The 137,691-nt window shown below is 39.2% G+C and overlaps 1 protein-coding gene across 2 annotated transcripts; it reads left to right on the forward strand.

Moving 5' to 3' along the window:
* Positions 1 to 46,614: 46,614 nt before the first annotated feature.
* ZFAT (zinc finger and AT-hook domain containing) lies at positions 46,615 to 121,073 on the forward strand. Of its 2 annotated transcripts, none has more exons than XM_083860695.1 (16): positions 46,615 to 47,084; positions 56,811 to 56,981; positions 62,578 to 62,838; positions 72,113 to 72,286; positions 77,785 to 77,935; positions 78,214 to 79,673; positions 80,857 to 81,089; positions 87,486 to 87,573; positions 91,371 to 91,520; positions 93,342 to 93,515; positions 96,662 to 96,750; positions 99,148 to 99,286; positions 105,143 to 105,261; positions 106,642 to 106,768; positions 108,878 to 109,008; positions 119,860 to 121,073. In XM_083860695.1, exons 1-16 carry the CDS (start codon positions 46,706 to 46,708, stop codon positions 120,097 to 120,099), a joined length of 4,086 nt encoding a protein of 1,361 aa, XP_083716821.1. In that variant the 5' UTR covers positions 46,615 to 46,705; the 3' UTR covers positions 120,100 to 121,073. The 2 variants fall into 2 exon arrangements, with proteins under 2 accessions (XP_083716821.1, XP_083716822.1); XM_083860696.1 differs by lacking the exon at positions 46,615 to 47,084 and adding an exon at positions 47,777 to 47,859.
* Positions 121,074 to 137,691: the final 16,618 nt, after the last annotated feature.

Genomic DNA, 137,691 nt, shown 5'->3' on the forward strand with positions numbered 1-137,691 from the left:
AACATGACTGCTTTCTAAAAATACAACAAGGAGGGAAACACTGGGGAAAACTATTTAAGTGAAAAGCCAATTCTGGTGCAGAAACAGGTGATATAAATTGTCTCAGAAAAAAAATAATGCAGATTTTTAACCAGCTGAACAGGAAGGTCTAATTGCTGCAGTGTGTTGAGAGTGGGGGGTATCCAAACTACTTTTGTGACATAATTTGACAGGTTTGAAACTGCTCATGAGGCTGTTTGTAATAGCAGAGAGTGGGACTCACTCAGTCAGGAGTTGTTCTGCCTCTGGCCCTGCAGGGCTGGTGGGTCAGAGGGCAGAGGTGCTGTGACTCCCAGGCTGTTCTGCCATCAGGGCAGAATTACACTGCTCCTTATATTGCTTTGATAAACACAGCCTAAATGTTTTCCTTTGCTTTCACAGATTTCTTGTTAATGTCAACACTTTGTCCTGCTGGTGTCCTGGAGTGATACTGTAGTCCAGCCAAAGGACCAACGCCTTCTTCTACTCTTTATCTTCTGTTTTTTCCAGCATTGTCTGACACTACCTCTCAAGTGGGATGCTATTCCTTCTTCTCCTTTATCTCCTGTTCTCCAATCCATCTGATTTGTCCTCTTTATTTATTTTCTTCTGCTCTGTGCTACATCTGCTTGATCTTCTGTATCATCCTGGATTTCTGATTTCAACTCCCAGCTCTTCTTCCACCATTGTTTGTCTCCCACATCTTCCTGAAGAGGGGTTGATAGTCCATACTTCCTACTTCCAACTGGTAATACATGGAAATCTACACCTCGTAGATTCTATGTGGAGTGTGTGCCTAACAGGAGGAGTATCATAAGATGCAGAACATCAATGAACATGTTCATTGAGATAAGGTGTGGCTTGAGGGACTCCGACTGCTCATTTCTATGAATGCACCATCCGTCACTCCAGGAGATTGCAAGGCTTCTTCTGGGGGACAGAGAAGCACAGCTGGGTAAAGGAGGAGTTTTTTGCTTGGGAATTTGCCTACCTTTTTTAGGTATTAGCCTTCTAGCTGAAAAGAAAGCCCTGGATCCTCAATCCTTTGCTACTTAGCTCCTCTTATGTGGCTTCTCCTCTGGTGTGCAGAGACTGTTTAAATTAGATTTCAGCACGCACACAAAAGAGCAAAACACACCTTGCTCAAGAAAATGTCCATCAGAAAAGCATGATGAGCCTATACCCCAACGTGGACACTTAAAGTCTGGTCAGCTGGATGCTCTCTAGGCTCTGCTGGCTGGGTCTCTTGGCTCTGGTAAGAATACAGACACCCAGCTCAGAGGGAGATGCCTGCACACAGCCCAGTCACATTTAACCAATTGAAATGGACATGCCAAGAGCCACTGGAGATGCCCCAGGTATCTCAGATGCATTCATGGGACTGTCAGAAATTACTCAGGACCTACAGTGGGCTTGTGACCTTTTGAAGCAGGAGCTTTAGTTGTCTAGGACATCTTAAATAGCACAGAAGTTTTATGTGAGGGCAAGTGAATCAAGCTCTGTGTGTCTTAATCTGGAGTTGGATTGTGGCTGGAAAGCTGAAATAAAAATTTTTATGTGCAGCTGAAGAAACCAAAAAACTGGTTTTGCAAGTTCCAGAGCTTCAGTGCAGCACTTGCAACTTGATAGTGATTATCCCCTAAAACCAACACAAACCTAAATCAAAATGAATCACTCAAATCTACAAAGAGGAGCAAAAGCAAAGTCTGATGGAAAGGCAGGTGACTGTTAATTCAGTTAAATCACAGGATACAGTGGCTGAAGACTTGGATACTGTAAATAAGAGAACAATGTTAGAAATGGCCTAAACTGAAATAAAACCAACTTTGAATGAAAGCAAAGCATTTGCTGGCTCAGAGGTTTGGAATTAACTTGGCTGCTGATTTAGTGGATCAAAACTTTCATTGATCTAATGCCTCTGACTTTCCACTTATGTCAAAAAAAACGTAACTTAAGTACAGCTCGACTGGAAGATTGCTGTCTGAACAATGCCTTCTTTTTTTTCTTTAAATGGAAAATTTCAGCTCCATTTTTCCAGCAGTCCAAAACATCCTCTGCTTCCCACATTGTGAGATGACAACAATGCTCAGCTGTCTTTGGCCCGAGTTGTGGCACCAGGCCAGAAAGTATCTCAAGTTGCGAAAAGTCTTAAATCAACACATTTTACCACTAAAGAGTGAGGAAAAACAGTCTCTAAACCATATGAAATATTCATGTCTAGCATCTTGTGAGATACCATCTGGTTAGATCAAACCCAAGCAGAGCTGATAGTGACAGAGAAACGTACTGGGTAGAAAGTGGGGAGTGTGACTTGAAGATTCATTGTTTTGTGCCCTATAAAAGAGCACTACAAAAGCAGCCTCACTTCAGGAACAATAAACTTTTTCAACAAAAAAAAATCTGAAATAGAAGTGTTGATCTTTTGGGTCTGTTATTAGGAAAATAGTAACGCACTTCAGATAATATCACGCTTCTCAGAAGGGCATTGATAATTAAATTGCAATTTAATATTTGAAAGCCATACCCCCAAATTACCAAACAAGCACTTCTACAGCCAGCAAGAAGAATAAACAAAGAACAAATCCTGCTGCAGGCATTGTGATCTTCCAGCATTTTATATTCCCAGAAGTAAATTTGTCCTTTTATCCCTAAAAGCTCTTGTTCATGGGGTGCAGCACTTGGCAGACCTGATCTTTCCTCCTACAAGAGCCACTTTTCTGATATATGACCTTGAGACAAATACTTTGCGGCTGTTACTGCTTCCCCTCCCATTTCCAGTCTCTTCCAAACAGCGACAGGTTTGCAGTGCCTTGTACAATGGGGCCTTCAGGTGCTATTGCAATGTAAATAGTGGCAGTACAGGTGCAATTGCGAGTAGAATATGGCTTTGATTATTCAGTTACAAGGTCACCCTTGGGTGAAAAGATTGCTGCATAAAACATTGCTGAGCCATCAGTCTGTGGCTGCCTCATGGTTATATAATGATGTTATTTCAAATGTACTGAAGCTGTTTAAGGCTTTCCCAAAATTGGCAACTTTGTGGTGCAGTGGAACATCAGTGGTAAAATGGTCCCACACAGGTGAGTATGAATACAGAGATGCTTACAGTGCTGGGGCTTTCCCCACTCTCTCCTAGTTGTTGGCAATTTACCTGTACCTTTTCTCAAGGTTAATTAAGCTTCGTGTCACTTTGGAGAACAAGGAACTATTGTACCCAGCTCCGTGGAGGGGGAAGGTGAAGAAGGCAGAAATTAAATGGCTGCTTTGGAGCACAGAGCTGGAATCAGGACCGGGGTGCTCTCCTTTCCCTCTGCATACCTTGCCATAAAACCAAAATGTGTTTAACACCTTTAACAGCAGTGCCACTCACACAGTATGAGCTCTGCATGGCCTTTGAAAAGCAGGGAAGAGAGCATCAGATTCCAGCCAACTTAATTTGAAAGCTGCCTATAATAAACCTTTGGGAACAGGTAAAACAGATAGGTCAAGTTACATAGTTATATAAATATCATATGGATTTCTGGGATTTAGGAATAAAAGGTTTTGATCTGTTTGGTTTAAAAGTGCCTAAAGCATCCGTGCATTATGTTAAAAATCTAACATTAAGTGCTTTTCTTTTTGTACTTTCCAAAAGCTTAGCTAGAGACAATTTGGACACAGCGTGACAAAACTTTGCCTTAATAACATAAATATCTATGCACAAGCAATTTGACACATGTGCCACTGCAAAATATTTTATATTCAGTAAAACGACAGTTCTTATCTAGTTCTTATCCACAGAAACCTTTAAAGAAACAATCCATTGCCTTTTAAAAGCCCCTCTCAATTCCTCACTTTCCCATCCATCTTATTTATAGCTCTGTCTTTGTAAAGCGCTCCAGGATCTACAAATGAGAAGTGCTTATAAAACCTCTGTCGAGAGCCAGGATTTGAAATCAGCAGCACTTATGGATGTTATGCATATGAAGGGAAGGCTTGAGTGCAACACGCCTCAGCATTCAGAATCAACCCCACATCAGTGTCCTCGTCAAAGCAGCGCTCACTCGACATCTGTATAAATGCACCAAAATGCCTCTTAGCCCTTCTCCCACTTCTTCTCGACAGGCATTTCACTGTGTCTATGAGCAGGGATCCTCCCTCCCTGTTTTCCCTCATTGCACAATTGGCTTTCCACGGGCCTCTTTGGCAGCTCCAGCCCTTTCGGGAAGCAGAGTTTATTCCTCCCCTCCTCTTTCAGCCTTGCATTGAGGAGGAGGAGGTCTGTGGCAGGGACTCCACGCTGCAGAATGTCACTGCCAGAAGTGGCCTTTCTCATGGAAATCAGGTGCGGGAGCCTCGCATTTTCTGTGCAAGAATGAGAGACTTCGGTGGGTTGTTTTTGTTTGCCCCCTCCCTTTCTGGAAGGTTATATTTGAACCGATGAGGTCTGGCTGTCTCATACATTGTGGGTGCCAGATCTTTCCTCAGGACTGATTTCTCCATCTCCTCCCTCACCTACATTGTTGTGCCATCTCCTTTCGTCACGTCCAATTAGTTATTATAGGCTTATCTTGGCTTTTTTTTTTTTTTTTTTTTTTTTTTTTTTTTTTTTTTTTTTTTTTTAAGACTTCATGGATAAAACTACCAAAGAAGTGTATTTGGTTTGAATTTACTCATGCTGAGGACTGTATTTATGTCCTCCACAAACACTGATTAAACTGCTTGACCCCTAGGGAGAAAAGAAAGGGGTCTCCTTGCTGAACTGGGGAAAAACAGGAAATGTGCAGAAAGGAAACACTGAGGTCATATTGATATATCCCTGCTGGCCTATTTATTGATGTCTTTCCTAAAAGTTTGCTTTTCGAAGTCTTCCTTCTGATTTAGGGGTCAGTAACATGGACACTGCACTTTTTCAGCCTCACAAATATGAAGGTCCGAGTCCTTCTTGGTGTCTTGACACACAGCCCATCCTGGCTGACAGGCACATCCAGCCCAGATGGTTTTCTGCTACCTTAGAATAAGGCCACTCCTGGCTGCTCCTGACTGGCCAAACTCATCCCCTTCAGAGCCTTTCAAGCCAGACACAGTCAGACTCATGGCTTGGAGACTGGAATTAAAGGAACCCATGAGAAAGCAAATTGCAGCAGAGCTGGCACCTACCAAAAGTGCTGTGCAAAGGCAGCAGACACACACATGGCATCTCCCTCACTGCCCACCACACAAGAGTCGCCTTCCACCCAAACACTCCTGCTCTGAATAGCAGCCAGACACAGAGTTTTCACAGAATCACAGAATATTCTGAGCTGGAAGGGTCTCACAAGGATGACTTAAGTCCAGCTCTTTAGTGAATGGCCTGTACAGGTATTGAACTCACAACCACAGCATTATCAGTCAGTAATATAACACTAAATCTACTTGTGCTGATAAGAAATAAGCTATGTCACAGATTTAGTGATAGCTGAAAATGTCTCCTTAAAATTATTTCATTATTAAAACTCTGCCTTTAAATGAGCAAGACCCAGACCATGCCTGAATTCCTACAGCAGATCCTGGTTGTGCCCTGATAGTATTTAAACTGGGTTTTTTTAATACTCTGGAAGAAAGATATTGGACATTTCAAAGGCAGGAAAACTGTATCCATGTCCTTTTATCCACCTTCAGGAAAGGTTTGATGAACACATCTCAGCTTGTATTTTCGACAAATATAGGATTGTATTTCTGAATGAACATTCTGGTTAAAGTCATTTGAAATTTGTCACAGCTCCAAAAACGACAGCAAGTGGCACACACAAAGTGTGCAGCATGTTCTGCATGTCGGGCAGATGAAAGGCAGTGTAATTGCTAATTGATAGTGTATTTAAATATCATGCCTGCCTACTTATCTTGACTTAAAGCCTGAAATATGTAACATGCTGATAACACACACACACCTTTCGTGAGACAAAGTACAAAGCTAGAGTCAAACACACTGACCTTACACACGTTGCAAGCTGCATGTGCTCACAGCTGACAAGTGTTTGAAGCAAAGCATTTACACATAAAACATTTATGCACATGTTGTGGCACTGAGGCATTGAAATATGCAGCCTTCCATATGTTATACATATTACATATATGATTTCTGTGCCAAGTATTTTGGGAAAAGAAAAAGCAATTACCCATATGTTCTCCAAACAATGGGAACGTGCTGTAAGTTGGGGCACTGGAGAGGCAGCTTGATCCTCGGGGAATTTTTAAGTGCCTTGGGATGTGGAAGAACACTAGAGATGGAAAGGAGCAGGCAAACTGTGATGGGCACAAGCTGGGTTCATATAAATGTGTGCATAGAAAAGGCAGTATTTAAATGAACAGAACAGGATAGAATCAGAGAGAACATCCTGAATTGGAAGGGACCACCGAGGATCATTGAGCCCAACTCCTGGCCCTGCACAGCACAATCCCCAAGAGTCACACCATGTGCCTGAGGGCATTGTCCAAACTCTTCTGGAATTCTGTCAGGCTTGGTGCTATAACCACTTCCCTGGAGAGCCCAACTACCCTCTGGCTGAAGAACTTTTTCCTGATATCCAATCTAAACCTTCACTGACACAACTTCGGGCCACTCCTTTGGGTCCTGTCGCTGGTCACCAGAGAGAAGAAATTGATGCTGTTCCTTGTGAGGAAACTGCAGACCACAATGAGTCTCCTCCAGGCTGAACAGAGCAAATGACCTCAGCCACATCTCATATGGCTTCCCCTTCAGACCTGTCACCTCCCTCTTGGCTCTGCTTTGGACACTTTATAATGGCTTCATGTCTTTATATTGTGTCACTCAAAGCTGCCCCCAGAGTCGAGGTGAGGCTGCCCCAATGCAGAGCACAGCAGGACAATGTCCTTTGCCTGGCTGTCCCTGATACCCCAGGACACAGATGTCCCTCCTGGTCCCCAGGGCACTCATAATCGACTTGCCATGGACCAGGATGCCCCGTTCCCTCTCTCCCTGCAGAGAGGAGGGAAGGACTGACTCCATGGAGAGCTGGGTGCTCCACCTCCCACATCCTGGGCTCCCCGGGCACACGTGTCCATAGGGACACCAGACTGCCCCTGGCATTCAAACCCTGCAGCTGGCAGCAGCTCTGCTCCAAGGCTTGATAAATAATAATAATAATAATCATCATCATCATCATCACCCCCAAGGGCCTTGCTCTGTACTGTCTCAGAATCCTGCTGGTGCACTGGGCTGCTGTGGGGGGAAAACAAGGAATATACATATACATACACACATATATATACACAAACATACAGACACACACATATATACACACACATACACACACATATATACACACACACATATATATCAATATTATATATTTATTATCAGTTCTGTGCCCTGTGGGTGACACTGGAGGGGCGGAGCCAGGCCGCCCCCCGCCGCACGCTGATTGGTCGCGAGGGGCGCGAGGCCCCGCCCCCTTCCGGCGGCAGCGCGTGCGCGCGCGCGCCCGCTGGGCCGGCTGGGCGGGGCCGGGCGGGGCGGGGATTGGTTGCCATGGTGGTGACGTCAGAGGGTGCCGGGGACGGGCGGCTGAGACACGGAAAGGTCAAACGGGAGGCGAGGGCGGCGAGCGCGGTGGGGCCCGGCGGCGGCAGCAGCGGGGCACGGCCGAGGACCGCCGCTCCGGAGGGCTCCGGGAGGCTCCGCAGAAGCCGCCGGCCGGGCGAGACAGCCCTTCGGTCCCCGCCGCCTTCCCGCACAGGTACGGGAGGAAGGAGCGGCGCTCCGGGGCCGGGTTGGGGCGGGGGACAGGCGGTGAGGAGGGGCCGGGGCTGGGGCTGGGGCTGGCGGCGCTGTTGGAGAACCCCGGGGCGCGGGGGCGGGGGAGCCGGGAGAGCTCTCCCCGCGCTCTGCGGGGTGGGACGGCAGCCCACACCTATCCTCCCGGTGTTCTCCCGTGCCGAGGGTCCTTCCGCCGCCGAGCCCCGGGGCTGTGACCTCGGCGCTGTGACCCCCATGACCCGCCAACAGAACTTGGGTTTTTTGTTTCTTTGGTGGTTTTTTTTCCCCCCTGCGGGCCTTAGGGAGCGCTGCCCCCCGCCCCGGCCCCCAGCTTTGCATAACTTGTCTTCCAGCTGACTGTCCCTTCCTCCCTGCACTTCGCCCTTGCCCGGTGGTCTGTGGCGTGAGGGAGTAAAATTATGCAAGGACTGGGTTTTGTTTCTCTGGGGAAAGAGCTGGGTCACAAACCAGGCAGGCTGCCTAATAATATATATATGTATATTCCTTTTTTCCCCACAGCAGCCCAGTGCACAGGCAGGATTCTGTGACAGTACAGAACAAGGCCCTTGGGTGTGATTTTTCTTTTTTAGCAAACCCTGGAGCAGAGCTGCTATTAGCATGTGGAGTTTGAATGCCACAGGCAGTCTGTTGTCTCTTCCTGCTGAAAGAATATTTTAGAGGAGCAGCAATGACTCATTAATAGAAAGTATTAGTTGCAGGAAGGCAAAACCAGGTGAAGTTTCTTACTTTACCACAGAGTTACTCTGTGACCTTGGATCAGTCCTCTGTTTGCTCATGAATCGGGAATAGCGGTGCTTTCCAAAAACGTCCTGTGGATAAACATACTAATGACTGCGAACTGCTTATCTGCTGTAGCAATAATGGGTAGATAGCGATGGTATTTCTATTATAGAAGCAGAAAGGCTCTAGACAGGATGTGAACTGTAGTAGCTACACTTTGATGGAAGAAAGAGCTTGCTTAAAAAGACATTTAATAACTTGGGATGTTGCATGATTTGCACTGTGGTCATCTTGCACTTCATACTTTGATGTAGCATGTGCTTTCAAAGAGGTACTATTCCACACTGCAAATACTTTATGGATGGGGTATTTTTCCCGCTTCTGTTTGCCTAGGACAAAACTGTGTGGTGTCCTCTTCCACTGCTAAGGAAAACTCGTGAATTTCTAATGTAGCAGATTATCCCCGATAGTTGACATCTCTGAACTACACGGTGTTTTTGCAAAGAAGTACTAAATGGAGTGACAGTAAGTTAATTATACCTGTAACCAAAGACAGTCTTAGTTTTAGGAACAGTATTTTTCCCCTCACCTTATAGGATGCCCTCTATGGAAAATCAGAATGCTTCCAGTGTTTCATAGGCAAAAACCTAACTACAGGAATTGTGAAGCTGAAGGAGTTGACTGTGGTGGTTCACACACTGCTCTGAAGTGCAGCCACTGCAATAACAAATGGAAGCAGCCAAGCACAGAGCTGGGAGTTGCTGCTGCAAATCCTGACCTGAGTGAAATAAGTTTTCTCTCTAGAGTTTTGCTTAATACTGACTTATGCAGCTAGATTACTCATATTTTATTTTCAATATATTGTGGAAAGGTACACCAGGAAGAAGCACTGTTTGCCTCATACCTTGAGGATTTTTTTGAAAGTAATTTGATATATAGTTTCTCACTTACTTACTCAATTTAATATAAAACTTCCATAATCAGATATTAAATAGGAAAGCTTTTGTGTTGAGGAGGAGGTAAGCACAACCCATTTGGGTTTGGTTTGGGTTTTGTGTTTTTCCTTTTTTTTTTTTTTTTTTATGAACCTGAAAGCTGCTCTGGTGGAATGGCAATTCATTGTTAGTTCTTAATATGTAGGTGCCCTGGAAAAATCAAATACCCGGTTTCATAGCTACCCTTAGGCATCTTTAATTTATGCAGGCAGGGCTCACTGAGTAACTACTCTAAGTCTCATTGACCTTAGCAGGTTTGCAGTGGTCATGTTTTAAAACGGGTAATTTGTGCTTGAACTATTTTCTTAGTAAGTATTAGGAGCAAATGTTTGTGTACACAATTACACGCTTTTTCCAGTTCTCCATTACATTTTCTGTTTTCCTTTAGATTCTTGCTCATCTTAAAGCTCTCATTAGGAAGGAGCACAGGATTTTGGAAACAAGTTCCTTTTCAAGATCTGGCTGTAGCAGCAGAGCGGACTGGGAGGTTTTACAAGCAGCCAGAATGGCCAGTGCTGGGCTCAGAGAAACTTGGCCAGCACTGGCTGAATGTACATGAGTGACATCAGCATTTTTCTGAGCCCTTTATGCTGTTCACTTGTGCTGGTTCCCAGCAGTGCCTTGTGTCTTATGTAAGCTCACACTGTACATCCTGTCCTGCTGTTCTCATGCATGATAATTCACTGGCGTTATCTTACGGGAGGGGCTGAGAGCTGCTGCCTTTCTCAAATGTCTGCATGCGTTTCCTAAGAGCCAGGAGCATAGCAGTGTCCTGGGAGACATCTGAGGAATAACTTGGAGTGGGACACAGCTTGTCCCCTGCTCCTTTTAGTGACAGAGCTGTAACCACTGTGAAGTCGTGTGACACAGGTTTGACTGGACCGAAGCCTTGGTCTGTGTCATGTGTAGATGGGCCACTAATGCAGTGTTGATGGCTGGTGATAAAACAGCCATAAAGCCCAAAGGTCTTAAGTGTCAACAACAGCCTCGATAATACTAAGGCTGGAAAATGAAGGCTTTTATTACACTGTCACTGCACACTTCTTGTTACAAGGTCTTTGGGAGGAATTGTGTCTTCAGATAGTGATCCTTCGGACTTACCCTTGCAGTTAGCATTTACTCATGCATAATGAAAGTACTGCCACTTGATGGGTGAAATTGAAACGAACTCTCCATTATAAACACTAAACCCAAACATTTCTTCTGTTTTTCTTGCTTGCTAAATCTAGCTGAAACTTGCTGGCACAAATTCCTGCAGTAAAGCAATATGCATAATCTAGTTCTAAGTAAATGGAGCACCTTATTTGAACAGTGTCTAATGTTTCATACTTCAATCTCTTTTGTTAGTGCTGTAGCAGTGTGAGAGGGAGCCAAATTCCTGATTACCTGTCTTGGTGGATGTGGTTGTCCTTGTCTGACTCCGTGGCTTGTTGGGAACAGCTGGAAAGTTTCCTTGGGAAGGAGCACTGATCTGGCACAGCCATGCACAAGGCTGTGAGATTTATAGCTCTGCAGGGGAACCACCTACAGAAGGAAGAAGGGTTCACCTGGAGAAGTGCACCTGGAGAGGAATGCTGATGTTACCTGTGGAAGTAAAGGAAAGCTTTTCTGTGACTTTCCAGGGTGATCTGCTCTGTACTGCACAAAACAGGTTTTCATTGTAGTGGAGAAACAAGAGGAATGCAAGACTTGACAAGGGAGCTGGTTATCTAAAAAGGAGCAGGTGCAGTCCTTAGACACTGAAAAGCTGAACAGATTCCTTTAAGTAAGCTGTTCTTGTAAGTTTAAGGACATTTATTGGCAAAACATCTAAGAGAAACTTGAGATTTTATTTTGAGAAGGAAGTTGAGTTATCACTGTTACCTTTATTGACCAAAGATAGGGATGCATGGACTTTTCCTAGTGCTTTTGCTATTTATGGAAGATATGCAAATGTGTTTTAAAACCATATAGAGGAGAATAGGCAGCAATGAAGTTGTATTTTAGAGACTTATAGCAGCTGTAAGAATAAATATCATTAAAAAAAAAAAGGAAACAAACCAAGCAAACTCCCCCAAAAAACCCCAAGCTTCAAAAGTACCTTCACGTAGCACGTTCAGAATTCTGTAAATTATATTTTATTGTGTGACAGATATTTCTGTGACTATAAAGGTCCTCACATATGTTGTCATGAATCACTAGCCTTTTTAGTGGATGAGGACAAATAAATTGCGGTCTGGATGCTTAAATCTGCTAAAATATTTATAAGGAGGCTGGCTCTTGGAAAAAGTTTCCCACCGGATGCAGTGGGTGTCAGGTCTAAAGGTCAGCAGCAGAGAGAGTAAAGAGAAGGCTCTTTTGCATTTGTTTTTCTCCATTTTTTTTGGACAAGCCTTGTGTAAAGAAGCAGAGAATCTTTCTTTCTTCCTAAATTTCCAAGTGCTAACAGGCATTTGCAGGTTCATTCATACTTAAGCTGTTTGTTGCAAACTTTTTTTCTTTAAGAGAGGGAAAAAAAAACAACCACCAAACCCTCAGTACTGTTAATACATTCATGAACTCTTAGCACAGAAGTTCCTGGTGTAAATCATAAAAGCCAGATGGAGTTTTAAGTGACTGTCATGTACAACTTGGGGAATGAACATTCCTGATACTAATAAAAGGGCCAGACTGGAGCTACATAATTAATCCCAGCGTCCTTTTCAGTGCCTGATAAGATTTGGCTGCAACAGCCATGGAGTTAATAGAGACAACTGTCAAGTCCTATGAAGCAGTGGATTGTTTGCTGAAAACAAAAATACCTGTGTGCTTACTCTGGTATGTATCTTCTGGTGATTAGTGCTCAAATTGCAGTTTAAATGAGGAAAACAAAAAGTGTGAGTAGTGACTGACTTTGTCTTGAATCTATCTCTCATCTTAAATATGAATGTAAATGTATTTATACATATATTTAATAATTTATCTGCATGCATGTTTTTTATATATATATTTATATATATATATATATGAATGTTCTTAAAGCAAAGGGTAAGTATATAGGGCTTTTTTGAGTGTTACTTGGCAGAACCTTTTCTAAATTGGAGTTGATTTGAACTGAAATGTAATGCCTGCGGAGCTCCAGAAAACAATCTTGCAGTGAAGTTTATTCCCTCTGTGTAGCAGTGTCCTGAAGGAAGTGTGCAGAAAAGTGCTAAAAAAAATGGCTCATGAGATGGCACAAAGTCTGTGTCAGAGACAGACAGGAGGAGGAGTGGGCAGATGGCAGTCAGTACAAAACACGTGAATAATCAGATTGAGAACAAGCTGAATAGACTGTCAGTGTGCTGGTTGCATGCTGCTGCATTTTGAGTTTGGTGAACGTGCTGGGGATTTTTTTCTGTTGTGATCAGTGTTCCATACTCCAGAGAGATAAAAATCTTCAAGCTAGAAGAATATATGAGGGTGAAGGCATGCCCACCATTGTCAGGGGAACATCTGGGATGAGGGAAAGGTCAGGGACTGGGAAACATTAAAAAAATCTGTTCAATTTGCTATAGAATTCATCTGCAAGTTTATTCAGATCTACCTTTGGCATGCATGATGTGGAATAATATTAAAACAATACAAAATCTTGTGCCGGAACCTGTGTGATGATAGATTTATTTCTTTTTCTGAAAAGGTCTGGAAGGTAGTAAGATAAATCGTTTACATAACTTACTTTATCTAACTTATTGGAGAACTCTTTGGGTAGCTGTCTGGCCGGGCTGTTCATTGCCTGGCTCAGAGGTCTTTTCCAGATTGTTGGTTGAATGCACTGCTGGAGTGTGGAATGGAAAGAGGAGCAGGAGGGGTGACTGTGCTGGTCAATGATTGATCCCGTAACCTCTCGTGCAATGCTGAGGATTATTAAAAAAAACCAAATCCAGAAACAGAACAAAAAAAGCCCTCCTGCCCTACTGATTCTTATTTGAAAAAGGTTATAATATCGATTTATATTAATAATAAGGTATACATATGGAGGAGAGTGTGTTGAGATCTAGTTAATCAGTAGTAACTTGGTCATGTTTATATTTATTCCAAGATGTCCCCACTTTTTCCTTTTCCAGTGAGTTCCATAGGCTAAAACAGTAGTTTTAGCTGGTCTAACTAGAGAATGCCCTACTTCCCAAAAAAGAGGATTTGCTTTGTCTGAGCTGACATTTGAATGGAAGGATCACAACACACCTTTCAGTATAAAATTTATTTAGTACAGATAATTTTGCATGCCTGCAGTTATCCTTTAGTAATAGCAGTTTGCTCCTTGTACACTGCCTTAGCATGCCTCAGTCTGAACAACAGCAGTAAAGAGTTTAACAGCACAAGAAGGTGGAGTAGATGTGGTCTGTATTTCTGCAGAAGTGAAGGTTAGAAAGATAAAGGGAAAATGATTAAAATATTCGCAAGAAGTGCCCTAGATAAGATTGTTTCGTGTCTGAGGGCATGATGAGTCCTGTGGGAATGAGGAAGTTAAAAGGCTGTTTAATTTTGATATTTCACACTGAATCAACATGTTAGATAGCAAAGTGGTATTAGTGGAATTTATAAGAACATGGACATTTTATGTAAAGAATATAGAAATAAAGTAAGTTAGTCCAAACCAAATCCTTTGCTGTGTCTGAGCTATGCGGAGAACGAGCGTTGGAGGCTTAACGTGAGTATAATAAATCAAACTGCCAGCTGAGCCTCAGAGGGCTTTATTCATGCTCTTCATTGTTCTCTCTGCAGATAGAGCAGGGTTCAGCCAAACGCAGGGTTGTCATTCTGCAGATGTTCAGAGTGTTTCCCAGTGTTGTGAAGACTGAGCTGGTGTCTGTCCCTTGTCCAAACTGCTCAGTTCCCTGCTCAGGGTGGCCGTGCTTTGACTTTCATGGGCACTTTTACGTGCAGAAGTCACAGCGTGAGTTTGCAGTTTTGGGTGAGTGGGGAGCTGTGTTGTGTGCTGTTGATAACTCCCAGAAAAGGCTCGGATTTGTAGCTTCTGGAAAATGCTTTTTTGGCAACAGAAGATGCCCTGCTGACCCTCTGCAGCTTGGCAGAAAATGTTCTTGAGCTTCCAAAGCACCTCTCTCAGGGTACTTCTTGAGGCAGCTGGCACAGAACAGGTTTTTTTACCCTTCACCAAACACCTTTCCCTATATCCTCAGTACCAGGCAAACAAAATAGTAAAACAGGAGGCAGAATTAATTTAATAAGATTGAAATGGGAAACAAAAGGGTAAAAGCAGAACAGACGGAAAATTGTGTTCTGGTTTAATGCATGGTGACACATCTGGCTGTTCTTACCCAGAGTTCTAAAGCAGGTCTCTGCTGTTGGGCCTGACAAGTCACTAATAGTGTCTCATTAGTGTAAGCTTTAAGTATTCAAAGTTAACATTGCTGAGTTTTCCATCACATCTTCCTTTCTTTTACCTCATCCTTCCGAGGACTCTGGCTGGAGACGTGCACCTTTGCGTTGAAAGACTTGCTTTTCTATTCTGTCTGTATTTGTTTTGCTGGCTGGCTGGTCCATATTTGATATGAATCAGTATTTTAATGAACATGCTTGCAACATGCTCAAATGATTAGTGTAGTGTGTTTTAACTCCATGTTTTCTGAGAGTATCTTGAGCATTTTATAGAGACCTCGTGATATTTTTTTAGCTCTGCCAATAAAGTTTAACTAAATGATCTGATTATATGATATTTAACTAAGTGATCTTATTATAGGATTATAATATATAAATAATAAATATTTACAAGATCATGCTTGTAAATAAATATTCTTTCTCATCTTCCCCCTAGTCTGCTGCTTCTGCAGTTTTGCTTATCTTAAATTATTGTTTAGTAAACTTACCCAGTAAAACTTTAACTTAAGAGCAATCATCATTGCACTTGCTTGTAGAAGGACAAGTAAACACACTTTTCCCTATCAAATTATGTTAAGATAAGAAATACTACAGCTAACTAATTTTTAATATTAGTTTGACAGGTGTATACTTTATCCCAGTACAACAAAGGCAGTGTTCAGGAATGTTTTTCTTGCTGGTGGTTCTGTGAGCATAACCCTTGGATCTCCCTGTAGGTCAAGGACAGATTTCACACAGCCCTTTGCAGTGGGATAACTAAGCTGTCTGCTGCCAGGATCAGGTACTTTCAGGTCACTGGAACATTGGGAATGTTCTGGTATCAGGGAAGACAGCTTTTCTGTAACCTGCCCCTCATCTGTTCTGAATGTATCAAGGGAGTATTTCAAGGAAATGCTAAGGAAAGTGAAGGTGACTCCTAGGGCTTTATGAAGATTGCTGTGCATATTTCCAGCTGGACAGAACTTGGCAGTGTTCAAACTTGACTCAGCTGTGATACAAGACAGATTCTTTAACAAGGAAATTGGAGATTTTTTTTTAACTATTCATCTGTCCATTTTGACTTCCTTTCTTTTTTAGATTACTCTAACTTGAAAAAAAAGTTGCCACATCTGATCCAATGCTTTTAATATTATTAGTTACAAAATAACTATAGTAGTTGATATCCTCAAATATTATGTGATTAGGCATGATTGTTTGGTCTTGCATTCTTCATTTGATTTCAGCTTGCATGACTGCTTTGAGTTCAGAAACCTAATTAAAATTTTATGAGTTTTTTGATTTTAATATGGTGACTGGATGACTTGTCTTGATAAACACACTAGTTAGATCTGGGGCTGCTAAGGTGATGTTTCAATTAAGAGTCAGATTATGCCAAATATTAACTAGAAGCAGTAAAAACTCATCAAAGTATAATGAATCTGTGTACTTAACATTCCTTGGTTTTAACAAACTGATGAAAGCTGTGATTCTGTATGTTAATGTGAAGTTGCATATTGCAGGATCAGGGAGAAGTTTGGTTTATTTGTTACTCTTTCTTACACAACACGAACTTCAGTGTGAAGTTCCTTCTTGTTGTAGTTAATGATACCTGACTTCTTGCTTATATAGAAATTAAGAAACAAGACTTTTATTTGCACAGCTTGAATTGCTGTAATGTGTAATACTACTTTTAAATTTCTCCTGAGAGTATCAGACATCCCAGTAAAACCAAACCTCTGCTGCAATTTTCAAAGACTGTTAATCATTAATTTATTTTTTGGGGAGGAGGCAGGAAAGGGGTAATGTTTTCTTAAGCTGCCTGCTTTAAATGAGAAAGTGACTACTAGTTTTCTGTCAATTTACTGGTACACTACAAATCTATTTCTTAACAGTTTAGGCAGCCTGTAATCTGCTGGTAACTTGAACTATGTGGCTGTTTGCATCAGTCATTTATTCCCCCTCTGTAGAATCGAGTTATTTTAGCTATCTGGTTAATCTTTGCACAGATGGGACTTAGAGATCATTGGAGACTGAAGCACTGTGGTGTACAAGCTATTGATAACTCTCTGGTGTTTCCTGTCTTTCAAGCTACTGAATTAAGTTGTAAAACAGAATTAGTTTGAGATGCTCTACTTTCAAGTAATATTTTAGTTAAGTTGGTATTTGCAAAATTAAATATTAGATTTCACTTGTGAACAGAGCTTGACAGAGTTTGCTGACTATGATACTCTGTTTCTTGCATTTAAGCAGAGCCTAAGGCACCTGACTGTGGCTTTATGCAGGAGTGGTGAGTTTTGGTGCTTGAGTTTGTTGTATACAAGTTGCTGGAAGCCTGTGTTTGCAGCATTTCCTTCCGTGTGTCTTTGTAGGTCCATTGTACAGGTTAACCTTTAGCAATTTTCACAAAACCTGCTTGTTCTAGAAATGCTGCTGATGATGCTTTTTGCTCTAGCACCAGTTATATTTGAATGCTTCACATTGAAAGAAGATTACAAACTGCACATGAAATTGATTGTTTTTAATAGAATTGATTGCTCAGAGGATTTTTTTGATGTTTTAACAGCATTTCTGTTGAGCTAATATGGTCTCCACTGAACTCTGCTTGAGATGCTACAATTATAGAATCACAGAATGGTTTGTGTTGGAAGGGACCATCTCGTTCTAACCCCCTACTATGGGCAGGGACACTTTCCATTACACCAGCTTGCTCAAAGGCCCATCCAGCCTGGCCTTGAACCTCCTGGCTGAGAATTTGCAGTTGGTCACTCAGATAAAGAGTAGGAACAGTAGGTGTCTCTAAAAACTGCTTTCAGTAACTCGTTCTGCACCTGCAGGTAAACCCCTCAAAAGAGGGTGTGGAAGATAACTAATTGCAGAGTTTAGTCAGTGTCCAAACACCTTGGGAATTTTCTTCAGTTACCTGTCCTACTTTGTTTGGCTTTTAAAAAAGCAATTGAAGCAAATGGTAACAGTTGTGGAAAGCTGTGTGAACTTTTTAGCTCTTTCAACAGGTGAAGTAAGTCTTAAGGACTGTAGCATCCTTGCATTTCAAACTTTTTTCAGGGAACATTGTCTAGTTCATGAACTGAGTATGGCAGGATTCCTCTGAAGAATTCCTTATGTTTGCTTATTTTTCTATTTTTGTAAACATTTTTCATATGCAAATATGGTGAAATGAGGTGGGCAGCTTCCATTTTTTTTTCTTTTTTTTTACTGATTTGTTATGGTTGATGCCTAGCTTTAATGAGCTTTCTATTTCAGGCACTTATATATAAAATAAAATCTTTAGTCCAGAAACTCCAGATTTAATGACATTTTTGTGTGGGAGCTCTATCCTTGGGCTTGGCTTGTATCACTCATGCTAATTGTGCAGAGCTGTACCCTTGACCTAATGAAGTAAGTGATGCTCATGTGTCAGCAGCACGTGTGTCGTTTCCAGGCAGAGAAGGAGGATGGAACCACATCCTTGGGTAGTGGTTTCCAAAGATGTTTTTCAGGAATATTAGTATTCAGAAACGTGTTATTCCAGCAAAATCTTCAGGGGAAATTTTGACTGAAGTGGTTTAAGATGCTTCTGGCTACTCAGGTTTTTGTTTATTCTTTGTGTTCTTTTGGTTTGCCCTGGCCTCCCCGAGGGCCGGGTGCTTTTGGGACCAACCTGCACTGTACCAAGGACTGGCAACTGGGGCATTGGGAACAGAAACACAGAGTTGGGACTCCTTCCAGCATTTAGGAAAAGTGATTGCTGTGGAATTGCTCAGCTGATTTCCATGGAGGTGGAGTCTGCTGACTGTGTTTGGCACAGAAGCCTGTGGGAAGAGCTCCATGTTAATGTGCAGTGTTAACAAAAGAGGCTGAAGGACAGTGTTCAGACTTGCAGTGGGGGTGAACGTTGTTGCAGAGAGAGAAAAGCAACTTGATCTTCCTCTGCTGATTTTTTTTTTTTCCAAATGTCAGGTTCCTCTTGCAAGGCAGGGAAGTATTGAAGCTGCATCTAAATGGTTGCAAAGTTAATATTACCTTTAAGCAAGTGTGATTTTGCCAAATTAATTTTTTGTTGTTTACTCTTGCTCTGAAATCTACATCTTGCTTACATTGCTGTTCCCCACTCAAAATGTTGATACCAGATGTCTTAAGAATTTCTGTCATTTTTAGGGAGCTGGGAGAAGGGAATGTTCTGTTGTGGTTAAACAGTTCACCTATCTTGGTTTAGCACTGTGTTGTCACCACATCAGGCAGTGCTGGCCTGTGGAGTACCTTCCTGTCAGTGCTGAGGATCCAACTGCTCTCCAGTGATTGCCATCATCTGTTTGCTGTTGCAGAAAACTCATTTTTTTTTTCTCTTATTTTCTTTTCCAGGATTATTTTGCAGCTAATATAGTGGTTATCCAAGTAACTTGCATCATGAAATCCAGAAATTCCTGGAGCGGTAGAGGAAGCAGGAATCCCTCAGCTGGAAGACAGAGAACATGACTACCCTTCTGTCACAGTGCTTTTGCCATGTTCAATTTAAACTATCCTGAAAGTGTACCAGTAGTCAGATTCTGTGGTGTGAGTATTCTTTTCATGGTTTTGGAACAGTCCTTGTGCAACAGCCTCCCTCATTAAGATAATTATAAAGCAATACTGAGTTGCATTAAATTATGTTCTTGTTGCGCAGTTGTTTTTTGTTTGAGGTATGATACAGAATTCAGCTGCATGTCGTTGTTATGTTCTTGTATTACTCTGTATTTTGCAGAGCTAATAAAAATTGCTTCAAGATTAACTTGAGAACAACTGTGTGTTGTTATGCCCAGAATGCCTGTCACTGTAGGCTGGGTACTGGCATTCTTTGCTGCTGATCGTGCTGAACATGCAAGTTGTGTTTGGAAAAATTGTAATTGAAGCAAGTGCTTCTAGACTTCACTGATGGGTTTGGTTTATGGATATTTAGACCTTAGGCAGGATTAGAGCCTGTTCTGAAGTGAGATACCCTGGGATACGTGTAGTTTAAATGTTGTCTTCAGCACAATGTTTGGTTTCACAGTTCTCCTCCCACTGCAGTACACTACCCACTCCTGTGGGCAGAGGGTTGCAGTTTGTGTTTTTAGAGAACTGCTCTAGTTAACCAAAAGGTGTGAAAAGCATCAGTCAACACAAGGAAGAGAGTTCATTTTAGCTACTAATCTTGATGAAATTGAGTAGCTCTCATTGTTAGTTTGAAACTTGGTGACAGTGTGGGAATTTCAGGTTTGCTGTAGCAGAAGTACCCAACCCTCAGGATTTTACTGTCAGGAGATGATCTAGGTTTCCCCTTCACCAAGCTATTTTGTCAGTTTAAGCATTGAATTGTTGCTTAAACTGCACTGTTGTAGGAATGAGTTGTAGGAACCAGTCCTTCTACTCCTCAGTTACTTCTAAACTGTTTGTTTACTGTAAATGGTTTAATTTTGATTATTACAGAAGCCCTGCACTTGTAGGGTGACTGAAAAATAGTTCAGGTCATACTGTGTATCTTCAGTATTTAGTTTATGATTTGAAAAGCTGTATTGAGTACTGGGAGGAAACAAAAAATGGCATTTGCTGGGGAAAATAAACAGAGACTGAAAATCAGTAGTCAGTCCTTAATTTAAGGCATCCCCGTGTACTGCGTCAAAGTAACACTTTAAAATTTTCATGTTCAAAATAGTGTCTTGTAGGAAACATTGTGCTGCCTTTTTCAGATTTGAGAGAGTTCCTGCATGCAAACTAAGTAAAACTATCTTTCATATTGCTTGTTCTTTAATACACTGGCATAAAATTGTAATCTTAAAAGGTTCTTTTTCTGGAAGAACATTGAGTCATCTAGAGAGGTGACCATGGGATAGAGCTTAGCAGCATATTTAAATACAGTAGGCTGTATGTATTTAGGTATGCAACTTCTATTTTCTCTGTAATTTACTTTTTAAAATATTTGGCATCAGCTGATAAAAATAGTGTTAACATCAAATATATGTGATTTCAGAACTGTTGCACCTACTGGCAATGGAATCTATTGATAGCACCTGGTTATTTATAGAAAAGACTGTCTATGGATAGTTCTATATCCAATATTGACTTCATTATGTCTGAGGACAATTATATAAACAAGGCTGTAGCTGCTGGATAATATCACAGGAATTAACAAGATTATGGATTTGCAGTTGTAATGGTCAGAAGAGGCTTCTGGGGGGGTCTCTGGTCCAGCCACTCATTCAAAGCAGGAATAGGAGTAGCATTGGGTGAGATAAGTCATGGCTTTGAATCCATGAAAACCTCCAAGAACAACAAACCTGTGGCCTCCATGTGAAACCTGTGCCTGCTCTTCACCACCCTCTGAGTGGAAAAGATTGTCATTGTGTCCAACCTGAAAGCTTTGCTTTCCTGCCCTGGGCCTGATGAGGTTTATTTTGGCCCCACCTTTGGGCTTATCCATGGATGTTTGTGGAAGTGCTGCCATTCCCTGTGTGAGCCCTCTCTTCCCTGCTCCCCTCCACTCTCTGATCCTCTCCCACTTTGCTGAGGGTGTGCTCTGCCCCAGCTTCCTGCATACTGGTAAGTGTTGGGAGCTCTGGGGTGGCCCCTGGAGTCCCACCGGGCTGAGATGTGTGACCCAGAGATGTGGCCAGTTTTCCAGGCCAGCTTCCCTTCTGTCCATGGAGCTCTGGGCACCTCAGCTTCCAGGTGAGTCTGTGCTGGGAGACCTGTCCTGAAAGTTGTCCTGAAGTCGAAGAACATTCTCTGGGCCATTCACCTTTCATCAGAGCCCCCCAGGAGCTGTGTTCTCTTGCCTTTGACAAATACTTATTAACACCTTAAGATTATAAAAATTAATTTCATCTGGACTTCTTCCATGCTCCTTCCAGAAGCTGATGGGACTCTCTACTTTTACATTCTCAGGCACAGGGATGGTGGGAACTTCCTGTGAATGCCATGATGCTTTAGTAGGTGACAGCACTCAGAGGCACATGGTGTGATCCATGGGGTGTCCTGTGCAGGGCCAGGCATTGGACTGAGTGATCCTGATGGGTCCCTTCAAACTCAGCATATTCTATGATTTGATGAATCTTGGGGTAATTCTGTGTAGAATACAGAAAAAACCACCCTAAATTAGTAGTTAGTAAGCAAAATTTATAACAATATGAAAATGAAAAAATATTTTAATTATTTAGAAAAAAAATCCTACTAAAAGTTACTTCTGTCTTCTTCAAAAAGTTGTCTGCCTCATGTTGTATTAATCCATTAAGTAAATTTTAACTGTTACGTTGTTCTAAGCAGGGAAACATAATTCAGTTTTATCAGTTATACTCCCAGCAAATTCACAAACTAGGAAAGTCTGTTTTAATTCTTTTTTGTTATAGATTATTGAAGGAGGTAGCTTGATTCTGGGGAGATAGTACTTGAGAGACTCTGAAAGCAGTAATTTTCCAAGTCTATTTGTCAAATCTTATGTAAGATTGATTCTATAATAAGGAGTTAATGTTTTCAAAATGAGCTGCTTGGCCAGCACACTGTGTCTGGTTCCAATTACTGTCAGTAAATCCTGAAAATTATTTTCTGAGAAGGACTTGGTGAAATCTGCATTTTAAATAGAGATAATCAGTATGAAAGTAGTTGAAAGGAGTTTTGTAATGTTTCATGCTGCATGGTTTTGGTTTTGTTTTTGAGATTTGTTGATCCTGAAGTGGATGCTGTGACTGTGCTGTTCTGGCGTGCACTGTTTCCTCTCTGGAAGCAGGATTACGAGTCTGCTTAAAAGAATGGATCTCCTGGGTATTATTGCAAAACAAGTAATCGACTTTCTTTAAAAAAAACCAACCACTTGTGCATAAGAACAAAGATGTTTTGTAAACCCAAGTGTTGTGCACTTATCTTGTGTTTGTGACTTGCGTGCTTGCTGGGTTGCATTTATTTTCTTTTGAAGCAGTTTTAAAAAGTGTATATACTCCGAGAGCAAGGTTAGGATTGATGCTGGTGTGTAGATTGCTTCTCAGTCTGATATCCTTCAGGATTTAATTGCAGTGGAGCAGTTGAGCCCTCTTTATACAGCAGGGAAAATAGGTGGTTGTGACACTGAAGTTTCAGCAGAATCTACAGGCTGCAGCTGTAGCCTCCAGACTCTGCTTTCAAAATTCAGTGTGATGATGCCAGGACTTGTCATATTTGCAACTATACTCATTTGGAAGGATTGGAATACATTGACAGAGGATTATCCTTAAAATGGGAACATTCCCTGTGGATCTCTTGGTGCCCTGGCCCTTACCAGCTTCTGCAGCAATTTAGTAATTGCTGCAGACTTAGCTGTTGGACCCTGCTGTTTGCAGACTGTCCAAATGTGCCCTTGTTCAGCAAGGTAAGCAAAAGGACTTGGAATGTCTGCTTGCAGTTCTCTACTTGTTCCCTCACAGTGTTACAGAGAACTATTGTTGGCAGCTGATATCACCAGAGAATTACAATTGCAAATGAGTGAAAAGTCATTAAGTGAAGGAGTGTGCTAAATGGATTTAAATGTCATTGATTGGAGTCTGCGACATCAGACTCAATTGATATCCACTCAAAGAACCCCCAAACAACCAACAGCCTACTTAACAAATGACATCTTTATATAGATTTACTTGGTTTCTCTCTTTTTAGGGAGGTTTTTCCATCTGTGCTCAGCCATGTTTGAGTCAGCAGGTGTGGAGGACTTCAGTAGTGAACTTATTACAAATAATTCAATCTTTACCATTCCTGGTATTTTTTAGCGGGCACTACAATGACCATCTATCTCTTAGTGTATTCTTCATTTCTATTTCTTGTCAAGTTTAAGGTTGTTTTTTGTCCTTGTGCTTCTGTCTTCTATTCTCTTTGAGCAATTAGATCACTGGTACGATTTTTTTTTTTTTTGTTTTTTTTTCCGACTGGAGGATCTTCTGAATCTTATGCTTTAAAGGTGCCTTTAAAATGAAAGAACCCAGTTTTTACAGGCAGCTTTGTCATCTTGGATCAGTGATATTGGTTACCTTGGAAGAAGGAAAGACAGATTATGGGCCCATATTAGGAGCTGGAAGACTCTTTAGGATAACATGGAGATATGTCAGTAGCAGGAGCTGGAAATACTTAGTGATTTGTTTTAATAGTTTATTATTAAATATCTACAAGAATCTGTCCCCCATTGGACAGTCTAGTTTCCCTGTAGATCTTTACCAGGAATGAGGCAAAAATTCCTTTCCTGTAAGAGAGACCAAAAGAGGTAAATAGCTGAAACTGTGAAAATAGAACTATGCCATGAATAGCAGTAATGGATTAAAATGTTAAACCTACTGAGGTTGTATAATCAAAATTTCTTGCTGACGCTGAGGAAGGGATACTTCAATTGAAACTTGAGGGAAAGGATAGAATCTTTGTGTGAAATCTGGCCTAATACATTCATAGTGTTCATATTTGTCCTAATTTTGTAGTTCTGGTTGTTCAGGTTCCTCTTGTGCATTGGGATGAGGTTGTCCTGCTGGGAAAGTTTAAAATCTAGAAAGTGAAAATAAGTGCATGTTGCTGTATGTCCTGTAGCAATATAAACTGTATGAGTGTGTACTGAGGAAGAGAAATACAAGTAAGGGTTTACAAGAAATACAAGAAATACTGTTTCTTCTTTTTTCTGTTCTTGATTGAAGGTTAACCTACTGGTTGGGACTTTATGAGGGTAATCCATTATGATAACTTTATGGTGTGGTAGATGAGTTTTAATTTTTTTAGCTCATTTTTAAAGCAAAATGGCCTTGAATTAGCCATTTCCTACCTCCTGTGGTGACTGTAGAAAATACCAGTTACTGCAGAACTTCCCTGAAATAAAGACTTCATTTGACTGAATAACATCTTGGGTATGGTACTCCACCCAATGGGGAGCCAAGATGCTGTTCCCTAAATAAACATATGGTTTCTTTAGGCTGAGCTGTGTTGCTCAGCCAGAGGAATATGAGACTCTGGTGGGGAAGAAGGAGGTATCTAAATGCTGCCATCATTCTTAGGCAGAGCACAATGCATTTAAGACTTAAACTTTGTTCAGACTAACATGTGGGGCAATCTTGAATCAGGATCTGAACTTTATTTTGGCTCACACCATTATCCTTTTTCAGTAATTTGTCCTCCTTTGGAACTCCTTTTGTCAGATAAAAATAATTACCACACAGACTTGTAGTTGTTTGTTTTATTGAAATAGTTACATATGGTGTATGCATCCAGCCATCACTGAAATTCCATCTGAGGGGTGCTAGTAACATTCTGCTAGTAACATCCTACTTTCATGCTTTCCCAGGCATTTTTAAAATACAAAGACACTTTTTTTTCCCCCTCTTTCTTTACAATTGGTAACATTAGATTCAGTCTCTTTCATTGTGTTAGAATTTGTGTCACAGTTTAAAAGGTCTTTCTCCCTCTTTGTGCTGAATTTGTTAGTTGCACTATGTAAGTATTAGTGATCAAAAGAAGCTGAATGTGTTTTTCTGAAAATAGAGAGAATGTAGTGTTAAAACTACTTGTGTACACTTCCTACTTCATTATAATTCCTCATGGTGAGTATTGTTAAGTTGTAGTGCTGCAGTGAACTCTGTGTGGGTGTCAGAAGTTCACTGCAGTTCACAGTGGAAGCTCTTGATTTCCACTGTGAAGTTCTTCCTACTGTATTTCAATTCGTGTGCAGTTCAAGAACCTCTTTAATAGTTAGGTTTTAATGTTTAATTCTCAGTTCTCTTCTGGTCAATATGCATGACTTAAAAAGCCCTCATAGCAACAGTGAGCATCTCTCTGCTTCTGTCATTTCTCATCACCCTGTGCTTGCATCAGGCAGGAGGCTAAATTGCTTTGACTGACAGATGGACTGACTGACAAGATCTTGGCTCCACAAACACACACAGGCTCCTGAGGCTCCATTTACATTTCACTGTTTTTATGTGGCAACTGAGGCCCCAAATACAATGAGTTTCAGTGGTGATGCTCATGGTAGAGTGAGGAAATCTTAAAATATGGGGGAAGAGAAGGAGGAAGCTCTTTGGCTGTTTGCCTCCTCCTTGCCCTCCTCCTTCCTGTCTTGCTTGACTTTTTGCTCAAGGTGCTCATGAAAGATGCAATAGAAGTTTGGTGTGACTGGAAAATTAGTGATGGAGGCTGGGGAAAATTGAAGTAAGTCTTGGTGATCTGCATGGCTTTGAATTGGAATTGGTGAATGAACACAAACAAGTATGGTAATGGTGTCTCTCTTAAATCCTGAGGTTTCCATGAGGGAAATCCCATGAGGGTTTTTTTAAAGTCATGCATATTGACCAGAATGGAATTGAGAATTAAACATTAAATCCTAACTATTAAAGGGATTCTTGAACTTCACAGAAATCTAAATACAGTGGGAAGAACTTCACAATGGAAGTCAACAGCCAGCATCCACAAATTTTCTGATAGTTAAATAAGGATTTTAATTTTTTTTTTTTTGTATTCTGGTGTATTGACAGCTGAAGAACAGTTTCTAGGCAGGTGATCTTACATTGCTGTTAATAACAAAGAGGTAAATTTCAGGTGTCAGAAGGACTTAATGTAGTGTTAAAAATTAGACTTCATCTGCATAATTCTGTGTGTTCTCTACATGTGGAGCAAGGAGGGGACTTCACACTTCAAAGAATGGTTTATTTGATTTAACAGTCTTTTATTACTGTTCTCAAGAACAACAGTTAAAGGCATTAACAGAAGCCAGCAGCCAATGTTCTCCAGCTTGTGATGACATTAGAATAAATCCTGGTTGTTTTCAGAGCTTTTAGTCTTTACAAAACAGGAGGGCTGTGCCATTAAGGAAAATTGGAGTGTGCACTCTACTTCTTTGTTTGAAAAGAAGAAAGTGGTTGGCAAGAAAGCTGAAGATGCTTCTTAATGAATGTATGGCTTCAGTTTTGATTGAACTTTTCTAGAAATTGGTGTCTTTCAAGCAAGTAGTTGTACAGTCACCTGTAATGCCTCTGCCTTTTTTAACACCACTTTTGGAAATGAAAATTTCAACTCCTCCTGTACAATAGTACTACTTTGTAAGATGTTATGCAAGTACTTATAGTTGATTGTGAATTCAAGAAAGCAGCAAGTGATGTCATTCTCGTGTAGACTGGCAATTTTGTGATGATGTACATGGTAAAACAAACAACAAGGTTGTGGACAGTTTGTTCTCCTTGGGCAGGTGACATTGTAGTAACCTTCATTATTCCTTAAGAAGTGCTAAAGGAAAGCAGCCAAAGAAATGGCTCATTGCAACTTAATGCTCAGCAGCCTAATTAGTCAAATACCATGTGCCTACCTCTGCATGAAATAGCCTATTTCTTTCCAATGTAAAATAGGAATTTTCAGTTTTGGAACAGCCTGAAGAGGCCTTTGTTGCAAATGACCACTGGCTTTTTAGTTATTTATTCTCAAAAATAATGAAGGTCAGCATGGTATCCATAGTGACTGCATGCTGCTTCCTGTAATAATGAAATTCACTTACTAGTAACAACTTCTTGTGTTGCAGAGGGAAACTTTTCTTTGAAAACTGGATGTGATTGGGTTTCTGTAACTTGAGAAATCTTAAATACTGTAGTTTTTTTATCAGTTTTAAACGCCTTGTCATAATTTCTGGTTGTATGAGTTGCTCTGGAGATCTAAACAGAGAAGAAGCAACCTTAAATTGCTGAAGTTTACAAATAATCTGGCACTGGAAAGCTTGTGACTTGAAAAATTATTTTCATTTGGAAGTGATAAGGACTGCTAAACGGGGACTATATCATTCTGCTTGCAGCTCTGTTAGTGGGGGGAAGGCATTCTGCTGTAAACTACAGGATTAAGGCTTCTCAGAAGTATGTGAATATGATCAAGCCAGAATGGTTGAACTCTCCCAATTCCATGGCGTGAAATCAGAGCATTGGGAGAAAGTGCAACAACTGACTGGGTTGAAATCCTTTTAGTAAATAACTTTGGTGTAATGTACACTATTGCATCTTTGAGTATTGTACAGCATAAATACTAAATTTTAATATTATAAAGATTCTTTTACCTTAGAGAAGATATTGTTCCAGAGTTGAATGCAAGTCTTGTGGGAGTTTTGAGAGGAACTTGACGATGGGGATTGAAATGGTTCCATCCTGAGGTTGCTTTCCCTCTCACCCCATCCCTCTCCTTTAATGCTTACCCAAAGAGAGTGGGTTTGGTTTGGGTTTATTTTAATCAGTTGATTGTAATAGAGCTTTAAACTGATCAGGCAGGATTCTGACCTTGAGGGTAAATATTTTCAGAATTCTGTAAAGTTTATGTTTCTGGTATTTCTTCATTATGAACGTGGCTTGTTTTTGCTTCTGTTTTTAATTTTGCATAGAGCTGTATTTAAAAATGGAAATATTTATGAGAGGATAGCTATTTTCAAAAATCATGGGAAAGTTGAAAGTGGAAGTCTGTTTTTGAGAGCTCCAAGAATGAGCCTACAGGGAAGTAAAGTCAGTGTATCTTTAAAATAATAATAATTTTATGTCTATTTTAAATGTATAAATGAAATATATATTTATAAATAAATATAAAATAATATATAAATAAGAATGAATCTGTTTGAACCTAAAGACATCTTAAAATGTATATTGAGATTTTTTAATCTAGTTTTTACCTTTAGAAATACAAATTTAATGTAAGTTGTGTGTGAATCTAATACTGTAGTTTTGCTACTGAACTAAAAACCATGTTTTCTTCAATATTAGCTGCACAGTAATTGGCTGGAATTGGCTACAGAAGCTTGTCTTAAATCCTTTCTTTTTTTATTTCCCTCTCCTAGAGGTGACCAGCTGCTCTGCACCAGGGCCCTCGCAGGGATGTATTGTAGTCAGTTGCTGTAAACATCCCCGACTGGAAGCTGTACCAGCTCCAGCTTTCAGTCAGATGTTTGCTGCACCTGGCTATGCTTGGACTGCAGCCGAAGGAGGAGCTGTCATGGATACACGTGTGCATTTATATTTGTCAAGCACTGGTTCTGTAGACAGAGATGAATTGCCTCCCCGTGCATTATCCTGGCTGGTAGGTGCAATCTCCTGAAATCTAGTCTGAAATGGAGATCCAAAGCTGGTCCAGGAGGGGCTCAAAGCTGAGCTCTTTGCTGCTTGTTGGTATAAACTACAGGATTAGGCTTCCTTGGAATGACAAGTTGTGTTGAACTTCTACAATTACCCATGAACCCTTCATTGCTTTGCTAATTGTCTGGTTTAGCAGCTTCTGTCATTTAGGGCTGTGAGGACACATTATTATTATCAATGCTGTCAAACACTTAGCAGGCCTCATATCTGCTGTGCCTTGTTTTTTGTTGTTTTCTCTGGATTTCTGTATTCTGAGTCTCCTTGTGAGAAGTTTGTGCTCCTAATTGTTTGTTAACTGGGCATAACCCAAGACCAAAATAAAGGTTAAAAACACATCACCCAGTCTGTTTTTGCTGTTCTCCCAATTCCCAGTGTATGTCCTTGTCTGTGGTGTGGTTTGTGCTGCCATCACCATGGTTTGCTTTTTGTGGAAATAACAGCCTTTGAAAGTGCTCCTTCAGAAGTAAGTCTTCATTGGTTCAGGTCCTGAACAACTTAAAACAGTTGTGTCAGCAGGAACAGTATCTGCAGGAAAGATTCAGCACTTTCCACTTTTCTCCAGTGGTATCTGCACGTGCTGTTGCCTGGATGTTGCTTTGGGATTTCTTTCCTTCTTTGTTTCACTCTAGTCTTCTATTTCTAAAGGGATGGCCAATCACAGTGACTGCTGCTAATACAAAAAAATATTCTTCCAATAATTTAGCTCTCCATTCTTTTGCCTCCCAAAATGTGTTGGGAAAGATGAATCAGGGAAACCTTATAAATATGATTGCTTAGCAAAAGATTCTGAAAATATGAAACCTGTAATCGAAATGAAAGCGTACTTTGAGTTGTAGGATACCAAGTCTTAGTTGCTGTATAACCTGAAGACAATAGCCTGGCCAGCTGAAGGAGAATCCCTTTGGATTGAACAATACCTTTCTGCTGGCTAAGGGATCCAAAGGTCCATGTAGCAAAACAGAAAAGTCTAAAGAGTAGTTTTTAGAGTTTAAAATATAACACATGGTAATGTAGTAGTTCTTATAGGCTGTATGTAGATTCTATAGGGTTGTGTGTCTTGTATTGGTTGGTCACTGTAAATTAGAATATTCATCACAAAAAGAGATATAATGTATTGTAACCTGGACCTCACTCTCTTGGCCCACTTCTCTTCCCTGCTCTTCTCCTCTCTCTTGGTTTGCCCCCTCTCTGCTCTTCTCTGCTCTCTTCCCCCTGCACTCTGACCCCTGCCACGTTTCTCTAGCTCTCTCCCCTCTTCGTGCCAGCTTACCCTCTTTCTCTCTCTCTGCCTCTCTCTCTCTGGGGCTTCCCTTCAGCCGAGGCTGGTGGCTGAAGGGAAGGCCCTTTCTACCCACGACCCTTGCAATAAAACCACGTATTCTAGAATATCTCAGGTTTGCAGAATACCTTGTCCCTGTAAGTCACGGATGCTTCTACAGTCTGGCGCCCAACTGTGAGAAGGCCGTACAAAAATGTTCTGTTGTTTTTTTTTTTTTTATTCCCTGACACTTAAATGAAAGACTGTTTAATTTAACTGGTAGTATACCAAACCTAGGTATTTATTTGTTCAGCCCCACTATAGTGGTTCTGTAAAAGATTGTGACCAAAAATAAAGATACTTTTAAAAAGTAAAATATTTTCACCTTAACCTAACAGAATTAAAATTAGGAGGATTTCTTAGTCCTGGGAAAGCTGGACTAATAAGCATTGGAAAGGTAATGATTTTGAAGGTGTCAGTGAATTACCAGAGCCATTATTCTGTGATGGTCCCATTGCTGTAACCATTTTGTTTCTTACCCTGTGTTCTGTCTGGTGACATAGGGACGTGTGTGGTGATAAAAGTCGTGGACTTATTATTGATCTAATTCATTGCTAGCACTTCTACAAAGATTTTTAAAGCAACTTACACATGTAATATAACCTCAGTAAAAATAGCTTCTTTAATACTAACTATCTTATTTGGTTTGATAAATCATGGTTGTATATTTATAAAAAAGACTTTGATGCAGAAGCTACAGAGCTTGATTCCTTAAAGAAATGCTGATAGTTGTTTTCCAAGCTTTCTTTACTTTAAATATTTAGCATTTCCTAGTTCTAGATAGTATTTGGACTTAGAAGAAAGGAAAATGTTTTTGTTAACAAAGTTCTTAGTTCAAAGTAAAGATATTATAATTAAGCTAGTGTTCATTTTGGTTAGTGCTGTCTTAGCCATTCCACATGCCACATAAATGCTCCTTTTTTTTTTTTATAGCTTAGCTCACATGCAGTTTGTCAGTCCAGTCTTGTGGAATTGAACTTGTGCATACCTTCATATTGTACTGATGTCTAATCCATGTACTCAAACACTGATGTCACATGTCAGCACATGAAAATAATTTTGAAGTCGCTTGTAACTGCAGGAAATAAATAAATTTTTTAATCCATACTCTTTTTGTTTGAGGTTTTTGTTTGTTTTTTGCCAAGCGTTTGAAATAAAAGGATCTGCTTTCTCTGTTCATGAAATATCAAGTCCTGAACATCTTAACATGTCTCAAATGTGGCTGTTGTTTGCACCTGAAGAAGGTGGATGATGTAGTGTTGTCCAAATGCACACTTATGTCATGATCCGAGGTGAGCTTGCTGTACTGGGATATCTGGGAAGGGATGATGGAGGTTTGGCATAATCTCTGTGCAGTTCGGGTGGGGATGAGAAGCTGAAGCTACTGTTGCAGAATGAGGCAGGATAGGCTCACAAACACAGATGTGACAGGTCAGCCTGATCCCCAGGAAGCAAGTGATCTCATCTTGTTCATGTGATGCCAGCAGCCATCTTGTGTGACATGGATCAGTTCCTGGTGTTTTGCAGCAGAGGGAAATTCCTGAATGAAGATCAGGCTGGGGATCCAGAGTGGCACAGTGACCACACAGCCATTGCTTTTGGGTGGCTGGCATTTGCTGTACCTGTAGGTGCAAGGTACAGCTGCCTTGGGTGATAAAAGCTTGCAATTAATACCGAGGTTGACTCTTGCTGAGCAGGTGGAGTGTGGAGTGTCTCTGCAGTCCAGTGTTTGGCTTCCCTGTGGTGTCTCTGAGCACTTTTTGTGACCACTTATGAGCAACATCCCAAAGTCTTTGGTGGCTTTGCACTGGCCTGGTCAAGCGCTGTCTTCCCTCGCTCAGAACTCGCAGCTGTGTTCAGCAGAATGGCTTGAGCTCATGTTTTCCTTCACACAAAGAACAACTGTTAAAACGTTTGGAGGGCTTCACCCCTCCTCTGGGCATGAAATAATCTGCATCTGTGATTCCTTTTTACCCAGTAAAGCTGCAAACACCTGTTCAGAGCAGAGCCTGGAGAAGGCTGAGGCTCAGCCTCTTGATTGATTGGGTTCATGGAAATTTTCTCTTCCTGCACTGCTGAGGTCTTGTTTGTTCAAGACTGGACATCAAATTAAACACACCTGTAAAATGCAAGATAAAATGCTGAAGCTGAGGAGTGTTTTGCTCTTATAATGAGTTGTATTTCTGAAATACAGCTGAAACTGGAGGTGAAAATAAGAATTAAAATAGCTGAAAAAGGAGACGTGCCTTAAAAAATTCTAGAGGAGAAATAGGAATTATTTTAAGAGCATAAGATGTACAAATGTTGCAACAAATGCTGTAAAATTTAGCACTCTAAGGAAACTGTGGAAATGTAAACAAGGGCTTGTTTTTGCATAGAATTTGAGATGGACATTTTTGAGGACTCTCAGTTTTTACCACCCTGTTAATCTCCCATATATATTTTAGAGTTGAGTTTCAGTTTTAAAAATTGGGATTTCTAGAACATGCCTGTACTGAGCATCAAAGGTTTTGGCAGGTAGGTGCAATAGCATGCTCTTCTACAGAGGCTGTGAGAGGAACATCTGATTTTTACTTTTGGACCTCTACAGCATCAGGGACTGCACATGGTTATTACTGTGTTCTCATACTCAGAAGATTAAATGTTAAAATGCATGGATTGACCTCATAATGTTAGTGAAGACTAATAAGAGTTGCATGAGTGGTACAAATGCAAAAAAGTACGTGCAGATTTTTTTTTTTTTTTTTTTTTTTTGATATCTTAAAAGGCACTGCTTTATTTATGTAGTTTAGCTAATTTTTGGTTCCTGTAAACATCCTACATTCAGCTATAACAAGTGGAGAGGTTGGGGGTGGATGTTTACTTGAAGTGACTTGGAAAGGCAGTTTTCCTTAATGGTCAAGTGACATTGGCAAGCGGGGAATCTTATTTTTCAGTAGTATTTAGTACTGAAAGCACTAATTTCTATGGAAGCAGCATGTATTTCTAGAAATCTCTTCATTCCCAAATTATGATTCTGGCTGTATAAGGGTCTGCATGTTTATTGGGAAACAGGCTTTAACTGATGGGATCTATATCTTTCTAATTGCAAATAAACTGTAACAATATATCTTTCCTTGAAAAGCAACGTCTCATACCCTGATGGCAGAAATAATCTAAAACCTTATACTGAATGTTCAGTTCTCAGTTGCAGCAGTGATTTATTGCTTATTATCTACTTGATCATTGTCAAAGGAGGAATAGATGTACAGGATACTGTAAAAACAATTCCCAAACCAGGAGATCATTAAAGTAGTAAAGCTACTAAGCTTTAACAATTTCTGTTGCCCTTTTTTATCTTAAAAAATGATGAATACACCTTGGAAGGGGGAAATCTGCATAGGAGAAAAAAAGACAAACATCTCTTGTTTTCCTAGTAGTGCTTCTTCTGTCGTATCTTAGAATCACATTCATACTGCTGATTGATGTGTTGTGAAATGAAGTATGGCTTCAGCATTTGGGCATTATTAAGTACCAAAATCTTCTAAAAAAACCTTAAATATTTTTATTCAAATGGAAGAATGGAGGACATGGAATTCCTCATCTTTATAAAGCATAAATTGGCGTCTTGAGGATCACTTTTACAATCTAGTATTCTTGTTAATATTTGAAAAGCTCAGACTCTAAAATGTAATTTTTTTTTACTTATAATGCCAAATACATTATAAAAAATAGAGGAATTTTCCTCATTTAAATTCATACACGAGTCCCATTTTGCTATAATTGAACTTTCTGTTGTGCTTTTACTTTTGCTTACTGAGGAGGTTTTTCCAATACGTAGAAGTCCTTGTGGGCAGGTGTTAAGCAATATATGGCACTGGAGGCTATTGCATGGAAGAGAACACATCAAATTCTGTATCTGAAGATCACCCGTGTCTGTGTGAACACTGCAGTGCAACCATGTGTTTGCTGCATGTGCAAAACTGTTCTTTTAGATTTTTATTCAGTGCATCTGTTTATAACTGTTTAAAACACGTTTCCAGTTGGGATGAATGAGGGAAGGATGAGGGATCCAAGTTTCTCTTCAGGAGAGATGATGTAATTAAAAACACTGAAAGCTTATCTCCAGAAAGAATCTCTATGCCTGTCTATTCTATTCCATTTCCCAGTATTATGTGCCTTGTGTTGTCCCTGACTCTGCCTGAGAGAACTTCTCTCAAGCTCTGCTGTCTTTGCTTCACCCACCCTGCCTGGGTTGCCGCGCTCTGGGAATGCCGGGATTTGACAGCTGTGCTGAAGTACGAGGAATGTGCCAAGACAGAAGGATTTCCCTGTGAGGCTGTGACATCTCACAGCTCTGCTGTCACTTGTTCTGTGGTGGTGAATGCTGACACACGCTCTCGAGCCATCCCACTGTGATTTCTGCCCTTGCTCAGGGGAAGGAGCGCACTCTGTGACTGGCACAGCTCTCTGGTGTCGTGGGGAGCAGCAAAATGCTCTCACTGTCCTTCCTCAGGCTGGATCCTTGCCCTCTCTTGGTATATTGTGTGCACCACAAGCTCATGGAAACACACAGTAGTGCAGTGACAAAAAAAGAAAAAGTTTGATGACAGGGAGGAATCCTCAACAGTTACTGCCAACCAAAATGTCTAAAGACGCATATTTTCAGCCAGTGCCTCTATGTGGAACTAATTTCCTTGGTAGCATGGACAGTGAGTAAACAGTCTGAGCAGATTAGATGTGGAGGCATATTTAGTGTTTCAGCAGGTGAGTTTTTTAAAATGCATTTGAAATTTAGAATTCATAGAAATCACTGTAGAAACTCAAGTATGATCCAACTGACTTAGCAACAACTGTTGTTTTATTAAAGAACAGTTCTAACTGCTTTTGATGCAGCCCTTGGAAACTCACTAGGAGTAAAATGTAAATGTAGTAAACCAATGAGCCTATTGCAGCTTTAATTGATGTATTTGAATATTTGGGGGTTTGAAGAGTTTGAGTTTTTTGTGGTTCCAGGTTTGAGGATTTTGTTTAGCTACTCCTTGGTTACATAAGCAGTAGAGTGGGTTATAATGATACTGTATCAAATGATTTCTGATAGTTTGGTTTCTCCTAAAGGAGAAAATACTGAAGAGTGTCAGGACCAGTATTGGGAGGGGAGTGGGAGAAAGGGTTGTTTGGTTTTGTTTTTAAGTGGTAGGAGAATGAGTCCTGTGCCCGTGTGCACCCTTCCATGGGCTTGGCTGCACTTGTGAGAGTTGTGAGTGCTGACTTATTTTCCATTCTCTGATAATCTTCATTTGAGAATCAGACTGGCTGATTTTGGTACTGTTCCTCCTTGTTGAGGCAGTTAGGCATTCTGGCTTGTGCTAGTCTAAAACTAAACTTCTAGAATACGTGTTCGAGGATTCCAAGCGTAAAATAACCCTGCAGAATTTGAAACTATGTTTTAAATAGTGTAGTTCACTTTTTTCTTCCATTCTGTTGGTGCTTTTTAGATAAACAGTGATAATCCCATGGCGCCAGTGGTGACCTAAACCAAAATGGGTTAAATATCTTGGGCAAAGATAGAGTGTGAATGATTTATAAGATTGTCTGGAGGTTTTTTATAGCTATGACATCAAGGGTAAGTCACTTAACAGTCAAAAATCAAATTTCTTGTGAAAAACACAGAGGCATAGTTAATATGGATTTTTTCACAGCAATTCTGAAAATACACATTTATTCATATGTTTGATTCTTCCTGGGTTTGTCTTCTGCTAAAAAGACAAGTATTTAAAGATGTTCATTGATATTTGCTTTGCTCGTCTGTCGTGTTCACTAAGACTCTTGCAAAATTCAGCTCACTTCCTTTTAACCAGCTATGTCAGCTCTGACCAGCTTGTTTTGTGTTTTATAGAGGTTCTGTGTCTGGGTAGAGTACAGACAAAACTAAAACTGCTTAAAACTCGAACTTAAAACATGATTTTATAGTAGATGAGTATGAGCAGTGAGGATCTTACCTCTGGCATTGGGTTTTCTCTTTCTGTTAAGGAACAGCAGATCCCTCACTTGTCCACCTTTGCAGCCAAGGAAAGCCTGAGCCATGGAAGAGTACATGGGCCCTGGAAGCAGAACGAAGGAAATGCAGTTTATGTCAGTCAGAATTGTTTGTTGTCTGATAACATCACTGTCTCAGCAGGGAAATCATTTCCTGTAAACAATATGGCTTTATCTGGAAAATCTGCCATTTTAATAAAGTGAAAAATTATTTTTCCAAGCTTCACGCGAGCCTTATCTTTGTCTGACAGGAAAAAGGGAAGCGGCAGGGATGAAAGATGCTTTGTGAACTGAGCTCTGTTTACTTAAGGCTATGGAAAACATGCTGAAAGCATATACATTAAGTGCATAGCTTAATGCATTTTTTAATAGACACATTTCCCCACATATTATTAAATTAGTTGAATTGACTCACTCGAATCTAGTGGAAAAAAAGATCTGTTAACCATCTTCTTCTGGAGATGTTTCACACTTATTCTAAGCAATTTATAAAACTGCAAATCTCTAATCTGGATTGCAGTCCAGTGATGACAATCCACAGAAGCTTTTTAACTCTGTGTGATGTCTCACTAATAGTTCATCCTATGAACTGCCTGCCGTAGTTACTGTGGGCTGCTTCCTGCCTGTAATGAAGACATAACACACCCAGGATTTCCACTGTCACAGCTACTCTGTTCTCTGGGCAGAGGCACTTCTTAGATGCATCCCACGCCAAGGGGTTGACATTGGTCTGTCAGCTGGAGACATAAACTTTGTACATTCAGAGAAGTGTTAATGAAATCTGGATTCTGCTATGAAACAAAGAAATACCCCCCACCCCTTCCCACTTAAATTAGTCTTTTAAAAAAGCTAGTGTTATAGGATAGAGGAAAGCAAGAAGCAAACTCGATCATATCCAAAGGTGGAGTCTTTGAGGGGCAAAGGAGAGGAAGGATAATTTAGTAGAGTTTTCAGATCAGAAGCACTAGTGTGTATGTTGGTTCCATCTGTTCTGCAGGAATTTGAATGTCATGTTACATCTCCCACTAGTAAATGTATTTACAGCTGTGTTTAGCTCAGGCATCCTCACATTAGAAAACTTAGTGAAAACTGAGTTAAGAAGTTGTGAGGAATCTCTTCTATGTATGTTCTTTATATAGCAAAACCTCAAAGTTTGGAAAGGAGAAATCTGGGAAATTTGCACCTCAAAAATCTACCAAACACATCAATTTAGTTGACCAAGAAGCATCATAGCATAGTTTTTCTATTTGGAAACAGTGAATTCAGGAAATTGAAACTTTAGCCATTTCACATGCTTAGCAGCAGAAAATAAATATTTAAATAATCTTGGATCATGTTTCATGGTAAGAGTAAAGGTTTTGATATAGTTTTTCATTTTTTTTAACACCAGAAAAACCATTTGCATGTTGAAAAATCAGAAAAATTTCTATAAAGATGCTCATCTTAAAACTGTTTTTTTTCTATTTATTTAGACTGCTTAAAGTGCAGATTCAAGGTACTGTAGCATAAAAACTGTGTGTGTGTGTATATATATAGTAGTGGTAAGAACATTCACGATCTAGTGAAGTTTTTCACATGGAAATTCTGATAAGAATGTTTACTTATGCTTCAGCTGATAAGGCAGTAGTTAATATTGTGAGATGCAGAATGCAGGCTGCAATTCCATCCATCAAAAACATCCTTTTTGATGCAGAAGCTGTTTTAATTAACCATCCATGTGTGCTGCTGTGTGACAGTGACCATGCAGAGGATTGTGCTGTGCTAGGCTCTGGCCACTCACGGGCAGCTCCAGTTCTGGAGCTCCTGCAGACATGGCCTTCATGCATGGGGACCACAAGGGATGTGAAGGTTCTACTGGTCCTTGCCTAGATGTCTTTCAGTGTGTCCACATGGGATATTGGGTAATCCTAGAATACCAAACTTTCCTGAATTTTTGTTTGCGCTGCAGCATTTCTGCTAGAAAAATAGGTAAGTAAGGTCACACTAAAGTAACAACTTCCAAGGGCTTGATCTCAGTAGCAGCTCACATCTGTTAATTAGATTTGATGGTTATTTTTATGGCAAGGTAGTGCTGCTGATGTGGAACCGTTTAATCCATCTAAAATTGTTGTGACTGAAGGCCAGATTCTGGCTCTGTTAAATTCCATAACATTCACTGATTTCTAAGATTTATTTTTTTTTCTTGCTTTCATTAATATGAATGAGATTATAATCAGGCTTCCATTATGGTTCAGAATATATTAGGAGATAATAAATATGAGCAAATGTAAACAGTCATAAAGCACGTGAAGTGTCCACAATACATACATGGATTTAATAATAAATGAGTTTTGCAAAATTGACAGCTGAGCTATGACAGGGATGAGTAATTTCTCAGCAGAGTTTCCTTGCATGAACATAAAACCAGAACTCATATAGTTTTATTGGATGTTTAAGTAGTGGTGTCTGTGTTACAAAAATAACCAAACCCAAACCCTTGCCATGGTGTACTAACGAGAGGACACGGAGCAGATGGTTTTTAGGGACTGCACTTCACGTGTTATGCAACTGTGCTGTTCTTCCAGAGAAAGAGAAGTGAAGCAGAAAGAAGTCTACCTAAACCTTTAATGCTTAAACTTTTACTTATTGTTAACACAGAAAATGACTGAAGAAAGCTCCAAAAATAGAGAGAGTATTCAGGTGTGCAAGCTACAAATTTATTTGCTTTTACCCTCCAATTTGAACAATTATCTGATTAGAGCGGCAGAGTTACAAATTAAGCACACTCAACATGTTTTTATCAAGGAGGAAGGTAAAAGGAATAATATATTGTTCTTGAATGAGGACAAACCTTGTAGCATGGCCAAGAGAACAATGCCAGACAGAGTACAGAGTTGCTTGGGTTTGAGATACTGCCCAATGAAACCTGAAGAGCTTACACTGGAGGAGTAATAAAAAATAAATTCAAACAGCTTATTCCAATTAAGGAGTATAACTGGAGCCTCTGTCAGCCCTAGTAAATGGTATTTAGAGAAATGAAGCCACTTTCTCTTACACAGACTGGCTGTAGACTATACAATTCAGTGTTGTTGTCATCACATTTCAGTAGCTGGAGTACTCAAAAGATGAGCAGTATTAATGATTTTTAGGAAAACTGCAAAACTGTAAATGTTCCTTAAAACATTTTGTGGTGTAATCTCTATACTACTTTCAAAATTCCTCTGTAAGGGAGAGGGGAAAGTGAGGTTGGTTAAAATACCCACAAACACTGTGCATGTGTTTTCCTGCTTGTAAGGAGCAAAGAATGAATAGGTGATGACTGAACTTTTTGTCAGTCAAGCAATATTACTCTGAAAAAGGACATATTTACAGCTTTTCCTTGTTAATGGATTTTTCTTCTATCATCACTATTTATTATGTCAAAGAGGGAAGTGTCAGGCTGTGATAATTGTGGAAGATGAAAAGACTAATGAGGAATTCAATGGCATTGATATGACACATCCCTTAGGTTTTTTTCATAAGTAGGAATGTGCTCCTTTAGAGTCTTGTTTTTATGGCCACAAGTGGTCCCATCAACTTCCTCCTATAGTCACTGGGGAATTCTGTATCCTTCTGGAGCCCTCTGGAAGCTATAGGCAGACAGGCCTAGGTCATGGCATCACAGAAGGGTTGGAAGGGATCTTAAAGGTGATCTAGTTCCAAGCCTCCTGTTTTTATCCAATCCATGCATCCATCCATCCATGCATCCATTCAATCCATGTCTCTCCAATCTGGAGACAAGGATGTTGTGTGGGACAGGCTCAGATTCTTTCCATAAGTCCAGGTAAATGATGTCAGTAGGTAGTGATGGTCATTCTCATTTTCCTGGGAAGGAACTTAAGGTATGAAGTATTTAAGGACATGATAATCTTGCAGAAAAATGATGAAGATTGAGAATTGTACAGCCATCTGCTGAAGTCAAACATATGATGCAATGTCTAATCAAATTACCATCATACGAATCATGGAAGAACTGTCAGATTTGTATCATTTGGGCATATCATAGTTGTCAAATTCCGCCTGTAGAGTTAATAAATCAAACCCAGCATGATTGGTGCTGTTTTTCCTCTCTGTTCCACTATCCTATAAATAGCTCCCTGTTCCATGAGAGCAGTGGCAACTTTCCCAGCAGGAATACGATAACAAAGATGTCTATCTTCTACACTTCTCTTTGTGCCTTTTTCAGTTCCACTTAGTGGTGTGGAGATTATGCTACTTGTACTATAAATTTACCTTTTTTAATTGCTGTGTATATATATTTCCTCTTGCTCTGAATTACAGTAAAGATGAAGAGAATGAAATCGGGGTGCTGTTTGGATATTGTGCTGCACTTTTTTATACATAATCATAAATATAAATAATCTTCTGTTTTGACAGTGCTACATTTTGAAAAGCTTAAGGCAAAGTTTGCTTTTTCACATGCATTTCTATCTCAGTCCAGCTGTACAGTGTTTATTTTGTACTAGACTGAAGAAACAGCACATAATAGCATTTATTAACTTTCATTTTTCTAATATAAGTTCTTGTCTTATAGTTCCCTGTGTAAGAAAACAACCCCCAATCCAAAAGTACTTAAAAGAACAAGGAAAACTGTCATTTAAACCCGCACAGTGTTCCAGCCTGTGCTGCTGTCTCCAGCTAGTCTGCCATCACCTACCAAAGGAAAAACATGCTGTTCAGTTGTAATAGGATTAAACAGTATAAACCTGCAAGCAGAAATGTGATTAATACAGGGTATTTCTGAGTCCTGCAGTGACTATATTGCTACACTGAGAAAAACAGAATGTTTATTAGAAGCATTTTCAGTATGTATATATTTTTCTGAAGTTATTTATAATTGTTGCCTTTCTCTCAGGCCTGCAGGAGATAATTTTTAAATTAACTGTGCAGTGTAATCAGTATCAGTAGACTATACAATCCTGAGATGTCAAGAATTATGATAAGCCTCATACTAAGCTCTGGAGAGATTTGTAACAGTGTAGTTTTCACTGCCCCATTTTTATTAGCATTTTCATTATAAAGTTGTTACTGGAAGCATAAAGTTAATGTTCTGTAACAAGAAAACAGCAATTATGCAGTCCTAAACAAGAACTCAACATTAAACATGGCAGATAAAAATAACAAGCAGATACAGTTACTGCAGACAGATAATGTGGAAAAGAAATAATGTAGCATTTACAGGAAGGCAATGGCAACTTTTCTTCCTTAAGCATAAGGCTGGTTGCCAAACAACCCCCTATAATTTCTGAGCATTCATCTTTGCATTTTCAAGTAGAACTTCCAAAAGTGCAGAGCATAAGGTCAAATTGTTTTCCCTTTGAAACCAATGAGAAAAATAAAAATGTGATAAAAAGATATGTGCTAATTAACTTTAAAAATTCTCTTAAACCTGTGTAACTTTCGCTCTCTTCTGTGTCCTCCCCCAGAATCTATATTAAATGGATGCTGCTGATTACCTCCACAGCTGTAAATATGGCTCAAGTTTTTCCTTAGTGGAAAAACAGTTTACAAAACCCAGGAAGAACTGCTTAATTACTTTACAAAGTTTAGTCTTTGCTCTCACTAAACAATGGTTCCTTTTCTTTTAAAAATAATGCAACACATCCATGGGGCCGGATGGGATCCACCCCAGGGCAGTGACGGAATGGTGGAAGGGCTCCTCCTGTCACTCTCCATCGTTTATCAGCAGTCCTGGCTAACTGGGGAGGTCCCAGATGACTTGAGAATGGTAAATGCAGCACCCACCTACATGAAGGGCTGGAAGAAGGATGTGGGGAACTATAGCCTGACCGTGGTGCCAGAGGAAGTCATGGTGTAAATGGCTATGAGTGTCACCACATACAGAACAACCAGGGGATCAGGCCCAGCCAGCATGGGGTCATGAAAGGAGGTCCTGCTTGGCCAACCTGACCTTCTATGACCAAGTGACAATGTAGTGGGTGAGGGAAAGGCTGTGGATGTTGTCTGCCTGGGCTTTAGCAAAGCCTTTGACACCTCTTCCCACAGCATTGTCCTGGAGCAACTTGGGCAGGTGCACTCTTTGCTGGGTTAAAAACTGGCTGAATGGCCGAGCCCAGAGAGTGGTGGTGAAGTGTGACACATCCAGTTGGTGGCCGGTCACTAGTGGCATTTCCCAGGGCTCAGTTCTCAGTCCAGCCCTGATTAAGGTTTTTAGAGATGACCTGGATGAGGGGAGCAAGTGTACCTTCATTAAGTTTGCAGATGGCACCAAACTGAGAGGGAGTGTTGGTCTGCTGGAGGGTAGGGAGGTTTTGCAGAGGGATCTGGACAGGCAGGATTGATGGATCCAGATCAACTGTATGAGGTTCAACAAGGCCAAGTGATAGGTCCTGCCCTTGTGCCCCAGCAAGCCCCTGCACTGCTCCAGGCTGGGGAAAAGTGGCTGGAAAGCTGCCCAGCAGGAAAGGCCCTGGAGGTGCTGGCTGATAGCAGCTAAACATGAGCTGGTGTGTGCCCAGGTGAGCAAGGAAGCCAATGACCTCCTTGGCCTTCTGTGTCAGCAATGGTATGGCCAGCAGGACCAGGGCTGTTACTGTCCCCCTGTATTGGCACTGGTGAGGACACACCTCAAGTGCTGTGTCCAGTTCTGGGTCTCTCACTACACGAGAGAGATTGAGGGGCAGGAGTGTGCCCAGATAAGAGAAGAGGAGCTGGGGAAGGGTCTGGAGCACAGGTCTGGTGAGGAGCAGCAGAGGGAGCTGAGGGTGTTCAGCCCGGAATAAAGGAGGCTTGGGGGCACTTAACTGCTCTCTACCTACCTGAAAAGAGGGTGTATCCAGATGGGAGCTGGTTTCTTCTCCCAAGTTACAACTGACAGGAGGTAAAGGCCTCAAGTTGCACCAGGGAAAGTTTCAGTTAGATTTTATTGGATATTCACAAAAAGGGTTTTCAGGCATTGAAACAAGCTGCCCAGGGAATTGTTTGCAACAAAGTACAGGAAACTCAAATGCAGTAGAGTGTATGTGTACTGTGTAATTAATAAAAAACACCCAGACAGATGTTTTGGGCTTTTTTCCATCCTACAGCAAGTACACACAAAGTTGAAGATTTTTTATTTTACACTACTTCTTACAATATTTAGCTTGTTATGAGTTCTGCTGTCCTGTTGGAATACTTTATGCATGCTACTTCATAAAATACTGAAGTATTTTTTCAGGTTGGAAATTCAAGCACTGGAAGGTCATAAAGTGTCTAAATCAAGGCTGTCTGCATATGTCTGCTTTTTGTCCTCTGTTGGTATTTTTTGTTGCAGATCCTGAGGTCACAATCACATAATTTACTGCTTTCTCTCACCAGACAACTGCCTCATTTAGGCAATTATTGTGTCTTCCCTCTACAGAGCTTTGCCTCATTTTGTTTTGGGTGCTTATGGGACATCCATTGATTTGCTGTTCAACAGAAATGACTTTATTTTCTCAAAATGCTCATGGGGAAAAAACCAGAAAGTGATGCACAGAAGTTTAGGGTTAAGTTTCCCTAACTGGATATCTTCAATGTAAGATTATCTAGGATAAGGGGGTTTAAAAGGAATGATCACATTGAAGCACAGATGCTAAAATTTTCAACTATGGAAATACATAAAGCTTTTCAAAGCACATTGCAAATGCCACAGTGAGAAAGCAGGAAAGGAGGAAGACACAATTAATGAACGTTGTTTTATATCATTAATGAACTCTGTGAGAAAAATCTGTTTCTAATTTCCCTCATGTTTACTTCTCAACATTTTCCAGCTTCTGTAACAAGCGAGGCAGAGTCTTGTGTTACAGATGAGCCCCTGTGCTGTGTAGCCCTCATTCATATCTAGGTCAGGTACGTCAGCAACGCTGAATGAGTCAGAGATTCTGAACAAATGCAGTGTATGACTGTGAGATGTAAAAGATTCCCAGAAATAGCTTATGCAAATGGAAATGAAAGCTGTAAAAAGCACTACTAATTCTAACTTTTGATTGATTTTACCACCTTAATTCCATGAGGCTGCTCGTATGGAACAGCCAAGCAAGCTGCACTCTTGTCTCACACTTGGGAATGTACATCCTCAGTGAAGTGCTTTTCCTATTTGTGAATAAAGCCAAACCATGTAACTGGGAAAAGAAGTCAGCATCTGCTGTGCCCTCAATAAGGGCATCCACACTCTGCTAATGGATTCCAGCTCCAGATGCAGGCTGAAGACCTCTGCAATACTGAACTTGCTCTATATATGAACTCTGCACTCTCTAGCACTCTGTAGGGATTATTATTATTATTATTATTATTATTATTATTATTATTAATGTTTTACAAGAGTTGGTTCAGGAGAAGTGAACTCATACCAGCCAGGCATGGAAGCTATGAGAAGGAGCTACTCAGTGGGCTGAAGAGAAGGAATTGAGAGCTGTATTGGATAAACACTTGTGTGTGCAGGAGCTTGTCTGCAAGTGGCTAGAGAGACGTCAGGGGTGAGAGAGAAAGTGCAGAAAGCATCTGGAAAGAGCACTTGAGAAAAAACAGGAAAGATATTCCTGAATGAAAGAATGAAAACTGGGACTGAGACCTGAAAACCAACAAAAGAGGTCAGAGAAGGGGATGTGCAGGAGGGACAGGGAAAGCATGGGTGGTGTGGGCCTTGAGTTTTGCCAATATAAAACTGTGCCAGAATGAGATGAACAGACTGGGATCAGGCTCTCCCTTGAGATGGGATCTGTTTGTAGAATCACAGAATATCTGAGTTGGAAGGAACCATCGAGGATCATTGAAGCCCAGGTCCTGCACAGGAAGCCCCAGGAATCACCACTGTGTTGAGAAGGCCTCACAATCGATGCTGGTGATCCCAGTGCCTGGATCCATGCTCTGTGTGGTGCAGCTGAACTCTGCTGGTGACCAGTTATGTGGCTTTTAATATCATCCCACTTTGAAGAACTTGAGGGTATTTTTGTTTAAGTTGTGAAACTGTTGATTCAGAGCTGCAAAAACTTTGCTTCATGAGGCTCTGTGACCTGACCAGGCACCCCAACAGTGACAGCTTCTCTCTTTCTTTTCTGACATCCAATGGACAAACCCTCCATTTTGGCTGGGCCAGGCAGCAAATCTCAGCGATTCCAGCTCTGATTTGATGTCTTAGGTAAAGAACAAGCCTTTATTACTGCAGCCTTTTAAACAGGCTTGTGATTGGGCAAAGCAGAACCGTATGCAGCGTGTGTATGTAAAAAGTAAACCATGTGGGTGCTCAACCAGTGGTTCTGTGTGAAGACAAGTGCTTTTCTTGGCAGGACAGTCCACCCCACTTGCTGTAGTGAGGCTCAGTGACTCAAGGAGCAGAGAATGTTCTTTCAATGCCAAGGTAAGGATGAATATTGTTCATGTCCAAAAAAGAGCACAGTCCCTTCCTTTCATGGGCAGTGTGTGCCTGAGCACAAGTGTACTTTCATCTTTATTTCTCCTAGAAGAATGAAAAGTTCTCCAGGAGATATGTGCAGTGGGTGGGAAGAGAGGCAGAAATGGGCAGAAGGAGTCTAGAAGGGGAAGAGGGCAGGTCAAGGCAGCAGGGTAAAGACAAGTTCCCGATGTTGCTTCTCATGAGGTCAGGACATCCAGCAATGACTCTGCTATAATATCGCGCTGTTATTTGCATCTGGTCAGAGGAGACAAAAATTTTGCAGGGAAGCAACCCCAGCCTCTGGAAAGGTCTGGTCTTTCCCTTCTGCCTTCTACTTGGGTCTCTAACATAAATTCTAAAGAACACGTTTCCATAAGAGCTATCTCGCCTAGGTCATTCTGAGTGAGAGGAGCACTGATGGGGTGCCCAGTCTGTCTGCAGGAGGCTAAGGCACAGCCTGGTCCTCACCAACCCTTCCTGTACCTGTAGGGACTGATGGAGCAGAGCTCCATGTAAGGCTGGTGACACCAGTGAGGAGAGGAGGTGACTTTTACACACAAATGGCCCTGTAAGCACTAAGGGTGTTTGTTCAGATGGTTCTGCCACAGTTACCTGTGGTGACACCGAGGACAAGGGACACACGCCCTGGGTCCCCGTGATCACAGCTCTGACCTCAGAGGGTAGGTTTAAATTAGGAAGAAATCCTTTACCGTGAGGGTGGCAAGACTCGGCAGGTTCTTCAGTCAGACTCAGGAGTCACAGGGAAGCTGTGGATGTGGATATGGATGTCCCATTCCTGGAAATGTTCAAGGACAGGGCTCAGAACAACCTGGTTTAGGGGAAGGTCTCCCTGCCCATGGCAAAGGGTTTGGAACGAGATGGTCTTTAAGGTCCCTTCCATAGTCCATTCTATGACTACCTCGCACGTATGTGCTAAAGTACCAGGCTCATTAAAACACACTTTACACAAAGATGGTGAATTACAACGCCTTTGGCATCGCGGGGGTGTGTCAGCCTGAGCTGTGCAGCCCGGGGGGGGACGGGGTGGGGGGGTGCTCAGAGGGGCACGGGGAGATGACGGCGGGGTGTCCCGGCTGCCATGGGTGTCCCCTGCCCTGTCATCCCCTCATCCTCCTCCCGCCCCGCCATCCCCTCATCCTCCTCCCGCCGCTCCCTCAACCCGCGGGCGGCGCCTCAGGAGACGCGGCTCCGCGCGGCCGCCCCTGCGCATGCGCCGCCCCGCCCCGCGGCGCCGAGCCGAGGCGCCACTGCCGTGTCGGCCGCGGCAGATTCGCCATAAGGCGCCGCGCGGGGGACCCGATTTTCGGTGTTGTATTTTTTTTTTTTTTTTTTATTCCCATTTTCCCCTCACTCCGTTTCCCAAGCGGGACGCGCTCGGCTCCCGGCGCGCTGTCCCGCCGAGCCCCCGCGGCGATGGAGGCGGCGGGTGCAGGTGAGCGGGGCCGGGCGGGCGGGCGGGGGAGCGCGCAAGGATCCCCGCGCGGCGGAGGGGAAGGAGTTCCGGTGGGGATGTGAATCGCTCCTTCCGCACGACAAGTAGTCCCCACGGTGGCGGCCGGCCGGGCGCCCATCGCCCCGCGCTGCCCCATGCCCTGGGGGCTGGGGGGCCGGGAGGACTTGGACAACCCCAGCCTGGGAGTCCTGCTGTGCCCCGGCTGTCCGTGCTGAGGCTGCCGCTCAGCAGCGGGTCGGGAACAGCTGGGAACGAGCAGCTGGAGCTGCTGCCGGGGCCGAACTGAATGGGGGAGACCCATAGGGACCTTACAGGGGCTGCCGGGAGCCGGAGAGGGACTCCTCGTCAGGAGCTGTAGGGATAGGGCAGGGAGTAATGCGTACCAACTGAAAGAGGGGTTTAATCTGGATTTTAGGGAGAAATTCTTTACTGTGAGGGTGCGAGGCACTGGAACAGGTTGATAAGGAAAGTTGTGTCTGCCCCAAGCCTGGCGGTGTTTATAGCCACACTGGATTAAGCCTTGAACAACCTGGTCTAGGGAGTGGTGGTGTCCCTGGCCGTGGCAGGGAGGTGGGGACTGAGTGATCTTTGAGGTCTGTTCCAACCCTTTTCTATCCTCTGAATTATTCCACGATTCTGTGCTCACCTGGGTTTGAAACACTCGTCAGCTCCTCCGGCAGCCGCTCTGAATGGTGTTAACAGTGTTTACAGCTCCAGGTCCCCGCCGTTCAGCTGCGGAAGGCAGATGTTTAAGGTGTGATGTTTCCACTGCACTGTCAGTGCTCTCGTGTGCCTTCTCTTGGCCTGGCTTTCTTTTGAGCAGTGAATAAAGTTATACAGAAGTGGCAGCCTTAGGAGTGCTGTGTGTGTGCTTTCTGCCTTTACAGTCCCTCTGTGCTGTTGCAGTTTGTGAAGTGATGTCGCAATAATTTAATGCCCGTTAATTACCCTGTATATACTCACATTTGGTTCTGGTTGTCATTCCCTGAGTTGACTTCTTAATCTTTAAAATCCTGAGTTATTTTTACCTGTCCTACGAAGTACTGATGGATAGTTTAGAACTCAAACCAGCACTAAGGGGTGATAGCCATACTCTAAAACTCACAAAGTTCGACGTGGATGTGAACATGAACACCTCTTTATGCTGAGGATGGCGCTGGAACAGGCTGCCCAGGGAGGTCGTGGGGTCTCCTTTTCTGGAGATATTCAAAACCCACCCTGTGTTACCTGCTCTAGACTTGGACTAGATGATCTCCAGAAGTCCCTTCCAACCCCATCTATTCTGTGAGACAAGATTTTATGCAAAGGAGAATTGCACTATCAGAAGAGTAACTGAGTAGCAGAATAGCTAACAGGTGCTGTGTTACTTATGGAATATTGTTAAAACATTCCAGAACCGCTTTATATTCTTGGATCCAAATTTCAGTGAGAAATAATTCTCTTTACTACTAGAGCTGCTAATAAATTTACATGTATTCAAGCACATTTGTCTTAATAAAAAGTGTTCTGAGTGTGGTTGAATCCAGAACTGTTGTGAGTATTCAGTACTTTTGATATTGCTGATGCTGAGGTGTCTCTGACCTCAGTTTTCCATTATGGCTGCTTCCACAAATCAGTTCAGAGTGTTTCATACAGTGAATCCTGAAGTCAATGACTGATCACGTAGTTTGTGCTTCTGCTTTGAGGGGTTCTGAGTGATTTTGGTGTCTGGTAGTGCACTTTACACATTTTAATATTGTGTAGTAGTGTATTTCAGTGGACCTTAAGCAGTCTTGTGTTTAGCCACATGAGGGAGATCTTAGAACATGAAAATAAAAATGTCTTACTATAAACGTATCTGCTATGGCTTTTTTATTTTTTTTTCCTTAATGATGGAAAAGCTGTCCTGTTTCTGTGTTTGATAAAGTGATTATTCTAAACTGAAAGCAATTTCCTAGTTATTTGAATATCCTATTAAATCTATGCTATATCCAGGCCATGAATTTTGTATATTTTAGCCAACATAAATATGTGGAGACAGTTGTTTTCTTTTAATGAACTGTATTTAACTTTTTTCCTGGAGCATTTGTGAAGATGGTGCATGTAAAACAGAAAAACACCTGCTTTTATTTGCCATCATCAGTTAAACTGCGGTAGTTTCAAATGCAAGTTTCTTTTCACAAATACAGTATCAGACTGGTTAAATACAATGTGTTTGGTTTGGGTGACAGTGCCAAGGCTGTGCCCACCCCTGGGACCCCAGACAGGGGAAAAATGCTCTCTGAATGCTGGAACAGCTGAGCTCTGTTAAAATCCATGTTATGCCATGTTCTTATTGTGATGTGCAAAATATAATGTCAGAAAGTATTGACTTATTTGGATCTTAATTTTGTTTCACTCCTGAAATTTCACGTGGTTAACAGCACACAATGGGTGTTTAGAGAAGTGGAAGAACAGGGCAAGCACTAAGTGATACTTGTCCAGAATATGCACTTAGACCTTCTTATGGGCTTTGCTGAGCCCCAGCCATTCTCTATCAACTTGGTGCTTCCTGGTCAACTTGTAAGAATTCTGGACACCAAGTGGATGTGTACCCACCCACCTTGGAGCTGCAGCAGCAGGGAGAGATCAGCCGCAAGGCAGGGAGTAGTTTCAGAGGAGTCATGTCCTTCGTGAGAGCTGCTTTTACAGTTCTTCATTTTACACTTTGCCTTTTCTCCAGTCTTCAGTTGCATCCTTCTAGGCAAAAAAAGCACCAAAAAGAAAAACACACACCAAAAAAAAAAAAAAAAAAAAAAACAAAAAAAAAAAAACCAAACAAACAAACCCAAAAACCCCAACAAACAAAACACCCCCCAAAATCCCCAAAAAACACCACCAGCCAAACAAAAAACCCAACCCCCAAAAAAACCCCTAAAAAACCAAACCAAAACAAAAACCCCACACTTATTCATTTAACTGCTTATGTATGGAACTGTGCTGTGTTGTTGTTCTTCCTTACTTCTGTACCTTTTAAGGCTGATGATTGTGATTATTATTATTTCAGTAGAGGAACAATATCCAAAGATGTAAGCCCAGTGTGGATATTTTCTGGTTTTAATAGGTCTTCGTATTGTAGGACCATCTCTTTTATAGGTCTGTCTGTTTTAGCTCTGAGGTTTTGTTTCTGAGGAGTGCAGTTCCCAGCCTTATTTTGAGGCTGTCTTTAAAGTGTTTGCTGTAATTGAGAGATCTTTCACAGAAAACCTCTCCAAAGCATTATAAAATGACAGCAAATTGAAAAACTCATTTTGCTATGGGCTCACCTTTTATGAAGGGTCTTTTTCCTGTACTGATTACTTTTCATTGCACAGGCTGTTGGGCAGGCCTGTTACTGGTGTTGAGATGTTTTTAAAACATTGCTGCATTCCGTTTTTTATTTTTTAAGTTGATAAAATTACCCTTAATGACCTGCCTCACTGTGTTTTTACATTAAATTTGCCACAATTTATATCTTCTTTTGCTTTCCTCATTTTACAAAACTTCTATGAGGATGTTTTCTTCTACTAAAAGTTCATTTCACTGCTATTTAGCTGTGCTAGATTTTTCCTTCCTGTCTCTAAAACCTTCTTTGATGTTTAGCATCAAATATGATGCTTTTAAATAACCTTCATGCTGCTTTCAAGGATTTAACTTGTCTTGGAAAATTTTTAGTGCTTTTTGTGGTTTGTTTTGTTAAAGATGCTTTTTATCTTTATATAGTCTGCATTGTTGAAGTGAAACACAAACATTTGGCTCTTTATCACTGTGTTAAGAGGGCTTTTGAGTAGTACTTTAATCATGGTTACAGAGTAACTCTCAAATAATGTCACTTTGAAAAGGGTCCTGTGTTTTACTTCTGATAAAGTCAAGAACTGTTTCTCCTCATGTGGTTTCCCTATCTGTTTGCTGGGTGAAACAGTCATTAATGGTGTCTAAACATTTAATTTAGGCATCCTGTCCTGACCTGGCATTTAACTACTCTGCACAAGGCTAATTAAAGCCTACAATATATTGTTTCTATCTTTGTAACCTCTTTTGTCCCCTCCAGTGTGCCACAGTCATTGGTACCCCTGTGGTCAGCTTGTTCCTTACACTGTCCTTTTCTGTGAACTGTATTTAAATTCCTCAGCAATTTTGTTACTTGTTAAAATAGCCACACAAATTTGACCCTAAGCTGCTTCTAAAATACCTTATTTTTAAAAAAATTATACATCTTACTTAGTCCTCAATATTTTGGTAGTGGTAGTGACCCACTGGCATTATAACAATGTGTATCAGAAGCTTATTTGAATGCATGAATGTCAGTAATTCTTATTTACAGCCAGGCATTCCAACTCTCCTATTTTATTAGGCTTCTTGCATTGCTGTAGTAGTAGTAGTTGGATTTATTTTTTAAAAAGCAACTACAAAAACAAACCTAAAAATTTGTTTTGTTCTTTCCTGTAAAAATGTACTAATTTCTGTGTCATCCTTCATTTGAAAGTAATTTCTGATTTTTACTGCTACAAGGTGAACCACCTTTATCTTTGTGGTCTTTTGCGCTTGTTACCTACCCCTTCTATCTTAATTTGAAACCATTTTCATACTCCCTTAAATTTTTTTGCTTGGGTAAAGCCTGATGCTCCTCCGTTTTTATTTCTCAGCTTGTAATTTTCTCTTAGTTATATACAGAGCTGCCAGCTTAGTTTTGCTCACAATGGCACCATATTGAATTCATATCCCAGGCACTTTAACTAGTGCAATATACATATATATATATATATATAATTTATTTTTGTTTTTAGTCCTAGTATATTTTTATTGTATAGATCATAGAATCTCAGAATAGTTTTGGTTGGAAGGGACCTTAAAGATCACCCAGTTCCACCACCTTGCCATGGGCAGGGACACCTTCCACCAGACCAGGTTGCTCAGAGCCCCATCCAGCCTGGCCTTGGACACTTCCAGGGATGGGGCACCCACAGCTTCTCTGGGCAACCTGTGCCAGGGCCTCACCACTATATTTTAAACTATATTACTTCTTAATCATAAACTTTCACAAATTTCAGTGTAATTTAGTCTTGTATGCAAAATCTGAGAGTCTCTGCAGATGTAGGTTATTGAGTAAACCTCACTTACAGCCTGGCCAGGAAAAATGATGAATGTATATGACTGGGTTTTGCATAAAACCATATTCAATTGTATTGATTTCAACATCATCTTTTAGTTTTTGCAGGAAAGCATCCTGTGCTGACATTGCTGTAGCAGTCTTCCTTAGTGTTAAAATAAAGTTTTTGGCACTTAACTAGTGATGATTAAATTGCCCTGATTTTAGTTAGCAGCCAAAAGTGAGAACAGTCATGGTCAGGGGCACCTTTTCTTTGACTGAATGCTTTCTGCAGGGTTGGTTTTGTTTGGTTTTGGCAGTCATTATGTGCTGGTGAATTAAGAAGCTGTTGCTTACTCTTTAGAATTGCCCAAATTCAGATGAAGGAACCCCCTAAAATATCTTCTGATTCTCCACCTACCGCTTCCAGTACGGTTAATTTGTTAGTTTTGAGCACAGGGTTCTTGTGGTGCTGCTGTTCTAATGGTAGCAAATAGTTTGTCTTATAAACTTTATATACTTCTTTTTTCTTTAACACCTATCAAGGATAATGCTTTTGATTCAGAGATGTGCTGTAATACTGGATATTAATTTCTTGGTGGATTAAAATAGAGAAAATACATAGAAATCAGTATTGATTTATTTAATTTTGTTCTTTAAGAAATTAGAGAAATACAATTAGTTTATACCAGCATCTTTATTAAAATAATGGTTAAAATGTTATGTAATCTATAGAAAGTACATTTTAAGTAAAACAGCAACAATGACAGCAAAAAAAAACCTCTACAAAAAAATCACAAAACCAACAAACAAGTGTCCTGGAGATGAAGCAATAAAAATCAGAGATACACTTGTTTGTGAAAATTTTGTATATTTGAGATGGCTTTGAAAATGAAAAGCCTCTAACATGCTCAGAGGAGTAAGAACTGATAAGTAAAGTATTTTTAAAGTATTTGACAGTAGTACAGGATATCATACTTTCTTGTACTGTATTTGCTCATTCTTTATGTTCAGATGAAACCACTTTATTACTAAGAAATCGTGTTGCTAGTCTTAAACAAAAGTTATTGGCTTTTTATGTGCTGCTTTCACATTAACTGCTATCCCCCATTTCACTGCTTCTACCTAAACAGAAAAAGTTTTGTTTTTTGTTCTTAGACACTTCAATATCTTACATATTCAACAGATGTGTCTACAAAGTTCTTTTACAAAACAAATAGTTTGAATGGAATAGTCATGCCCACTTTTTATTGTACTTGATATCTGTACAGAAACAGCAGAAAAAATCTCAACAAGACCAAGTCCTAGTCTGATGAATAAGATTTTTAATTGCAGAGAGTTCCTGTTAAGAATTTGATGGCGATGAGTCAACAAAGTTTGTTTCAGCTCTGTAGTAAGTTTGGAAGGAATTAAGTAATTATTCATATTCTGAACTTCATTGCTCCGTGTTTTAGGATGGTTGATCAGATGCATAATTATTGATCCCATCAACTTTTCCCACAGGCCAACAAATACCTAGTCACTTTTTATTTTTGTATGTAATTGTGGAGTTCTAATTCCTTTTAACAGCTGCAGAACTTCAAAGGCACTTATAAAAGTTGTTCACTCTTGCCTGCTTTGAAAGGAAAAGTGAATGGTTTTGGATCCATTAGAATGATATAGGGTATATATATAAAAAAACCCAGATTTGTTTCCTTGCTCTGTGTGCCTTATAAGAGTAGTCATTAAAATTAAAACAAAACAATACACAATGCTGAGCCTTTCCTTTATGCAAAATTAAAATTTTTGGTTACTTGCACTAGGTTTTGTCATACAACGGTTGGAAGAACATAAGACAGTAATATATTCCTTGATTCCCTTAAGATACTGTTAATTTCAGTGATCTTACCAAGAAAAGTGCTTCTTTCTTGCCTCTTCTGGTTTATACTTTGTGAAGAGGATCGGGAATCAGGGAATCTGTTTGCTGCTCTTTGTTTTTAGTAATCCATTTCTTAAACTCCCTTTGATGTAGATATGCTTACTGTGAAGGAAAAAAAAAAAAACAACAAAACAAACCTCTTCTAATTAAGCAATATTCTGAGGGTTTTGGAGGAATTAGAAGAAAAGGCTTTGCTTACATTATAGCTCAATTTTCCACATAGTCAATTAAGAGGAAAATTATTGGCATTATTTATTTCAGTGTATATTTAGCACAGTTTATAGGGGCAAGCTGAAGATAATGAATTACCACAAACATGTTTAGTGAACAGAATGTCCCAGATTGGTTTTGGCTGAATTTCCTGATGTTTGTGTACCTGCATACTTGATTACTGTTCCTTTCTTTATCCACATATTTAATTGGTGCCTAATTAATTGCTCCGTTGATTTCCTCCATAATTAATTATTCACTAATTAGTCATTGATTCCATGCATAGTTAATTACCTTGCTCCTTATTTGATTTTTACCCTTAATTGACTATAATTCATTGCTTTATTTCTACGCTGCCTAATTAGCAACTGCATAATCAATTATTGTTTGCTTACTCCATACTTGTTCAGTCTGCTGATCAGCAGAGTTTATCCTCTGCTCTCTGACCTCCTTTTCTGGTCATTCTTCCTGAAATGATTTCTTTACTCTCTTTGGTTTCCATCTCACCTCTGTGTAAAGCTTGAGCATCTTCTGTGTGTTCTCCTGGTGCTTCCTGCACCTTCACTGACTCCCACTGTGCTCTGCCACCTGTGCTGGGTTTTGGTAATTAAACACTTCAAACACCCACAGAGGCTTCTGGAGATTCTTCTTGCTCTTCTGCCCCTCTCTGGGAGGAGTGAGAGATAAACTGGTGTGTGAGTACCGATTGCAGCTGGGGAAGGAGGAGACAAGAGACACAACACTGAGCCTGAACTTCTAGGGAAAGCCAGCAGCAGGTCAGGGAGGAGAAACAGTGACAAATAAAGCCTCAAAACAAAAATGTCAGCTAAATAGTGGAATTTCAATTGGTTAAGTGTTTAGGTAAATGTTCATAGGTTTTATTTTGTGTTTCTGTTTAAAGAGTTGTTATCTGCTGGGTCAATAATAGGCTTCAGGCCCTTAAAAAAAAAGAAAAATAATGCTAACTAGAGCAGAGCTAGTTCAAAGGAACATTTCAACATACTACAATCAAAACAGAAATACCTGTATGCTCCAGACAGCAGAATGCCTGAGAAGGAGCCCAGCTGAGCTCCTAAGAACACGTTGATTGTACCATGCACTTACAGAGCTCTGTGTGTGGAGTAAGAGGCTATTTCAAACAACAGGAGCTGTATTGGAGTTGTTTTCTCAGAGGTGTTTTGAAAGAGATGAAGGCATGGCCTGCCTGTTAGTTTTGAGCTCTGCTTTTGTTACATTTCAAGTGCAAATACCTGTAAAATAGACACCTTAAATAAAGATTTTTTTTTGAGTGGGGTGAACTATATAATTAGTGTGTCTTGAAGGAAGTGGAATAAAAAAACATGTTCAATAGGAGAGTGCTTAGGTTTGTTTTAAAAATAGGTCCCAAAATACCGCTTGCCTCTTCACTTATCCCCAGATTCATCCCGAAGGTCACAAACTATCACTTTATTTCTGTACTTACCCAGTGATCTCTGGTCTGACTTGTGCCTCAGAAGTGCTGCTTTTTCCACTTGGGTTTCAGTGAGGTTGTGTCCCTAATTTTCCACAGGGAGGTGGAGGGACAATAGCAATTGAAACCAGTCTCTGGGCCAGAACTTCATACTTGTAGTTGGAGAACAAGTGTGCTGTTAGAATTGGTTTCTGGTTTTTTTTTTGTTTCATTGGACCTGGAAAGGAATAGGGACTCTTCAAAAATCAACCATTAAACCAAAAAACTGCTGTGTTTGAAAACAAAGTCCTCTGGCCAAAATTTTTGAGGTTTTTTTTTAATCTGGGATTATATTATTCCTTCTTTTTTGTTATTTACTTTCTTGGGGCTTTGCTTTCACATCACACTTCAAGTACCTGTGAATTAAAAAAAAAAAATAAAGCTTTGCCTAAAAATTTATGTCAAATTTCTGTTTAAAGCATTGACCAGTGGAGTTTTAATGACATTTTTCATTTGCTTCTGCATCTTTGAAGGTTTTTAGTTTGTTTTTGGGATTGATTTTTTTTTTTTTTTTTTTTTTTTTTTTTTGGGATTTTTTTGGGGGGTTGGTTGGTTTGTTTGTTTTTCTTAAATCAACAGGAACCTTTCATGGAACTCGATGAGGATGTCATGTCTTACATATAATTTTACCTTGTCTTTGAAAATATATAAAATTATAATGATGTTTGAAACTGGAAGGGGAAAAAGGTCTTACTTTGTTCTTCCTTTTGTGTCATGTTAAAACAGTTCTAAGATTTCAACCAGATTTTTTTTGCCCTAGAAGGATCTAGCTAAGAGTTTACCCATTTCTTAAATTAATTCATTTTGGGATTTATTATGAATGTGTTAATTTAGTGATATAATATTTGTCATTTCACCTCATTGCTGCCTGTTATGTGTCTTAAGTAAATCATAGTTACTATGTTGACTGAACCAAAATCCCAGTAACTCACGGTAACATAAAGAACTTACATTTGAAAACACTCCTTATTTTTTAAACTTGGTTTGTTTTGTTTTTTTCAGGGATCAATTCCATCTTCATGTGTAAACTTTGTAACTTATTTTCACCGAACAAGTCAGAGCTGTTGTCTCACGTCTCGGAGAAACACACGGAGGAAGGGACCAGTGTGGATGACATTGTTATTCCTCTCCAGCCTCTAACAGCGCCCACAAACACAAGCAAAGATGGAGAAGGTACATCCATAAACTGAGAGGAATGTAGTTTTCAGTGTAATTAATAAAGCCTGTGGTGTGATGATTCTGCATTGTGCTTGGAATGGTTTCCATAGTTTGTTTTTGTGATAAGTGCTGCACAACTGCCACCCCAAATGTCATTCAGCACAGAATAGATTACATTACAGATAAACTCAATGTGTCTTAGGGAATGATGACATTGGTTCGTTATTTTTCAATGTCAAGTATAGCAAAGTTTGCTTCCTGCAGCTTTAATTTGAGCACTGACTACAGTGGGAAGATTGTCCAGCAGCAGTGAAAAGCAATCAGGACATCCTGGATGAGCGTGTGTCTTGAGGCTTAGGTGTCCTCTTTGAGTTGTCTAACTTGTTTGTTGTGATTCAGGGAATGTTAAAAGTTCTGTTCCAGAAAGGAAGTGGCACAATTCATAATTTATAGCTGTGTTTTGATAGTGATGTGGGTAAATAAAGCAATCAGAGGTTGAATTAGTTGCATGTAAAAATTTTACTGTGCAATGGAAGAAGTTAAATTAATTCCATTCCATTTTTAACTGATCATAATTGTCATCCTCTGGAATATTAGCAATAGGTTAAAAATAATTCAAACTTTATCTTCTTTTATGCCTTTACTGATTAATGGATTTATATTTTTGCCAAACTTCTTATTTAACACAAATACTAGGATTTTTCAATCATTATAGTTTCTGGATTTTAAAAACTATGTGCCATGGATCAACCACTCTCTAAAATCATACATGTAAGAATTTTTTTGGTGTTAACATATGTATGTGATGTTTCTTTGCTTATTTACCAGCAGTAATTCAGTAGTTATAGAACTTCATCAATGTAAGAAGATATTTCTAATAATGATCATGTATTATTTCACTAGAGCTTCTGTCTCCTCAGGTGGCTGATGAGGAAAGATCTCACCAGAATATTATTCCACACAATGCCCAAAATTACCAGTGTATCAGAAGATGATGAATAAATTTCAAATCAGTTTTCAAAGTGTCATTTTAATTTTATTTTTGTAGCACAGAATTAATTCCTTGGGCATGCAGAATGCGTTTTCCTTTTTCAAATCTTGGTTTCCTGTTATCCCTTCACTACCTGTATTTCCTAGCACAATGAGACTGGTACCTTGTCATATTCCTATTCATTTTAGTAAAAAAGCTCTTCTATAAACTTCTCTTGCATTTTTGTTGGGAGTAGCTGCACTTTCTGTATTGTGTTCAACAGGCATTTGCACATTTATGAGGATATTTTGTAATTACCATTATGATCTGAAGCAACAGAAATTAGACATAAATAGCTTTTAGGAAAACAATTCTGCAAACCTTATGTAAAATGTAACCTTCTTAAGTTATATATTCATAATTTACCTTTCTCTCTGGTGAATACTTTTATTGATCTCACATGCTCATATGGTGCTACCTTTTTCAGGTTATGTAGCCTAACTCTTTGCCATCTGCTGTCAGTAAGAATATCAAAGCAAATTGTTTTTCCATAGTTTTCAAGTCACATTTTAGGCATTCTGTAGCATTTCTCCTTTCCCATGAGACAGATTGATCGAGGAAGAGGGTTCTGAAGTCCCTTTGAATTATTTTCTGTGTTCTGTTTAAAAAAAAGACATAATTGAACATAAGATTTGGAAAGACTTCTTTCAAAGCAATTTCCTCCTGCTATGGAATGTGCAGCAGATAAAACTTAGAAAGTCTGTATTATACGATTATTTTTCAGTGAACCAGTCATTGTAGTAATTGAGTATTGTCACTGAAAGGAGAAGTAATTGGTAAATTACAGTCTTAGAAATTACAACTTTTAGTACTTGGTGACTAGTAGATTAAACATCTTTTTGTCCTTTGAAAGTACAATTTCTTTTCCAAATATAGGTAATTACTGTAGCTACCCTACAACTGGTATAGAAAAGTGAATGCTGAGTTGCTAATGGAGCTCTTCGTTTTGCCTGAGTTATAAATTAATGATTTTGTAAGTACTGGGGACAAGTAAAGTACTAGGCATGTAATACCTGTTTATTACTCTACTGTTATTTTATTTACAGTACTCTCTGCTGAATTCTGTTTAGTCATGCCACTTTCCATCATTAAGCCATGATAGAGTTGATTTGTCCTAAACATTTTGGTACAACTATGTTAAATTTTTTTTATCAAGTGGGACCAAGAGTACCAGGGAGATGTTGGTGTTCTACATCTATGCACAAGTCACATTTGTCCAGCACTGGAGTGTGACGTCTTTCTTTGGGAAATGACAGGTTTTTACCTGGTAATTGTAGTCATTCGTACTCAGTTTTGCCTTGGGCTTTTTATAATTCTTCACAATGATCTCCATTTCCTTCAAAGGGCTTGTCAAAACTCCGCTTTCTTTTGCTTCTGCTTGGTCAGATTGGTGAGGGTTTGTGGGACAGCATCAATGGCCCAGGCTGCATCTATTCTTACTGTTACTACCTGGTGGATTGTTATTTGGTTTAGGCTGTACTGGATTGTGGGATGCATGGCTCTGTTGGTTATGAAACCTTGAAGAAAGCTGCAATCTGAGTATCTTAATTTCCTCCAAGGAGTGCAGCTCACTAAGGTAACTTAAAACCACGGTGTGTGCATCACCCTCATCCTTGCCTGAACACAGGGTGCAGGCAGAGCCTGCATTCACACCTGCGGGACAGGAGGTGATACAAACACAGAACAGTAACAAAACAAGGCTGGGGGTGAGATTTATATCCATGCATTTGTGTGACACTGTGTGCAGATGATTCTGAATGTATGCTGTTGTAGCTGATGAAATGTAAACTTTTTATACTGACATTTGAGGAAGGATTCATGTTGCATAATGCATCAATCCCTCAAAATATGGTCAGGAGGTTTAAGTGACATTTGCACAAGCGTTTTGTGACTTCTGACAAATTTTTGTATGAAATAGATTGATTTGGAGAAGCTTATGTGAACAGTTCCTATGAAGGAACAGTATAAAAATAGACACACGATTTATTTCATTTCTCACTTTCTGAAGTGTCTTTTTTATGTCTTTGAGAACATAATTATACAGCATAGCACAGAATGTCTTCTGTGGATATTGCCATTGTTCATCCAATAGCAGTCAGCATAAAGATTGGTTTCAGTCAGCCTGTAATGAGTGCAAATTCCCCAGAAACAGCAAAGTTGTTCTTGAGGGAACAGGATCTAAATTCAAAATCTTTCTAATGACCAATTTAAAAGCTTCTATTTATGACTAAGCATCCTTGAAATAAATGATAGGTTTCTTTATTACTTATTTACTACTTTATTTTTATACTTTATTTAAATACTACTTTATTTTTAGCAGTTAAATAGATTCTTTTTTTCTAACAAGCAATATTTGATTAACTTGGTTGTGTGCTGGCACATGAATGACAATACTCTGCTATTAAATTACTGTGTGTTGTTGATCTTAGGTGGTTTGAGCTGGAATTTGTATAATGCAGTGTGAAGAGCTCACTAGGGGCAAACTGGGTAGAGAGACAGCTGGAATTTGTGGTTATGTGCCTCATTAAAAATTTAATTCTAGCATTGTTAACTCTAGCTTGAGATAAGCTCTGTCCTGGAAAAAAGGAAACCAAGGAACAAGGAAAAGAAATGACTGTGACAAACCTCAGAAGTTCTGGTGGTGGATCAATTGCTCACATGAGCCCTCCTGTTCCTGTGTTTGCTGCTCTCTGCCTCTTGCCACCAAACCTTTTAAATGGTTGAGAACTGCTGTAAATTCTACTACTGGCGGAAACATTTAATAGTCCCAGTGATAAGAACTGCAATTTTGTAAGCCATAGCAGAGGTTCTATCACCAGCCATCAGAAGGAGCAGTTTTCACATTTCCACTTTCATGCAAGATTTTGTTTCAATTTCTTTCTTAATGTGAAAGTGTTCTGTTTTTCATTAAATTTGTTCTAAAACAGTCAGGAAGAAGCATCTCTTTGACCTGATTTTTCTTAATTTCTTTCTGTTGAGTTATCTGATGATCATATTGTAAAGGAATGAAAAGAATATCATACACAAAGAATATGATGATTGCATTCATTCTTCCAATCTTTGGATTTAACTGTTTTGTAGTAACCTGACCAGCATCCACATCTCTAGTCCTCATGTTGGACAGTTAGCAAACTGTGGCCTTTTGATGGATTGATGTAAAGATAATTGTTGGGTTTATTTTAATTTTTTTGTTAACTTCTTCAACTTAAATAGTGATTGCTGTGATGAATGGATATCAAAATGACATGAATGGTGGCAAAGAGAAGTTTTGGGAGCACTGAAGCCACCCCTTTCTTTTTGGCTGAAAATTGACTAAATTACTTTTGCTAGGGTAGCATGAAAGTTCAGGACACTGGTGGAGGTTGAAAAACGTTATGGAAAACAGTTTGGGTTTTTTCCCATTCATAGTAAGGTTTTTTCGCAGTTTTTATTACATTTATTTAAGGAGAAAGGTATTCAGTCACTCCTCTAAGTGGACAGAATGCTTTCTTTTCCTTTTGATAGTAGTTATGGTTAACTAAGATAGTAGTTACTATCTACTAAGATAGTAGATCATGGTTAACTCAGAGCTGTGATCCCTGAATGCTGTGTTTTGTTTGCCTGGTATGTTTTAGGGAAATGCTGCATTTGGTTATAACAACATGATGCTACCTTCTCCTGTTCTCCTGCATCATCTTCCTTTAAGATTCCTTAAGTCATGTATTTTTCTGTATTCTCTAAATCAACCAGTTCAATAAGGTCTTTCAGCACCTGTGCTTGAAAAATTTTTGTGGTTTGAGTTTTTTTAAATATTCTCTCTTTTCATGGTTTTTCAGACTTCTACGTTGTCAATCTCAGTTTATCAGTATCTGTGATTCTGCAGCAGGGATGAGAGAAATCTTAAGCAGGAAATACAATTTATGTTGTCATGCATTTCTGTGCACACCGTGTCATGGATTTCATCAATATTTCCTTTACAGGAATATGGAAATGTAAAATAATATTGTATTTATTAGGAGTTGTGGATGACTTCTGATTTTAATTAAGGAAATGTTTTTTTGCATGACTTCTGGAATTTATTTGTCACCAACAATTTTTTATGCCAGCTTTTGGCTAGAAAGTGCTGACAGTCAAGAACCACAGAAAATATTAGGGAGTTATTCTTCACTATATTAAAAGGACAATGAGATTTTGGTTCTTAAACATACATTGTTTTTCTCTGATTACATCTCAATACCTAGATAATTTATTTAAAAATCATTTATATTCAAAGGCTTTTTATAGTGTTAAAGCACAGCAGAGCAATTTTGAAGAATACATGTGCTGATAGAATTGTAGTGTAGTCTAGAAGAGTTCTTGCAGTGTAATTAAGTAAAACTGTGGCACTTTGACATCTGCTGATCTCAATGCTAGCATGTGAAATGCCAGCAAATGCCACTGCTTGAAATAAGTTTGTGTGATGCTAACCTTTTTTTCAGCCTTTGGGATAACTTCCCTCAAACATCATTTGAGGCACCTATTTTTCAAAGATCAGAGGGATATTAACTAGTTAGCTAATGGAATTTAAATTAATTTACTTTAAACTTTAATTTTCTTTTCTAGAGCTTCTTGTAGCAAAGAGGAAAAGGGGCAGACCAAAAGGGTCCACTAAGAAGTTTTGTGTGGATGAAGATGTGGCAGAAAATAACCCTGTTCCAAGCAAAGAGACTCCAGCTGGGCCAGAAGAAGGCCCAGAACCATCTGAAGTCTCCCCAGGCAGCCTAGAATGCAGGAAGTGCAATAGGAAATTCTCCAACACACGTCAGCTGACTAAACACATCTGCATTATTGTTCTAAATGAAGGAGAAGAAGAAGGAGATGGAGGTAAGAAAACACCCAATGTAAATATCTGAAGCAGGTTGTGGAACAGTGTGTTCCCTACCATTAGACCTGGCTCAAAATCCCCAGTGCTGGCTTTAAATGGAGTGGAGTTTTCTGTTCCTTGAAGCACAAAAAAGCAAAACCAAACTTAGACAAGGTGTTTAAACTTCTTTCAAAGTGGTCAAAATGTTTATTACAGTAATGATTGTCTTACAACTCCCTGAAATGCTTGTTTTGCATTAGCAGCTGTTCTTTTGGTCAGAAAGTGGATTGTTTTTTAGTGAGAAGTGGTATAACCCATGCAGGTGAGTATCACACGTAGGTGAGGAAGGATGGTCTTGTACAGGTGTTTCTATCCTGTGACTTGGGAAACCTGAATTCTGTTCTCTTATTTTGATTAAGTGTGCATTTCTGGATGGCTTCTTTTACTGTATAAAAAATAATGTCAAACACATAAACAAAGGTTTATGTGAATGATTGTCTTTGGTACAGGAGAGTCCAGTATTTAAATTTAGCTTTAAGATTGATTTGGATATATTCAACCTCTCAGATTTTTAGTATAGAACAGAGCAGAGTGAAGTTATTTTCAGTTGTAAGGAGCCTACAGTGACCATCTTATCCAACTGCCTGACCAGTTCAGGGCTGAGGGCATTGTCCAGATGGTGTCTTGAACACTCCTTGGCCTGGGGCATTGAACCCCAATCCATTTAAAAAGACAGCAGTGAATATTCATTCAGAATAGAGTAGTTGAAGAGATGTACAATATTCAGCTCCTCTACCTGTCTATTTAACTTTTCCCTAAGGTCAATGTCACATACATACAAAGCAATGACTTAGTCCAAATTACCTTAACCTTATGTGAGGTTAACCTTTTGTTGATCGTAAAATTCAGGTAATTCAACAATTTCCTTGACCTTTTGTGTTGATGGTAAAGCTCAGGTTCTACTTTTGCTACAGTTGCTCAGTATGATATTGTGGATTCTGCTTGGAGACAAAATTAGCCACTGTTTTTTTTTTCAAGTTTTCTGTTACTCTTTCCAGTCTGTCATGATTATACACAACTAGTATGGCTGTTTTACTTTCATTGATATGTAGAGTTTAACTTCTGTGGCAAAGCTTAATTAAAATAAGGTTAGAATATGTTGATAGAGCAGAGAAACTCTTGATGTGATAAAGTACTTGGTTATATTTTACTGTCATCAGTGGTACAATTTTTCAACTACACAAAATTACAGTTACTCCAGTGTCTCACCTCTGACATCCCAAGTCTCCCTGCCCTCTGCTGTTTGTATGTGCTAAGTCCAGTGTTAATATTTGAATTATTTTAGAAATGCCACTCTTTCTAATGTCCTTATAAAATAAACTCTCAGGTCAAAGTATAAACTCAAATTACCTGTTCTTGACCTGGTAGCTCATTAGAGCTCCTAAATCCCATCTTCATTGGTTTTTCTACAAAACGTACTGGCAAGTTTTCCACACTAAATTGCTCATCGTTTTCCTTCTTTGTAAAGAAAATAGCTTCAGTTTTAGGCAGATGAAATATTTTTTGTTTATGCCCTGGTAAAAGCAAAATAGTCAAGCAAAGTCAAACAGTCAAGCAACAAATGACTTGAGGTCACCAGAAAAAAGGGTTCCAATTTTTATTAGCTTTCTATATTGACTGCAAACTGTGAAGGAATTGCTGGCTGGTTTTGTCCTGAAGACATAATTCCTCCTTGGAAAATATCTGGGAAATTCAGCCTTCAGTTATCTACTGATTACTGTCCCATCACAGGAAAACTTTTCACTTCTAGTTTTATCATATGAACTGGTTTGAGTCAACTTTTCAGTTTCTGAATATGCAGATAAAGTAGCATGTACATTATTATTTTCCTCTAAGAAAGTTTGAATACAGTCAGTAGCTCAAAATTCTGTGGAATGGGCAAGAACAGTGTGTTCCCTGCCTAGGGTTCTCTATAATAGTCTCTATAATATTCCCTTGCATAATCACAGAATCAGTAAGTTTGGAAAAGACATCCAAGGTCGTTGAGTCCAGCTGTTAACTCAGCATGACGTGTTCACCACTAAACCAGGTCCCTAAGTGTCACATCCACAGACCTTGTGAACACTTCCAGGAGTGCCGAGTCCACCCGTTCCTTCCACAGCCTGTTGTGATTGTTGATCATCTTTTCAATGAAGAAATTTTCCTAATATCAAATCTAAACCTCCTCTGGCACAACTTGAAGCCATTTCCTCTCATCCTGTCCCTTGGTTACCTGGGAGAAGAGGCTGACCCCCACCTGGCTACAGCCTCCTTTCAGGCAGTTGTAGAGAGTGATGAGGTTCCCCTGAGGCTCCTTTTCTCCAGGCTGAACATCCCCAGCTCCCCTCAGCTGCTTCTTATCACACTTGTGCTCCAGACCCTTCCCCAGATCCATTGCCCTTCTCTGGACCTGCTCCACCCCCTCAATGGCCTTTTTGTAGCGAGAGGCTCACAACTGAGCACAGGATTCAAGGTGTGATTTTACCAGTGCTGAGTACAGGGGGACAGTCCCTGCCCTGGTCCTGTTGGCCACGTGAATTTTGATACAAACCAAGGTGCCCTTTGCCTTCTTGCCCACCTGGGCACATGCTGGCTCATGTTCATCCACTGTTGACCCACAACTCCATGTCATTTACTGCCAGGTAGTTTTCCAGCCCTTCTGCTCCCAGCCTGGAGCACAGCATGGAGCAGTGGTGACCCAAGGATAGGACCTGGCGTTTTGCCTTATTGAACCTCACACAGCTGGCCTCAGTCCATTGATCCAGCCTGTCCAGATCCCTCTACAGAGTCCTCCTGGTTCATACTGTGGCATGAGGTGGTTTTTTGCTGTTCTGCTCTTTTCTTAATGTTTCCTTTATATTATGGTTGATTTTTCTGACTCCTGCTTACTATTAAACTTAGGTTTTCAGGGAAGTATTTAGAAATATAGACAGATCTTTCTTGTACTCTGAGTCAATTTAGAACCCATCATTTTATCAGTTTGGTTTTTTTTCTTGAATCTACTGTTGCAAATTTTCTTACAGCTGGATGGAAGATTTTATTGAAGGTCTTTGAATCTTCCAGAAATGTAATATGTGCTTCTGCATGTCAGAGACAGTTGAAACTAGATGACTAAAATTCATAAGGACCTGTGGCTGTAGGTCCTTCTCACTTAGTCTTTGACGTTTTACCTAATACATACAAGTTGGGATTTTTCCCTTTTATCTATGTATTTTCTAGCTTGATATTACTTTTATCTTTAATGCTTCTGAGGTGTTTCTATAGTTTTAAAGTTTATACCACTCTCATGTCTTTAATTTCTTGCAAAGCTTAGCATTCTATGGACATCTGGTTAATGATCAAATGTTTTGACTTTGCACTGTGTCTGGCTGCAGTGGAGTTAACTTTCTTCATAGCAGCTCATATGATGCAGTGTTTTATGTTTGTGACCAAAATAATGTTTTGACTATTGCTAAAATATGCTAAGCATGAAAATATTATATATATATATGTATATATATATATACAGTTATTCTGAATGCTGGTCTCTATTCAGAGAAATATAATATGTTTTGAGCTGCAGCTCAAATATTCATAGAAGTTTCCAAGTAATAAAATGTTTTGCTGTTTTTTATAGGTCGACAAGAAGAGTGTTGAAATCCCTGGCATAACAGACGTTTAAAATAAATAAATAATAGAAATCTCTAGTTGAAACTAGAGTTGAAACTTCATTGAAACTGCACATGTGTTTGTTAGTGGAATAACTGGTTGATGCAGTGTTCTGCTGTTCCTTACTTCTGTAATTAGTGACCTGCATTGATCTCTGAGATCTGTGACTCATGGATAGTTCTGCTCTTTCCAGAGTCACCAGCCCTTACTGGTTACTGACATCCCCTGTGCATCTACTTTCCTTTACCCCATAAGGATTGCCTTCACCTTGTGGGCCCATTCACTGAAACAGAAAAAACGAAACAGAGGAAAAAAAAAAACTTGACTTTTTTCAAATCTGGAGGGTTGACCCTGCCCAGACTCCAGGGTGCCCAGAAAGCAGCTCCTTGGCTGGACTAGAAAGAGAGAATGCAACAAAAGGCATATGAGAGATCATTCACTAGTTACCATCACAGAAAAAACAGACATAACCTGGGGGAACTAATTTATTACCAGTCAAATCAGAGCAGGATAATGGGGAATAAACCCAAATCTCCATCAGAGAAGCCAAACTGCAGGTAGTCCCCTTGCTACCAAAACAATGGCCACACAAAGCCAATACAGCACAGGATTAAACAATGTCCACTGTATTTCCAAGTTCCCCATGTACATGCTTAGTAAATAGAGGGCTTATTTGCCTAAGCAAGTTGCTGGTTTGTAAACCAAACTGTATGTACACCTATTTCTGTTTCTTTTTGGTTAAACAAAATTAACAGTTCTGGCTAATGATTTGGATCTGGCTGAATGGATACAAGAGAGGACATTTAATGGCCAGGGAATGGCATTTGGGTGGAAGACAGATTACAGTCCCTTCTCTGGAATGAACCATTCAATCCTACTGAAGTGAGAGCCTACATATATCTTAAAGATGTCACTTTTGGCCTTAGTTTAAAATGGTTTTGCCATCAGCTGGATTCTAATTTAATTTTTTTTTTCTGCAAGTAGGATGTCATTCTCTGCAGAAAAAACAATTGCCTGTGTTAATTTTAAGTAGTCAGCTCACTTTCTTTTTTCCAGGCTACTCTCCTGCTGCTATGAAACATCACATTTTAGAGGTTAAAAATCAGTCATTTGAATGAAGAGTAGTTTAAAAAAGTGCCAGTTAAGGCTGTGCCTGCGAAATGTCGAACATCCAAGTACAAATGTGGAGAGCTGTCCCTTCAATTAATGACTCCAACAGAATCATGGGACAGATGAATGATGCAGTTCAGTGGGACTCTGGAAGCCTGATGAATTCAGAGCTGGCAGTAGCTTTGCTGATGAACAGACACGACCATTTCTTAATGGTGTTAGCAGCAGCTCAGCTGTGTTTCCTGCACAAACAGCAGCCGGTGTTTGACATGCCTGGCGCTGGGGAGGGGAGGTCACATCTGTCTGTTGGATCCAGGTGCCAGCTGACAAAGTGCTGAGCCAACTGCTTGGCAAGGGAGCTGCAGAGGGAGACAGATTGTCTAAACAAACCTGTTCAGAAGCAAGCAAAGGCTTTTACTGCCTGGAGAAACTCAGCTTAGCTATTCAAGTGGCATATATTCCATCTTCTCATAATTCATCTTAAAATCATCCAAGAGTGTTCCTTTATAACCCATGATAGTTATTATACAGCAGAACTCTCTTAGTTGAGATGGACAAAGCATTTATTTGACACTCTAATTCATGATCCTAACAGTGAAGGATTTTTTTCCAGGAAGGCAGCTAAATATTATTGAGAATGGCCACATAATATAGAAAGGCTGTTTGAGCTCTGTGGTCAAAGTTGTATGTTTCATTAAAACATACTTTTGTCTCCCTTTTAATCCTTTCCTAAAGCACATCTTCCACTTCAGGGCGTTTTGGCTTTTTTTCCATGTAAAGACAGTTCAGGAACAAAGCAACTGTCATTGAGAGTTAAGGTGTCAGTTCATTTGGTGACTTGGTAGGGAGTACTAGTTTGAAGAATTTTTAAGCCTCAGGTTACACACAGACCACAAAATAGTTCTCTCTGTACCAAAATGTGTTGGCAGTATGTGCACCCCAGCTCCTTACCAACAAATTGTTTCTGGAAGATGTTTCTTTTCTCAGACAGGGATAGAATGGGGCTACTGCCACCAACAAGCATCAAATTTGTGAATAAATTTTAATGTTTGAGTATCAGAACTAGATCACTGTAGAGAGATGATTTTTTTTTATCAGATATCACATGAGGGTGAGAATGTTCTTACAGATCCTCAGCACTAGCAGCAAATGTAGGATCAGGTGATCAGTGGAGTTTCCTCACTGCTGTTTCTCACCAATCTATGTGAAGGCATTTGTTGTGTTAACTGAGATTGCACAGCACTCAGTAGCTTCCTCACACCTTTGCTCATACTGGATATAGTCCTCCTGTTAGGGGCTGGGTGTTCTCAGCTCATATGGAGAAAGTTGAGATATTTGAGTCATATAGGAAGTTGGGATTCTTTGTTTGAAGTATTTACCAGCTTTGGGTTTTGTATGAAAATTTTTTTGTATGGCCATAATTTTTAGTGCTCAGCCTACATGCACAAATATTCTATGCATATGAAACGACACCATTTTAACAAAGAAATGTTTTTATATTGCAATTCTGTTTTTTTTTTAAGTCTTTCAAAATAGTATTTGTAGTCTATTCTGAAAGCAGGGAGACAGTCAGCAATATTTATTGTAAGACATCTCTTCACCTTGACCCCTGGTTGGACTGAAAGAACTGCCAAAATGATCTGCCTGACAGAGGGACATCAGGAAAGAAAAACAATTCTTGGCTTATTATTATGGTCATAGTTATTCACTAACATGGATCCCAGACAAAATAAAATGTGTGGTTCTCCTTTTTTTAGTAGAATTCCAATACTGAAAAGTTAATAGAGTTGCATATTAACATGAGAAGGTAATAAATGGTTTTGTTATTTGTCTTCAGCCACTTTATTTCCTCATTAAACTGATTAATGGTTAGAAAGGAGAGTTTAGGAGTAAGGTGCTTGGATTCTGTTCATGTAACTACTAGGAATTACATGATCCCTGGCAAAGTGGAGGAAATTCTGTTCTCCTCATCAGAGCTTTCATTCCATTATAGGGTTCTGGATTTCTTTTAGCTAAATCATGTTTTGTCCATAGGTATATAAAATCGTTTGGGGTTTTTTCCTGATGCTTTTCAGTTTTGCTTACTGCCCACTGAACAAAAGCTGAGTAACTAACCCAGTATGTGAAGTACCCTCAGGGAAACAATTCAATAAGCAGATTATATTCTCAGGCACATGGTGTGGCTTTTGGGTACAGTCCTATGCAGGGCCAGGAGTTGGACTCTGTGATCCTTGTGGGTCCCTTCCAACTCAGTTTGTTCTGTCATTCTGTGAATTCTAATTCTTTATGAGAAGACTTTCTTGTGTTGGCAGCCTGATCCTGCTGAGAAATTTGTGATGATTCATTTTATTCTTGCTAATAAACTAACAGAGGCTGTTTAATGAAGAAAATGTGAAAGTGTGTGTTTGTTTCATCAAATCACCAAGGTGGGAAAAGACCTTTGAGTCTGACTGTCTCTTTCCACCCCTTCTCAGCACACCAAAAGAAACCACTGCACAAGCAGGTTCTGTTTGAAGGGGATTTTCTTTATCTTCATATATTCCTTTCATGTAGTGCAGAAAAATATCAGTGTTAGAACTGTGTGCTTTTAGTATAAATGAATAATTTACAACCATATTAAGGAATTAAATGAGGACATTATGAAACTCTTTATACCTATAAAGCAGCAATGTTTTCCAAAATCATAGAAGTCCGCAGGGAAAAACCTAGTTGAGAAGAGGCATAGATCAAGGAATTTTTGTAATGAAATTGAAGAAATCATTAGTAGGTGCTGAATAGTTGGGGGCTCTCCAGGCAGAGGAGCTGGAAGCTGGGCAGAATCATGGCTGGCTGTGTTTGAATTCAGTTTGCTTTGTGGTTGTTCCTCATTCTGGAGGTTCTAAATATGAATTTTAGGCTTTCAGTTTAATATTAAATCACTGCCAGTTGTCAGCATACAGATTTCCATCTCAGGATGCCTGAGAAAGCTAAACTTCTTCCTGCATACCTTGTTTCCTTCTGGTTCTGTGTCTGCTAAAGAAATTGTGGTTTATAGAGGTTATGTGATCAGCCCTACCTGTGCTGCTTGAGCTCCTGCTTGTGTCCTTCATTTTTGTAAGGAACATCCAGGACACTTTAAACCTTTGCTCCGTTGCAGTCAGGCCACAGAGACAGTCTTTGTTTCAGTCTCAGCTGAGTATTTACAAAATGGTACTGGAATTAAAACAGCCACTTCCATGTTTGCCTTTTCACTCTTACTGCTGGTTGCATGTCAGAAACAAGTCTGGACACGCTACAGCTTGGCTCTTACTGGTTTTTAATTTATATTTTGTTTCCCTATCTCATTACACAGCATATTTTTTATATACATGGAATAATTTACTCAGGAGATTGAATCAACTGATGTAGGTTGAGAGAGGAAAAAAAAAAAAGAAAAAATTCACTGGGTTTACTTATAATTTTCTTACATTAGATTCTTCTTTCCTTTTTCGTTGCCTCTGGAACATTTGCATAATGCCTTAATTTGCTGACTTTGTTTTTTCTTGTCTGCATCTTCTACCACTTCATCTCATCTAAGAAATTTTATTGGTATACACTTAATAGTTCTCTGTTTTTTACCTATGCTGCTAATTATTTATCTATAAAGAGACTGTTAAGTGGTTTTGTTTATTTGTTTGTTTAACTTTTATTTTTATTTTTTAGAATTTCAGTAAAGGAATTCCTCATTTACTTTAAGAAAGAAATCAGCTGATTACTAGCTATTCATTTTAATCTCACAGGAGTGAGATAAAACTCCTAGTTTTAATAAATAAATAAATAGTTGCATACAACTGTTGTGTGACTTTCTATTTAACAGGTTGAAAATGTGTCCAGTTAAGGAGGTTGAAGACATTCTGGACAGTAACGGGGAATGATTTGGAAGTGCAGGCCTTCAAAATAAGGAGTTACATGTCAGGAGTTAGGTTGAAGCAAAAAACTATTTTGAACCCTAATTATTCTTGAATCAACACTAAAAGAGAGTGATGTTTCTGGCTGTTAGTTTACAATAACAGGAGAGGAAGAAGGTCTAAACCAAAGAGATTGTCAAAAGACTTACCATTACATATTTCTGAAAGAAATAATCCTAAGATTGTCAGAACAATTAAATATGGAAAAGAGAAAAATAAATTATTCATTCATTGCAAAAATCATGAGAACTTTGACCAAGTTTGTAGCATTTTCGCAGAAATCCACAATAATGTGAATGAGTTTAGAAACACGTTTCTGAGAGTTCGTTTTTTAAATACTGATTTTTTTTCCTCCCTTATTTTCTTTGTTTGTATAAGTATCATACTAGATTTATTAAATAGAGGGAACAAAGCTCCCCTTTAGGGATCATGCAGCACATTTTGTTTTGGTAATGTCTTTCTTTCTACTGTAGCATAAATTTTCTCCCCATTTGTTCTTGCAGTGTTAGTGACTGTGTTACCTGCATTGCTTTTGTTCATAGTTACCTTCTTTTTGATGTTTGCTCTTTAGGTAATGATTCTGACGTTGACCTTGACAGGAAGGAAGATGAGCGAGAAAAGACTCCCAAGAGGCCCAGAGTTCAGAAAACAGACAAAACAGCACCAACTAAGGAGACTGAACAGGTTTCAGGAGCTAAAAATCCTATTATAAGTGTGGTTTTGACAGCCCATGAAACTATTCCAGGTAATCAAAATCACCAGTTATATAATATATATATATATTTTTATTTTTTTTTTAATTATGCTGACACTGTGTAAAATACTAATTGGTATAAGACCAAATTGCTTAGAATATTTAGTGTATGAAAAATATTTAGCATTATTTGATTAGCTTGATACAGAATCTCTGCATTGGGCAGCTACATAATTGTAGAACTTCAATCACATTTCTACACAAGTACAAGAAATACTGGACCTGCCTATAGTTAACCTGAGTTACTGCATTAACATCAGTTATGTTTAGTCTATGAATAGTTTTAATGAGGAAAATTATATATCACTGACAAAACAGAAAAGTGTTTATATATTTGAAAATCAAGCTCTACATAATGTTTATAGGTTTCAAACAATTTAGTTAAAACTAGATTTGCATTTGACTGTTCATATAAACCATTAACTGGTTATAAACCATTTACCACTATCAGAACCCCTTCTTAATAGTTTAGTGCATTATTTTCAGCTTTGTAGTTTTATTGTTCTCCTTTTCGTTACTGCTAAGGTTTCTGAGTGTTTGTTTTGCTTGTAACTCTCAGAACAACCTTAAGGTCTTTTTGTTGTTGGGTTGGAAGCTAGCAGGATTCTCTGTGTTGTTAATAGCTTTTGATATTGAGATCTGTGAAATGCTGGTTCAGGGGCTCATGGAGGTGTAAGTGGGGTCCTTTAGGTGTTACTTTATGGATGAAGACAAACCTCCCTTCCTCAGGGCTTCTGGAAGGAGCCATAAATAGAGATTCCCCTCCCCTGGTGCTAAATTTTATGCACCTTGTAAGAGGTTTTATCTTAGACCTTTACATTTCTGGCAAAGATTAGAAGAATTTCCAAGAGGGGAAGGAAAGACATGGTGGATAATGCAATCCAAGATCCATTTCCTTCCAAACCTGCCTAAGAAGGAAAATGAAATAATACTGAATATAGATAATGTAGTAAGCATGTAATGCAGGAGAGGAAATATAAATCTAGTGAATCTTGTTGCCTTAATTACTACCTAGTAAAATTTTTGTTTAGACTATCAAAATTTTTTGCTTTCTTGCACAAATGCTTTTCAAGGTACTCAAAATAGTAAAATAACTTAAACTTTGGAGGTACTTGGGCATAGTACATTCAAACATTCAGAAGGCTTTAATGAGCCAAAAGGATTTATGGTCAAGCATGAACCTGCAGTTTTTAAAGGTCTTCTTATCTATTTGACTGACAATTAATAATCTTATGGCATTCAAGTTCCCAGCTAAATTATGTGTAATAAAAAAGTCAGTATTCTCTAAAAAAAGTTATGAATTGTCACTCAACTTTTCAGAATTTGAAAATTCTAGAAGGTATTATAGAATTGATTAACTCTAAAGATTCAAAGGAAAAATACTTCATTTAATGCAATTATGGCTTAATTTATTTTTCATTGATTTTCCTTCTATTTTTTCCCATTATTTTCCACAATCTAACTACATCTTAATCTCACTAGCAATTCTTATACAGTTCCCCTTTTCTCAGTAATACTTAAATGTATGGAGTTTTTAATAAAGATTTTTTAGTCTTTTTCATAGACGTTTTTCTGGAGATTTATCATGTGCTGAAGAAATGAGTTACAGTTGTAGACTGCTGTTGAAGAATATAAATAGATAAAATACTTTTCCCTTCTCTTCTGCTTTCTGTGTACTAGACCATCTGTAAAGTTAAGTTGAAAATAAAGTTTAAAGGTCCTTAAGCACTAAACTTAGTCCTTTCTCTGCTAGCATTAATAATCTATACCCACCTGTTACCTAGTTTTGAGGGTGCATGGAAATACTTTGTGTCCATTACAGTAAAAATTCTGTTGGAAAATTTCAGATGACAATTAAAAAATAGAGACGGCCTTAAGAATTAGCTGTATTTTATTCCCAGTATTAAGGAACTACTCAGACTCTTAGATAAAAGATTCTTTTAAAAGTATTGCATTAACACTTTGCTAAGCACTCATGAGGTTTGAGACAATGCTTTATATCATTTAGATTATGACTAAATTGATGTCTTCAATATCTATATGAACAAACAGGATCAGTCAGTTTTTAACTTCCCAGAAAGGACATTTGCGCAACTCTGATTTTCCCCAGTGTTCCTTTTCTGTAACGTTTTCTTGGGAGGCATATGAAAGGTAATAGATTTACAGCTGTAGAAATCTGAAAGCTGGCATTACCCCACAGAGTAAATACAGTTTAAATAAAAGTTGTAGACTTTTTTATTGCAGGCCTTGAAGTTTCTTGATAGGCTTGAGAGGTGATCCTGGGCAAAGCTCTTGCAGGGCAACGCCAAGCACAAGGGTCCTGCATCTGGACATGGAGTGATGGGATAAGGGGAAATAGCTTCAAACTGAAAAAAGGTAGTTTGAGATTAGGTTATAGGAAGAATTTCTTCACTGCGAGGGTGATAAGGCATGGAAAAGTTTGCTCAGAGGATTTGTGGATGCCCAATCTTGACTGCATTTATATTTTCAGTCTCTGTGACATTATGCTGTAGTTGTTCCATAACTTAATTATATGTCAGGTGAAAATGCATATTCCTATATTTTGTTTTAAGTCTGAATTGAACTGGCTTTTTGTGGATTGTGAGATGATTATTTACACTTCTTTTCCCCGCAGTATTTCTAATTACCGATTTTTTTTTCTGACATTTTACTTTCAGTTACCTCTTTTCCAAGCTGAAGGTCTCCAAATTCTGTATCCCTTTCCCAAACAAAATACTTCTGATTTTGTCTTTGTTACTGTTTACTGCTTCTTTTTATCTTTTTTGTGATCTGTACTTGAAGCTTTAAGATGTTTGCAGAATTTATATAGTTGAATTAATAGGAATTAGGTTGATGTTCTTTCCTGGTTTAATTCTGATCCACTCCTAATAATTCTGTTACCTTTTAGACTGTTGATAAGTATTGGAGAACTCTGTAGCGAAGGACAGGCTGCTTTTCTAAGGGACAGACTGGAAGGGGCTGGAGGCCGTCTCTGAGTTTGAGCCAGAGATAAGGCTCACTGGGTAATTCTTATCTGTAGAAGCTGCTGTCAGAATGTCATGAGAAACTCAAATCTTATTCTTCTGAAGGCAGATTTACTTAGATGATATTGACTGAAAAGAGGAAAGCAAAAGGCATAAATAAAGTCTAGTAAACTAAAGTCGATTCTGCCTTTAAAATAGAGATATGATAGTGCTGGAGGAAGGATTTTTCTGAAAGAAAAGATCACTACAGTAAACTTCTTCTTTTTTTCCCCCTGATATTTATATGCTTTGACTTCTTGAAATGATTGCCTAGGGAAACAGGAAAACCTTTATCTTCCTTATTGGCATATGGCGTTTTTAATGAAAAATAAGAGCTTGTATGTGTTTGCCTTTTTCTTAGGCATTTCCCTAGCCTGAATATTGAGGGCATTCTTTTTGGGATTTGGGGCATGTGGGGACTAGGCTGGATAAAGCCTAGAAACCACTTTTCTCATTTCCTGGGCATGTGGTGCAGTCATTAGTTTGTGATGTAGTGGTGATTGCTGCGTCTGCTGGTCTGTTGGCGCCTCAGTCAGCATCCCAAGTGGATGGAGACATGGAATGTTTCCTAATGCTTCCCTTCTACTTCCTTCTAAGGGTGGGAAGTAGCAACCTCCCACTAGGGGACATGATTGCCTTTTGTGAGCAGGTATTTCATCAGCATGTCTGAAAATCTGAATCTCCCTCTTCAAATTTTTAAAGACAATTGTCTCTCTGTGAACTGCATAGGTAATTTAGAGGCAGTAACATGAGGATAACCTTGGAGCATTCTGCCCACTCAAAGTATGCAAAATACTGGTGAGTTACTATTTATCTAGAGAGTATATATTTAGTTCACCCAATTTAGGTGATTAAATTTTTATAGTGGTAGTATGAAAGTCTATTAAACAGTTCAACAGTCCTTTTAGGAAATGCTCAAACATCCTGAAATGCAGAAGGACACAGAGGAGAGGTAGTGTGGAGCATTTAATGAGGATTTTTGTTTCACAGTCAGGAAACAGGAGGCCTGGAACAGGCAATCATGCATATAAAGCAGTTTAAGACCTATTTTCTTTAAACTGAGTCACTCTAAATATAGACTTTGCTTCTATTTTAAGTATTGAAGTATCAGAACACTTTTCTGGTGTCTATTCTGTTACCTTTGTGCTGAACCCACAGACTGAGCCATGGCTCCTATGCTCAAGGTCTCATCTCACTGAACAACCACAGTGCAACTGGGGAGATGCAATCCTGTGGACAACCTGACATTTGTGGGAGAGGGAGGAACAGGAAGAGTAGTTTTAATGTTCTGGCAACATGTAGAGTGAAAACTTAGAATCAGTTCTGTTGAACCTGCAGAATCTTTTGTACAGAAAGCATTATTAAAAACTAGTAGTCCAAAAAAGCTGGGTTTAGGTGCAACCAGTTTAGTGAACAACAGAGCTATTACAGTTTAGTTATTCTGTTTAGAGTTGGCTGATGTCCAGTCTGATAAGAAAAGCTTCAATAGCTCTATGTATTCCCAAATGGCCTCTTCTCAAAATATCTCAATTTCCCATTTAAAATCACTCTGAAGGACCCACAGAATCTCTGTTTTTCTCCTTGTTGCCTACAGCACTTTTTTTCTTCATGTAATGTCACTAAGTCTTTCACACGTGTTATTGGGTAACCACCACCGTGGTCTCAGAGACTTTATGTAAATACTGCTTATATTTCATAAATAATATCTTCAGGAATCTGGGCTTTATGCATTCAGTACAGCCCCTTCTGCTCCCAGTGGAGACTGAGAGGTGCACATGGAATATGGAATCAGAATATCTCCACAAAGATTGAGTCCAGCTCCTGGTCCAGCACAGGAAGCCCCAAGAATCGCACCATGTGCCTGAGAGCATTGTCCAAAGACTTTTTGAGCTCTGTCAGGCTTGGAGCTGTGACCACTGCCCTGGAAAGCCTGTTCCAAACATACTCTTTTATTCTGAGGGATGGCAATATGCCCCAAAATATAAAGAGTTTAAGGAAAAGATGTACAGAGTTTTAAATGTAGACTAAACTGTCTTTTAGACTAAACTTTTCCCCAGCCTTATTTGTGCAACTGATTAAACAACTTGGCGTAATTTTTCAAAGGATGTGTTATGAAGCAGAAAAACAGAAAGATTCAAATTTTATTTAGAAGATTTACAGTCTTTTAAAGGTGGAAGTATTTGGATGTAGGATCTTTTTGTAGCAGGCATCAACTACCATGAATAATGCTTTGTTCTATGCTAAAAAGTTATTTAAGCAGAACTGTGGTGTAAGTACTGATAGCTTCTAGAAGTGTATCCATCATTAACAACAGAAACGAAAACAGTCAAACTAATGATTACAGAGTTTATTGTTTAATTTACACTTTTATATTATAGACAGTGCATGTTTCTAGTATGAGATTTTTAAGTATGAGTTTTTTAAGTATGAGATTTTTAATTAGCATTCTTTCCATTCTTCCTTTAGGAGCCAGAAAAATTGTTCCTCTTGAGGCTTCTCCTCATGAAAATGAACCCTCAACTCCAGACACAACAGTCCAAGACCCATCACAACGAAAAGGATATCAAGAATATGCCATTCAGCAAACCCCATATGAACAGGCAATGAAAACAAGCAGGTAATTTTGAAATACTTATATTTGTGTTCATTGCGAAGATGAATGAAGTGCTTCCCCATCCATTTTCGTGAAACTGGGGTATTTTTCTGAGACCTTTAAGTAAAGGAACAGCTGAAAATTAGCTATAAGTTGTATAATTTAAAATGCCTTTGGAGAATACATTTTTTTTTTTTTAACTAAGCATTTCTGTCCATTTTGAATGTCTAGGGAATTTTTGATGCATTATGTTACCAAGGTTCACCACTGTAAATATAACTGTTTGTTTGGGGTTTTTTTAGGTTGGGTCCAACTCAACTGAAGATTTTTACATGTGAATACTGTAACAAGGTGTTCAAATTTAAACACTCCCTCCAAGCCCACCTGAGGATTCATACAAATGAGAAGCCTTACAAGTGCTCTTACTGCAGTTACGCCAGTGCCATCAAAGCCAACCTGAACGTTCACCTGCGGAAGCACACGGGGGAGAAGTTCAGCTGCGACTATTGCACCTTCACTTGCCTCAGCAAAGGCCATCTCAAAGTCCACATCGAAAGGGTGCATAAGAAAATCAAGCAGCACTGTCGTTTCTGCAAAAAGAAATACTCAGATGTTAAAAATCTGATCAAGCATATGAAGGAAACTCACGACCTTCAAGATAAAAAGGTGAAAGATGTTTTTGACGAGCTGCGCTTGATGACACGGGAGGGGAAAAGGCAACTTCTCTACGACTGCCACATTTGTGAGCGCAAGTTCAAAAATGAGCTGGACCGGGACCGCCACATGCTCGTTCATGGTGATGAAAGACCCTTTGCTTGTGAGCTCTGTGGCCATGGGGCCACTAAATACCAAGCCCTGGAGCTTCACGTTCGAAAGCACCCTTTTGTATACGTGTGTTCTGTGTGCCTGAAGAAGTTTGTCAGCTCTGTGAGGCTCCGTGCTCACATCAAAGACGTGCATGCAGATCTGCCAGAGGAGTCTGTTTTTAACAGTTCCATCAACCAAAGCTTCTGCCTGCTTGAGCCAGGAGGTGACATCCAGCCAGAAGCCCTTGGTGAACAGAAGACACAAACTGCAGATGTCACGAGTACTGATGCTGGTAACACCCCACAGCCATCTGCTTCTAAAGGTGAATCAGCAGCTGCAGATGCAAACCATGATGGTCAGCATAATGGTGATATAAAAATTGATGCAGTCTTTTCCTTAGTATTGGAAAACCCTCTGGTGAAGAATGTAGCAGAGACACTGTGTCAGACAACAGACGTAGCAGTCCCAGACATTCAGCCCTGTGCAGCATCAGATTGCTTCCTGCTGAAAAATGGTACTACTGGCCCTGAGGAGTTAAAAGGTTCTCCTCCAAATGGAGAGGATGTTAATCAATGCAGTTCTGTAAACGAGCAGGGTGACGAAATTCATCTTTTACTATCTGAAGACAAAAGTTTAAATGTGAGTCAGAGCAACACAACGACTGAGAACCTTCCTATTCTTGAAGAGAGAATCCAGCCTGTTCCGCCTGGTGAATCAGAAACAAGCAATGCACCCGTTCAAAATGCAGCAGAGCCCACAGACCCCTTGGCAGCAGCAGAAGCTGGTGCAGCCACCAGCCCACAGGCAGCCTCTTCTCACCCAGCTACAGCCAATGGGGGGAGTGGGTCTGTGGCCTTCATGCAGATCCTGGACAGCCTGCAGAAGAGACAAATGAACACTGAGCTGCGTGACAGGATAAGGAAGGTTTATGGAGACTTGGAATGTGAATACTGCGGTAAGGAGCAGTGGAATGATGTTTGGGGTTTTTTAAAATCTTATGCAGTGAGCTGTCTTTTCCCTGCTCCTCTGGTTTACAGTGTTTGGTATATTTGTGTGTCTTTATAGCAGTGTTAATTTTGTAGCTTAGTACGAATTCTGGGGTCCAGTGGGATTTACTTTCTGCTGTACAAATAATGTGAAATGAGTCAAATCTCCTCAAAAAAACCCACTAGTGGAATATAGCAAAGCAGCGCCTTGCAAGGCTCAATTTTGATGTGAAATTCGATAGAATTAGATTATTTCTGTCCACATGTGTCTCCCTAAGTCACAACTGTCACTGGGGCCAAGCACAGCAGATTTAGGCATGTGATAGGTATTAGTTCAGTCCATGCTTTAATGTTTGAGCTTCATTATCAGCTTAGTATAAAATTCAGTCTTTTTCATATAGTGTGGGAGGATGTACAGTAATATACATTCCGTACAATAGAAACATATATACTGGCATAATTTTGCGTCTTGTTTTGAACAACGTTCTTTGAGATGAAAATTTTAATTACATGGTATCAGATCAAGACTATCTTGATTTTAATTGTTTGGATATTTTAATTTATGGAAGTTAGAATAACACACCACTCCCACTTATTCTAACTGAAAGAGTTTGTGTTTACATAACTGTAAAGGAAGCAGTTTGGGATGTATTTCATAGGTTTCATTCTTGAAAAGGGAAAGTAATCAAAGTCTGAAAAAACAAGTTTTTGAAACACCCTAACATCATACTTTAGATGAATTGCTCTGAGCTTTTTGGTGCCATTATGCCAAAAAGGCTTTTAAGAAGAAGTAACATGAAAGGAAGTAATAGAAAATATTTTGACAATCTCTTCTAGTGTACAGTTGCATTCAGATTCCTTGTATAAGAGAACAGGTGTAAAAGGAGTTTTTCTTTAGGAAAAAGATCATTGATATGTATTAAAGCTGCTCTTGTTAGGCTGTTTCAGGATGTATAACATGATCTTTTTGGTGAAAGGTGGATTTGTAAACATATTTTCAGTAGCGAAGGGTCTTTAGCCAAGTTTTCATTAAAGACAAAAGGGACAGGATTCAAACAACATGTTCTGTCCTGAAAGAAAATCAGGGTTTTTTTTAATTTTCACTGACAATTATTTAGGAATGACTTTCTTCATGTCTAATTGAATTTTCAGGCAAGCTGTTTTGGTACCAGGTGCACTATGACATGCATGTCCGTACACACACTCGAGAACATTTGTATTACTGCTCCCAGTGCAATTATTCGTCCATCACCAAGAACTGCCTTAAGCGTCATGTCATTCAGAAGCACAGCAATATTTTGCTGAAATGTCCCACAGAGCATTGTGACTACTCCACTCCAGATAAATACAAGCTCCAGGCACACCTCAAAGTTCACACAGATCTGGTGAGTAGCAAACCAAATGTCAATTTTGTCTGAATTCAGTGCCTCCTTCAGTGTTTGTGATTCTGTGGTAGTACCTGAAGACATAGCTCAGGGTTCTTAGCTGTGTGTTGTCTGCACACTTCTGGGAATACCTGGCTTAAAGCAACTGGATATTTGGACCTTCACAGAGCTGTTTCCAGGAAAGTATGTCTGTATCCATTTTCTCTTTGGTTTTCCCAGTATTTTCAGATCCTTTGGGGTTTGAGTAGTAGAATAAAGTTGGTGTTATTGTTACATTACTTCATTCTATGAACTTGAATTCCCTTCCTTCATAAATAGATGACTTGGTAAAATGAAAATATGTTCTTCTTAATTATTACAGACAAAAGATATTTGAGTTTTTGAAATGGATTTTTTTCCTAGTATCTCCACCTAGTTACAGTTGAATATCTACCATTTTCTGTTGTTTTGATAGAGAGATCACATTTTAAAGGTTCCTGTCTTGTTCAGAAAACCCTCCAGCTCAGAGTGCCATGTGCTAAAACCGGTCTTGGTAGGCTCTTGATCAGTATTTCCAACAGCTGAAGTTCCTTTAAAGGTATTTAGAACAGAGCAACACTTCCTCCTACTCTTCATAAGCAGTTACTTATGGAGAACTTTAAAACTAAACAGAAGAGATGACACAAAAAGGAAAATATTCCCCCCTTTCATCCTTCCCTTCTGTAAATATTTGAAATGGAATCTAAATTTTTTGTGAAAGGTGCTGAAAGTTCACATAATAGACATTCTTTTTTGGATGTTTTTGAATTTGTGATGTTTACAATGCCCATCTGATAGCAAAAATCTGTGTAAGAGCACTTAAGGAAAAGGAGTCTACAATTAGCTCTCCTATATCCTTCCTTAAGTACCTGTTTTTCAACTGTGATGAATGTCCAACAGTTCCCACCAGGAAGATAATTTTCATAATTCTAAATAGAACTGAGAAAATGAATTTCATAATTAAAACCATTGTGACAGCAAGATCTTTCAGAAGCATGCTTAATGATGCTTACTGTCAAATATATTTATTTAAATGGATTGAAAAATTCATGTATTAGAATTTACTTAGTAACTGAATTTGGCTATTCTCATATTGGTCTTTGTGCCCACTGCTTGGTATGTTTACTCTGTGCATATCTCACTGAAAAGGACCACTTCTTCAAATACATATCCATGCACAGTTAAATGTGGAAATCTACTTAATTTTAATTTGAAAAATCAATTCTCAATAAGTATTAAAATTAAAACTTCTCTGGAGACAGGAGATATTGAAATCTCAGTTCAGTTCCTTGTGTGGATGCATATCCTTCATTACCTCCTTGCTGGCTGCATTTCAGCTGGATCTCTGCATTATTTGTAGAATATAAATGATGGATATTGAAAAGCAGCTTTCCCTTCATTCTTGTCTATATCACTGTAGAGCCACCCACCTTACTCTCTATGCAGCACCCAAGTCTTGCACTGAATTTGGGATTGGTTATTCCCTGACAGACGATGGGGAGTGTGAATGTGCTGCCTCTTGCCTTCTGTATTTGTTACACATTGTTGTTACAGGGAAGGTTTTCACCTTTGAGGCCTGGGAATTGAGGCGTGCCTTGATTCAAAACCAAAGCTTTGTATAGATACATTCTCTGATTTTCAGTACTCCTCTTTTTCTCCTAGGGTTTTTATTGTAGGTTTTCGATGTTTATTGGCATTTATTGAGCTCTTCCAAAGTTCAAACTCTGACATAACCTATCACTTCAATGTCATGGGACCTAGGAAAGGGCTGGGCAGTTTTAAATTGCTTTAGTACAGTTTATGTTATGAATGAGCTCATGGTGGCATTAAAGGGCAGGGTGTGGAATTAAACAATGCTGATGTAGGTACCAGAGTTTATTTAAAACCCCAGTGGCTTTTGCCGTACTCACTGTGCTGAGAAGATAAAAGTCACAGAGAGGTTTGTCTCTGAAAGTATTTTAAGTCAATGTATGTAATTGATACTGCAACATTAGCACCTCTATAAAATTGTAGTTCAGACCCAGAACCACCACTCGTTATTAGGTGCCTACATCTGCTTTCAGGCACATGTTGGGATGTAGATTATTCTTGTTCTTTGGAATGATGCTTAGAAATTCCATTATGCTGTTGACCTTTCATGTAATAGCGTGGCTGTTGGTGGGATGTGAGATGCTCAAGCTCTGATTGCTTATTTGCCCTTCCTGAGGAGAGTGAATTTTCACATGGCCACTGGTCTGGCTGTGTTACTCTGCCTCTGGAGCAGTGCTGCTGTGCAGTCAAGAATGCAAGGTACTGCAAAGGGAAGCAATTAACAAAAATATCTCTCATCTAATGATGGAGCACTCTGTTGGAAAACAGCTTTTACTCTTAGTCCTCACTTCCATTATGAATGTCAGCTTGGCATTTGTTTCTACTAATAGTTATTTCCTGAAAAAATGCTTAAGTGCTGTATGCAGGTGCTTGTCATTTTGTGAGCTGAGTTCTGCTTCTTGCCAGACTTCAGAAAAGTCTGTCTGAACATCTGCACATTTTTCTGTAGCCTCCATCAAACGTGTGCACAGCTGTCTCCTAGGTACATCACATCCTTTTAGCTGAGTTGCATGTTAATGGGACATCAGTTTAATGCAGGAATCTTTTGGGAAAATTTTATTTTGAACATCACGAAAACTATGGTGAAAATTTCTGGAGGTCTTCCCTCCTCAGAAGTGTAATTCAGGAGTTTAATTCTGATCTCATGAGGGTTAGAAATTAAATTTCTGTTGCTCTGAATAGTTGTGGGAGCAGGCTTTGGCCCTCAGTTCCTCTGCAAAATTATGCAATCAAATGTTGTCTTAATTGAGTTGTAGGAACTTTTCCTGGAAATGTTCTGTGAGTGCCAGTATTTAGTAGATGGTTTTAATTTTTCTTTTTGTGACTGTATACTTGTATGCCTATCCCTTGAATTACCTTGAAACAAATGCCTCAGAGAAATAAAATTCTCTTCAGAGCACTATAAATGGATAATGCAATATAGCTGATGCTTTCTTAGTGCAATTTTAATTCATTTATATAAAGAGAGATGCCTTGTGATTGTGATTATTATATAAGTGGCCTTATTTAATAACAAAACAGCATAAACAAGAAAATTTGTGATAGCATTAGACTAATTTATTTTCACTATGTTTAAGAATGCTTAAGTACCTAATTAAATTCCTGGTTTATGGAATGTAAACAACACTTTCAGTGAAAAACTTACCTTTATTTAGGAATTATTTGAAGTTTCTTATGTTTTCTCAAATTGGCTAATAGAAGTGTTGAACAAATATCAGAAAATTATTGACTTTGAATTTTAAATAGCTGATTTTGCAGCTGGTCTCTAACAAAGGTAGATCCAGCTCTCTCTATGCTTTGCTTCTGTCCCTGTCCTTCAAAAAAACCCTTTAAAGGCATTTGAAAGGCAGATCTTCCAATAAGGCATAGGAAAAATAACTTTTATTCTTACCAGAGGAGAACTTGCATGCTGAGAATGTGATTTCAGGTATTACTACAACCTCAGCCTTCAAAGGGCTTCTGTCATCACCTGTGGCCAGGGCACCTGAAGAACTGGAGCTGTGGTGCAGGGGACCTGCTCTGGGGCTCTGTGCTGTGGTCTGAGTGCTCTGAAATTTGCAACAGGGGATTTTTGAAGGCTGTTTTCAGAGTGATGGGATTACATGAAGGACTCACACAAGCACTCAGGGCAGCAACAGAAGAACATTTAAGCATTCCAAGCTGACAGCATAAGCTCCAGTACTCGGTGGCACTGGCCTGGATACCCAGCAAGGAAAGGTTTGGCTTCAGCTGGGAGCTCTCTGTGAGAACCTGGAGCTTGACAGACACACTTTGAAGGGGCTCAGTGCTCCTAGGCATGCTCTGTTACACTACAGAAGATAACCTTTTTGAAAATCACTTCTGCAGAACTTGCTGGAGATAACTTTCTAAGAGCTTGAAAAATGCTGTTGGGATTATTTCATTATTGAAGAATTTTGTTACCATCCTCTTGTGGAAAGATGTGTTCTCAGCACCCATCCATTCATGTTGCTCTATAGCTCTTGATGCATTTACTGATTATTTTGATTTTTTTCTCTAAGACATAGAGAGGCTTATAGCCTTGCCTTCCTCAAGAATATGAATAGGAAATTAGTCACAGTAGTCTCAGTTAACAGCACTTCAGTTGAAGTAGCATGTGTGTAGTGGAGTGTTGATTTTTTTTTATTATTTGACATTTGTCTCAGTGTTCTGGTCACACTGAGAAATACTTAATTCAGTGAGTATTAAAGACCAGCAACACCCAACTGTACATTAAAAGTATACTATTTTTTTCCCTTTATTTGTTGTATATTTTTAAATCAGATATGTAGCAAGTTTGAGGAACAGACCAAGATCTGTCAACAAACTTCAGCTCAAAAGCCCCAAATGATATTATGCTGTTTTCTTATATGTGCCAAATTATGAATGTGATCATACAACTATTGTCTTTGAAAAGGTGCAAACATTGCTATGGAGTTTTATTATGATCAATCTACCAGTCTTTAGTGGAGTAATGTGTTCGCACAGAAATCCAAAATCATCAGTAGCAGATTTCTGTTACATCAATTGAGAGACCCTCATTCCACAAATTAACAGCTCTATTTCAAGGTTTTGTCAGCTTTGTAGGCTCCTTGAATCTCTTCCAAAACTCAGCTAGTATTCTATGATGTTTCTTTTTTACCCTTAAGATTATTTGGGCTTAAAATTATGACAGCCCCAACTCCATCATAGCAAGGTACTGTCCTCAGCATGGTAATCCTTGTGTAGCTGCCATCCTCAGTCTCTGGTGCAGGTTTTCTCACAGGAGCAAATGATTGTCAGCTCAGGCAGAATTCTCCTTGTTCCACTGCCACAATAATGGCAGTGAGAGCTCCACATCCTGGTCATGGGAGTATTTATTGCTATTTCAGCCCAAGTGCTCTAGAGCTACTGCTGGATTTAACTTGTAGGTATGTCAGCACAGGGATTTATTTCTCAGAGGTGCATGAGACTGACTGCAAATGCTCCATCATATTCAAAAACCCATCTGCCATAAAAACTCATCAATTTTTGCTTTCCTTTCAAGAGTCCATTTACAGCTGTACAACTGCAACATCTGGACAATAATGACCTACTTGTACAGCCCTCCTTGCTATTCAGAGATACTCTTTGGTCAAAGGTCACAAACTGGTAGAGTCCAGGACCCTTAGCCTCCTGTGACCTCCAAATTTCTCACTCATAACACAGGATTCTGTCTCACTTTGATCAGTAATCTTCCTTTCACACTCTTCAGGAAGTATTTCTGTCCTCCTGAAATAAGTAGTGTCTTCAGCTTCCCTTTTCAGAGATCTCTGGTAGGTGGGTAGCTGCACCTCTCCAACCAGGTAATGTGTTACCTGGGCACCTGCCCAGCTGTCAGGACCAACTAGACTCCCTCCCTTCATCTGTGGTTTTGATAATCCACTCACAAATTAATCCAGAGGTGACTATAACCCACTCATTTGATTGAGCTTCCAGTTCCAGCAAGTACTTCTAAAAAGAGCAGTCTCTCCAATTTATATTATGACTATCAAGATTTAATTTAAAGTGTAAGGGAGAAAATTCCTACATTTCTACATGGAGTTAGATATATTTGTAAAATCATGAAAATTACAATTAGACTAAAATTTGCATAGAGGAAGAAATTACAACAAAACTCTCCAGCTGAACTTGACTGATAGTGTTAAATCTGTTATAACATCAGTGACACTGGGAAAATCCACAGTAGTCTCCAAGTGTTTAAATCAAAATAGCAGAATAAGACTTTAAATGCTACATAAAATGCTGAATATTTATAAAGTAGTTGGAAATGTAGACACTGAATAAGTAATGAAATCTGTCATTGTTAACTCTGCTGCTCGATTTCAGGCCATTTTATAAATCCACATAGTGGTGGTTGTCTTCAGAAGGGTAAGATCTGATCCTTAGGTTTCAGAAGGGTGGACTTGTGAAAAAAAAAAAAAAAGAAAAACCCCTAAATATTACTGCTTACATCAAATACATTTTCTTCTGTTATGTGACTTGATCTTTTGACTTCTGATTTTCTACAGAGTCAGTCAGAGGATAAGGCTTACATTTATTGTGCATATTCTCATCTGCTGTAACTTGGAGCCCTGTATTCATGAGGATTAATGATGTTCTTAGAGTCTTTTAATATTTCTCCTTCACTTATTTCACTATAAATACATTCATTTTTCCCTTAAAAACCAAACCTTGAATTATAACTTTGTTGAGAACCATGTATTACTGAATAATGACTATAGTCATTATACCAGTAGACTGAAAATGCAATCTCTTTCTTTCTCACTTAAGGATAAAAAGAGTTATACCTGTCCTGTGTGTGAGAAGTCATTTTCTGAAGATCGACTTATAAAATCTCACATCAAGACAAATCACCCTGGTAAGAAAAAAAAAATCAAGGAAGATTTCTCAGTCTATTGCAATAAATGGATGAGAGTTTAGAATGAGCAATGTAATGTGATTTTATTCCTAAGAAAGAGAAGAGTCTATTTCTAATTCAACTGGTTTAGAGTAAGAATTGTGTTGGTTTTGCAGATGTTAGACTTTAGAGTCAAAGTTGTTACTGTTTGAGCACGTATGTTTTGGGGTATGTCAGGTGATTGTACTAAGAAATCTGTCTTCATCTGGCAAAGGGTGAATTCAAATTAAGCACTGGGAGGTTTGGGATCAGGCATATAGACATCCTGTAGCAACCCAGGAGATGTAAAATTCCCACTGGCCTTACCTGAACTGATAGGAATGCATTCAGGGCTCAGGAATTGTCTGTAGGTGACTGATGTGAATGCAGAGCTGGCCCTGTGTGTGCCCAGGTCCCCTGGGCTGGGCTGGACCCCCAGGGCCAGCTGGATCTGCAGCAGGCCTTCTGCTAGAACCAGCTGGGATATGGTATTCCCAGTAGGAATCTGGAGCTGGCAGGCCTGGTTGGATCCAGCAAGCTGCTGCAGACTCTGTTTATACCTTGCATTCTGGTGCCCTGATTAACCAGTGCGAGTACAAGGTAACATGGAGGTGGTGAGCCAATGTCCTGTGCCTGAGTAAACAATCCTTTCTCAGATCTTGGGAATTTGGTGTGAAAATGCTGCTGTGGGGACTGATTTAAGCCTCACTGATGTGAACTCAGCAGAGCCACACTGGTGTGTCCCTAATTTTGTGCTTCTCAGGATCTGTTAGATTGGATAGAAAGCCCTGCTGCTACTGCAGAGGAGAGAGAGGTGGCACTTTCATTAATTCATCTACAGTGCTCCTTAAAACCTGACATAATTGGATACAAGGAAGGAAAACACTGGTCAGGCTCAAACTGAGTCTGAGGGGAAAAAAATCCAATTAAAATGATGTAACTTTCCTTGTCTTTCTTGTCAGATGTACAGCATAATAGGTAAAGCAGTAGTTTATCTTCTTACTGCCACTAGATAGTGCTAGACCCGTGTTTTAAACAATTTCCTTCACTTTAATTTCACCCTTAACTCCCACTTCAGCTCTTTAGTTACTAAACCTCTTTATTTGCAGACCACTCCAGAGCACAGTGGTTGGAGGGCTTGTCGTACGTCAGAGGACATGTCTGATGCAGGAAATTGAGATGAGAAAAGGCTTCTGAGCTATACTGTAGTCAGGAGGTATAACACCAGTAAGCATAGAAATTGAATCTCAAGAACTGTGCCTTTCAAGCCTTTTTGCTGCCTCAGGCAGGGAGCATAGGAGACTTCCCTAAATAAGGGGATCTGTGACCTGGCAGGACATGATGTTCTGTGCCATTAGCCTGCACTGGTCCCACTGATTGCTGCATGATCAGTGTATGCTGTGTTTGAGGTCCAGAAATACCAGTTAACTCTAGAGCCCTGAAGTACTAAACTCATGGATTTAAATACTCCTGAAGAATTCATTTGATATCTGAATCCCTCTAAAAAAATGCGGTGTAAAATTTTTTTATTCGAGTGGGTCTTTTAAACTCTTACAACAGAAGTAAGGTTTTAAAAAGAAAATCTGCACAATTATTTTGTGTTTTTATTTTTCATTTGTGTATCACAGGTGCATAGGGTTAAAAGCAGAATAGCAGATTTATTAGCTGTATCTCTGTTGTATTAAAGAAATACTACATCTAAGATATGCCTATGTAATAGTTATGCAACAACCCTATTTAAATATATGGAGGAGAATTAATGCACAAATCTTTTTTATTTCTGTGAATTTTCTCCTTGTAATCAGGAAGAAATCCTTTATTTGTACACCATACTTAATTACAAGCCAAATAAATGTGAGGGGGCTGATGGTATAAGCCATTAAGTACTGCAGTGGCATGAGTGCAGTTGTTTTCAAAAATGTAAATGAAAATGAATAAAGATGAAAGGCAAGATGGGTACTGTTAACAGGAATTGAATTTAAAACAACATATCAAAAATTAATTTAAACTGAAATACTTTCGTATTTATCATTAAAATGTTATTTCTAGAACTCCCTCTCTCCTTCCTTTCTTAGTATCATTCAGCTTGCCACACTCCCTTGTCTCTTCTGTTTCATCAAGTAGAAAGTATGAAATCAAAAAGTACTCCTTCCTCTTCTGTATTTGCAGAGGAGTTGAATTTTGGTCCCATAAAGGCTGAGAGACCAAAATCTCCGTAGACTTTGGCAGAGCAATATTTCAGACCAAAGAGATAAGAGAGTTTGGCTTTATTGCCCAATGATTTTTGTACTCAGCAGTGAAGGAGGAGTCTTGGGTTCTCAGCTCTCAGAATTATCTACCTTTCATCCACTGTCTGATTTAATATGATATTTTTAATAGTTCTGAGACATGAGAGGCATCAGCTTCCACAGCTCCCCACTGAGCAGACATCCTAGCCTGCAGTCATGAATGCAGAATCTAAACCATGAAAGGCAGATGAGGGTTCAGACTTATGGCTGTATTTTTCTTTTTTTGGTACTTTAGAACTTATCTCTGCTCAGTTCATGGGCTTTTATAGTTACCTTTTGAGGTTATTTTCCCTGTACATATGAGTTCAGGCAGGATTTTTGCGATTCCATTCTGGGGTTGATCATCAGGAGACAAGGTGATTTTGGTAAAAATCTAAGTTTAGACCTAGGAACTTTGAAATTTATAAGATTTGGGGCATAATATGTCACCAGCTTTCATGTCTTAAGGTTTAGATTGTATGAGTGTTGTATTTTCATTAAGTCAAGAGATAGCATTTCATTCATCTGACGTGCATTGAGCAATTTGATTTATTTTTAAAAGCATCTGGCAATGTTTTCATTATGCGTCTGGGCCACTTTAATTTAAACTTCATTATTTTGAACTTTTTCACTGTGACAACCCAAACATTATCTCATATGAAGGAAATACACAGAATTGAGTGTGTCTAGCTTGAATAAGAAAAGGCCAGGAGAGGAATCTTAATTGCTGTCTTCAGCAATCTAATTAAAAAGAAGACAGAGGGAGATTTTTCTTGGAGCTGTACAATGAAGGGATGTCAGTTGAAACAAGGAGATTCTGACTAGAACTGTGAAAACAGTTTGGACTGTAAAGATGGCTAAACACTGAAATGGGCCAAGAGAGGCTGTAGAATCTGCATCCTTGGCTATGTTCAGAACAGGACTGAATATGACCCCAAGCAACTTGATGTAACTTTGAAAATGGAACTGTAAAGTTGAACCTCCTTGGAGTAGGTGACCTTAGAGGTCCCTTCCAGTCACATTTATTCCATGAGCCTGTTTTATCCTTTAAATGCTCATTATCAGCATTCTGACCACTGTAGCTGTGGCTGAAGTGAATTGTCTTCGTATCCTTGACATCTGGAAATCTGGAGTGAAATCTTGAATAAAGCTTTTGAAAATATTGAAAAAAATAGTACCGGTTTAGTTTATGGGGAAGGGTCACAGTAATAAAATGATCTTTTGTGCCAATGGCCCAATCAATTTTTTTTATATTTAAAATACTTTATTTTTTTTTAACAGGCAGTGAGGACAGTGTGTTCACAGATCAGGAGAGTAAGGACAGAGCATCCTAGAAGGCCTAAAGGAAAGAAAGGTCTTTGTGCTCTTTGCTCAAGTCAGTTTTGAGTGAGAGTAGGGGAAATACAGCTTTTAAAAAGTTGGACTGAATCAGGATCTAGTTGTTCAGTATTACTTACAAAATAAATTCCCTCATGTCTTTCTGGTTCTCACTACCTTTTGAATTTCTCTCAGAGGTTTCAATGACTACTATTTCTGAGATTCTTGGCAGAAGAGTTCAGCTGAAAGGACTTATTGGAAAACGAGCTGTGAAATGTCCCCACTGTGATTTTTATTTCATGAAGAATGGGTCAGACCTTCAGCGTCATATTTGGGCCCATGAAGGTAAAACTCTGGTTTTAAGCTTTTGGGCATAAAATGAGTCTCATATTCCACTAAGGCTTTGCTGACATAAAAAACCAGGTTCAAGTTTATTTCTATATTCAAATGCAAAACGTTAAGCTGCATTGGAGGTTAATTAATTAGTTTAATGGATTCTGGATCACATATGGAGCTTCACACTCAGAACATGAACAGACAGTTTAAATGTTTTATATAAATTAATAAAATTCTGATGCATTTTTTTTTTGAAAACTCATTTATAAACATCTATGAAATATTCTATGTGAGTAAGGAGGATTGAATTAAATACATGCTCAGTATTTTAAAACAAGTAATTTTCTGTATCCTCTTATGAGTCTCTACTGCTCCTTTTACATTTGTCCAAATATCTTTGGTCTGGAAATCTGTTAGTAAATCAGTTGAAATCCAGTTGCTTTGATCTATACATATAAATTCTGTGAGTATTTTAATTAAATCCTGAAGAGCATGGCAGCTAGCTGCCACAGACACTGACAGTGATCAAAATCCCCTAAGATAATGCTCATCATATTTATGACTTTTTTAGGGAGAAATTCCAGTAGTGTGGCAAGACATGGGTTAAAAATGCCTTAAATTTAAAATCTTTAGACAGTAAAATCTTGTGTGTACCCATTCTGTGTATTTTTATGAAAGGTTGAAGACAGCTTACATGGTCTTCAGTCACATTAGTAATCAATGGAACAGATTGCCTATGATTTTACGTTCTTTAGCCATCCCTCTGCATAAAGGGGATAATGGGATTTGGTATCTCTAACTGATATCCTGTTTCCAAAGTGTTCCTGTATAGGTAGTTCAGCACATTTGTTTGAGTGCTCTAACTGTGAACTTTCCTGCCTATGTAGCAGAGCAGGGCTCCTCTCCAGTGGCCTTTCCTCCATTAAGGAGTTTAGGTAAGGCAGAATGTAGGTTAGAGAAATTCCTTTTGTATTCCGTAGACAGAGTTCTTTTTTTTTCTGACTGGGACTGAGAACCCATGTCATCCAACTAGCAGGAGAAAGAGGTGAATAGAAATTTCTTCCCAAATTCAAGTGTGCAATCAAATCTGCTTAAAGCAGACTGTAATTCCTCATGCTTGTAAATCTAATTTTAAGGTCATGACTATCAGTCTAAAATGTGCAGACCCTCATGAAACTGTTGAACTACTCTGCCAGTTCAGATTTATTCAGCTCTTCTTTGAAGGATTTACTTTGTTCTTATAGACCTTCTGTTAGATGATACACTGGGTATCTCTCTGTGTGCTTTGGACAGTTTGAGAGAAGTGAAGTTTTAAGTGCTTGTATCAGCCTGAACATTAGTAAATCTGACAGTAATTAACAATAAAACACAGCTTGCACATTAAACTTCTCCTTTCCTATTAACTGCCTGATGAAACAGTCCTCCTTACAGCAGGTTCCTCACTGTTGATTGCAGTAAATGGAGAATGGTAGTTACTTGAAGACTTCTACAGGGAGACGCCAGCTCAGTATCAATCTGGGCAGTCTGGATTTTACTTCTAAATGAAAGGCAGGCATAGCAAGGCCCAAATATCAGTATTTTCCTGGTTAAACTCAGTACCCGTGAAAAAACTCCTCCTTTCTCTTGGCAAGTTAAGTGATGCTGTCACAAGCTCAGCATCATTTACACAGAAGCTATAGATGAAATTTCTTACTTGTGGAAGTCCAAATTTTGAAGTGTTTCTCTTTGTTCATGTTGTTCACATGATTTGAAATTTCTTTCAAGCAAATGTCCACCCTCTCATGGAAAGGCACAGCCTGGTTGTTTCATGGTATATTTTTTCACGTTTAGGTGTCAAACCCTTCAAGTGTTCCCTCTGTGAGTACGCCACTCGCAGCAAGAGCAACTTGAAAGCCCACATGAATCGTCACAGCACGGAGAAAACCCACCTTTGTGACATGTGTGGGAAAAAGTTCAAATCAAAAGGCACTTTGAAGAGCCATAAACTCCTTCATACTGCTGATGGTAAGTGCATGTTTATTAAAATCTATTTTAGGGCAATAAACATTGGCTCTACTACAGGCCTTATTGACAAATGCTTTTCAGTTAAATACTTGAGTGTGATTTACAGATTTTGTTTATTCCCAGGAGACACCATGTGGGAAATAATTCAGAACTTTCTGAAATAATTTCTGTGAAAGACAATAATTTTTCTGAAATACTAGGTTTCTCTGAAATTTGTGTTGGCTTTGTATGCCTTCCTTGTTCTTACAGTAAATTGTTTATCTCAATAGAAATTTGAAATTGCCAATAGTTGTGAGTTTAAATCTCTTACTGTTTTATTCTGTGAGAGTGTTATTAGGATTCTGGTGTCTAATCAGCCAGTGGCCAGCCTGGGCACTTATGTTCTACAGTCTCACACTCAGCACCTCAACTGCCCTGCAATTTCAGTATTTCTGTGATGTTAACTGAAAAAAGGAAGATGCACATCCAGAAAAGTATCCCATCATATGTCAAATTTTAAAGCACAACAATACTTTATTATTCTGTGATTATCGTATTGAAGTAAATTATTTAGTAGGATAAGTATGACTTAGTAGCTTGATCTTTGTTACTCATGCAATTGTGTCAAACTTCATTCCACTTTTTATTAACCATTTCATTTGCATTCTTTTTTTTTTTTTCAAATTACATCTTCAGAGAAAGCACACAATGCTCTGTTACATTTTTAGAATATATTTGAAGTTTCTGTGTCAGAGATATTTTTTTAATGCTTATGTCTATGTGTTCAAGTGAAAGATGATCATTTTACATCAATATGCTATGTCTTACAGGAAGATTATAGTTATTGTTTTATTACTAAAGTTACTGCAGAAATGCCATGTGTTAGTAAATCACTTGTTACTGGAAAAGTATTTTCCAGTATTTTGAAATAACTTGATCAGTAACAAGTAGGTCTGGCACATGTATCTTAACCTTCGTATGCGAGAATCAAGATTTTAGATACCAAATGCAAACTTCAGCTGATTCCTGGCTAGGAGAAGGAGGCAACTTGTCATATTTGAATGAAAAGAAAATTTCAAGCATGACCAGTCTAAAAATAAAAAGGAAAAGGTCTCTTTCTGTGGCCCTGTTAAAAAAAAAAATCACTTTATGGGATTTCATTTCAAAACCTTTCTGTTTTGTTTTCACCATCTGGCATGATCAAATAGGGAAATTCAACAATGAAAGTTGAATTTGTTTTCACCTGTGTGTTAGTTAGATTTCTTGAACAATCTATATGTGTGTAAGTTATTACTACATTTTATCTGAGACTGCTTTGAAATTTGGTGATGTAAAGAATAGCACAATAGTTGAGCAGGATCTAGCCATGTCTGGATTGGCTTTAAAAGTGGGAAGTTAAACATTTAAATCCATGTGAGGAACTGTGTTCTTTTATAAGTTACTGCTAGGTCAGGCTGAAACCTTGGCTCTAGAGGCATTGTTATTACCAGGAGCCTTCTTTATCTGGCTTCAAACTCATCATCTTCTGAAATAACTCCAGTGACTTCTAGTGGAAGATGTCCCAACCTGTCACAGGGGTGATGGGGGTTGGAACAAGATGATTTTTAAGGTCCCTTCCAACCCAAACCATTCCATGACTCTATTCCTTTTTGGTGAACCTCCATTTTTGACTGGTACAAAAAAATCCAAGACTTAGGCTCTTTTGCCTTGCTTTTCTCACTCCCAAAACTGTTCCAGGGAATTCCCAGTACCTTTGGAAGGTGGGTTTTATCATTGGCTCCAGAGAAGCAGGATCTCACTGTCTGTGGAGTCTTAAGTAATTTTTTTTTCACTAAGTCCACCCCAACAAACTTTTCATGCATTTCAAACACTTGTGAAAAAAGAAGAGGACATTTTTCACCAGGAATGTGGTTTGTCAGGGGACTTTCAGCCTCTTGAGTGACAGTTTCTCTTTGCCCAGTGTCCCTGCCTGTAGTGACAGCACTGCAAAAGATCTTAGCAGCACACATCTAGCGTTCTTCAGTTATTTCATAAATAAGTGGATTTGAAAGCTGTTTCACTGTTTATGAGTCCTGTCTTCCTGACTTATGAATCCAAGCAATTTTTGTTCAAATATCAGAGCCCTGCAAGGTCAATTTGAGTCGTGGAATATAAAGTAGTTTTGTGTCTGATTTATTCTTCTCTGAAAGACAGACTTCTTAACAGTGACAGATGGAAAGCAATTCTGTAGTCCAGAGTCATTACTGTTTGTGGTTAGAAGTAAACCAGAAAGCCTGATTTTCATTATTTTATTTAGATACCAAAAAGTTCTTCTTTGCTGTGTTTTATGGAAACTTGCACATTTAGTATAAAATGCCTTTACCTTTTTCATCAGCATCTGGAATCTAAAGAAACTCCATCTCTTTGTGATAATACAGAATATTATCTATTTTGCTTTTACTTTACCTTTTGGTTATTTTACTTTTGGAGTAGTTTTTAGCATATCCTTATTCCACATCAGTCAAATACAATTTGCCAGCCTTGCACATTTAATTCAGGAATGAAGTGTGCTGTATTTAATGCCTACCTTGTAATTTGGCTGGAGGTAGCAGGACTGATAGAATCTTAGAGGCAAAGTAAGGAGAAAGAGAGTGTGAAATCCAGAGAATAAAAGGAAGGAAATAGTGTTCATTTAAATCATAAGGGAAAAAATAGTTTAGTGAGAGAGACTGCTTTGAGGGGAAAATGTATTTGAATCACAGCAATTCAGTGCTTAGGACAGAAATAACTAAGCCCATGTGAACATGATCAAACATTGGTGTTTTAAAGATTTCCAAGTGTGCTTTACAAACAGCAAAGTAGCTGTGCCTGCAGTTGTAAATAATGGATTTCCTTCTTCCATTTTGGCTGCACTGTAACAATTCATTTTCTTCTTTCCTAAGTGACTATCCCAGGAGAATCCAGAGCATTTAATGCTTATAATTTAAAGATTACACTCAAACCTTTTTTCCTCCCTTATTCTGCTCTTAGCTCTATTTAACCAGAATTTTGCAGAGCAAGTGCCAGGCTTCCCTTATTGTTCATTGTTCATTCTTAGCTTTTTGGAATTTATCTTTATGAGGAAATAGAATCAGTAGTTTTCTGAACTTAAATAAAAAAAATTATTCCATTTCCCATTGCCATTTCAGGAAAGCAGTTTAAATGCACAGTGTGTGACTATACAGCTGCCCAGAAACCACAGCTCCTGCGTCATATGGAGCAACATGTCTCTTTCAAGGTAAGAAAACTTACAAATCATGCTTGAAGTTATTAGGAAATACACAGAACTTTAGATAACAGTATTAAAACTGGCACATTTTCTTGTTTGATGACAATTAATGGTATATAAACATTTTAATATTTTGGAAATTTTGACTTTATATTCAGACTATTGAGATAGGTTATTTTGTTCATGACCAATTTGTAATTAGTAGTTTTACTTGACAAAAATATCTGTATGTTGCAATATGAAACAAATGTATTGGGTTTGATTGTCAGTCCTTGAGAGTGTGAATCTTATGTACCTTAAAATGTGCTAGAGAGGTATGAAATCAAATTCCCTATATCACTGTTCATTGCCCACCTGAATTTTCCCTGAAGTTTGCCAGTCTCTTGACTATAGATGAGTTCATATACTTGAAGAGAATTAATTTTAAAATACCCCATTTATTTGAAACATGCATTGGAAAGAGTTTTGAAAATTGTTAATGTTTTTTATGAAGTATTTAGAATAGGGATGCAGTTTATTTTAATAAATGGTGGTATGTTTTTATTTCTAAATTTCACATTGGTTCTCAATGTGATAGGTCCTAATGTAATGTGTTGTGAAATGTTATATTCAATAAATAGGAATTATACTGGTTCTTTTTCCAGAAAAGACAGTATTTTTTATTTATGAAAATCTTCATTTTAATGTGAGGCTTTATCTTAACAGTGAGCATATTTCTTATTGAAAATATCATACTATTTTCATATGTAACATCTTTCATTATCTCACAGATCATTTTACTTCTATATAGAGTACACTGCAGGCATTCTTAACAAGTATCATAAGGCAATGCAGTCTTTTCAATGATGGTTTAAATTTTGGAAGACAAAACAAGTCATCTAAAGAGATGATACATTTTGAACAAATACTTTTTCTGTCTTATGTGGTTTTGCTCCAGACTTAGATTTTTAAAAAAGTTTTTTTTGTAAATGAAAATACATAATTTTCCTTTTTTGGTGGCTAAAGTGATGGATGTACTCACAGTACAGTTCTTGAAATGTAGCTGGTTCTGACCTTGGGATCTGCCCACACATAAGTCTGGCAGTTCAAGACATCTTCAAGAGAACTGAACACTGCATTAGATCAATCAAGAGTATTTGTTTAAAGGAGTTCAAAATATATTTGCCTCCTTCTAGTACAGATGTTTGCATGCTTATGAAACTCAGAAAAATGTCACTACTTATGTGACCTAATGATCCTTTAATCCATCATATTTCCCAGCTCCATGAATTTGCAATCCTGCTATCCAATGGCAGGTAACATGCATGACTTGCACCAGTGAGTGCTACAAGAGCACAGCAGTCTGTCTGGATTATTTTCTTTAAAACATGACAGTTTCAGCAATAGAAAGAGAGCATGCATCTCTGAAATATTGAGTAGCTGAATGTTACAGTACCCTCTGAAGCATAAGGTTAAGGGAATCTGAACATCACTTTTCTTCCTTATTTTTGCTGTTTGGAGCCTGAAGGGAGATCATGAGCAAAATGAGCTTAGGAGAGTATTCTACTCAATGTACCCTGACTCCAGACATTTCCATGCTTTAAATTCAGCTCCTGGATGAGCATTTCTGTGCCAACCATTTTCTGCTGAGGAGCTTTAGGTGGGGCTGCTGTGCATGAAACATTTTCCATCCTATTCTGAGGTACTTGACTTTTCCCTGAGGACTTTGGTCAATATCTGCATGCTTTTACAGGACCTAATGGTTGTGTCAAACTGCCTATAGCTGTGATACATCTCAGTCAGAAAGTTATTATCAAAGGTTAACTTTAAACTCAAATGTTTGTTTTTCTAATTTGTTTTTTTTCTTTAGGAATTTGTCTGAGATGTGTTCTTAAAAAATTGATCAATTTAATTGCCAAAATCAGCTCACCAAATGGTCAGAGAAATGCAAATGCCAGGGAAAGGTGAAAGAAAAGGGAAAAGAGGAAAGAAAGGAAAAAAGGAAAAGAAAGGAAGCCTGTTAAATTAGATTGGCTATACAATCATGTTTTACTTTCAGTTATTTAATTGTCTTGGTGCTCTTTTTCAGGCCAAAGCTCACAAGCAGCTGAGTCATTTCATACTAAAGTCTCCACATAGTCAGACCTGTTACCATCAATTATGAAAACACATAGCTTACTGAATTACAAAAACTGGGTAACAGTATAAGAATAGTGAGAATACTTGTAGTCTCGCACATAATAAAAAGTTCCAAATTTAGGTAATGTTTAGTTACAACTTCAATTTCTTTTGAGTTTTCAAAGGTGTCCTTGAAAGATACCCAACCCAGAAATGAACATGGTTTCTTGGGATCAAAACATTGCAGCTTAAACCTATTTCTTGAAGAGGTGAGGAAATATAGTCCAACATTTTCCTTTTTGCCCCCAGCCCTTCCGCTGTGCACACTGCCACTATTCCTGCAATATATCTGGTTCCCTGAAGAGGCATTACAACAGGAAGCATCCTAATGAAGAGTATGTCAATGCAGGCTCTGGGGAGCCTGCAGCTGAAGCTCTTATCCAGCAAGGTACATCTCCACCATATAAGATTGTTTTTTTCCTTTTCCCTGAAGCAAATTTGGTGTGAAGATAAACTTTTGTGCAGTATGTGTTCTTCAGCTTATTGGGTGTTATATGATAAATCATTATTCCTTTTTTGTAATTCTGAAATGGCCACCTTTTTTAGCCTTCATTCAGTGTCCTTTGTTCTTGGCTTTAAGGGTGGGGGAACCAAAGTTTTGTTTGACCTTGCCTGTGCTATTTGTTGTTGCATACATTTATCATTTACACTTGTCTCTTTTTGTGAGTATCACTTTATGTTGAAATGAATGATAAATTTCTAACGTGCTGCTGATAAATTTCTGTGACAATTCTGCAAGGTTGAAGTTGAGGTAAGGTTGAGCAAACATAAGGAAGGAGACTGAAGCGTAAATGACAGCAAATTATTCCCCCACTAGAAAAATCTGGGGAGAAAATAAAGTACAGGTAAAACAGGTTAGGAATTGTTATGCTCAGAATCTTGTTTTTGGGCAAAGGAAGCACACCTTGTCTAAGTAACACCTTGTGTAAGTAAGCCAAGGATTTATTAGAAGTATAACAGAAATCTTTACAGTCTAATTTAAATTTTGTCTGGCTCCCATAAGTAGTTTTGCTGTGACACACTGGGTAGATGAACCAAAGCAAACAGTCAGGTACGATTTTGGGTGTAAAGCTCCTTCAGTTCTAGTGCCTGGTGTGAGGAATATTGAGCAAGAAGAGGAAAAAGCCAGATTAAATATTAAATTGTGTGGAAAATATTTTAATTCTTGGTAAAATTAAGTTTCCTTCTTTGTTACTCATAATTTTAGAAAGTCCTTTCCCTATTTTTAATAGAAATTGCTAGCAGTTTCATCTTTTGGAATCTTCAGTTTCTGATTTTGTTGAAAAAGATTACAGACCAAAATAATGCTGTTGTATTAGATAATGAATTAAATGTAATTCTTCTAAGGTTACATTGTTTCTAAATGTTACTTCCAAATCATTAATCCAACACATAAAATTTATCTACTGAAGGCATTAATCCATATTAAAATACTGCAATCATGACACAGAGAAAGATAACTCAGTCTGAGACTCTCCCTTTAAACTTGCTCTATAAGGGGAAAATGTGTAACTACAATAAGTAATCTGAGTCTGTGTTGGTTTTATATAACATTTCTTTGTTTTCTTTTGTAAAAAAAACCCCACCAATCAAATAATTTTAAAAGTAAATATCTGTAACAGGGTAGGAATAAATAGTATAATTTTACAATTATTTTTTCAAACAATACAAGTCCATGGGGGGACCTGCAGTTGTTTTAAGAAGTAATATTTGCTTGGTCAGTACTCAGAGCCGCTATTTTGTAGTCAATCAGATTAAGGAAGAGCCCTTCACTATGGGGAGCTTTGTTTAACTTCCCAAATATCTGAGCACCTCAAAGAATCATTTGTCTGTAGCCACTGTTAGGAATAGATATGAGAGAATGAATTCTCCTAGTATAAATTAGGGATCATACTTGCAATGTTTGGAACAAAGAAAATTAATCTTACACTGATTAGGCTTTCCTTCCCCTTTGGGAGCCAGATAAATGCAGTTCTGAAAATAATTCTTTTCCACTGAAACAAAAGAACAGTAAAATTGTTGAGATGCAAGGGTAGCCTTAAAATGGAGACATTGGAGTGAGGTAAGAGAGAAGAGTCTTTAACTTTTTCCTGTGTTGGAGATCCTTTTCACACCACATTGGAACAGTGGACAGGATGAAATTTAAGAAGTTCAAATGTCAGCTTCTGCACCGAAGATGGAGTAGTGCCTGGCACTAGTCTGAGTGAGATGAGCCCTGCAGACAGGGATCAGCTCTCCAGGAGCCAGCAGTGAGCCCTGGCAGCCCAGAGGACAAATCCCATCCTGAGGTGCATTGAACACAGCATGACCAGCAGGAAAAACAGAGGATTATCCTGCTGTGCTCAGTGTTGCAGCCCTGAGTGCAGGGCTGGGATCCACCAGGCAGGGATGTGAAGGTTCATGACTGTATCCAAAAGGAAAAAACTATGGTGATAGGCTGGAAGTCTTGTGAGGAGCACCTGAGGGCTCTGGGCTCGTCTGGTTTGGAGGAGACTGAGGGGCAACCTCATTGCTCTGTAACAGCTTCCTGAGGGGAGAAGGGGAGAGGGAAGTGCTGAGCTCTTCTCCTTGAGATTCAGTGATAGAACATGTTGGGATGGTTCAAAATCATGCCTGGGAGGCTTAGACTGCCAGGAATTTGGAAGCATTTCTTTACTGAGAGGGTGGTCAAACAGTGGAACAGAGCAGTGATCAGTGCCTCAATGTCAGTGTTTAAGAGGCATTTAGGCAATGCCCTTAACAACAGCTTTAACTTTTGGTTTTCCCTGAATTGGTCAGGCAGCTGGACTAGGTGGTCTTTGTAGGTCCCTTAAAACTGAAGCAGCCTATTCTGTTCTTTTCATCTCTGGCATCCTTCTTTCTCTTCCTCTCCTTACACAGCATTTATATTTTCTGTGTTGACAGCAATGCTGTGCCTGTTTTCCACATTCACCTGTGGAAAAGTCAGGCATTTTAGAGTAGTAATGAGGCATCAAATCCATGTAGGAGCTGTGAAGTCAGTCTCTTCTCAGGGCTGTGTAATGAAGAAAGCTGTATTAATAGGTGTAATTTTCCCACATGCAGCTTCCTTTGCCAACTCAATTTCCTGTTCTGTGATGCATCAGATGGATCTTGCACCTGGGCTCAAAGCAAGACCAGAGATTCCTTATCATGCTATAGAAACATCATTTTTTTCTCAGTGTTTTGGCATCTCACTGGGTGAAGAATTGTTCCTTGTGGGAGACATTTGCATTTGGAAGTGATAAACATGAATCCTGTTGAAGTTAATAAAAGTTTTCCTGATTTGGAAATCAGAATGCCTTCTGTATTTGGTTCACACAGCACAAACACATTACTGTGGACACATTATGCAGGATGACAAGTAAGTAATATTTGTCATATATGACACCTGGGTGTTATACAAAGAAATAAATGTTAGGAAGAAATTTACTGTGAGGTACTGGAAAAAGTCACCCAGGTAGATTGTGGATGCCCCATGCCTGGAAGTGTCCAAGGCCAGGTTGGATGGGACCCTGAGCGACCTGGGCTAGTGGAAGATGTCCCTGCCAGTTGGCAGGGGGGTCAGAACAAGATGATCTTTAAGGTCCCTTCCAACCCAAATCTTTGGATGATTCTGTGTGTTTCTGAACTGCTTGGGCCAGAAGTTGCACCTTGGTGCCTGACTAGCTTCTGTTTAGTTTCAATTTACTCTATTCGTAGATCTGAAAAGCAATTTTGGAAAATTATTCATGTATTCATATAAAGGAAGAAGACCTTTCAGGCCTGATATTAAACAAATCCTTTGAAATGAAGGGAATATAGGTGAAAATGAAAAGGAGAGAGTACCAGCAAACAAAGAGGCTTGAAAAGAAATTGAGAGGGGAAAGTAACAAAGATTAATATCTAATAAAAGCTGTCTATATCTATTTGTGTTGTATTCTGCTTGTTCTAAGTTACCCACTGAGCCCAGAGTGAATTGCCTCATACTTGTTCATCTCTTCTACTCTCAGCTGGTTTTTGACTGCATTGCAGGCATTGCAAATAAATTTAATTGGAAATATTTATATGGATGTAGACTGCTGGACTGTACTCAAGATTCCTAGAATGAGCTTATAAATAAATGAATGATTCACAGAAGAGGGACTGTGTTCATTGGAGCAACTGCACTGCCAAGGATAGACAGCAGTATTTAATTTCTGGGCTTGTGGTAGAAATTGGATTCACCCAGGATCAGAGAAATGCTTGGGATTTTGCAGGGTGTGTGTGTGTTTCTTTGTTTAAGTAGAAGTCTGCAATCTGACATTTATTTTAGTATTATAAAGTAATAAAGGAAAATAAATAGCATAAGAATTTGATATATTCTGCAAAGGGAGCAAGAATATTACGCATTACCCTCTAGTTTTTCTGCAAGGCCCTGTCTGTGTGCTCATTTGATGGCTTATTTGTAATCCTATTTGCTTTGTGCTGGGCAAGTCACATACAATTTTTCTCAAATTTGTTTCTTTTCTCCTCACTGACACTCCCTCCCATCCATAATCATTTTGTTTATGTGTCTGAGAGACAGATTTTCATTTGTGTTTGTGCAGCTGCTTGTGCAGGCCATACATGAGGATCCAGCTGTGGCCTCAGTGTTCTGAGCTGTCATTGCCTGCTTTCTTTATACAAAAATGAGAATTGTTTTGTGGAGATTTTAGGCCAATAAATAAAAAAGAGCACATGTCAATGGAAGAAAGTTGTGGAGCTATGTAAGATCTCTGCCTGCAGTATTTTTTTATAAAACATCAGCTTTTTAATTGAAAGTAGTAAAGGTGTGTAATTTGACTTTCTCTGTATGTTATTCATTATTCTAAAGAATTTTCCAGAAATTAATTTTTCTGAGCTTCCATATCAAGTCACTGATATGGAGTTATATATTACCAGTTGAATTCTATGCTTCTATTACTTGCTATTTAATTAAAGTCATAACGACAAAAGTTACAGATTTAATTTACCTGGTGTGTTGTTATAATAGTTTTGATATCAAAGTAATGGAGAAAAGTGTTCACTGTTTCACAGCAATGTTTTCCTTAATACTCCAGATTGGTGTGAAATTAATGTGTAATTTCATTTTCTGTAACTGATATTATCTAATCTAATCTGTTCTAATCTGAACTTTTTGAGTTTCCCTTAGTAAAACTGTTTCAGTTTTGCTTAGAGATGGAACAATGAGCATCTGCTCTAACAATGAAGTTTGGTAAAGACTTAGCAAAGAGGAGAGTTAGTCTGGTAACAATCAGTGTCAGTGAAATACCCTAGAGACTGGGTGTAGTTACATTCTGTTTTATCAAAATAAAAATTTTGTTTCTTTTCACCTGGTTACCATATGATGCTTTCCATTGATGTAAAATGGGATGTTTTTTCTAATCACTTTGGTCATAAAAGGCTCTGCAGCCAGGTCTTGGCTTATAATCAGCTTCTGTGAGTCTGTTTGATGCCTTTGAACATGGTGGTAAGAATCAAGTTTTGCCACGATGATGTGGAGTCAGACATTGGGAGCCCAGTTCCTGCAGTGGCATAAGGCACTTCCCCAGCCATTAGATTTGTTACAGTGAGTTCTGGTCACCTAATGCAACAATTTATCCCAGGCAGATTATTCTTGTTCTCTTCAGTCAATAGAGGGGAAAAAAAGAGAAATCCTTATTTGCATAATTACAAGCAAATGGGATCTGACATTTGATCAAAGGACTTTCATAAGCAAAAGAAGTAAAAGCTCTTTAATCTCGTATTAAAAATTGGATTCTCATGATTTTATCATGCTTAGTTTTTTACCTGTAATGCTGCACATTCACACATTAAACACTGTGCTGACTTCATGTTGTGCATCATTTTGTAGACAGAAAACTTTATTTACAGTTTGCATCTTAACATAAATCTCAAGAGTAAAAATATTTACATGAAGAAGATAACATTGTTAACTCTTCCTAGTTCACTTTGCTAATGTAAAAAAAAAAAAGTTTGTTTTAAAACTTGATAAAACTAGAACTGTCTTAGAGAAGACACATTAAAAATATTACTAAATATTAATTAATTATTAATATAGATTAATATTTAAAAGTTTGACATTGGTATGTATGTTAAATATTAACATATTTCATGTTGGACAAATGGCTAAAGGAAAACATTTTACAGTTACATGACTTGATTGAGATGGGGTCAAATTGAACAGTTACTGCATTGAAAATGAATTTGTATGAAAATAACTCAATTTATTTGTGTTTCCTTGTAGGTGGCATCAAGTGTCCTGTTTGCAGCTTTGTATATGGGACAAAATGGGAGTTCAACAGGCATCTTAAAAACAAGCATGGAATGAAGTTAGTGGAAAATGATGGGGAGACCAAATGGGAGGTAAAGCAAAACAACAATGGCTTTGACCATGATTTTTTAAAATTCTAGGGAGAAAAGTAAGGATAAGAATAAGAAGTGTAAAAAAATGTGGTTCTGACTTTATATAAGATCAGAATCTTATCTTTGTTTGAATGCATGCCTTGTTATGTCTGTTAAATTTTAATATATGGTAGGGTTAACAACCTTGTAAATGCTTATTTTTGCATTTTAGGATTATAGTCCTCTATTTGCAGCAAAAGGGTGAAAGCTTTTGCAAAAAAAACGTGAAATTGAAAAACTTACTGCATTTTGTAATATCCCAAATATCCACTGGTGTTAACCAGATGAGCAAAGCTGTAGAAAAAAGCTTATGTCTTGGGGCAGAGAAGGCTAGAATCTAAAAAACTGAATTTTTTAATTGATTAGCTGGACAAATCATGTTAGACAAAGTAAGTCTTGTATGATAGGTTCTGTGTTTTCAGCTTCAGCCCTGGAGATTCATGCAGAATCAATGGGAAAACCACAAAATTATGACTGGCCATTGGAGTGTCTTCCACTGCCCGAGCAGGCTGATTTTGGAGTGCAGTGAGAGGAAAAAGCCAGGGGTCAACTGCAGCTGCCTGACCCCCACAGTTTTAGGCCTCTTCTGCTGCATTTCAGTCTGGCCCCCATCACCAATCCAATGCCTGATTTGGAAAAGCTGCCCTGCAGGTCTTGTCTAACAGTTATTGAGTATCCACAGAAGGAAGAGTCCTTGAAAAGCACTGGAATAGGTTATATTTGGACAGCTGTTTAAAGAAGACAGGACAAGCATTTTAAAATGTAGCCCTTCAGAGTCTTTTGTCCATATTCCAAATGATTCTCTGTGCACTTTACATTCCCTGTAGCTACCCAAAGCTGAAAACATAAGGGGACATCCTGGATGTAAGAATGTCTCTGTTGCTGAACTGGCTATAAAGAATTCCCATCAGAGCAGGAATATATACTGACAGCTTGTCTTGAAAAAAAATCCCGTAGTTCATGGAAAGGATAACTTTTCTGAAACAAAATGCCCTTTTTTTTTAAGCTTCTGAAGTGTTTTGGCAGATCTGCATTATAAATTCATTTTGCTTAAAAGGTCTTTGCTAAACCCTGATAAAGTACAAGTCTGTTGTGAGTTCTAAGAAAACTGTGCAACAAAAGTAAGATCAGGATAACTCAGCATCCTTAGAACAACTTTGGAAGTAGAATCTAGAAGAACAATGTGGGATGATTATCCTGTCTGCCATGTAATACTCTTCTTGAATTCTGTTTCACCCAGTGTAGCTCTTGTTACAGTATTTGTTGTCCAAACTCATTCCTTGTTGTTGTTAAATCACTGAAATGAGATTATTCATGCCTTGGCTGGGTTTTGTTTCCAAGTTAACTGCTGAAGTTTCTGAAGAAGCAGCCACTCAGTATCTCCATATCACAGAGGCTGGGGAAGACGTTCAGGGCACTCAGGCTGCTGTGGCTGCATTGCAGAACCTCAGATACACTTCTGAGAACAGTAAGTTACCTTTTTCTAGGTTGGAACACCTTTTTTTTTTCCCCAAAATATCTAATTCTTTTGAGTGTACTGGGTAATATATGAACTCCTGTGATCTCCTATTGAAAATTATGAAATAAAGTCACACAGAACTTACTTCTGGGGGGTTATATTTTCTTTAAGTATAAATGAGAAATAATAATTCATTATGAATTTCTATATCCTGAAGTCATTAATACTTATCACTGCCTATTTTGCACTTTATGATTAGCTGTGTGGAATTTCCTGCCTATATTATTAAATATACTGTGAAATTAGCTATCTTGGCAGAGTAGATGGTGTGTATCTAATGACAATTCTCTGGCTATTATTTTTCTCTCTCTCTGGCTGTAGTCAGCAATTCTGCAGGAGTGACATGGTGGAATAGCTCATTTACCATGTTCCCAAGACAGCCCTAACAATCTCAATTTTGATGGTACACAAAACTAAGTGAGCTGTTCTGGATCAGGTTGAGGAGGAAAAGAATAGCATTAGATAATGTCTGCTAAGTGGGAAATTAAAAAACAAAACAAAACAAAACAAAAAAAAAACCACAGGAGAAAATAAAAAAATGCCCAGATTTCTGAGTGTTAAAACACCAGAGACTAGAGTAGGTGTTCCTGTGTTGTCTGGGTTTTTTTTTAATACATATGAATAAATGCCCTGGTTACCAGGAGACAGTGTTTTACAGTTGTTTACTCCTGTTGTCTTTATAGTTCACAATACAGATCCATGTCAAAAACTCTCAGTTTTTATGGATTTTCCAAGCATTTTGCAATTAAATTACATTACTACCAGTTTCTATATATTACTTAGTGAGGGGAAATTCTGAATAAGTGAAAACTTGAAAATTCTTCTTAAACTTCTATATATCTAAATTAAAATAAATATTGTCATGGGATGTACTGTACATAGTAGTCTTTATTTTAAGCGTGAGGCTATAGTTTTTTGAGTAATCTTCTTTTTTAGAGCATCCAACTTCAGATACTCTTCCAGTATCTCTTAGTATGAAAACAATAGTATCTTGTCTAAAGATAGTTTTATAGTTTAAAAAAAAAAAACAAAAACAAAGCAAGCAAAACTTTTTTCTGTACTCAGATACATTTGTTTCTTACATAATTAGTAAAATATAACTTCTTTCTATTTGAAATTAAATTGTCTGACCTAGACTACTATCACAGTGTCAACCTGAGTTTGAAAGAGTTTAAGTTAGGAAATTAGATTTACTCTATTTGCTATCTCTTTTCTATCTCTGAAGTGATTAAAGCAAATACAAGGCAGCTTTACATGACCCTGACAGTTTCTTTCCTTGTCAATCTCCCTTATGCTAACAATGGGCATGTAGGAATGGTGGGCCATTGGTTTTGTATTCCTGCATAACAAAATACATTTTTCTTCATTCAGGTCTTTCACACCTTTTGAGAAGTGAGAGTACAAGTATAAATGTTTTGTTTGGGTTTTTTTGTAAACATACCTTTCCTTTGGCAGGGCTACACACATCAGAGAATTTTTTAAAAAGGACAGATATGTTCTGATCCAGTGTTTATAAAATAATCAGTATGAATTTTCTCAAGCAATTAACCTTTCCCTTCAGCAGGTTAGTGATAAAACTGCTTCATTTAGGTTGAGGGCTATTGCAGAGGGCCAGACAGATGGTAAACACAGATTTCTAAAATACCAAATGGCTGTTATGGTTATAAGTATACAAGTAGGCTCTGTGTAAGATGAATGTCTGGTAAATGCACATTTGGGTTTGTAAAGTCTTGCAGCTTCCTAATTGGAAGATCCTGCCATGACTTGTGGCTTTTGTTTATTTATTCAATGTATACTTTTAGATCTCTTTCATAGAGATCTATCTCTTTCATAGGCATAGAAGTGATCAGTGTGGCTTCACTTGCTGATCCATGTATTCCCTGGACAAATTTGTTTTGTGAATACTTCCCTGCCATAGATCTGCTACTAAAGTGTCACATTATTGAGCTTTTTGAATTGTACCAACAGCACTGCGAGTCAGGGCTGTGCTACTTGGACTCCCATAGCCTCAGAAGTGTCCTGCTGTGCTGATCTTATGGCTGCTGTCTTTGTGATCAGGTGAAAGGCTGGATCCAACAGCTGTGAACATCCTGCAGCAGATCATTGAGTTGGGCTCAGAGTCCCACGATGCCACCGCAGTGGCTTCTGTTGTCACCATGGCCCCTGGCACGGTGACAGTGGTGAAGCAGGTAAGAGCTCTTTTCTTCTCTAAGCCACACTGAATTTTCATATATTCATTGTGAAATGAGTGTTACTTTGCAAGGGACAAATTTTAAATGATCATTCAAGACACATGGAGAATTTTTCCTAATTTTTCCATGGGTGTTGTGTGTATGTGTGTTTACATGCCTGCATATGTACATGTTTAAACATACATACACATGTATTTTTATACATCTAAAAATGCATATAATATATAAAATATTAATTAATAAATACTCCTGCATTTGTATGTAGATATGTGTGTGAAAATACAGCTTTTTTTCTAGCAAGTGTTTTCAGGCTCTGTAAAATAACTTACTTATATTTTGTGCAGACACTTAGTGCCACTGTCCTCCAAAAGATTCAGATGCTCCTTGGTGCAGCAAGCAAAAGGAAATAATTTTCAATTTGAGGGCCTATTGGGTTCAAACATCAAGACTTTTGCTCAATATTTTCTTCTTACGGATGTCTGATAACTTTGTTGCTGCCATTTTTCATTCTCCTCTCAGTGTTCTTTAAACTTGCTTTTTCCTTATCTTTCAGCAGGGCTCTTTGCTTATCCCTTTCCCCACTGATTTTCTGGGGTCTCTGCACTCAGTGGTTCACAGGTGAGGGAAGGAAAGTACATGAGAAGTTTTAACTTCCCGAAGAGTTTAAGTAACTCCTTTTATTTAAATGAACCAGAACTGATTATTCTGAGTGCTAAAACTAATTTTTAAGTTCAGCATTTTTTGTAGTGTTTTGAACATTGAGTTCATGAGAGCTCCATAAAAGTGTGAAGTTCATGGTGCGAAGTACTTGGATAATTCCTAAGTTTTGCCACCCAAATGTCACAAAGACAAGGCAGAATTTGAAGTCAGAGCATTCAGATGTTCCTTTGCAACACTTAACAGGCATTTTGACTAGAAACTATGTAAGAGTTTAGGACTTTTTTGTAGAATAACATACCCACATTTCATTTAAATTCAGTCATTAAAGAGAAGAGACAGTGTGATCCAATTATGTGCAAGTTTCAAAACTACTTTCATAGTATAGTCACTACCAACACACATGCTGTGCTATGGAGATGACCTGTTTAGGGGTTGAATGCAGTATTAGCAACTGATGTATGTCAATATTATTGAAATTAGTTCTTCCCTAAAGGAATGCATCTAATGAGGCTGTTGTACTAAAGGTATAGGAGAAAGTGGCTAGAGAATGTTTTGATATCTGAGTGTTAAACTTTAAATATACAAGTGTGAACTCTGATCAATATCTGAGTCATAAAATCTATTAACTTCATTTTTGCACCCTCTGAATTTACTGGTAACTTTTTCTAAATAAATATTTGTATTCCAAATTAATTTTCTTCTTCACTTTTCAATCCATATTTCTCACCTTTTGAGTTTGCAGACTGCTGAGCCTTAATTACTTCTTTTGACTCTAACTGGTCTGATATCAAGCTCTTACAAGCACCACTCCTATAGCAAAAGAAAGTTTGAATTCTCAGAGCACAGAATCTCTTTGCTGCTTTTGTTTTAATGCCCCCTTTCCTCCTCCCTTTAGAATATTTTACCTTTTTAAAATTTTCTTTTCAGTATTCTTTCCCGCCCCCCCCCCCCCCTTTTATTTTTCTCTGGAAATTGGTTTATTATCATAGTCTGTTGTACAGCTGTAGTTACTTTCCAGCTCTTGTCTTCCCACCAGAAAATTGCTCCAGAATTACAGACACACCCAATTTTAATCTGAGGGAAAGAAGTCTTTAAATGTTCTTGACTTTAATCCTCCCGTATTAGAAACTATTGGGTTTTTTCTTCAATACTGAGTTGCTTTCTGTGGGATATCCCTCATTTGTACCTATGACTTGGTTAGGTTTTAATTATCAGAGCTTCCTAATTATTAACCTTGAAGTGACCTTTAGATATGTTCATATTTCACTTCCTACTGGAAAATGTATTCCGCACTTTCTTCTGTGACCTTCAGCTTCTCTTGTGGATTGTAAAACAAAGAATTCATTCAGGGTGTCAGCAATATATTGACATCATCTGTCACTGAATTTCCACTCCTGTTCTTTAATGGCCTCACTGAGTCCTTGCTTTGCAGCTTGGGTCCATTTTTTTTTTCCCCTTAACAACATTTATTGTAGTTGTCCTGATTTTTATGCTGTTTGTTTTTCTCTTTTGCTCTAAATACATACATTACCCATTTCTTACATCAGTTCTTACTTTCATATTTCATTTTTAGCTAGCCCCTGAAAGTTTCCTTCATATTTCTCTATTTGCACCAAGAAATTTCTTGTAATTCTAAATTTAAAGAATGTTTTAAAAGCTTTTTTTTTTCCTGTAAATGTTACACTACAGTGTTCCTAATTTTGTCTCCTCTTTCCTCCCTGGAAATTTCTTTCTCCCACAGCTGTCCTCATCCTTACTTTTCACTTGTAAAAGTCCCATTTACACTTTGTTCATAAAATCTTGTATAAATCCAGCTGTATCTCTCAGTAATGCTGCTCTGCTCATGCTTTAGCACTTCCCTAACCTGTGTGCTAACATGATACCATATTTGAGGGGTTCTTCTATTAAATTATTGTTCTGCTTGTAGTCTTAATGCAAGTATACTGAATTAAAAGTACACATTTCAGTGGAGGTGAAATCAAGATCAGATTGTCTGTTAACAGCTCCTGAATGGCATGTGGAAAACAGAATTTCAATTCTGACTTAAGAAACTTCATATTTCTTCTTTATACAAATTATTATATTAAAGAAAAGGCTTTGACAACATAGCAGTAACCAATTCCAGACAGAATTTGGATTCAACTTACGATTTTAAACCCCAAAAATGCAAAGTTAGCCCTGCTTAGCTTGGATTATGCTTGGAATAGGAATCATTGTTGGTTCTGATAGTGTCACGTATATGAGACGTTTCCAAGGTTGTGTCTGGAGCCTGAAATGATTTTATCTTAATCTTGCCCATGAGTGAGTATACTAATCTGTTATCAAAGTTAATTTTTTTCTAATTTGGGATAAATACAGTTGTGTGAGCTCTGAAAATATGCAGCTGTTAAGGAGTGTTACATACATTTCTCACCAAACGCCTGAGAAAAAAAACTGTAGTAATGTGAAGTTTTATTAATATGATCTGAGACTGGCAAAAATACCCTTTGAATCTTTGATCACAGCATGGTAGGAGAAGTCTATCTTTGTTCAGTTACTTGTGATCCACTCTGGATCTCACTGTAAAAGAGCTAATAAAGATATTTCTTCATAGCATGACATTTGAGTTTTTCTGCTCTGCTTAAAGACAAAAAAGTAGCAAAGTGGGGAGAAGGAGAGAGGAAAGAGTGCTAAATTTGAAGAACAACTAAGAGAGAGGCTAATAAATGCTTAAAAAAGCCAGGATGGTAAATATAGGCAAGAAACTGGGGACAAAGGAGTTCTGTTGGGAGTAGCACATGGGAAGGTGAAGGGACTGGAAGGGTAAAACAAGAGACTTTCCTTTCTGCACTTTCAGCTCTCAGTGTCCTATTACAGATGGACTTCTGCCCTTGTTCCTTAGGGTGGAGATTGATTCATTTGGTTTTTTGTTTATTTTACTAGAAGAAGCTGTTCAATCCATTATTTATAGGAGTGGACTATTTTCCTGGCTCACAAGCCAAACAAAAGCAGTCAGGCAGTATCACTCACAGCCTTCATTTACAGTTTCTGCAGGCCTGTGTTCAAAAACTTGTTTTTCACACCAAATCTGTGTGTTAACTAGAACAGAGATAGTGTTTCACTACAAACTGCCTTATTCTTTAATTGTTTCTTTCAGTTAGAGTGTACATCAAACAAGGATATTAATTGCTCCATAAAAAGTTTCTTCCAAGTTAAACATTTGTTTGATTTAAATGCCGAGTTTCTTGTGAGGAAACATTACCCTCCGAAATAAACACCCCTGATATGTTATTTTTTAAGAAGAGATTCTCTCAGCATGTAGTGCTGTAAGTAACTCTCCAAGGAAACAATATTCAAAGTGCATATACTTGAACTTTCACAATATATGAAGAACATCCTTGTAAGTTTAGTTGCTGAATCCCTCACTGCATTGACCAGAACATCAGAAGTGTTTCCTCTTCTTGGTCTGTGTCCACCAGCTCTAGTTACTTTTCTAGTTGTTGCTCTTCCATTTCCAGTGTTTGTTAGCAGAAATGTTTAATGGCAGCAAGATACTACCTGATGTAATTAGTTTATTTTTTCATAAATGCAATTTATTTCTTCCATCAGATCTCTTTGATGCAAAGAGTAGAAAGCATGTAGGGTTCTCTGTCCAAATATTAATTTTTTATTTTTGCATCAAGTTACTGCTAAAGAGCAGTAGAATTTTGGATTGCAAACCAAAGGTTTACATTGGCATGCACTATAGTAACCAGTTACATTTGGTTGCATGTTATCTGTTTTTGGAGGTTTTTTCATTTAGATAGTGATGGAGAATTTTGCTGGTAATTTGCTATTTTTATGCCTGTGATAGTGCACTGGGTTTGTGTGCTCTAGAACCATCACTTTTAGCTCATTCTGAAGATGGCTGAGAAGTTTGTGTTAATCACTAGTCATTATTATCAATCACTAAGGTGGTTCTGTCAGCCTTTCTGCACAGCTGTTCATCAGAAGACCACTTTAATTCTCAACTCTGTGGGATGTCTTTCCTATTTTTCAAGCCAGAGAGCTGATTTCCTCCTCAGGAGCATTCTTTGGCCTTGCCTGCAGGTGAATAGCTAAATGGTGCCAATTTGTTCTGAATGATGACTCCTATATGGTTTGTAATTTCCACCTTTTAGCTACAATAGTTGCCCAAGCCATCATTATTTTATGCTACATTTAACTCTGATAATCTTTTTTTCTGACATTCACGGTTTATGTTTTATCCCGTTTGTATTCTTTCAGGAAAAACTTCAAAGATTACTTTCTCTCCTCTTCATGTCATCACCCTCTCTTACCCTGTTTACTTGATGTTCCTGTTTATTGCCACATCAAACAAAATCTTGTCTTCTTTCCTGGGTTTTTTACTCCTTTCCAACTTAGGGTCCCATTTCTCATTAGCTGTAAAGATTTTGTCTCCTACCTTTGCTTAGTCCATGAAGATTTAATTGCTTATTATTTTTTCAATCAAGTTTCTGATCCCTTCTTCCATACTGTGCTTAGTTGTGTGGATTTTTAATAAGGAGCAATTTGTACCTCATTGTCTTCTTTCAATTACTTGTCAAAAATAGGATGACAGCAATTATCTGTGGATAGACTGTTACATATTGACACTAATGCCTGAAAGCCTGAACTACCAGTGTCTCATTTATTTTACTCTCTCACCTCCCTTTTTCTATGTCTGCTTACTTTCTCTTGTTTTATGCTGAAATTATACTGAAATTATAAGGCCTTTGGGACATGAACTACTCTTTTCATGTAGCATGGCTGATATAATCCAGGTCCTGGCCCAAAGCACTACACAAGTATTAACAATAAAGAGCAGTATTTGGTTGCTGAATTCTCTCTGTTTTCTTTCCACTCAGAAAGATAAGACAGAACTGATGTTTTTACTGCTTCTTTAGACTGAAGTGAAAGGTTAAATCTATTCCTGAAAAGTATAGTAACCTATTTTTGACCTAGACCTGATGTGTTCTGGAGAATAAGTATATCAGCTATTACAACAACTAAACAGATCTTTTTCAGAAGATAACCAGAAAATATTTGATTTCCATGTGTTTCACCCTTTCTTTTAGTTCCTTTCATCCTTTTATTCTGTGATCTCTTCAGGCTCAGTGAAAACCTACCATGGTAAGTCACTTTCTTCCAAGTGACAACAGTAGGAAGGCAGAGCCAGGATTATGCATCAGCTCAAAGCAGATCACAGAAAATAATTTTATAGCATAGCACATCTTCAAAAATAAATACCTATTGTTAGCATGGCTGTCACATCAGAGGCTACTGAACTTTGTGCTTTGGCAGCACACCTTGGATTTCAGTCTGGTTTGGATGGGTCCTGACAGGATGTTGGGTGCTGGTGGTAATCTAGAAAATTTGCCAGTATATGGAGTTACAGACATGGTGATTGTCAATTTTGTAGTTGCTTTAGAACACAGAGCAATCTGAGGCTTCCTGTGACAGTAACAGCAACAGCAAGTTTTAAATGGGGCAGATGAGGCCCTGTTTCCTCAGCCCTTGAGGAGTTTTTTTCATCTCTGTATTGTACAGATAAAATCTCAGTCAAGATCATCGTCCTGTTAGAGCTGCTAAAACAGTGGCAGTGTTGCCATTCTGCCTCAGAAGGAGGTAGGGCGATCCAGCATTTTGCCAGGTAAGTGCCATGTCCAGCCACGAGTCCCTCTGTTGAGATATATTCAACCAGCCAATTGCTAAAACTTTTTAAAAATCTGCATCAACACTATGAAGATTTGTTTGTCTCCTTGCTGTTTTTATTTTATGCAAAGCAGCTCTTTCATTCTCAACCCTCTTATTATTCCAAAACCGTTGTGCACCAGATTGTCTTTGTTTTGTAGCTCATTATAGAGATTCAAATGATCAAATTATGGTGTTTTCTGTGTGTCTTTTTCACACAATATAACTGTATGTAAACCAGAACTGAGAAAGAGTTGAAATTATTCAAATGATACTGAACAAAACTTGTAGGCACCAATGTAAGCTGACACATCACATATCCAGGTGCTCTCTGTAATCTAAAATGCTTTCATTTTAATCCTTTCTGCAGATATTTTGTATATTTTCTTATTGATGTTTTATGATATAAATAGGAGCATCTGCAGCCTAGTGTAAGGTTTTGAAAATCTGAAATATCTCTGAGATTAACTTTTCTGCTTCATGGTAAACTGAAAAGCAGCATCCAATCTGAAATCAAGGGAAAGATTCCACTGAGGGTTTGGGGACAGGCCCAGCAAAACTGTTTTAAGCACAATGGACCTGCTGACTTCAAATAAAATTGAAGATATTACAGTATTTCACAGAATGAGCTCTAGGGTAAAGGAAAGGCTTTAGCATCTTACTGCAAATACATTTTTTTACTCCTTTTCAGGAAAGGGAAGAAGTATATTTTCCTTAATGGTTTGAAATCATTTATTTCAAATTTAAAAAGTCTTTCCTGTTTTGAGAGGACAAGATTCCTCTAAGACAGACTCATTTGTTATGAAGACTTCCATGTGCCTGGATGGTCCTCGGATATGTAAATCAAGAACATTTGGAATTTAGAGATGTTGAGCTCCTTATGAAAACATGGTAGTGAAAGTCCCATTCAAGACAAGATCTGTCAAGAGACAGATTTAGTTAATAAAGAATATTTATGCAGGTACTGACTTGATTTAATGTGCCAGCTGTGTGTGGCTTCAGCTCCTTGCTGTCGTTCTTTAGCACGAAGGATAAGCAGACAGATGCTTTTCAGCTGACTCTCAAACAGAAAAGAGGTCTTGGATGCTGCTCTTCAAAAGATTTCAGAAGCCAATAAAGAGAATTGAGTGTGGTGACTTCCTTCATTCAGATGGCAGCTGTCCCACTGTTTCATCAATTTGAAGGATGTAAATTAACATTTTGAGATTATTCCCTGTGGAACAATCTTAATAGGAACCAAGCAGAAGCATGAAAACATTGAACTGATTTGAAATGTAAATATCCCAAATAATGTGGTGATTTGTCAAACTAAAAGGATTACAGATAGCTGTCAAAAAAAGATACTGGAAGCTAGAAACACCAGAAATAAAGGCATTAGTTTTCTTTACCCTACATGACAAAGGTAATAAACCCACATTGATAAAGTCAGGTAGGGAGTTTAAATTAACTTTCTTTATTGGCCATTTTCATTTCAAAAGGATATAAAACTAAATAAGTATTAGATTGCTTCTATTGAATTGGATGAGATTCTGCTTTCATTTCATTTTTGTGTCAACCACGCTTTATTTATTTTCCTCTCTTCATTATTTATGTACATTCACAAAGCTGTATTTAAAATTATTTATGGGTTTTGATTTAGAGTGACAACAGTGAGATCCATCTCACACTGTGTTGTGCATTCTTGCAGCTCTTAGCAAATGTAGTGCAATTTTTCTGGCCTGAAGCATGTTGTCAGAGGGTTATGTGTAGTGCACTAAAACAAGAGGGATTAGTGTATATTGCATAATTATAGGGCCACATTTTAGACACTCCTATTTCTGTATTTTTTTTGAGCATCTCTAGCATCAAGGACTGTAATTGTGAGCTGATTCATAACAAGCTGTGAGATTCTAATTATCGAACATTTTTAACTGCAGCATCCTATCTGAATTCATTGGTGACTAGACTTTTCATGGCCTGATGCAATATTCATTAGTGCAGATCTTGTGTATGTCCTGAACTTCCACAGAGGAGCTGACAGTGGAGCAAGTACCTGCAAGAAAGAGGAGAGTTATGAAAAGGGAGTTTGGTGTCTCAATTCACTAAAGCTCTGTTGCTTTCAGTAGGATTTAGGGTTTCTTTAATAATTTAAAAAAAAAAAAAAAAAAAAAAAAGTGCATTAGGTGCAGCAAGAGATACAAGTTTACAGTTCTATGGAGTTTTTTTTTTTTTTTTTTCATGATTTAGCTCCTTGCTTTTCAAAGAGAGGCTCAAGTTGCATTAGTGAGGGGTATGTTGGTGAAAGGGACTTATAAAAAGAGAGACAGTGATTTGTGAACATAGGGAAAAGGACAAGAGGGATTGTTTATAAACTCAAAGAGGAGAGACTTAGATTAGATGTTAGGAAGCAATTCTTTACTCAGAGGACAGTGAGGCATGGGAACAGATTGCCCAGAGGAATTGTGGTTACCCTGTCCCTGGGAGTGTTGCCTCATCCCTGGCCAGGCTGGATAGGCCCAGTGGGAGGTGTCCCTGCCATGGCATAGGGATTGGAACTAGATCATCTCCAAGTTCCCTGTCAATACAAACCATTCTGTGAGTCTATGACTCTTTGATTCTATGCTACCTGCATTTTGAGACAACATAAATTGTTCTTTCTGAGGCTGGTTGCAGATTTTACTGTGCCAAGAAAAATATCTAGCATCATCTACTTGTGTAGGGTGTCAAGCTTGAACTTCAGCAGGAGCTGTTTAAGCTATATGTTTGATAAAAGAAACAGAATGTGAAAAGGACTTCATTCCATTCCTGTATTTTTTATCCCTATAAACTGAATCCTATGTGACAAAGCCAGAGTGGGCATCAGTGGGTGTGACTGTGCTGTTGCATTAAGGTCAGTGACAATGGCCGGATTCCCTTTAGACGTTAAATCTTTCACCAGATAAAATCCACATATATTTCATTGGTATATTACAGCCATACTGACTTGGGGCCCTCTGAATAATTTAACACCTGGACATATTTGTTATTGTTCAAGAAAAAGCTTTCTATAGCCTTTTTAATTGAGTGAAAGTTCAGAGTGCTGGGAAGTCCTAAGGGGCTGGTGAATATCTGAAATCTTCTGATAGGTATTTTAAACACAAAATGGAAAAGTCAGAAGCAAAGTCACTGTATAACAAAGAGAATGGTTGCTTAGGGGAAAAAAAATTAGAAAAGAGCATTAGGAAAACAAACATATAGGTGGTATTTTTCTTCTTGCTGGTCTCTAAGGGACTAAACAGATCCTTGGAATCTTCACTGTAGCTCTTCCCTTCTGTTCACTCCCCCCCTTAAATAGCATTGATGATCTTAATTATATTCACTTGAATTTTATTGTGCTATTGCTGTTTACTTTTGAGACAGCTTCTAACTAAAAAAGCCCTTTCTAACTTCTGTAACTTAGATTCCACCTTCCTAGACTCTACCATGTCTTACCTTTTCTTTTTAAGATCACTTAAGAGTTCAGTGCTGTAAGGGCACACTGCTCTCCAGCAAATGGAGCCACAGATTCCTAGAATTGTTTGGATTGGAAAGGACTTTAAAGATCATCTCATTCCAGCCTTCCTGCCATGGGCAGGGACACCTTCCCCTAGCAAATGCTTTTACATGTATCTTGCATACTGAAAAATTGCTCTTCCATTCTCTCCTTAAAAGTAGATTATTTTATCAGTAACACTTGAGACAATGAATTTCTTCCACATGACTTACAGTTCTCTGATTTATTTATACTTGTCTGGAGTACTTTGCATTGGAATTTTACATGGGGCTGGTAGAGGATTGAGATTTGGTTTTGCATTCTAGTGTGTACTGTATTTCAGTAATTGACAGGCACCTGTATGAATTTGGAATTCAACATCAGACTGTGTTGCTTTTTTAAATTTTGACAAGAAGCAAAATGTTCAGTAAAAAATCTTTTATTTTCACTAGTTTCTGTCACTCTCCTTTCAGTTATGTAAACATTGCTGCCTCACGAACAGTAGGCCTCAGGAACCTATTTCAGTGATATTTATATTTCACGTTCTTATAATAAAATCCCTTAAGGTTTACAGCGAAATTTGCACTTCTATGAGCAGCCATTGACTAGGGAGAGAAAGAAAGGTGGGTACAGTAGATGTTTTCTCACATGGTTTTGGATGGGTTCTCAACTCAGTGCTACCACAGGAATTGATTGAGTTCAGATTTATTTAAATAAAAGCAGTTTTGAATGAGTGACTGCAGAGAGATTAAAGCTGCCTCAAAGACCAGTGTTCCTGAAACTTTGCAACTCTCTGTGCACAGAGCTGAGATGCTGTGTTGGTGCTTTCAGTTTTCTGCCTAGCTACACACTCATTAATCAAAACTGCTTGCGTTTTCTGCAAAACTGACATTTTCTTTCAAAACCGTGTGGTGGCTAATTTGTGTGCTGTATTTCCATTAATCATCACAATGCCAGGTACTCCCTGGGAAGGTGCAGTTTCTGTAAGCTCTCCCATGTCTCCTCAGGTGAAGGAGGAGGAGCAGGCAGCCAACCACACACTGATGATCCAGGAGACGCTGCAGCAGGCGTCGGTGGAGCTGGCGGAGCAGCATCACCTGGTGGTGTCCTCGGACGAGGTGGAGGGCATTGAGACAGTCACTGTCTACACCCAGGGTGGGGAGGCTTCAGAATTCATTGTTTATGTCCAGGAGGCTGTGCAGCCTGTGGAGGAGCAGACTGTGGAGGAGTCAGTGCAGGAGCTCTAGAGAACGATGCTCAAAGGAGGTGATTTCTTGATTTGCCAAAGCCAGAGGTTTGTGGTTTTTCTGTTTGGTCCCAACCAAAAGCAGGCAAGCTGATGGATTTTCAGTTGATATATGAAGGGATCTAACTGGTTGGATTGTATCAATAACTTAGAGGTAATATATGCAAAACCTTCTCAGACTTTTGTTTCTAAAAAACACTTTTAAAGGAAAAGTATTCTTCCCCTTCTTAGAAGATCTCTCACTTGATTCCTGTAAATTGCCACAAATATTGTTTGTTCAGAACTGTGGCATCCCATAATAAAAGCTATCTATAAAAATAGCTAGAGAGTCTGGAAAAGCCTATACATCCCATTTTATACATGCTTCATATATTCTTGACTTGGCTGGAAGTTTTTCTGTAATTAGAAAATAGTTTTTCTGTAAGTAAAAGGATGTCCTAGCTCTGAGTACATGCCTAGAAAGTGTCTGCCAAGTTGTGGATCTAACCCAAACAAAGGCTTGAGATTTAATTAGAAACATACCACAGATGGACTGTAGTTTATACCTGTGAGATGATCCTTTGAGTTTGGGAGGTATTTAAAGCCATATGTGATAATTCTGGATATCAGTAGGATGACTGTTATTTAGCTATTTGAATAATTTTCCATCCCTCTGAATAAAATACCTGTCTGGTATCATAAGATGAAATCAAAACTGTCAAATCAAGGAAATACTCTTTTGTTTGTAAGAAAAAAAAATATTCAAAAGATTTGTAAATGCTATAAGAGATATATGTTCTTATGTTTTAAACAGACATGCTTGTAAATATGACCGTGTGAAAAAGTTTGTACAAAAAGCCTAAGTAAATATTGACAAGAATAAGGATATTCTTAATTATGCATGTATATAGTTCCAGAGTTTTCTTCATGAATCTTGAATTGTTTCTGGTTTAATATTTTTAAATTTGAGCTATAAAAATTATTAATAAATAAAAATTTGTCATGTTTTTTTCTAGTGTTCTTCTTCTTTAATTCCTTAAGTGTTGGTTTTCCTTTTGTAGCTAATTAAAAACTGCTGGTGTGCATTGACTCTGACGAGTTATTCCTCCAGTTAGTAGTCTCTTATCAAGAAAGTACCACCATGAAATAGTCAGACTTTTCTATGTGATTGAACTTATTTATGGATGTCCTGGGTGGAAAAAAGATTTTGACTAAGTGGATGTAATGTAGTGAGTTGGTTGTCAGCATCTTCTGGGTCTGCTGAGTTCTCTTCATGCTGGAAAATCAGAGTGCAAACCTGTAGTGGCAGTTTCTCCCTCACCTGTGGTGATGGGCAGTTTAAATTTGTTAATGGAAAAAACCTGAGGATTGCTTGACTTGGGTGGCAGCCTTGTTTCCTCTGGTTTCATCCTGACAGTGCACCAGGAGCCCCAGGAATGTTGTTTGTGAGGTGGAGACCTTGTTGCCATTTTGTCTGGCTGACTGGAGCTGGTCGCAAGTTCAGGGTTGATTCTGTGTATGGTCAGTAAACTTGGCCAGAATGAGCCATAAAATGTTAAGTAACATTTGTAATGTGGTAGAAACTGATGCATCAAATGTATCAGTATGATTAATCTGCATAAGAAATTGTCGGTTTGTAATTACTGGTTGAATTCAGTGTTGATTTACAAGGAGGAGAAGAAAGCAGTCTCAAAAAGTTACAATTTTTTGAAACAGCCCCTTTGCTATTAAAACCATTTGGAAGAACCTCATGAACTTAGTGTAGAACCTCTCTGAAAATGGAACAGAAAAATATTTTTCTATGCATCACTCAAGAACTGCGAAGTACATTCTTTCAGATAGAGCGAGTAATTCTGTCTGGAAGAGGTATGGCTGTATTTGGACAAAGAGTTTCAGGGGTTTGTTGGTTTGAATTCCAGTAGCACAGCCATACATACCTATGTAATTTAAGGCTTGATATGTAATTGATGAGTTATATCACATTTTCCTATACTAAATCATAAACACTTATGTGGATTTTCTGCTTCCTTTTTAAATTATTTTAAAAGTACTTTTCAATTCAGGTATTTTTTTTTCCAGCTCTGTCATGACCTAAACAGCACAAATTGTTGTTGCTTTTAATGGCATGTTTTCCAACAAGATTACAGAAGTGACATTGATGCAATTCAGATTTTCAAAACATTTTAATATTTTTAATGCTTCTAAAGTTATAAATTTCTTAGTTTCAAACAGCATCTTAGAACTGCTGTGTAAAATATGAACTACAAATATTCAATATTAATAAGGGAAAATTATTTCCCATTCCAATAAATTTGCTCACAATGTGGACATGTGCTTTACAAATTAAGAAAAAAAAAAAAAAAGCCAAACCTAAAACACATGAGAAAACTTCTTGCATCTCAAGAATGAGCAGTCCTGTTGGCAGTGTTAGTAGAGCAAGGAAGAAAGTAGCAAAAATCACACTGCAAGATGCTCAATTGTTCAAATGATTTAAGATCCAAGTGGGCAGAAAATCTGGTGTGTGAGGGAATCTTTGGGAGCTGTGTTCCACTTGCATGATCAGGACTTGATTTTTGGCTTGAACTCTTCACACCTGCCTGTTGTCCTGGGTTGTAGTGTAGGATGTACACAAAGGATTTACTCTATCACCATCTCCATGAGCTGTTGGAACCAGGTGGGGCAGTGTTTTCCCAGGCCCCCTTCCTTTGGGCTCTTCTGCTCATGGCCCATCAATGCCTTGCCCATGACTCACAGGTAACTCCCTCCAGGAGTTCTCTCTGTTTAATGGGCCATCAAGGACCCACTTCACACTCCTCATCCCATTGGGAGATGCTCCGCCCAGGGGGAGGAGCCAAGCAGTCTCACCTGGATAGAATCTGGGATTTGGGACAGTACAAGCAGCCCTTACCCACTGGATTCCCAGAGGAGCAGAGCTCCCAGACCTTTCTACAGGATCACTGCTTCAGGAAGACCACCTCACCTGGACTGCTTCCACCACCCTGCTCAGGTTGTATTCTGACTCTGTCAGTGGTCTTTTGTGTTATTGCATTTATTTTTTTTTTTCCTTTCTTCTTATTAAGTTGTTTTTCTGACTTGGAGCTTCTCACTTGTTTTGCTTTCAAACCACGACACCTGTGGAGGAGTCTGATCACAGAAGGTTCAGTGAGGTGTCAATGGAAATGAGGTAAGTTTTAGCTTTCTGGCTCTTGTGAAAATCTAACTCTTGGGATAAAAGCATACTGAATGTTTGAGACTGACCACTCAGTAGAATCATTAACCCATCTTATGCCCTAAAAGACTGCAAGCCTATCTTGTCTTGACTACACACAGAGTTGTACTTATGTAAGAGCAGTGAGATTCAATTGAAGACTCTGCTCCTAGTATTGAATAAAAATAAGATTCATTGTTATTCTGTAATTCTTTTGATCTGTTCATAAGGATGATGTGAGTGCTGTCAGCACTCACAGAGCAGAGCTTCATGAAACAGATGGTGTACACGAAGTCAAAGTTTATCAATGGCTATATTTGGGTTTGTGGCTTATGGTTGGATTTCTTTACACCAGATTACAGATTCTGCTGTTTGTCAGTAAGTTTGAGCTGGATGTGAAAGTTTGAACAGGGAGGCACATGAGCTCATTTGCAGATGGCGTCATTAACAAAAGTGTGGCTTGTTTAGGTAATGCTAATCCTGCAGTGAACTGCAGATGTTCTGGTTCCTTTTGTGATACAATGACAGTGAGGTTACTGAGTGGTGCTGCACGAGGCTTGACAACTTCTCAATTTGCATTTCCAGCTTTCCCATCATAGCAGACATCATTTCCATCAATGGCAGCACTACTCTGTCTTTTTTTCTGCCTTAAATCAAGGGCAACCTTTAATCTGGGAAGAGTTTCATGTTCCCTCAGTCACAGATGTGTTTTGGCTCATCCTGAGGATCAGGCTTGCTGTTAGGACATAAATATGCAGTATCATACCTATCCCTGCTATACTTCCACCAGATAATTGGTTAAGATGATCTTTTATGTGTTCCTGTTCTCAGCTTGCCTGTATTGTGCTTTAAGTGATTAAAAACAGTGGCACACATTTCAAAGGACAGTGCAAATTACAGATCTCTCATATCTGCCTAACAAAATACTCTGTTCAAGTGATTGTATTCTCTACCCCATCAGCCATCAAAATGGTTGAAGCAGAGAAAGAAACCATCATGTTTCTCTCTTGATAAATACGGTTGGACAAAAATGCTGTGTTTGTGATTGATAGCAGGTCTGGACACTGTCTGGTTGCAATTCCATGCTGTGTGCTCTGGGATGATCCTTCTGGAGCAGAGAGGTTGGACCAGGTGACCCAATGTGGTCTTTTCCAAGCTGACCCTTTGTGGGATTCTCTGAAGTGCCCATGATCAGCAATGTTTAAGGATTTCACCAGAGGGGAAGGTGCAGAGCTCAGTGGGAAACAATACCATGGAATAAAATCATCAAGAAAAAGAAATATTAGGTCAAATAACAGAATTAACATCCTGTTGGGAAGATCTGTTAGCTTAGAAGGTGGTACCTAAAGCTCATCCTGAGTTGCTCTGGTTTTGCACTGAGTAAAATACAGGCAGACATTAGAGATGAGCCCAGTGGGAAGAACAGGGCAGGTGACCTCAAAGGTTTCTCTGACACCTCAGATTTCTGGGCATTTAATGACAGCAAGAGAACAAAGTGACAAAAGACCTTTTTTATATTCAGAACCACACCTAACAAGGATGCTTGTCAGAGCTCACTCTGAAGGAATTGATGGGATGGGCATTGATGGGATGTTAAATAAGAGCAAAATCATCACTTACATTTCCCTATGTCACATATTCTCAATAAAAAGTTTAGTGCAAGGCTTGAAGTGAGTAGTAGCTGCCTGTAAAGTGTAAAAACAAAATAAATGTCTCTGACAACACTATAAATGACCTTTTTATTCCCTATAAAAGTATTTTTACAGGCTTGTTTGCTAAAGAGGGATAAAGAGAGAAATCACAATCAATATGTTGCACAGAGCTCTTCCTGGTTTTTGAAATGTTGCAAATTTTCCTGAAAAGTGGAAATAAGGATCAGCCCAGGTAAATTAAAAGGGATCAAAAAGTCTTCATTGTCTTGGAATGAAAATAAACAATAGAATTTATAGAGCAAGCCTTGCTATAGTTTTTTCTTCAGTTCAAGGAATGTTATCTTCTGAAAAATAAAGGATCATTTTGTGTTGTGCACCCAAATGAAACACACTGCAAGTGTGTTTTACAGGAACACATAAAGATATATGAGAATGAGACCACAGGAGCTCCACATTGGTAATATTCTTTATGGGCAAGCAGTGAAATAAGGGATAAAATACCACAGTGGATTACAGAGCCAGTCAATGTTTTTACACTTTGTTCTGGAAATGGTTCCCCTTTTTGATTAACCTTTATAGCATTTATTTTGCTACTGCCATTAGGAGTGAAAATACTTTCTAGGATCTGAAGGGGCCTCAGGTATTAAAAGTAGAGTACAACATCTTTTAGGGATGGATAGCTTGTTCAAATGTTCAGATAGTATTAGTCAAATATTCCTTTCATCTAATGGTGAATGAATGAGTGAGAGAGTTTGAATCCAAGATATGATAAAAAGGTCCAAATCAGAAAATCTCTATGCTTTGTGCATACCTCTTACCTCCTGGTCAAAGGCCAATCAGTTTCTCCAGCAGAAACAACCATCCTTCACTTGCCACAGTTTGTCTAGACAGTGACATTCTATTTAGAATTTGGGTTTAGCTATTCAGGTTGCATTTTCAAACCTTAAATGAATTGCATGTAAACCCTTGTCTATTTAGAATGTGGTCCCTCTCATGCAGAGATGTTTTCCATTTCTGTTCAGGTGATTCCCATGCGCTGGGTGTTGGCTTGAACTCCTGGGAGCACAAGAGCTTTTTACTACCAGTTGTAGATTTACAAGTTCTCATGGAGTAACTGTGCTGTTTTGTGAGGTCAGAACACGTAAAGCTACAAAAGTTACTTACTGAAGTGCCAGAGAAATGATGTCTACTTTTGAACCTAGAAGTGCTCACCAGGACTATGTGGTCCTCAGGAGCTGCTCTCTCCATTTGCCAGCTTTGACTCAATAGCTTTGCCAGCAGAATGGCTGTGTAGGGTTTGCTTGGCCGAGTTTTAATAGCAGGGGGCAACAATTTGGCTTCTTTGAGAAGCTGCCAGAAACTTCTCCCCATTATCTGACAGAGCCAGTGCCAGCCAGGTCCAAAACAGACTCACCACTGGCCAAGGCCGAGCCCAGCAGTGATGCTTGTAACTCCTCTGGTATAACATATTTAATAAGGGGAAAGAAAAGTTGCTGTGCAGAAGGATTTGCAGGCAGAAAGAGTGAGAATATGTAAGAAAAACCTCTGCAGGCACCAAGGTCAGTGAAGAAGGAGGGGGAGGAGGTGCTGCAGATGCCAGAACTGAGATTCTCTGCTGCAGCCCATGGTGAGGCAGCTGTGCCCCTGCAGCACAGGGAGGTCCATGGAGGAGCACCTGCAGCCCATGGAGGAGACCCACACCAGGGAGATGCCCAAAGGAGGCTGTGACCCCGTGGGAAGCCCATGCCTAGAGGGGTCCTGGCAGGACCTGTGTTCCTGTGCAGGGAGGAGCCCAGGCTGGAGCAGTTTGTGCAGAGCTGCAGCCCATGGGTGGGACTCAGGCTGTAGAAGCCCATGGAGGACATTCCCATGGGAGGGGCCCTGTGCTGGAGCTGAGCTGGAGAAGGAAGCAGCAGCAGAGACAAAACAACGTGTCATGAGCTGGCCTCAGCCCCCATCCCTGCCAGCCCAGCAAGGAGGGACACATGATGGCAAAACCATTTTGTTTTACTTCTCATGACCCTTATTACTAAGTTCAATTAATTTCCCCAAGTTTGGTGTCTTTTACCTGTGGCAGTAAATGATGAGTGATCTCTCCCTGCCTGTGCTTCAACTCAGTGACTCTCTTGTTCCATTTTCTCTCCCTTGTCCAGATAGGAGGGGAAGTGACAGAACAGCTTTGGGGAGCACCTGGTGTCCAGCCAGGATCAAACCAGAACAAGAGGTAATGTAAGAGCTTCCTAATAGACCCCAAGGAAACTGGAACATTAACTTCATCCCTTACACTTCTTTTGAAACATGTTGGGGAGTTTCACCTGAGCCTTCTGCTCACAGAGGGCTTGGGCAAGCTCAAGGAGACAGCTGGTCATGAGCATTTTGGGGACTTCACTAATGTCAAACAATATGGAATTTATGGCTTTGGAAAAGAGCATCATGGTGACAGGATAAAACTCCTTACACTGGCATGGCTAATGCTGGGACTATCCTGATTCTATGCTTTAATTTTGTATTGCTTGATTATATTTATTTAGAATAAATTCTTTTCCCACTTGCCTGAGTAGATTTTTTTTTTTTGTCCTGGCAAAAGGTCTTTGCTAGTATAATGCATCTGCATTAGAAATGTGGCCTGCTGTAGTTCTCTCTCTGCCTCTTAAGATGTGTTTAAACTGAAAACATGGACAAAGCTGTGGATGATTGTTGTGGTTTGAAAGCAAAATGAATGAGATGCTCCAAGTCAGAGATATAGTTTAATAAGAAAAAAGGTAAAAGTAAAATAAAATAAATACAATAACACAAAGGATCACTGACAGAGTCAGAATACAACCTGAGCAGGATGGTGGAAGCAGTCCAGGTGAGGTGGTCTTCCTGAAGCAGTGATCCTGTAGAAAGGTCTGGGAGCTCGGGTCCTCTGGGAATCCAGTGGATGAGTGCCCTTGCACTGTCCCACATACCAGCTTATATCCAGGTGAGAATGCTTGGCTCCTCCTCCTGGGCAGAGCATCTCACAATAGCATGAGAAGTGTGAAATGGGTCCTTGATGGCCCATTAAACAGAGATAACTCCTGGAGGGAGTTACCTGTGACTCATGGGCCATTAGCAGGAGACACCCAAAAAGTCATTAGCAGAAGACACTCCAAAAGCCATTAGCAGAAGAGGCAGGGGGCTTGGGAAAACACTAGCCCACCTGGTTTCAACAGTTCATGAAGATGGTGATAGAATAAATACTTTGTGTACATCCTACACTGCAACCCAGGACAATGATGTACTTAGTCACACTCATGCTTTAATTTTCCTAGGTAAGATGAAAACCATAACCAAACCAACAAGCTAAGAGAAAATTTAGATTTCTATGTAATTTAGCAGAAAATAAAGGGACTACCAAAATTATTGTGTTACAGTTTTTGGGGATTACTCTAACGATATTTTTATTTTACTTTATCTGCACCAGAACTTCCAGCTTTCCATGTGATACTTTTTACTGCAGAGCCTCTCCACAACCATGTCTGAAGTGAGGAAAACTTCAGGGAGCAAGTTAACCTTAGACTTCTGTGTAATGTTGCTGTTACTTTTGAGTGAACTTAATATTTCTTTAGTCTTACTTAAAACAGGGAATCAGCACGGAATGCATTCCATGATATTTTATACTAAGGAGGATGGAGGATGCACTATGAGTAAAGCTTATTAAGGGTTTGAGGTTTTGTGGGGTTTTTCATTGGTTTGGTTTAGGGTTTTCTTGTTGGTTTGGTTTGGTTTTTTGGTTGTGTTTTTGTTTTGATTTTTTTTTAAACCATCACCTTAAAAACTGTTACAGAAGAAAGCCAAGTGTGACAGAAATTCTGACAATTGTTTACGAAAAAAGAAATATTTTCTATGTCACTTTCTGGCCTTTTTAATTTTACTATTTGTAATAGATTTCAAAATTTAGTCACTGGTTTTAGTAGGTGCTGTAAAATCTCAACAAAAAACCTTACCCCAAAGGTCTTAATCTCTGTCGCCTCCAAGTAGGTGGGACTGATATGAGTTCTTAAAATACAAGGTTTTTTCATGTGTGTAAGTGGAGAATTAGAGTAGAGGGTAGCTGTAAATCCGTGACACAGCCAAGAGAAGCTGGATAGCTTCATGTTGTTTTTCCTCTTGAGAAAAAAAAAAAAAAAAGTTTCAGACGTTCTAGAAAATTATGTTTCCTTGGCAGATGAAGCAGAAAAGGACAGACTCTGGCTGAGTGATGGCAGCATGATTTCTGTTATGCTTTTTCAAGCAGTTATGGTTTTGGTTGGTATTTTCAGCATAAGAATCTGCATGGGACCAGCTTTGAACTGCAGATACGCTGATTTTAGGTATCTTGTCGTATAACTACTGTCCAGTCCAGAACAGGAGACTTTGTAGATGCTTTAGCAGGGACCAGTGTGACACCAGGGAAAGCATCAACACAGCTTGCAAAACCACCCACCAGGGAAACTCTTGAAAAGTCTGATTTGGTAGTATTACAAAACGGAAGTCTGTCTGTCTTAAATTAACAATGTGTATATCAGCAAAATCTTTTATTTATAATTTTCTATAGGGAAGCCACTGAGACCGCTTTCCTCTTGGCCACACTTAAAAGCAGAGAAACTTTTGTGTTAGGCTACAAAATCTGGTTTTGACTTTGTTCTCTCTTCCCACACCCTTGTTCACCAGCTGTTAGAGTCTGTACTTTATGCTTACATTGGTTCAAAAAGACTTGAGGGTGCTGAGTACTGTGAAGCATCAATAAAGTTTCCAGGCTGGATGTCAGGCTGTCCCATGTCACAGCTCAACGTGAAGCCAGATTGTCGTTTAATTGCATATTTCCCAGTGGAGCCCAGATCCATCTGAATTGGACATTTATGCTTATTCCCCTGTGCTCTATATTCAGAAGAATGCCTTGCCTCTCTCACTCTGCTTTCAGATCCCTTGGTGCTCCTTTGTTATTGCTGAATGCTTTGGTTGGTCCATTTTTCTGCTGCTGTTCAAGGCAGTTTGCCTTATCCCCATAGTCAGAAATGTAACAGGATTCTGTGTATTAGAGATTTTGCTTGTTCTAGATCCTGCCTATAAAACAGAAGGCACTGAGACTTGGATACCATGTGATTTACTGCAAACCCAAACCATTTCACTGAGCCTGACACCACAAGGGTGTATGAATTTGTGTTTAAATCACCCTCCCAGTGATTTGGAAGGGTTAGTTAAATACCTGATTTAGAAACTAATAATTGAGCCTATGTGAGCTGGCAGTTATGCATGCAGTAATTGAATGTGCTTGGGAGCATGTGTCATGGAAATGAGAACCAATGGGATTATACCACTTCTCAGGAGGTTTTAGAGACTGAGAGGAGCAGCAAGTATGGCTAAAAACAAAATTAGCTCTGCATATGTAGAGATTATAAAGCATCAGCAGACAAACAACAGAACTGATTCTCCTCTGCCAATGGCTGGAAGTTCATTGCATTAATGAGCATCCAGTGCATGTGGATGTAGATGGGAGCTGAGTGGGGAGCACTCCTGACACGTGGGTGGCTGGGGAACTCTTGCAGTGTCTGGAACAGGAGATGAAGCTGCTGTGAAAACATACACACAAGAGTTGCTCAGGACTTGCTGAAGGGCTGTACCACCAACCCACAGCATCCAAAGGTCAAGTCTGATTTGCACAGACCAGAGATTGCAGCAGCTCTTCAGACAAGTAATGGCCCACAGAGGTCCCAGCCTGCTGTGGTGTGAAAGCCAAGAGCCCTGGGGGTTGTGGTGTTAAAGGGAGCATTGAAGAAGTCAGCCCAGAGAAAGTGGCACATCCCGGTGGTATAAAACTTTTAATAGTTTAAAACCTTCACCTGTAATAGGTAGCTCATCCTAGCAGAAATGCACAGCTACTAATAAAGGATTTCTCCCTAGCTGCCGCTCTCTCTTACATCTGGCTACACAAAACTCGTGTCCATGTCATGTCATGCTGAGTGAAAATGGAGTCACAATCCTACTGAGTTATTCTTACCATCCTTTGTCATTCATGGACCTGTTGGAGCAAGTCCACAGGGATAATCAATGAGCTGGAGCACCTTTTCTATGAAGACAGGCTCAGAGAATTGAGATTGTTCACCCTGGTAAAGAGAAGGCTCTGTGGAGAACTTATAGCATGTTCAGGTTCCTAAAGGTGATACAAGAAAGCTGGAGAGGGACTTTTAAAAAGGGCATGGGATGATAGGACAAGGGAAAATGACCTTAAGCTGAAAGGTGAGGGGTTTATATTGGATACTAGGAAAAAATTTTCCCTGTGAGGGTGGTGAAGCCCTGGCACAAGCTTCCCAGAGAAGCTGTGGCTGCCCCATGGATGTGTTCAAGGCCAGGCTGAATGGGGGCTCTGAGAAACCTGGGATAGGGGAAGGTGCCCCTGTCCATGGCAGGAGTATTGGAACTGGATAACCTTTAAGGTCACTTCCAAACCCAAACCAATCTATGATTCTATGAACCTCATTATGTATATCTGTAAGTGTCTTGGTTTATGTAACAAAAAAAAAAAAAAAAAAAATTCTATTTTTCAATCTATTAAAACTAATTGGAGAGATGTTTTCTTTATCTCTCATAGAACCCGTTCCTCATAACTCTGGAGGGAGAGGGGGTGGATGCCTTCTGTTAATGGGCCAGCTGTTAAAACCAGGTGGGGCAGTGTTCTTGTCTCTTCCAGAACCCATCCTCCCTCCAGGGGGATATCTCCTGCTAATGGGCCATTAAGGCTCACCCATGACATGACACATTACATCATCCCACTGGGACATTCCCCACCCAGTGGGGAGAGATGACCAGTTCCTACCTAGATAAAAACTGAGACCCAAGAACACCAGGTATCCTGATTTTCCACTGGATTCCCAAAGGAAGACTGGACCCATCTTATCATTACTGGACCTTTTCTACAGAACCATCTCTACTCCAACAGAACCACATCTGCCACTCCAGGAGACTTACTTTGGACTGCTTCCAACACCCTGGCCCAACAGGGTGCCAGGTTGTATTTCTGACTCTGTCAGGGTTTCTAGGATTTTTGTTGGTTTGTTTCCTTGTTTTTTGCACTACTACATTTTTATTATTAATATTCCTAGTAAAGAACTGTTATTCCTATTCCCAAATCTTTGCCTGAAAGCCCTTAATTGCAAAATTATAATAATTTGGAGGGAGGGGGTTTACATTCTCCATTCCAAGGGAATCTCCAGCTTTCCCTGGCAGACACCTGTCTTCCCAAACCAAGACAGTAAGTAAATTGAATATTGTTTTCCTCTAAATTTGTAGTGTGAAAATAGAACTTAAGATTATAGTCCCAAATAAAGTTGTTTGGCATTAAAAAAAAAAGTCTGAAAAATATTTTTTCTGTACAATAATATCTTTGAGCATTGGAAGATAAGTGGCCACTATTGTGGTGAAGCCTGAGATGTCACTGAAGTTTTGAAAGAAGGATGTTGCCTTAGTGCAGACTTAATGTCTGGGCTTTGGGCTTTCTTTTTCTAATCTGCATATTAATTACTGTCACACAGCTGATGAAATGGGCTGCAGCTAGATTCATCCCATTTAAATCAGTTTAATCCTTTGCAAGATTGCAAAAGTAATTATTCTGCATTTCCATCTAACGCTGTGTAATACAAACTTCAGCCTGCTCAGCTCCTGCTCCAGACCCTTGATGACCTTTCTGCTCATACACCAGCAACACTGGCTGCAATTAATTTCTTCTCTCATTGGGAACGTTTTTATACTGATCCATTCTTCATAAAAGACAGTAAACTGTTACCTGCTGGATTATTCTTTGAATAATCTCTCCCTCTCTCTAATTTTTGCTTTCATCAGCCACAGTGTTTGGATCCTGCATCTCATGGTGTGGCTCTCCTGTTCAGCATGCAGACCATATTGCCATTAATTCCTGGGACCGTTTCCTGGCACTGGGACTCCAGCAGCCCCTCTGCATCTGTTCCCTCTCTTACATTTCGGCCTTGGCAATGAGACATTCTGTGCAGCCTAATTTGTCCTTTGGCTGGATTTGTCTGCTTCACCAGCTTGATTTAACTGACCATCCTGTGAAGTGAATCTGAGGTGGAGTCACTCTGCTGACGGGAGGGCAACAAGCTGGGTGGGCACAGCCCCTTTGTGCTGGGGATACACCAAACATGTTCATGTGGCAGAAATCTCTCTTTACAGGCTTGAACTCCACTCTGCTTTAGAATTACACAGTCCACACAGCACTGCAGTAAATCACTTCCTTGTGGATTTGGGTTTCAGATTATCCTTTTTTTTTTTTTTTTTTTTTTTTTTTTGTAAAAATTTGTTTCCATGCCACAGCTCATTGAGCTGGAGCCTTTTTTCCATGACCATCATTAACACAGTGATGATAATCACTCTTTCTGAGTATTGCTATTATCTATTATCTGTTATTTTCACAACTCTTAAGAGAAAACAGCACAGGTATCCCTTGATGTGAAGCTTACCCATGTTTGCGTGACCTTCAGATGGACAGGGCCACTTGCAGAGCTGTGACTGTTTCAGGCAAGTGGCCCAGAACTGGAGCTCTCATGGCAACATTCTTGTAGCCTTTCTGCTGGGCACAGGTGGCAGCTTATTTCAATCATTCTACAGAGCTAAACAAGATGTAGAAAACACACAGCTCTATAGAAGAGGGAAATTTCAGCCTTTTCAGGTGATTCAGAGATTAGTCCACCTACAGTTTCTAGTGTGTTATTTTTATGTGTGCTTAATCCTTTTATATAATCCTGCTTACTTGTTAGTCTTTCAAAGACAGGTAATTACAGCTTTTTGAACTGATGTGGATTCTCAGACATGTTGTGACTGGTGGGGATTCAACAGTGATACAGACAGGTGAGCAAGATGGAGCTTATTGCAACTGCTATATTTAGTTACCTGCATATTTTAAACTAACAGGCTTCATTTTATTACACATTGTGAAATTACATAGCAGTGATAATAATTTAATTAGCATTATTAAATATTCCTGCAGCTGTACCAATTGAAACCTCAGCTGGAATCCTTCACAGTTATCTGAGAAATTACAGAAACCAGTCTGCAAGTTGAATTCTGAGTTACCTGAATGGTCCAGGAAAGCATCTCACCTGTCATGTTTTCTGCCAGAGCTGCTCAATGTGTTAATGCACTGCAAATAAAGGGCCTGGTGTCTTGGCAACTTGGGAAAGGTAGTGAGGACAGGCCTGAGCTTCCCAGCCTTTTACACTCCCCTGGTGTTTTTTGCCTTGTGAAGCAACAACAGCTGAACTTCTGATTTGCATTCTGATAACACCAGGGGATCTCAGATCAAGTTGCTGTTGTACAGTGGGAGAGGGAACAGTTTAATGGAAAGCAGTGTCAGCAGCTGCTGTGGCCATCCAAACATGCCACCCCTCCACTGGTCAGAGCCTTACGGGTGTGAAAATGAAAATTCAGCCCCAAAAGGACAAGGTGAAAGGAAAGCAAATTTCCATCTCCAAACACAGTAATTATTGGATTAATTAGTTACTCCCTGAGCTCAAGAAGGGTTTTGTTGATAATTTTTGAGGCAAGACTCTGCACTTTCCCACCATGGGACTGGAAGAGAGCATCCTGGATGAATATAGAAAAAAATGTAATATAACATCAAATTTTTAAGCACTGAAGCAATAGATTTCATTCTGTATAAAGAAAAAAACCCTCATTTGTCAGCTGCTGCTGATACAAAATGTCAAAGATTACATGTTAATTGACTCTCTAGCTAGGACTTGCTTATTACCTTTCAGTGAGATCTGTGTGCAAGACAAATTGAGCTTTGAGCAATGCATGGAGCAGCCGTGAAAGTACTTAAATGGGAAAAAGCATCGTGAGCAAAGGACATTGAAAGTCTGCTGCTCTTTGCTGTTCTGCCTCATTCTTTCTCTCTTTCTAGTTTCTAGTAGTTTCAGCCCTGCTGTGGAGTTTTTTAATTAACATCTTCTCTAAAAATGGAGGGAAGGGGGTCAAGCAGCCCCAACCTCCTGTCACTGGCTGTATAGACTGGAAAAAGGAATGGTCCTTAGTCACAAACACAAGATGGAGAAGTAACAAAGGAAAGGGAAAAAAAAAAATAACAACTCCCCTGTTTTCTAAACCATCAGGTCTCTCTGAATCTGATCCAAAATCCAGTGAAAGAAAGGAGATCTATTTTTCATCGGCTTCTGTGGGCTTTGGAGAGAGAGCTCTCTACTCCAACAAGTGCCAGCTGTTCTTCTTTAATGACTGTAATTGGTAACAGCAGTGCAGCAGGGACAGCTAAAGGATGCAGCATTCAGTGTCTCCATGGGGAAAAGGATGCTCGGGTAACATTTTGTCCCCTGTGTTTATAACAGCAGAGTGCAGTGAACCTTTTCCCAGGGTGCTGGGAATATCCCACGGCAGCCTCCTGCGAGGGCACAAAGGACTGCCATTGGCATCTCTGCCTGCAGCTTAATCCTCGGTTTGCACTTGCCTGCCTCCCTGATTCTGGGAAGATCAAAGCATTGGAAATTAGGGAAGTCTTTAAGGCTCACAGCCCTTTCCTGGAAATAGCCACTTGCACAGGTGTCTGACTGCTCTGTGAGGGATGTTGCACATTGAATGAATGCAGCAATGTGCTGGGTTGTAGTGTAGGATGTACACAAAGTATTTATTCTATCACCATCTTCCTGAACTGTTAAACCAGGTGAGGCAGTGTTTTCCCAAGCCCCCTTCCTTTGGGCTCTTCTGTTAATGGCCCATCAATGCCTTGCCCATGACTCACAGGTAACTCCCTCCAGGAGTTATCTCTGTTTAATGGGCCATCAAGGACCCACTTCACAACTCATCATCCCATTGGGAGATGCTCCGCCCAGGGGGAGGAGCCAAGCATTCCCACCTGGATAGAATCTGGGATTTGGGACAGTACAAGCAGCCCTTACTCACCGGATTCCCAGAGGACCAAAGCTACCCGACCTTTCTACAGGATCACTGCTTTGGGAAGACCACCTCACCTGGACTGCTTCCACCATCCTGCTCAGGTTGTATTCTGACTCTGTCAGTGGTCTTTTGTGTTATTGCATTTATTTTATTTTATTTTACTTTTTTACCTTTCTTCTTATTAAATTGTATTTCTGACTTGGAGCATCTCACTCGTTTTGCTTTCAAACCACGACAAGTGATTTTGGCTGAACACACCAAGAGTGTGCCCTGCCCTGCCGCTGGCAGCCAGCAGGGGCTGCCAGTCCCTGCCAGAGTCAGAGGCAGCCCCAGGAGGTTTTCTGGTGCCTGTCAAAAACACCCCCACCACTTGCAGGCATCTGGAGAAGAGAGCAGAGCTGTTTTCTTCAGGAACCTCTGGCGTTTCTCCAGCCCCGTGGGAAGGGACGCGCTGTGTCCTGTCCCTGCGCTCCTTTTAGGAGGGCTCTGGGGGGTAACACTGCCCTGCCAGATCAGGCCAAAAAGCTCCTTGGCACGGATAGGGAATGTTATAAATTATTAGAAGCCAATTCAAAATAAAAGAATTTATTTAGCAATTTTCCAAGATCAATTTAAAATGGCACAATAAAATCGGACAACATCGATCGAATGCTGGGAGGACAGGGTGACAGCAGCAAGGGTGCCATCCAACCTTGCCCACAAATGCTGGGTCTCAGTGTGCAGCTTTTATACAGTTTTCTGTCCAGAGGCTATGTCTATTGAAAGTCTGAATATTCATGGATTTCTTTATTCCTGAGTTAGGTTTTGAAAGGGTGTCCCTTAAGTATGAAAGAAGTCTCAAGAGTCTTCCCAGACTCCTCCTTTGGGGTGCTGATTTGATCCACCACCACCAAGATTGATATCAGGTCTTGAGTATTCATGAAGTAGAGGTGCCTCCTTGATGAATGGGCCATCTCCAGTCCGGCCCTGTCGTTTCTGTTGCAAATTTTGTCGTTTCACAGCTGCACAATGGCCCTTGGAATCCCGGAGATGTCTCCTAGTAGCTTTTAATAGTTCAAACTTTTAATACAATATTTTATACACTACATCAATCAGAGGGAACATATAATTTTTTCCATGTGTGACCCCTTATTGTCTGCCCTACAATCTGGCATTGTCACCCGAGACTTTTCCTAAAAAAAGAGCCATTATTTTCCCCTCTCACCGCCCTGGGTGAGCCCATTATTCTATGGGCTTTGGCTGGGTGCTGGTCCCAGAGCAGCTTTTAAACTCTGTGCTTTTTGAAGCATGATCAATCCAAATTTGTATCCAGAGAAAAAAAAAACAACCAGCAGAAGCAGAGCAGCAAATCAGCAGCAGCAGCATTAACATACATCTCCTTCTCTGGGGCACAGGAGTGCAAACCCTGCACTGAAAAGTGTCAGATTCTGTTATCGGAGGGTGAAGGGAATGACAGGCCAGGCCAGTACTTGTCACCACCGTGTCAGGGATTGAATGACAAGGGAAGGACAGTGATGTGTCTCTGCCGGCAGATAGTCAAAGATAGTGGCCTGGAGTCAGAGCCACGTTGTCACTCAGCCATTGTGAGATGTGACAAAGCAGCAGCCGCTGCCCTGACGTTTAGAAGAGCATGAATTATTAATGGAGAGCTTGTACAAGTAAGTTAGGAGAAAAAGAAAATAAAAAAAAGTCAGCCTGATGTGCTGCAAATACAGTGATAACAATTCCTTCCACTCTTCTTCTCTTTTTTTTTTTTTTTTTTTTTTTTTTTTTAATCAGAAGATGGAGCATTCTGGCCTGGTTGCTTCCACCTCTGTTTTCATAAGTGAGC

The sequence above is a fragment of the Zosterops lateralis genome (assembly GCF_965231275.1).
Source record: "Zosterops lateralis genome assembly, chromosome: 1".
NCBI classification, from domain to species: Eukaryota; Metazoa; Chordata; class Aves; order Passeriformes; family Zosteropidae; genus Zosterops; species Zosterops lateralis.

Coding starts and splice junctions, on each gene's coding strand:
- ZFAT (XM_083860695.1), top strand. CDS start 46,706: ATGACGGCGGGGTGTCCCGGCTGCCATGGGTGTCCCCTGCCCTGTCAT. Junction 72,287..77,784: donor AGCCCATGAAACTATTCCAG/GTAATCAAAATC, acceptor TTCTTCCTTTAG/GAGCCAGAAAAATTGTTCCT. Junction 77,936..78,213: donor CAGGCAATGAAAACAAGCAG/GTAATTTTGAAA, acceptor GGGTTTTTTTAG/GTTGGGTCCAACTCAACTGA.